At 46.5% G+C, this 141,765-nt stretch overlaps 5 protein-coding genes across 34 annotated transcripts; 2 read left to right on the top strand and 3 right to left on the bottom strand.

Moving 5' to 3' along the window:
* Positions 1-8,235: 8,235 nt before the first annotated feature.
* RNF113A (ring finger protein 113A) lies at positions 8,236-18,300 on the top strand. Its single transcript, XM_065578052.1, has 10 exons — positions 8,236-8,416; positions 9,032-9,108; positions 10,448-10,552; positions 12,470-12,577; positions 13,523-13,632; positions 13,888-13,994; positions 14,903-14,992; positions 16,136-16,229; positions 17,165-17,271; positions 18,156-18,300. Exons 1-10 carry the CDS (start codon positions 8,317-8,319, stop codon positions 18,227-18,229), a joined length of 972 nt encoding a protein of 323 aa, XP_065434124.1. The 5' UTR covers positions 8,236-8,316; the 3' UTR covers positions 18,230-18,300.
* A 2,464-nt stretch (positions 18,301-20,764) lies between these two features.
* Positions 20,765-48,304, bottom strand: STRADA (STE20 related adaptor alpha). Of its 24 annotated transcripts, XR_010594858.1 has the most exons (15): positions 47,973-48,040; positions 44,690-44,717; positions 43,617-43,677; positions 42,012-42,069; positions 40,227-40,255; positions 33,379-33,481; positions 32,659-32,780; positions 30,610-30,718; positions 30,359-30,482; positions 28,955-29,126; positions 25,239-26,952; positions 24,533-24,774; positions 22,985-23,027; positions 21,962-22,237; positions 20,765-21,522 (listed from the first exon to the last, which is right to left on the bottom strand). XR_010594858.1 is itself a non-coding variant. In XM_065578042.1 (14 exons), exons 3-14 carry the CDS (start codon positions 43,626-43,628, stop codon positions 22,085-22,087), a joined length of 1,272 nt encoding a protein of 423 aa, XP_065434114.1. In that variant the 5' UTR covers positions 43,629-43,677; positions 44,690-44,717; positions 47,973-48,036; the 3' UTR covers positions 20,765-22,084. The 24 variants fall into 24 exon arrangements, 14 of the variants coding, with proteins under 14 accessions (XP_065434114.1, XP_065434112.1, XP_065434117.1 ...); XR_010594856.1 differs by lacking the exon at positions 44,690-44,717 and having other exon boundaries at positions 43,593-43,677; positions 47,973-48,094; XR_010594850.1 differs by lacking the exon at positions 44,690-44,717 and having other exon boundaries at positions 26,848-26,952; positions 47,973-48,094.
* A 3,431-nt stretch (positions 48,305-51,735) lies between these two features.
* CCDC47 (coiled-coil domain containing 47) lies at positions 51,736-72,005 on the bottom strand. 2 transcript variants are annotated; one of them, XM_005309617.4, is made up of 13 exons: positions 71,696-72,005; positions 66,607-66,872; positions 65,616-65,723; positions 62,776-62,950; positions 62,294-62,415; positions 60,780-60,845; positions 59,380-59,481; positions 57,556-57,666; positions 56,859-56,944; positions 56,613-56,671; positions 55,516-55,625; positions 53,740-53,907; positions 51,736-53,425 (listed from the first exon to the last, which is right to left on the bottom strand). In XM_005309617.4, exons 2-13 carry the CDS (start codon positions 66,865-66,867, stop codon positions 53,345-53,347), a joined length of 1,449 nt encoding a protein of 482 aa, XP_005309674.1. In that variant the 5' UTR covers positions 66,868-66,872; positions 71,696-72,005; the 3' UTR covers positions 51,736-53,344. The 2 variants fall into 2 exon arrangements, with proteins under 2 accessions (XP_005309674.1, XP_065434107.1); XM_065578035.1 differs by lacking the exon at positions 71,696-72,005 and adding an exon at positions 67,773-67,960.
* A 4,718-nt stretch (positions 72,006-76,723) lies between these two features.
* Positions 76,724-111,296, top strand: DDX42 (DEAD-box helicase 42). Of its 6 annotated transcripts, none has more exons than XM_065578028.1 (19): positions 76,724-76,857; positions 80,366-80,473; positions 81,187-81,423; positions 83,165-83,315; positions 86,299-86,360; positions 87,702-87,738; positions 90,094-90,243; positions 90,894-90,998; positions 92,504-92,623; positions 93,699-93,875; positions 94,994-95,122; positions 97,507-97,606; positions 99,189-99,236; positions 99,838-99,935; positions 102,067-102,343; positions 103,925-104,151; positions 105,878-105,988; positions 108,084-108,188; positions 109,288-111,296. In XM_065578028.1, exons 2-19 carry the CDS (start codon positions 80,466-80,468, stop codon positions 110,011-110,013), a joined length of 2,868 nt encoding a protein of 955 aa, XP_065434100.1. In that variant the 5' UTR covers positions 76,724-76,857; positions 80,366-80,465; the 3' UTR covers positions 110,014-111,296. The 6 variants fall into 6 exon arrangements, with proteins under 6 accessions (XP_065434100.1, XP_065434103.1, XP_065434102.1 ...); XM_065578029.1 differs by having other exon boundaries at positions 76,766-76,929; XM_005312976.4 differs by lacking the exon at positions 76,724-76,857 and adding an exon at positions 78,741-79,045.
* Positions 111,297-117,467: 6,171 nt separating this feature from the next.
* LOC101931841 (parathyroid hormone/parathyroid hormone-related peptide receptor-like) lies at positions 117,468-141,472 on the bottom strand. Its single transcript, XM_065578034.1, has 13 exons — positions 140,941-141,472; positions 130,090-130,195; positions 128,431-128,541; positions 127,517-127,641; positions 126,794-126,888; positions 126,097-126,283; positions 125,087-125,240; positions 124,678-124,738; positions 123,192-123,258; positions 121,572-121,666; positions 120,314-120,455; positions 119,204-119,245; positions 117,468-117,991 (listed from the first exon to the last, which is right to left on the bottom strand). Exons 1-13 carry the CDS (start codon positions 141,016-141,018, stop codon positions 117,608-117,610), a joined length of 1,647 nt encoding a protein of 548 aa, XP_065434106.1. The 5' UTR covers positions 141,019-141,472; the 3' UTR covers positions 117,468-117,607.
* Between the last annotated feature and the right edge of the window lie 293 nt (positions 141,473-141,765).

Genomic DNA, 141,765 nt, shown 5'->3' with positions numbered 1-141,765 from the left:
TCTATGACTCCGCTGTGCTCAGCTCCCACTGCTCTTTTGAAATTCGCCCTTTGTTCACTTCTTTCCAGTGTCACACACCAACCTGTTGGGGAGTTTTGCTCTGTAAATGTATTAAGAACCCCAGTAGCGAATTAGTGATAAAAACTAAGCTGGTTTCACATCATGGTCCCCAAAGACGCCTACGTAGCACAGTTACACGGATAGATCTCTACAAGGACACATGCCGGTTAAGTACAGTTTGATGCCGTGCAGGAAGCCCTAGGTGTGTTTAGACGAAACATCCGTCTGCAAATGCATCCAGGTGACCTAACAGCTGCAGAATTTGTCTACAGAACAAAATGCAAAAAACATTAATGAATTTCCAGAGGTTGTCAATGGGCTGGGATGTAATAACAAAATAATACATCACACTGACACAGATACAGATCCCACAGTATGGCCTAAAAGACAAGTATGACATAAAATCGCATCCTTTCCCCACTATGAGTACAGGGGCATTAATGGGCCACTTCGCCTTGAATGATCCCTCGAAATATGCGTTAACAAGTTATGCCAAACAATCTGTTCCCCCGTGAGTATGTTTCCCAGACCTGAAGAAGAGCTCTGCGTAAGCTCCTAAGTTTGTCTGTCTCACCAACAGATGTTGGTCCAATAAAAGATATTACCTCATTCACCTTCTCTCTAGTCTCTCTAATATCCGGGGAACAACACAACTACAATAACACTGCGTACAAAACGTTCCATTATCACTGACACAGCTGAACTTGACTGGATGGTAAAATTAGATGTTGCTGAGCAACGACAGACACTAAATTACTTGGTTAAGAATATGATCGCTATAATAAAGTCCACACAGCATAAGTTCAGAAATACTATGCATAATGCACAGTGCCCATCTGGGTAGTGAGACGTAAGAACAGAGTCGGAGATGCCCCATTATGTCATGAGTGCTGCCATGAAAGAGAAGATATCCGAGTGTGAAATCTACAACAAACACAGGAAACACCATGGAAAAGAACCACTGAAAGTAGGTGAGATTCCTCGTTGCCCTTGGTCCAAAGCTGGTGCAGATCTATTGGAAAGAAACAGGAATGTAGTTAGAAAAGAATCATATACCAGGAAACTAGAACGGACGAAATACAACAATGCCAAGCCAAGTGAGAGAGGAGGTTGGATTTCAAACAGAAAGTGTCTAGCAAGCGGCATCCACCCACACCAAAGTGACGTGTCAGACCCGCTGCTGAGGGAGAACCCTACAGGAGGAACCGAAAACACCTAAACAAAACTCAGGAGACTGGCTCTATCCATTGTACTTATCTGACCCCCGTGACATTGCTACCCAAGCACCTCAGAACCTTTAATATACCCCTGAGGTAGGACAGTGCTGCTATCCCCATGGCGCAGATGGGGGAATGAAGCACAGAGAGTACATCTACACTGTATTGTAAACCTGGGTCTGTAGGACCTGGGCTTGTGGACTTGGCGTTTCCGAGCCCAGGTTTGAGCGTCCGCACTGCATTGTAAACCTGAGTCTCACAGGCATGTAACACGCCCACACACACATTCTGACTCGGGTCTGCAGCTTGACCTGCATCCACACTGCAAAATGACAGGGCTTGGATGTGCGTCCTAGGACCCATTCCCCTGGTGGGCCCTAGGACCCAGGTCCAGAGGCCTTGCTGACCTAAGTCAGAAAGAGTTGTGTGTGGATGGTAGGGAGGGTTGGGGTCAAACCTGAGTCTGAGCCTTGGTTTACAAATGCAGGGTAGACATACGCATGGTCACACAGAGAGCCTATGGCAGAGGGAACTGAATTAGATCTTCCAACCCGTCCCCCTGACCAACCGGCCTTCCTTCCTCTCTTGGGTCTCTGGTTCTTGAGGACATCCAGAATGCCAACAACTTTGCTCAGGTGCTTAGAGAGGGAGCATATCTCCTACCCACACACCAGCCTCAAAAAACAGCCAAACACAGTCTCCAGGGCGTGGCCCCACCTCAGCGTGGGAACTGAGCGCAGCAGAAGGAACTGTTCTGAAGAGAAAGCAGCAGCTGTTTGATCGGAAAGCCACTGAGAGCTGTTACTGACAGACACCCAATACAAGGCAAAATAAGGAAGTTCCAGATCTGCCCTGTATCTTGTGCCATCGTTTGCACCAGTGCGAGGGAGGGTGTAAATTGTTACCCGTCTGTAGCATTTTGCACTGTGTAAGTGATGACACAAGGTGCAGGGCAGTGAAGAATCAGGCCCCTTGGCTCCGGTCCAGGAGACGTGTGTGTATTTGGTTGTGTTTTACTACTTGGCCAGGTCAATTTGTGGGCAGTGGTTTAGGTTTTGTGTTAGGAAACGTAGCCACGGGCGAGATACAGACCCCTGCCATGTGCTAGGGGTGTAATCTGAGTTATATTTTCTTGGGGGATAGTTTAGTAGTTTGAGCATTGGCCTGCTGAAATCTAGGGTTGTGAGTTCAATCCTTGAGGGGGCCATTTAGGGATCTGGGGCAAAAATCTGTCTGGGGATTGGTCCTGCTTTGAGCAGGGGGTTGGGCTAGATACCTCCTGAGGTCCCTTCCAACCCTGATATTCTATGATCTTTGCACCTGGAGCTGTCCTACTTGACTGAGACATGGAAACAGATTAATCAATACAAATACCAGGTTTTTATGCAGCATGTTTCATCAGATGATCTCAAAGCACTTCACAAAAGAGGCCAGGATCATTAGCGCCATTTTACAGATGCACAGAGATGGGAAGGGACTTGCCCGAAGCCCCCTGGCAGGCCAGTGGCAGAAGCCAGGACTAGAACCCAGATCTCCTGGGTTACACTCCCAAAAGGCTTGGAGCATTCTAAAGAAGAGGACCCTCCTCTGCTCATTAATCTGATCTCTGGCCGAGTGACTGACTGCACAAAGGGCAGCATGGGTATGAGTTTATATCATCTGTGTGGGAAGGACCTTAACTAGAAAGTGTAGCAGCTCACCCCCTATGCTCTGCTCCACGCCAGTGTTTTCCACTGTTAAAGGAGTCAGACCAGAATAGCAGAGGAAAGGCTCCAAATCAGGAAATTAGGTGCATTGGCAGGAATTGGGGCGAAGGAGCCTTAGCTACCCAGCTAAGACAAAGGGGATTGAATAGCCCTGCTGCATGTACAATAAAAGGCATTGGGCATCTCCTCCTCCTGTTACACAGGGCACCCTCTAGTGCTCGGTAACCTGGCATCTTCCCCTTCACGGGGATCCCAGGCTGGATTCTCGTGCCCCGTGGTAATTCATGGATCCTGCCCTCCTCTTGCAGCCCCAGCAAGGCTCATTTTTCCATCTCAGCCTCCACCACACCCAGCAAACCTCCAGAATGATGCTCAGCTCTATTACTTGTTGCTATGGTGACGAGCAAGGTGCCAGCGCTGGTGCAGGCTGAACAGCAGAGCTAGGAGGAGACTGGAGTGTGTGTGTGTGTGTGTGGGGAGGTGTAAATCACATCCCACGTTCACCTGCACACACTTCTGCCTTCCTGCTACTGTCGTACCCCAGCGTCTTCCTCTCCCCAGCAGGCCAGACACCAGAAACATCCAAGCGATGGAACTGGTACTGGTCAGAGACCTCCCCACCCTGGCCAGAGCCAGCTCCATAGTCATCCTTCCATATTGTGTGGCTTCCAGTAGAGACAAAGAACACAGAACAGAGCCAGGACTCCTGGGTTCTAGTCCCGACTCTGCCACTGACTCCTTGGTGTAACCCTGTCATGTCTCTCCGTGCCTCAGTTTCTCCAGCAGAAAAACAGGAGTAGAACATAAAGGTAAATGAATGTTTGTAAGGCCCTTGGGTGCAGAGGGTTACTACAGTTCGGATAGGCCTGGGTTGGATGGTACCATGTGCTTAAGCTCTTGTCGCTGTTATTGGCCAACAAGCATCCTGATCTCTACTCAAGATGATGCAACCACAGGGGAGAAGTGGGAACAAGCTACCCAGGGGATGTGTTCTTCTCTCTTGTTCCTTTGTACCCGTTTGTCCTATGATTGTCTCCTCCCCCTGCCTGTCTGCTCGCCCCTGTGGCCATATTGGGGAAATCAGGCAGGCTTGGAGCTGCCACAGTTCCACCCAGAGGTCAGAGAGAGATTTCATCAGGTCAACAGGTGTGTATGTAAACAGACCAGGGGGAGGAGGGAGATCTGGATTGTGTCTCTCCCCTTTTTATTGTGGCCTCTTCAGAAGCTGGAGGTGGTGTGAGCTTTTGAGGGCATCGTACGTACAACTTCCAAGCAGAAATTACCAGCCCCTTGACCACTCATTTTCATGTGCCCTCCTCTTCCCTGAGAGTTTATGCTCGTGCATTTATTTGCATGAATTTGTGTCGTTTAGTTTGGTGTATGTGTATGTGTGGGTACGTGTGTGTGTGTATATTCACATACACATACACATACACCCCCCCCCACACACACACAAGAGTGAGAGAAGAAAATCTTGGCTCCCTAGCCCTGCTGTTTGCTTTCCCCGGCCCCACTGATGAGTCCTGTTGCTGCTCCAGCACCCACGGAGGAAGCCATAGCGCAGACAGGCTGCCAGCCGCAGGTGCAGCTCTCCTGGGAACAGCCATTATTAGAGGTTGCTTTTGACAGCCCCGTCCTTCAGACCCTCACTGAGACAATACGCACCCCCCACTCCCCGGCCAGGAGTGCCACAAACCAGAGCATCTGAGCAACATTGTCTGGTTTTGTTGCCAGTGGGGATTAAATTATAGAACACGGACCTGCTTGATTATTACAGGAGGACAATAAAAGGAAGAATCAGGGAGTGACAGATGGTCTTGGGCAGCCCATTGTTTGATCAGAAACCTGCTCACTCCCTAAATAGCTAAAGTCTGTAACATCAGTTAGCAGGAACATGCTACACCTTCTGAACAGTGACAAGGACAGATTAATATACATTTCATTACATCAAAACAAGGCCAGGAGGAAAGGATTCAATCTTGTTAAAAGAGAGGGGACTGAGGCCAAGACTCAATGGGGAACCCAACAGAGTTTTCTAAAGAACCAAGTGTAAATCTGTCTGAGAACAAAATGGAAAAGGATTCTGCGGTTCCTACAGAGACATGGGAGATGAGGTGATATATTTTATTGGCCCAACCTCTGTGAGTGAAAGAGACAAGCTTTCGGACTACACAGAGCTGTTCTTCGGGCCTGGGAAAGATACTCAAAGTGTCACAGCTAAATACAAAGTGGAACAGTTTGGCATAAGTCATTAACACATATTGTAAGAGACCATGCAAGATTCTTCTCTGTTATATATAAGTCCATCAACAGGGGTTACTCCAGAGGACGCCTGTGTAACTGACATTAGAATCTGGCCCTTTCTATAGTCCTTAGCGGGCATGACCCACAGCATGACATGAGGAAAGTTCAGGAGGGTTCTGCTTAGACATTACCACGGTGGGGCCGTATAAGTACCAGAGAGGGAGGAGGGAGGTGCATCGGCTGAACTGAGTAAAAGCTCATGACTGGAGGTTAGAATGAGATGCCTGGGCAGAGGCCTGGGGACTGGAATAGCAATGGATCCTGCAGATACATGCCTTGGCAGAGCTGTGGTGGCTCTGGGAGTAGAATAAGAGAGGTCATTGCAGACCAGGATTGAGGTGCATTGGCAGAGCTGTATGAGGGCTGTTTACGGAGCACCTGACCACACACCGTCAAGCGAGTGTTTCCAGTCTTTTCTGTACTGGGCACTAATATACCTTAAAACTGGGCATCTCCTCTAGGAATGAGAGATCCCACCTCTAGGAATGAGCTTCTGTCCTTTCTGCTGCCAACAGGGCGTCTGGTACAATTTGGACCCATGTCCCATCTAGTGGCACCAAGACCACTTAGAGAGCAATTAATGGGTCTGCTCGACAGCCTTAGCTGACAGCCAGTTGACTTTTAGCTCATGTCGTAGAGGCTCATGCACTAAGCTCGAGGTCCCCGGTTTGATCCTGCCCACCGCCGACGGGATCTGTCGGCGTTACATCCACTCTTAGCAGAATGCACCAATTCATTTCACACAGGACACCAAAGAAGAGAAAGACTTTTGGTTACTCCTAGGGTGACCAGATAACGCATGTGAAAAATCCGGATGCGGGGGGGGGAGTAATGGGAGCGGGGGGGGAGTAATGGGAGCGGGGGTGGGGGGAGTAATAGTATCCTATATAAGATAAAGGCCCTAATATTGGGATGTTCCTGATAATATCAGGCGGTCTGGTCACCTTAGTTACTCCTGACCCAGAGACAAAGGGAACTCTAACCCACCCCTCTCCCAATTCTTTGAGCCAGCCAGGATCACCAATAAATCCCCTACCAAAGACACTAAATCCTCTGTACTTGAGAATGGCACCCCATGCTGCCAGCCACGCTCTTTGCTTGACCAGTTCAAGAACGGGAACCAGATGATTTGCATTGGTGAGGCTTTCCGCTCACAGGAAGTGAGGCAAGGCACAGAAAAGAGTGGGGTTGGGGAGATGAGACACAGGTGCAGGGAGGAGGAATTAACCTCTCAGATGCTGCAGACATAGAGATATACACGCCACCTCAGCATTCATTTGGCAGGCTGGAAAACAGCGGTGTTCTTAATATTCAGAAACAGCTGCTACTGACTCAGTGCAGCCTATAATAATCTCTTCTATTAGCACCTTTCGGCCAGGGATTGCAAAGAGCTTTACCCACACAGACATGGAGATGGGAACGCAGGCACCCTGTAGGCTGGGATGTGGCAGCTGTCTAACAGGGGGCAGAATGTAATAGCCAGAGGTGGCCTTTGGCCAGGACAGCCAGGCTAACACCGACACTGTACCTAGAAGTGCCACAGGTGGCCAGGAGCTCGGCTTTCCCCCATTCAGGAGAGCAGCCCTGGAACCGTGGAGGTGCTTTGTCTTCAGCACTGCCCCATAGGCAAGGAGACCACCTCCTCATGGCACACACGGCTCGCACCAGCCACTCTCCCCTGCAGGGGAGTGGGGGAGCATTTCCCAGCCTGGGCACTTGGGCTAGTCTCATTAACACCCCCAGGAGCCGCAGCGCCACAGTCTGAATTAGAGCATCCATGGGAGGCTGCGCCAGACCCAGTCGGTGCTGGGAGGGGAAGCTGCCCCCTCTGGGGCGCCCCTGGAAGGTGAAAGCTCCCTCCTTGGGGCCCCTGCTTCCCCCTCCCATCCTGGGGAGCCCCTGCCCCCTCCCCTCCCCGGGGCCCCTGCTGCCCCCTCCCATCCTGGGGAGCCCCTGCGCCCTCCCCTCCCCGGGGCCCCTGCTTCCCCCTCCCATCCTGGGGAGCCCCTGCCCCCCTCCCCTGCCCGGGGCCCCTGCTTCCCCCCTCCCATCCTGGGGAGCCCCTGCCCTCTCCCCTGCCCGGGGCCCCTGCTGCCCCCTCCCATCCTGGGGAGCCCCTGCCCCCTCCCCTGCCCGGGGCCCCTGCTGCCCCCTCCCATCCTGGGGAGCCCCTGCCCCCTCCCCTGCCCGGGGCCCCTGCTGCCCCCTCCCATCCTGGGGAGCCCCTGCCCCCTCCCCTTCCCGGGGCCCCTGCTGCCCCCTCCCATCCTGGGGAGCCCCTGCCCCCTCCCCTTCCCGGGGCCCCTGCTGCCCCCTCCCATCCTGGGGAGCCCCTGCCCCCTCCCCTTCCCGGGGCCCCTGCTGCCCCCTCCCATCCTGGGGAGCCCCTGCCCCCTTCCCTGCCCGGGGCCCCTGCTGCCCCCTCCCATCCTGGGGAGCCCCTGCCCCCTCCCCTCCCCGGGGCCCCTGCTTCCCCCTCCCATCCTGGGGAGCCCCTGCCCCCTCCCCTCCCCGGGGCCCCTGCTGCCCCCTCTCCTCCCCGGGGCCCCTGCTTCCCCCTCCCATCCTGGGGAGCTCCTGCCCCCTCCCCTCCCCGGGGCCCCTGCTGCCCCCTCCCATCCTGGGGAGCTCCTGCCCCCTCCCCTCCCCGGGGCCCCTGCTGCCCCCTCCCATCCTGGGGAGCTCCTGCCCCCTCCCCTCCCCGGGGCCCCTGCTTCCCCCTCCCATCCTGGAGAGCCCCTGCCCCCTCCCCTCCCCGGGGCCCCTGCTTCCCCCTCCCATCCTGGAGAGCCCCTGCCCCCTCCCCGGGGCCCCTGCTGCCCTCCCCGGGGGGCCGCTCCCCCTCCCGGCACTGCTCCCAGACACGGCGAGCGGGAGGCAGTGGTTGCGATTCCTCCTCCCCGCCGCTAGGGGGCACCGCGCGGCGCTGCTGCCGGCCATTCCCTTTCCTCCAGCCCGGCCCATCTCGTTGGCGCCGGTGGGTCCCTCTCTCCGCTCCCCGGCCCGGCCCCTCTCGTTGACGGCGGAAGATGGCGGAGGAGACCCCGGTCTGCAGCTTCCTGTTCAAGAAGCGGGGCCCGGCGGCCGGCAGGGGGCGGCGCAAACGCCCGGGCAGCGACCAGGAACAGGGTGAGGATGGGGGAGGGGGCTCGGCCCCGCTCCGGACCGTGCCATTGTCCGGCGCGCGCGGGGGGGTGTTTCCTGCTGTGCTATTATCACTGAGGATTCCGGGCCATACCATTTGTACCGCGGGGGTGGGCGCTGGGCTGTCCCAATACCGGGGGGGGCGGGGTTGGTCTGTTCCATTATCTTCGGAGAAGGTTTCTGGGCAGGCCCAATAGGACGAGGGGAGGGGTTGTCCCATTAACAGTGGGGAGGATTTCTGGACTGTCCCATTATCACTGGGGACGGGGGTTGAGGGTTTCTGAGTGGTCCGAATATCATGGGGGGAAGGGGTCTGGACCGTGCCACTATCCTAGCAAGTGGGGGGAGCCCTGACAGACTGGAGGGGCCTTGGGGGGGCCCCGCGTTGTGCGTAACCCCATGATGGGAGTTGAGCCAGCCTGACCCCAAGAGGGGCCCGGGTCCCCCTGCAGGCTGAGTGGCCCCCAAGAGCCCTGTGCCCAGGGCCTGTCATGTGGGGAGCGTTCCTTGGGGTGAGGGAATGGGGCACCGTGGGGCTGAAGACCTGACCTGGCCTGGCTACTCCTGCCCCTCCGGTTGATGGCTTCTTTTGCTCTGCAGGCAGCAGCAGCGATGAGGGGAGCACGGTGGTCAGGAAGGAGAGGCGGCGGGAAGCGCACAACCCCATGATCCAGAAGGTGACCGAGCCCATCGCAGCGATGCCCAGCTCCACGCATTGTCCACTCCACGTGTAACAGACCTCTCCGTTGAGTGCGGGGCGGGATGGGTCCCACGTTTGGACCCAGGAAATCCTTGGGGGAGATCTGCAGAAGGTTCTGTGCACCAGCACCACGAGACTGCATCCTTGCCTAGCCAGGGCAGTGCCAGACACTCCTTTGGAGTGGATCCAGCCAGTTTATAAGATTTATCTGAGCCCATGACAGATTCAGATTATGCAGAATTCAGATTCTCACGTAAAAAACAACATCCTATGTTTCAAGCCCGTCTGGTTGTGGGAAAATCTTTTCAAACGTGAACAGACAGTAAACGCATGCAGAATTGATTTCCGGGGTCTGCAGGCCTCCTTGGCCAATGCCCCACTGTGAGAGAAGTGAACTTTCCCTCTCCTCTCAAGGGCGTAATATCTTTTGAAACCTAATAAGGACACCTAAAGGACCCAGTTTTACAAATCTAGGTGTGCAAATGCATAGGTTAGGTATATGCATGTGAAAATGGCCAACAAGGGGCAGTAATTGGGAGATCTAAAAGTGCCCTGTGTGACTTTTACCCAGAGTGATGCAGTATGCCACAGTAACTTTAGTACCTGAAAATTTAGGCCAGGATTACACCGGTAGTGCTTTGCCAGTATAACTCTACTGGTATCAGCAAAGGGCTTCTAGTTAGATGCAGTTTATATCAACACAGCTCGCTCTTTTACCAGCATAGCTTATTTCACCCCCACCTCACTCCAACTGAAAAAAACTTATACCAGCACCAATGCAGTTTGGCCTGTATAGCAGCATCTACATTAGGGGCCTCTGCCGGCACTGCTATAAGGGTCAGGGATCACACCCTTGATTGACAGGAGCATGGTGGCAGACGTCTGTAATGTACGTATAGCTTTAGTTATTGGCAATGGCTCGCTTGATCTTTTCTCTGACCTCCTATTGTTACCCATTGGAGATGCGCTGTAGATTAAGGGAAATGAATGGTTCTAACATTGCAGGCCCACAGATCCAAATTAAACCTGTCACTTGGCTCTCTTAATGCAAGAATTTAACTTTGTGGTGCCCCTCTCTTGGTCTGGGAGAACCAAAGGTGTTTTGCTCCGCCCTCCTTCCAGCCCAGAGGTAACTGCATTAAACCAGTGCTGTGTCTATATGGGCCCTGATTTCGACAACTCCACTGGTTTGCCTTCCTGGGCTGCAGTTCTATCTCTTGCCAACATGTGATGGGGAACGTGTCCGGGTGTTGTGCTCAGTTTGCTGGTGGTGGATCTTTCTCGGTTCTTCAGATATTTGCCCTCCCGTCTTTCAGACCAGGAAAAGTGGTAAAGAGAAGACCTCGTATGGGGCAAGCAGCAGTGATGATGAGGGGAAGTCGCAAGGAATCGGGGTCGCTTACAAATCAACGAGATCGGCGGTAAGCACCGTGCAGCACGTGGCTTTAAAAGGGGCCAGAAGGGACAATTAGATCACTTAGGCTGCATAACAGAGGCCAGAGAATGTGTATGGTTGGTTTTATGATTGGGCCCCAGGCTCAGGTTTTGTTTTTGAAACTCTCTTTAGTGTCCATCTGGTGCTTTTCTCTCCCTCGAACGTCTATCACTGTAGTATCTGAGTGCCTCCCAGTCTTTAATGGATCTATGCTTACAACACTCCCATGAGGAAGAACAGTGCTATTATCCCCATTGTACAGATGGGGAGCTGAGGCACAAGGTGGCTAAGTGACTTGCCCATGGTCACACAGGAAGTCTGTGGCGGAGCAGGGAATTGAAGCCAGGTTTTGAATGTCCTAGGCTAACACCCCAACCACCGGAGCAAGGAACGCAAAGAACTTTACAAGGAGGTCATTAACTTTATCCCCATTCTGCTGATAGGGAAACTGAGGCACAGAGAGGAGAAATAACTTTCCTAGGGTCACACAGCAAGTCAGTGGCAGAGTGGGAAACAGAACCCAGGAGTCTTGAGGCTCAGTCCAATGCCCTAACCATGCAACTACAAAAAGAGAGGTGTGTGTGTCTACAAATCCTTATTGGTGTAGAAATTTTGTCTTCCCAAATAAACGTCACAAAAGGCCTTTTTGCTAGTAACACATACTTTTCTCTAGTATTGGCAATCCAAACAGCATGGTTTAGTGCAGGAGAAGCAGCCACTGCCCTATCTAGTTTAACTGCCCCGAGCTGAACAAAAGTCTAAAAGGAACAGCCTGCACGTATGGGAAATCAATTGGATCTAGTTTCACTAATCTGAGGAGGTGTTAGTAATGCAAACAGACTTTTTTAATGCTTGCCGTGTTGTGGTAGCTGGATATTAGAGAGACGAGGAGGGTGAAGTAATGGCTTTCATTGGACCAGCTTCCATTGGTGAAAGTGACAGGCCTTCGAGCTACACGGAGCTCTTCTTCAGGGCAAGAAGCGGTACGGATCTCGGCTTTGACACGCATTCCCATACACTTCCCCTCTCTGTGCCCCCGTTTCCTCCTCTGTAAAACAGGGATCGCGCTGAGCTGCCTCCCACTGGAGTTGCCAGGATCTATTCGTTCATATTTGTACAGTGCCTTGTGACGAGCTCAGGGCTGCGATTATTATTCACCGCTTGGCTGTCAGGGAAAGGGCTGCTGCTGTCAGTTTCACACACACCCCCACCCCCCAGCAGAAAGGAGGAGGTGCTGGAGAAGAATGTCGCTTTTATGCTGGAAACTCCAGAGCTCAGTTTATTTGTAATCCGAGGCCGTGACACTCCCACCTGGATATAATTGTACTTAAATCTCTGCACGGTGGGACTGTTGATAAAGGGTTGATGAAGCCCAGGATTAATAGAAATGTTTTCGCAACATGAAAAAAAACAATCTAAACCGAATAGATGTATTAACTAAATTAAATGGTAAACCTTCCACAGCTGGGTTAGAAATCCAGACACAACAGCCTTTGTAGGAAGCACGGTCTAGTGGTTAGGGCACTGAATTTAGACACCTAGGTTCAATTCCTAGCTCTGCCATCGGCCTCCTTGGGCAACTCCCTGCAAAATAGGGGTAAATGCTTCCCTGTCTTCGGGAATAAAATCCATGAATGAGTGCGAAGTGTGATAGAAGGCCCGAGGTGTTAGAGAACCAGGAAGTGAAATGGGCAAAGCGACACCAACCTGGCTAGGTTCATTGTCAGGGTACCAGAGTGAAGTGCAACAAGCAACCCGCTGGTATCAGCGGAAAGCGACTGTCCCCATTCCTCCAGCGCTGTGCATTTATCCTGTGCTCCTGATTGCAGGATCTGAGCAGCTCTCTGCACCGTGGGAGTCTTCTCTTGACTGTGAATGGGGAAATGTGCTTCTTGCATTTCAGAAACCTGTTGGTCCGGAGGACATGGGAGCGACGGCTGTGTATGAGCTGGACACCGAGAAGGAGAGAGATGCCCAGGCCATCTTTGAGCGCAGCCAGAAAATCCAGGAGGTCAGTCAGCCGTGACCTGTAAAGCCAGAGCTCTCGGGGGGCAGATGATACGTTTGTCTATTTAGTCATGTGCTTTACCCCGTGCCTTGTCCATCCCACCAGGAGGGTTTGCTGAATCCCGAGGGGCTGCTTCCCAGTTGAAGTGGGGGTAAGGGGTTAGTAGGGGAGAAGGGCCCGGGTTCAAATCGACCTGCTTACTGCAAGCAGTCGGAAGCAGATTCGCCACGGGTGCCTGGTCGTTTACATGGGAGCTGTGGTTGAGAGGTCTCAGCCTGGAACAAGGGATGCTGTAAATCAGGCCAAAGCAGCTTTGGCAGAACTGACTGGAATAACAGGGTTCTGCAGGTGGGCTGGCAGAGGGACGTGTGTGAATGTGTTGGTGGGGCAGGACTGAGATAGCACTTGGGGCTGCAGAGGGGACGGCAGAGCTGGGTGTGGGGAGCCCAGGGCTGGAATAGCTGGGGGCTGTGGGTCAGGACTGAGGGGCACCGGCAGAGCTGGGTGTGAAGAGCCCAGCGCTGGAATAGCCGAGGGCTGGGGGTCAGGACTGAGGGGCATCGGCAGAGCTGGGTGTGCAGAGCCCAGCGCTGGAATAGCCGGGGGCTGTGGGTCGGGATTGAGGGGCATTGGCAGAGCTGTGATGGGCAGCCAGTCCTGTTCCACACCTTTCTTCCAGGAGCACCAAATTCGCCCACTGATCTTGAAAAATGGAGGTGGGGGGAAGCTTTATATTCCCTAAGTTTGACAAGCCAAGTATAAATCCCATTCCCTGGTTACAGTGGACACCTCCTGGCTTTTATGGGCATCCCCAGTGCTCTGAGAAGGGAGCTGGGCGCGAGGATGGATAGCAGAGGAGGTTGGGGGCTGGCGGGGCCGGGAAGCAGATCTAGGGGACTGGGAGATGGAGCTTTCTTCCCGGACCGTTTTCTTGCTTTCCCTATGTAGGAGCTACGAGGGAAGGAGGACGATAAAATTTACCGGGGCATCAATAACTATCAGAAGTACGTGAAGCCCAAAGATACGTCGATGGGGAACGCCTCCTCGGGAATGGTCAGGTAGGTGCTGCCTGAATGGTGATCTGAGACCCGGTTTCTTTAGCTCGGTGAGCCAGCGTCTGGAGCCAGCGTCTGGAGACGCTTGCAGCAGGCGCAGCAGAAATGTGTCTGTTCTGGGGACAGAGCTTCAGTCTCCAGTGTTGCAAGCTGGCCCCGTCACCAATGCCCCCCTCCTTTGGAAGACTGATTCAAACCAGAACCTGCCTGTAGGCATCTCAGATGCACCCATTCTAAGCATTCTTCCGCCCCTTTCAGGAAAGGCCCTATCCGAGCGCCGGAGCACCTGAGGGCCACCGTGCGGTGGGACTATCAGCCCGACATCTGTAAAGACTACAAGGAAACGGGCTTCTGTGGCTTTGGAGGTGAACGTCCCTTTCCCTTTCCACAGCACCCATGTCCCATCCTGAGTTCCAAACTAACTAGCTAGCCCCTTTTTAAGAAGAATGTCCAGGCAGGCACAAGTTCTCCAGACACTGTGCCAGACTCACAAAGCGGCTTCAACCCAGGCAAACGCTTGTAGAGGCAAACGGCAGCATTTAATGGCTAATGACCTGAACTTGCAGGTCCATGAGTAGAGGATGTCTACGGATCTCAGCAGGACGTTTCTGGAGGATGGCCACAGACTTCAGGCAGCCTGACTCTGTTTATGTAGTGCAGTAAATGCACAAGGCGCTGGGTCCAAGGCAATTGATTTCTATAACTTGAAATACTGTAATCACCTTGCTAGGTGGCTCTTACCCTAGGGATCTCGGCATGCTTCTAAGATAAAAGATGTGCTGTAGGAAGAAGATGAACCTGTCCATTCAGTGGGTAATATTGACAGGGGTGACTAAGGGCGCATGGGCGTGTGGTTACAGCTTTGGACTGGGAGTCGGAGATCTAGAGTCTATTTCCAACTCTACCATTGAGTGTCCCTCTGGGAAAGTCTCCCTCTGGCAGGCAAATAAGAGAGTATGTGAGGGGATGTGCTCCGCCCATTCCTTAGTGTTTGTGTGTCCCATGACGGGGTGAGGGTTACATGTTGGATGTGACGCTCGGTGCTTGGGAGCTCAATTGATCAGATCCAGATGCAAGCTAGGCTCTGTAGTCTCCAGGGGCCACGCCCCTGCATTAAACAGGAGGGGGGATTGCACTCTGATAAGTTACCTCTCCTGGGCAAAGCGCAGTGGTCCCTGCAGTACAGCATCTGTTTATAAGCCACTTGCAAAAGGCGGTAACTGAAGAGTGGTGGGAAGGAATGCTAACTCCTTGTCTGTTTGTCCTACGGCAGACAGCTGTAAGTTCCTCCACGACCGCTCCGACTATAAACACGGCTGGCAGATTGAACGGGAACTGGACGAAGGACGCTACGGAGTCAACGGTACAATAGCGGCCCTCTCCTTTCTCTCCCTCAGCTCCGTTCTAATGAGGTCTTGCAGCGTTGGTATTTTAGAACGGGCTAGACTGAGGGCTCTCAGGTGATGAAGGGTAAAGGAGAAGTGATCAGTGGCTCCTTCCCTGTTTCAAATAACATGCTAAATGGTGGGTCACAGGTTTAAGTTAAAGATAAAAAGGACAGTTCTTCATGGCAGCGGGTCACAAAACTGTGGAACTCCCTGTTGCAGGATTGTAGAACCCAGTCCTGCAGCTGGATTGCTATCTCCAGTAATTGCTGCTGGTAGGAGAACTAAGAAAGGACTGAACAACTCTGCTGATTGCCACAGGGGCTGGAATGAATACCCCTTCCGTGAGCAGCATTGCCAGTGGGCCAGGTTCATCTCCCGGGGGATGGGGACAGAGGAATTAGGCTTTCTTTGAAGTATCAGGTTTGCCCTAGTGCCAGAGGCAGACTGTGGCCAAGAAGAATTAATGGCCTGATCTGCTATGATAAATCCTGTGCTTTCTGAAAACTTCACCCCAGGTAGTCTTCCCCCTGAATGGGTATTGATCTGCTGTTGCTCATCGTCCAAGAAGGAGCGATCTCCCAGCTTGTGGAGTGGGGTTGCTGTGACATCTCACTGCCTTCCAGCTGCACTTTCACATGTATTTCCCCATGGGAAACAGTGCTATTACTCGCCGCTACGCAGCTCAGATGGTGGCAGTTGCTGCGTCTCACAGCCACAGGCTGGGTCGTCCTTGTGAGCGGCCGCAGAAAATTCCAGGGGCCGTGTTATGTGTGAAGCTGTTGGGTTTGGTTCAGTGGCAGCTAGTCGGGGAGGAACACTAGGAAGGCGGCCTCGCTGGTGTCTGCTTATAGCAGTGAGTGGGCGAGGCAGAGGAACCTGCTCCTTGTGAGATGAGCAGCGAGCATGTTCGCTCATTAGACCTAATTATATCTCATTCCCACGCAAGCTACTGACATCAGAGACGCCTCGCTGCCAGAGCTGGGTTATTTCTGGCCAAGGACCAGGCCCACCTGCTGTGTGCATCCTGCGCTGGGGGTAGTTCGTACTCGGGGCTATGGCGGGCTGACCTGGGTGCCCTGTTATCGCCTGACCATGGTTAATTGTTTTCTCTCCCGCAGATGAGGAAAACTATGAGGTGAGCAGCGATGACGAGGACCTGCCCTTCAAGTGTTTCATCTGCAGAAGCTCCTTCAAGAACCCCGTGGTTACCAAGTAAGCAGCTGCCTCTGCTGCTGGGATGGGGACCCAAGCATCTGGCTTTTGGATCAGTCTCACTGAGTCCATCCCTCACTTTCCATGGCCACTGTTATTACCCACCTCAGGGTGACGCTGCATCTGGGCCTTTCAGTTCCTAGCTGCCTGGACCCTTCCCTGGCGTTTTTCTAGCACCGTCCCTCCAAGGCTCCCAAAATGCATTCATTGTCCATTGTAAAGCATGGCTTTTATCACCAGCCTTGAGATTTTTCATCCCAATGCTTTACTGGTGCTTCCTAAGCATCATTATCCCTACTGTACATATGGGGAAACCGAGGCACAGGGTGGTAAAGGGACTTGCTCAAGGTCAAAGAGTGATTTGGTGGCAGAGCTGGAAATAGAATCCAAGCGTCGTGATGGGCATCCCATCCTATCATCCCGGCAGTGGTGAACTGGGAGATCTTTGTGCCTGGATTGGGAGCCTCTCCTCTGATTTGACAAGGTCCTGTTAGCACGGCCAGGCTTCCATGTAGGACTCCTGGGAACAGTTCAGTCATGCTCCCTGGCCTGGGATCTCTGCAGAAGCAGCGAACCCCGTTCCTGGGAGCAGGGGCAGCTCTCTTGGGTGTAGGGCCTTGTGCCTTGCTCTCATGCAGGAGGGCTGCAGCTGTTCCTACGTCTCCAGGCTGTGGGATGTTCCCTCTGCTGCATTTGTACTGTAACAACCCCCCTCAGGCCAGGCCTTGCCGTAATGCCCTTCGCAGGTGCCTGCTTGCTGCTACGGGGCGGGGAGAACGCTAGCTGCTCAGCTCCCCCACGGGTCCCAAGGGAGTGAGCCGTCAGAGCCCTCCTGTCTCCAGGTACCTCCCAGAGATGGTGACTTTGGGTCTATCTCCTGTGGGCACAGTCCTTTGTGGGAGACTTAACCTGGCCCCCTTGTTCCCTCCCGGCAGGTGCAGACACTACTTCTGCGAGGGCTGCGCCCTGGAGCACTACCGCAAATCCAAGCGCTGCTACGTGTGTGACCAGCAAACCAATGGTGTCTTCAACCCAGCCAAAGGTGCCTCACCCTTCCCACCCTGCCGGGATCACAGGCCTTTCTTTAATGCCAACCAGGGGTGGATGTTACTGCACTGGGGAGGGAGGGCTGTCTCCTCCTCTCCAGGTGGCGTGGCGTGGCTTGGCTTAGCACAGCCTGGATCACTCACCTTGCTAAACAGATCGGAAAATACAGATGCCCTAGTGAGTTGGGCTAAAGCTCTGAGCTGGTCTCCAGCCTCTATCTCCTTGCAAGAGCTGCATGCTCTTCCCCAGCGTACAGCTGGCCAAGTGGGGCCAGACGGGGCGCTCAGCAAGAGAGAGGGCCAGGAGGATCTTCTGATGGGCCGGATCCAGTTTTCCTCTTCTGCCTTGGGTGGGATGAGCTGGGCGGGGGAGCAGCCTGACTGGACACAGTAACCAAGAGCATCCAGAGGGTCAGTGCAGCACGTGCCTTTGGGTCACATTGTGGCAGGAGGTGGTGGAACGTCCTAGAAATCACGTTTCCCGCTGTCTGCTGGGGAATTACCCAGGAGCCACGAGGGCTAGAAGGGCGTGCGGCTGCTCCCACCTCTCGAGCCCTGCCTGAGCGATCGCAGCTGTCTGCCCGAGCCCGCCTCTTGCAGGCCCCAGCCCCGCTCCCAGTTGGCATTGTGCTGGTTCTTCCCGTGCCTGACACCTTGATGGCCCCTTCACCTTACTGGACCCTTGCCTGAGAGCGGAGCTGCAGTTCCAGGGCTCATTTCAACCCAGCTGCACCTCCCACTAGCCAACTCTACCCTCCATGGCTCCCTCTGGCCCTTAGCTGGCACTGAGAGCTATTTACGGTCGTCCTGGGGAGCCGCAGCCCTTGGGAAGCACAGGGCCTGTTCAGAGCCTCACCCCTGCTCCTCTTGTCTTTTGCAGAGCTAATGGCAAAGCTAGAAAAGCACAAGGGTGAGGAGTCGGATCCCTCGGAGCATGGAGATGAGCCACAGTAGCACAACTCTCTCCCCTGTTCTCCCTCCCACCCCTCAGGTTTTGTAATAGCCCAATAAAAGTTTATAGAAAAGACCTGTCCACGTTGGATTTTGCTCCGAGGAAATGGTCACAGGCAGGTGAGTAGCTTGTTAACCCACCCAGCAAGGATCACTAGGAGACCCCCTTGCGCTGAGCTGCCAGACTAGCTCCTTTAGCTGCCAGCGGCCCAGTGGTCTCTGGCACATGAAAGTGGGAGATGAAGAAGCGTCTCCCAGCCAGGCTAATGCACAACACAGCCTCCAGTCAGCTGCTAGAGAAAATGTGCCAGCAGAGCCCTTGATAAGAATAACAGTGAGGCAAACTTTCCTGGGCTAGAAGGTGGTGGTGGGCGGGCTGAGGTGGCTCATGCATGCTGGGCTGTAGCATTCCCCCCACCCTCCATGCCTGTAGGACCACAGTGAGGCTATGTCCCCTCCACGCTGCAGCAAACAGCATTTTAAATCACACAATGAGTCGTCATAGTGAGACTCTCACTACAAGGAAGTCTTGGTTTGCCCAGTGAGCTTGACAAACAGCTACGTTACTCGTGGTCTCTGCTCCCTGCCAAGCATGAACGCAGAGAAGCTTCTGCCCCAGCTGGTCCTAGTGAGGTTTATTTAAATGGCGATGCCGCTAGGGTGAGTGACCCCACAGGAGCTAGGAGTTCTTGAGCTATTTTAGAGCAGGGGGAGGAGGCTAAACATATCTAGTAGAGCAGGCTGAAGGAGGGGAAGAATTTCACAAATGTGAAGGTGTTTCCAGTTCCCCGAGTTCAAAATGAAACTTTCCAAAACCTCAACCCCTTGAAAGGTCAGATGTTCCCCCCCTTTCTGGCATCACCATGAAGGACGTCTAAAGGATTTTACTTTGTCCATTTCTCTTTCCCATCTTGCTTTTAAAAGAGGTGCCATTTATTTATTCACCCTGGTCTGCTGTGTGTGTAGCATTGATTGTGCCGGTTAGCACCCACCCCTATGCTCTGTCATATCCTCTGGGCTTTGCCCTCGGTGTACCTGTCTTTAAACCCTCCACAGCATGAGGGCGGGGTTCAGCTTTCCACATCAACCTCCTACATGTTGCTCACAACACTATACCAAAACATCCCAGCACTCCACTCTTCACGTCCTAAGTGCAGTGAATGGGAGCTCAGGCTGGATTTAATGTGATTGCTTAGCTGGCTCCAGCCCACTGTGCTAGAATTCCTTTGAGCATTTGAAATCTAAACTAAATTACAAGAGTAAAAGGGCATCCAATCAATCTTCTTCAGCTAGACCCGCTGTCACCGCCACAACCCACCAGGAGAAACTTCAGCTCACAGCTTAGTTGGGGGAGCTTTATGCCTCTGAAAACAAGGGTTGGGTATCCTAAGGTTTTCACCTTGACTGTGACAGTGACGTCATACACTGAGGGAGGGTGAAGCAGGGTGGATTTGTCATGCACAAAGGATTATTTCTGGCATTTACTAAACTAAAGAGCAGTTTAATAGGTGTAATTTCCTGGAGCTCTTTTGTTTCCCTAGGTATCATCCCAGGCTGTTTCTACATGTGGGTTGAAGAGCCTTTTCCCCCTCCTCCCTAAACCTGTTAAGAGTCTCAAGGCAGTGTCTTGATTTTCACGCTTCAAGACAGCCCCATGATAATACAGTAACAAGGGTCCCACTGTTAGTCATTAGCTAGAAGTTTTAGGTCTGCCTACTTCTGACGGCTACAGCTGTACAAGGGCCATTCACATGGTGGGAAAACAGCCCTTTTAGTTCCACACAGCTTCAAATAAACCCCTTCCCTTCCTGCACTGTACTGTGACCCTAGCAGATGCCAGTCCTCGAGGTTAGAGCTGCACTGATTTCCTCCTGTAGCAAGCGCTTCCCGGGATTCATGCCCCAGGCCGGTGTTAGAGAAGGAAGCAGCCAGCGTTTCAGACAACACTAAGCTGACCTGTGCCAAGTCTGGTCGGCCAGGTCCCATTGCACTTTTTGCAGAAAGGGGGGCTCTGGATTGTCCTGGGCCCGTTCCAATTCATGTAATGACATTCTGCCTCTAAACTCCCACCCCCGCAGCTGCAGGTTCAGTGGTACTGGATTTGTTTCCTGTCCTTCACACTGCTGTGTTGTTAAATGACTGCACTTCAGTGATGGGCAAAGTGACCCTTTCCTAGTACTTTATCCGGCAAAGGTGAGGTGTTTAGACTGTGTAAAGTACCCAACCGAAGGTCTAAACAAAAATGAGAATCTCTCTTTTATAGCACTTCTCAGTATCTCTCACAGCGCTTTGCAAAGGAAGGTCAGTGTCACGGGCCTCATTTTAACATGGTTGCCACGTATAAGGCAATATCCGCCCACTGCCTCTCATTGCAAGTTGCTCCTTCAGACCAAGACGATTCACGGATTAAGGCCAGAAGGGACCATCGCGATCATCTTGTGTGACGACCTGCATAACAGGCCAAGTCAGGCTGGTCAAGGAGGAGAGGGACCCTTCAGCATCTGCACAGAGCTAAGGAAATACAAGGAACGCTTCAGAAATACTTACATTTTTATTTGTTTTGGCAACAAAACTAGAGTAACAAACTTTATTCGGGTTCAAGTACAGTTTATAAACACAAAAAGGACTTGTTGCCAGCACCACTGCTCTCGGTGACCACCAGTACAGGACCGGATTCTCAGTGCTTCATTGAGAAGGAAGATCCATGATGCTTAGAAAGGATGAACAAAAGGCCTTAAAATGCAGTCTGGAGAACCGGACCCCCACAGTGAAGGGAGAGCTGCCACAGCAGCAGAGGGTCCGCCCATGGCAGGGCACAGAGTTGCACAGAAAGCAGCACACAGAGAGCGAGCTCCCAACTTACCTTTCCCCCTCCCATGGTAGGTTCTCAGAAACAGATGCTGGCCAGCACGTTTCATGTAGTGACATTAGCCTTGCTGCAGGAGGAGACCAGCCAGACAAATGTTGTAAAATATAGTATGGTGCCGTTTCAAAGACATTCAAAACTACATCTTACTTTTAAAAAATGCAGCTGGTGGCTGAGGTGGCTACATGAAGGGGCAGGAGCAGCTGGTTAGTCCCAGAAGCTCTTCTGACCTGCACGTCAGGGCATTCAGCACCACATGGCAAGAGTTTAAAAAAAACAACAACAAAGATCTACCCGTCTCCTTGAAGAGACGAATGCAGCCTTGCAGAGGAATCTCCAAGCCTCCGAGCATGGCTGGGATAGAAGGGGACACCTTTTTCCAGTGCTGTCTGGTCTTCCATTTTCCTCTCAATAAAGCAGCAGGCTACATCTGTTATTGCCAAAAGAGTGACCCCGTGAGAAGAATGCCACGGTGATAACTTGGACATTCTCTTCTAGACCGCCAAGTCTAAGAAGAGTTCCATTCCTTCTCCCCTCTCCCACATTTGTCTCAAAGGCACCCTTGTAAAGGAACAAAACAAAGGGACTATCTAAAGCTAGGCTAAAGACACACAGAACCCTCTGAACTTTAGAGAGTCAGTAACATGGGGAAAACGACGTGTATGGAGACCAACAAATTAGGACTGACTCAACTCTGGCGAGCAAAACGAATACAGCCTATACCTGGTGCTTAATAGCAAGAGCTGGGAGGCTCCTGGCACCAAGCAGGAAACGTTCAGCATTTCCTACAAACAGATCCCTTTTTCCAGCTAGTTTCTGTCCAAGGGTGATTCCAGGCTCTACTCAAGTAAACAGGTGAAGTTCCTTACCATAGTCATGTAAACTCTTCTGCATGTAACATTCATCGCGGCTTCATTTGAGAGGGGTCAATAAATTACTATGTCCAGAAAGCTCCTTCAAGGGCTTGGAACTGTATTATTTGCCACGTTGCTCTAGAATTCCCAGTCATCCACCTCTAGCTGTTCCAGACTGGATACCAGTCCAAAAATGCCACTGGGATCCTGTGGCCGTGTACCTTCGAAGTTGGTGATTGGTGTGACAGGGCGCAATAGTTCAGGAAGTGCTTCAGACGCACGACGTTTGATCTGGAGGCGGAGGGAGAGTTAGTTTTGGTTTGAGCTGTTCTCAGAGGCAAAGGTTTTACGGCATTAGTACCATTCGCACCACATGTATGACATCACAATATGGACTGGGCTAATAGCAGCAGCACAACATACCAGCTGGCCAGGGACGTCAGTCCGTCTAACCCAATCTTCTGTTGCCCGAGTTAGGAGCGCTGCAGGGTTTGGCACTGTGCCCTCTAAACTTGGTGATAAACCTCCTCAATCTTTTTCTAGGGACATCTCTCTGCCAATTCAGAAACAGTGCTGATGGCACTCCGCCACTAGGAGAGGCCGGCAGAGTTTGGGGGAGGGCACTGCTGCCAGAATACCCCCTCCTCCACTGACCCCAGGACTTAATGAAATCGAAAAAACAAATTAGGAAGGGGGGCGGGGGGGGGAAGAGAAGGGAAATTCAATGAGATTTGAGTTCGGATTATAACCGGAGAAAAAAGCTAAGACGATTTTGTACAACTAGTAGGCTGCCCCCAAACATACCCATGCAAGCCAAGCTCTTTGAAACTTGGTCCTTCCTGGCTATAGGCGTTTAGCAAGAACCCCGGCTAAATGGTGCTTTCAGTGCTGAGCTATCCAGAGGGGAGGAGTCAACAGCAACGTCTTCCCACCCCCATCCTCAGAACTCTGCTCCCCACAGCTGAGGAAACAGCCCAGGAAGGGGTTACCACGGGAAGGCCACAGCCCTCTACCAGAAGATTAAATGAACCACTTTACCTGCTTGAAAAAGGAATGATTCAGCAGGGTGCTTGCACTTGGCCTGTACAAAAGAGAATTAGAAGGGAACGAATCACCATACAAGAGTTGAGTGTGATTAGCATAAATGACACTGCTCTTCTAACAGCTCTCCTCTGGGTCTTTAGAAGCTCTTTACAAACACTCACCCACTGTGAGATATAGGGCAAGATGATTCTTATTTTACTGAGTGGGGAAACTGAGGCACAGACAGGGGATGAGACTTAACCAAGGTCACATAGCAAACGAGTGGCAAAGGTTGGAACAGAATCCTGGTCTCCTGACTCAGGGCTGTACCTCGCCCGTTTATACGCCGTAGCAACTTTTATCCTCTAGGCATCCCCAGGGGGGTTGACAAAGGAAGGAGTTAAGTACCTTTGCCATTAGAATCTGCTTCACAAGAGGCAAAGTTGTTGGCCAGAATGACCAGGTTATCCCTAAAGATTTCTCAAAGGGCCATGGGATCTGTAGCTCCTTCCGTAAGGCTTGGTCCACACTGGGGCGGGGGATCGATCTAGGAAACGCAACTTCAGTTACGAGAATAGCGTAGCTGAAGTCGACGTTTCCTAGATTGAACTAAGTTTACTTACTGCGGGTCCACGCGGCGCAGGCAAGCTCCCCTGTCGACAGCGCTTCTGGGATCGATTTATCGCGTCCAGATGAGACGCGATAAATCGATCCCAGAAGATCGATCTCTACCCGCCGAATCAGGCGGGTAGTGTGGACCTAGCCTAAGACAGCAGCATGATTGAAGACAGAGCAATCAATTAACTGAGAAGCCGTGTGATGCAGTTATCACAGGACAATCGCTGCCCTGTATACTCCTCTCCCCTGGACAGCGAAAGAAGCTATACCCGAGGACACAGCAAAAACTTCTGCGAGCCCAAATTATGAATAGTCTATTCTAGTTACAGAGACGTTTACCACAGAGTAAGATGACAACACGGCCCTGGCTAACTAGAAAAGGAAATGCTGTTCTTGCTCCGTTCTCAGCTTTTATTCACTGAAGTCTCAAGCTGAGCTCTCCTGGTTGGATAATGAAACTGTTTCTGGGACAACGTGGTCTAGTGGGAATGCGAGTCGCCAATCCTGAGTTAGTTTCCCCAATATGCCACAGACTCAATGTGCAGCATTGGGCAAGACATTTAACCTCTCTGCCTCAGTTTCTCCATCTGTAAAATGAGGGAAACACCTCCCAAGAAGGTTGTGAGGCTTAATAACTGAAATTCTTTGGGTTCTCTGATGCAAGGTCCTATCAAAGCGCTACATATTCTTACCGCTTTCAGGCTATATATTTATAGGTATTCCGGACAGTGCTTTTGCAGTACATATGGGGCACCTCTTCACACAGCCATGCTTTTAATCAGAGATCACTGAATGAAACGCCAATACTGAGACCCAACTCAAAAGCCATGGTGAAAGATCAGGATTAAAACAATTTTTAAACCACAGAGTCCATAATGACAGTAGCCAAGCCCCGAATGGTGTTTAGAGCAGATCTGTAACCAAGCATTCCCATTCCGGCTGTACCTCAAGTCCGAGTTACGCTGAAGGCACTGCTCTACGAAGTGATGGAAGTGGGGTGAGAAAGTCCGATGGTAAGGGTGCAGTGTTGACTCCCCATTGGCTGCCCTCACGTTGCTAACTGCCATCCCTTCACCAATCCCGGAGTTAGCACACGAGCGGGATGTTTTCATGGTCAGCTCCTCGGCAGGGATCGTGGTGGTGTCTAGCAGGCATGGAACAGTTCCGTTCAGCTTCTCCAACAGCATCTGAAATGGAATTGGATGAAAGGACGTCACATGTATAATACAGACTAGATACACCCTGGCCTGCTCTCTTAAATGTATCTGAAGTTTAAATACTCTGCCACAATCTTCAGTTGTGTCCTGCAAGAGGGTCCAGGGTCTGCATGTGTTGTATTTTCATTCAGCACTGCTCTTACTGCAGGACTTAGACACTAGTGTCCTGAGTTGCTGTTCTAACATGGATTGTATTACATGAACTTTATGGGCCAAATTCCCTTCTCACACAGGGCCCGTTCGTGCACATTGCAGAGCGCTCTCAACCTGTCAACAATTCACAGTATCAAGCCTGCCGTGTGGTTCCATGAAGTCAGAGCAGTTATACACGTTACAGTGCAGCATTCGGCCCCTTGCAGCGGTCATACTTGATGGCAAGTCTGTAGGTCTCCTAATCCAAGAGGCAGGCAAAGTTCTTAATTCTTTGTTATAACCTGGACTGATGCCACATTCCTGAAGGGCGGAGGTGGTTGTAGGGAGGAGATCAGGACACCTCTGCTTTCATATTAGATTCCCCTGGTTTGGGATAGTTGCTCTCCTGGAGCTCCTGTTGGATCCTGGTTCCCTCAGCAGCATTTAGTCCCCTTCATTCTTGCACCAAGGTTTCATGAAGTGGCTCAATGTGAAAGTTGATTTGGGTTAAAAAGCAGAAAGGGGAGAGTAGATCAGGAGAAAGCAGCACGTCCAGGGCCCGTTTACATAACAAACCTCCAATAACCCTACACTTATCTAGGAATGCACAGAACAATGCTTTCTGTTTGGGAGTGATGTTATGATCTGGACTGGACACCAAAGCTCAGGAAGCGTGAACGCTCCAACTTGGCACAGGTGACATGTAACAACCCATCTACCACTGCTCTCAGTAACCTGTGTGCAGAAGGTTGTTATAAATGTTAATCAAGTTCTGTACCTGGACTTTTCTAGCAGTAGGATGGTACATTTCTAATCTGTCTTTCAAGGTGTGCCCCAGAACCCTACTAGTGTTAAAATGTTTCCCTGGGAGAAAGAGGGTGACACCAAGCTGCTCTGGTCAATCTGCAAATGAGGACGGACTTATTTTGAACTGAATGGACCTGCTCCTGCTTCCACTGAAACCAATAAGATTTGATAGAGACCTCAATGGGAGCAGGATCTTGACTGGTATTGGAGGAGACTAACTGTAACGGTCTTCAATTCTCTGTCTACTGCACTGTTTGTAATACACCTCTACCCCGATATAACGCGACCCGATAGAACACGAATCTGGATATAACGCGGTAAAGCAGCGCTCTGGGGTGGGGTGGGGCTGTGCACTCCAGTGGATTAAAGCAAGTTTGATATAACGCAGTTTCACCTATAACACGGTAAGATTTTTTTGGCTCCCGAGGACAGCATTGTATCGAGGTAGAGGTGTATTAGATTCTCAGGTTTTATAGAAATCCACACAACATGTGGAGAGAGGAATCCCTTTGAGTTATGGATTTGATTAAGATTAAAGGAATGGCTCCGGGAAAGAAAGGCAGCCCCAAGAGGAAAAAAAGGGAAGGTTTTATTACACATTAAAAAAAAACTCAAAAAAGATGTCAAGTCAATTAATAATAATCTTACAACAGAGACCTTCAGAAGAAACTCCATATTTTGGAACATTTAAAAGAAAACTGGAGACAGAGCACTAGAAAATGTACTGTAGGGAACAATTCTGCGCTGACGAGGAGATAACCTAATAGATCTTTTCCAATGCTAATTTCTATGTACGCCTTTATGTACCTCTGAGAGGCAGACTCTGGTAGAGTGGAAGTCAGCAGTAGTTTAACAGGTAAGAAAGGAAAGAAGAGAGGCAAGGGTTATTACCCTTACTTTTGTGCAAAGAGTGCCATTAGAGATCTTTCACGACCTCAAGAGCTCAGAATCGGTCACATCTCATTACAAACACAGCTGCTGCCAGTAACTTGGTTCTTTGCATTTAGGTATTATTGACAGCTACAGAATTCAATTTCCTAACTGCACAGCATGCCGTTATCAGGTTGGGATGGAAGGAGAGCCCACGCAGCTTGTAATCCCTACCTGAGTAGCAGGCATGTCCTTGAATGGGACGTGGCCATTTGCCAGTTCACAGGCTGTTATCCCCACACTGTATATGTCGGATTTTGCATCATAACCCTGGAGATTCTAGAACCAAAGAGTGGGATGGAGAGAATTAGCTATAAAGTCAGTGAAGTGTTATGCTTATCCATGTGGGAATCTGATCAGGTACCTGAAGGGGAAGGACAAAAACAAACAAACAATTAAACCAAAGTACCCCGGTTCCCACAACAGAGTATTTGTAGATGTTTCACACTACAAGGCAACAAGGTTTGAGGTTGTTTGTTTTTAAAAGAAAATGTATCTCTCTGTCTGCTGGTGATCAGTTTCTTTGGAAGGAGACAGAAGGAGGACTGCCCAGCGGTTAGGGCGCTAGTCTGTGACTTGGGAGATCCAGGTTTAGTTCCCTGCTCTTCCACTGACTTCCTGCGTGAGCTTGGGCAAGTTACTTAATCTTTCAGTGCTTTAGCTCCCCATCTGTAAAATGGGGATAATAGCACTGCCCTACCTCACAAGGAGTTTGCAAAGACAATTAGACTGTGAGGTGCTTCAGCACTTGGTAACGAGGGCCACATAAATACCCAAGATACATTCTTTTAGATACAGAAAGAGAATGACCATTTCATGTAAACCGTAACTCAGAAACTAGAATTTGGGGCGTGCTCCATCGAGTTCCCCTCCATTTCACACAACTACGCAGACTCCCCTCTGGAGTTTAGCCCCCGTACAGGCGCAAAACTCCATAACCAACGCTCTAGTCCCGGCCTTTCTGAAGGCTTATTTTGCCCCCATTGATCAGCCCGGCCTGAGGGGGAAGCAGGTGATTACACTGCTGCTGTTTTTAAAGGAAAAAAAGAGAGCCAAGAAAGAATGAAAACTCATCAGGAGGAAAGGTGACGCTAAAAGTCTCTTCGGGTTTAACTTTTGGGAGCAACGCACAGCACAGCGGCTCTAAACAGTGAGCAGCCAGAAACCCAGAGAGCCATGGGAACAGACTGACAACACAAGGGAATGCGTATAACAAGATCAGAGACAAGCATTATTACACTCATGAACATGCTACGGTGACGGCATGAGTGCTGTTAGCAAGGGCTCAGGGACAGACCTGGCATTCAAGATTCCACCCAGTTTAAAGGAGTCTGTTTTAGCAGCTCTCCTGCCACCCCAGGTGCCTATCTGTGGGAGAGTAAACGGTCCTTCTCCCAGTTGCCATGGAGAGACCACTGAATACGATGTCCTATGGCAGGGGTTCTCAACCTCTTTCTTTCTGAGGCCCCCCCTCCCCCCAACATGCTATAAAAACTCCACGGCCCACCTGTGCCACAACTGGCTTTCTGCATATAAAATCCAGAGCCGGCGTTAGGGGGTGGCAAGCAGGGGAACTGCCTGGGGCCCCACGCCACAGGGGCCCCAAAGCTAAGTTCGGCTTCAGCCTTGTGTGGCGGGACTCAGGACCCCAGACTTCAGCCCTACGGGGTGGGGCTTTGGCTTTCTTCCCTGGGCCACAGCGAGTCTAACACTAGCCCTGCTTGGCAGACCCCCTGAAACCTGCTCATGGCCCCCCCAGGGGGTCCCGGAGCCCTGGTTGAGAACCACTGCCCTATGGAATGAAAAGATGCCTCTGTGGGCAACTCAGAAGGCTCACGTTCAGTGTCATGGGGGCAGTACGGCTAACGGGCTGCGCTTGCCACCAGGATATGAAATGCCAAGTTGACATGAATGGGGGTCCAGAGCAGTATGACCCACTCAGGACAACAGGCAAGTTTTGTCATTAAAATGCCAAAGGCCCAATTCTCCTCCTTGCAGAATCAGAGTAGCTCCCATTGAAACCCATGGTGGGGGAGAATCAGGCTCCAAGAAGGTCTGTGCTGCCTTTTCCAAGAACCATGCTACAAGTTTTGTTACACGATCAGATGCTCTCCTCGGGCTACAAAATTAGCCTGAAAATAGTTCCTTGCTTCTTGGCCAGAAATCCCAGCAACAGTGAAGGACATGGGGGGGGGGGGTGTCTCTGTCCACTAGTGAGAAAGTCAACGATGATGAAGAAGAGGAGAGTGAGCCATGAAATGACAGTAGTTCTATACAATACCTGCTGCAAGACTTCAGGACTGAGCCATGGTAGGACCTTGATGCTATACTTGGGGAAGTCGTGGACAACTCTGAGCCGCTGCCCGTGGTTGATCATGCTTAGGTTACTGCGCAGGCCTGAGAGGTACACCTTCCCATCCACAGAGATCAGGATGTGGCTGGCTTTCACACTCCTTAAAGCAAAGGGGACCAGAAATAGGAAGTCAACACATGGTCAAGGATCATCTACCTTAGAAGGATGTTAAATTCCTTACCAGCATCCATGTGAGAAGGTTATTCTATAGGGATTTAAGGAAGGTATATTCTGAAACCTAGGCACATTGAACATCCAGTGAAAATATGTGACAGAGTGAGTACCAATAGCCTAGAATAATCAGGTTTTGAAACTTATGTCCAAGTATGTGTGGCAGCCATGTTAGTGTTTATCAGGAAAAACATAAATCTGATTAAGGGTCTGGAGGCACTGATTTCAGAGGAGAGATTAAAAGAGATAAATATCTGCTGCTTGGCAAGGTGATATTTGCATAAGCATAAATAAAGCCTTATCTCTTAAAAAAAAAATGCAACTTCGTACCATTAATCTAAAAAAGCTAGGAGAGAGAACTAAAAGTGAAAGTACCTGGAAAGTATGAAACCGTAATTTATTGGCCATTCCACTGGATGAAGGAATAGGTGATCACCTCCCTAACGTGACACTGGGACAGTAGAGTGAACAATGATGGAAGGATGGGAATAATGCAATCTGCTCATTCCCTTAGAGGTTTTGCTTGGATATTGTGTGATGTCATTACAACCACCATAAAATACAGATGGACCCGCTTCACTGAAGCCTCAACACAGAGGCGTAAACTACATCAGAAAGACCCCTCTGCACGCTAAGGATAGAGAAGAATATTCACCCAAGGGAGGGCAGATGGTTGCCTATCCACTGGAGGGGGCAGCTTTAATTCCTATCTGGGGCTCCATGGAAGTTAGTATATCCCTTGAGTATGCCCTCTTCCCAGCTAGCCTTCCAACTTCCCTGGTAAAAAGGAAGATGCAGCTGTTTTCTGCTGTCACAACCTCCCTCCTCTCATCTTTCCACCTTGGGGACCCCGTGGAAGGGTTTACTTCAGCAAAAGCGTCTTCTAGCCCCAAGTTACCAGTACACTTTGCCTCAGGAACACTCGGCGGTTTGCTTTTTTAAAGTACTATTTCTGTGGTAATGAGAAGTCCAGGACAGGACAATGGACATGTACAATAAAGCTCTCTACAGCAGCAGCAAGACAAGCTCCCCTGCACTGGCAAGCTAGATGCAAACCATATTCTTATTCCAAATCCCTTGAGATACCTAGTCCCATCTGGATGAATATTGTTTGTAAGCATTTCCTACAGAAAGTGATACAGAGAGCAATTTCCTTTTTACCTATGTACATAGCCCATATGGTGAATGTAGTCAAGAGCCTTCAGAACGCCCTGGAGGATATAAGCAATAGCTAGTTCACTCATTCCATCCATGAAATGGGTACAGATTAAATCCTTTGCAGAACCTAAAGAGATGAAGAAACGTTTTTTGACGGAGCAGGAAAAACAGAGGACACTCACCTAAATAAAGATGATTTCACAGATGCTAAAGCAGCCTGGTCAGATAGCAAACATATTCTCCTCTCCACCTACCATAAGCCATGAAGGAGGTCGCTACCCAGAGCTCATTGTCAGCTATGAAGGTCGCTTTATACGGCACAATGTTGGGGTGGTTGAAGAGTTTGGACACATGAAGCTCACCCTAAAAGCAAAAGGATATTTTGAATCAGTACAAAATAAATAAATACAAAACTCCAGATATGATACAGAGGAAGGTTATACTGGACGAAAAGTAGCACTTTGATTGTCTGCCAACAGACTGACTTGAATCTTCTCTTCACCTGAGAAGATCTCGTCTCTCCTTTTGCAGATAAAGAGGGAAGATATAACAGCTAAAATAATCTCTCACCAGAGTAAGATTTTCCCGGGACGAGGTCTGTGCATAGGCAATAGTTGCTTAGCACTGAATCCAGGCGCTCCCAAGTTAGTGCAACATGTCTGGCAATCCCAACTTCCAGCATAAAGGAATAGTCATGTGGGAAATTTTACATTAATTCAAAGAACACACATACTAAACCCCCACCCCAAATATCTGTTCTGACAACCTCTGCGCAAGGGCTACTTGGTGTTTATATCATGATGTGTCAACATTAATACCTATTTGAATGAATTTACTGGAGAAGGATAAACAAATTATGGCATCGGAGCGCCTGTATTTGGAACTTGATATACTATTTCCTTGCACTAATCTTCTTTTGAAACGGAGGAGCACATAGGATGTGATTACAGCAGTTTGGTACGGAAAGATCATTGGGTTCTTCCTCTTCAAGTGCAACGTATAATCCTTTAGAAGAGAACGGATTAGATACAAGTCTTGATTTTAACCGGAAGAACAATCCCCTCAGAACAGTGGTTCTCAGCCAGGGTTACGCAGAGGTCTTCCGGGGGGTACATCAGCTCATCTAGATTTGCACCTAGTTTTACAACAGGCTACATAAAAAGCACTGGCAAAGTCAGTACAAACTAAAATTTTATACAGACACTGACTTGTTTATACTGCTCGATATAGCATACTATATATATATTCATTCCAACTGATTTATAATTATATGGTAAAAATGAGAAAGTAAGCAATTTTTCAGTAACAGTGCACTGTGACACTTTTGTATTTTTATGTCTGATTTTGTAAGCAAGTTGTTTTTAAGTGAGGTGAAACTTGGGGCTACGCAAGACAAATCAGACTCCTGAAAGAGGTAGAGTAGTCTGGAAAGGTTGAGAGCCACTGCCTTAGAATAGTACTCTGCTTTCAGAGCAACTTCCACCTTGGACCTCAAAGTACTTTACAAACATGAATCACCTCACAACATGCTCGTGAGATGGGCAAAGATCCCCATTTCACAATTCAAAAACCAGGCACAGAGAAGTGACTTGCTCATGACCAGACAGCAGCTGAGATGATTCCAGAGAACCCAGAACACTAGAAACTCAGTCCAGTGCACTAATCCCTAGACCAGGGGTAGGCAACCTATGGCACGCGTGCCGAAGGCGGCCCACGAGCTGATTTTCAGTGGCACTCACACTGCCCAGGTCCTGGCCATTGGTCCAGGGGCTCTGCGTTTTATTTTAATTTTAAATGAAGCTTCTTAAACATTTTAAAAACCTTATTTACTTTACATACAACAATAGTTTAGTTATATATTATAGACTTCTAGAAAGAGACCTTCTAAAAAGGTTAAAATGTATGACTGGCACGTGAAACCTTACATTAGAGTGAATAAATGCAGACTTGGCACATCACTTCTGAAAGGTTGCTGACCCCTGCCCTAGACACTCCACCATCAGCTTCAAAATAATTTTAGATGTATCAGCCAATTAACATTTACGAAACCATAACTCAGTCTGAAGGAGTATCTACTGCCAGCACCTTACAATGGTTTTTTAATTTGATAATTTCTTCATTGGGATAATTGGTCTTTGTGGGCCAGTATTGCAACTACCGTGTTAAAGTTGTACAGCATCCTAGATACTTAGCAATGGACACCTTAGAAAACATTAAAAAACCTGCAGCTGAGATCCTAGGAGTCATGTTCTTTCAATATACAAGAAAGATGCTGTGCCCCATTCTAAAGATTGTAGCATCACCTGCAAGAATGTCACCATCTCATTGGTGCAGGCTTCCAGGTTAATCCTTCTGACTGTGACATACTCTCCTGATGGTTTATACCTGGCCAGGTTCACCGTCATCAGCTCCTCAAAGCCGTGGCCTGAAAAGAGAGTGAGATTAACCCCGTAAGCACAAATACAATTGACTGTGTGTTGTGGGAAAGCTTCCACCAACACTTCCTCCTTAGCAATTACCCTTATCCCGTCTCTCACCTTAACTGTTTTCGATGGTCTTGTCTAATATAAAAATGTGCCTGTTCTACATCACCTTCCAATTTAGAGCACTCTGCATACAAAACCCATTACTTAAAACCCTGCTGGGAGGTACCTCAGTAATATTCCTATTTTACAGATTTGGAAACTGAGGCACAGAGAGATGAAGTGATCTGCCAAGAGCCATACAGGGAGCTAATGGCAAAACCAGGTATGAGACTCAAGAGTCCCGGCTGATACCCTTGTGCTTCAATCTCAAAACCACACCTCCTCTCATCTAGTATTTATCTTTTACTTTGATTGTAAGAGCTTCAGGACAAGAAACCCATCTTAATTTACATTGTTATATAATGATTTTACTACTACTAAAACAAAACAAAAGAAAGAAAGGACATTTCAGAAAACCACCACACAAGAAAAAGTCAGTACCTTACAAAGGAAAACTTCACGAAGAATGAGAATTAGGTGTTTTTCTGGGAACATTACCTATTATGGTGAGCAACTCATAACAGCTGCTGTCTGGTAAAAAGCTGCTCATGGTGTCCCTTTTAGGGGAAGATGCTAGCGACTCGGAGCTCGCATCATTGGTCTAGAAGAGCAAGGTAAAAATCAGAAACGGATATTAATTACATCTAGTAGAGAGATCATCTGTTCCACATTATATTTTTGCACATGCTCATAGTATCAGGACATATTTGAGTATAAAAGCTAGCAGTGTCTGCTGTAAATATCTTTAACACAAACTGAAACCCAGAAGATACCTCCTTCCAGAAAAGCCAGACAGCTGCTTTCTATGACATGTAACCAAACAAGGTAATTTAACCATCTACTATAAACCAGAAGGTCTTTTTAAAAAAAAGATTTTAACAAAGACAATTACTGTTCCACATGACAGCATTATTCCACCCCTTTGCAATAGCCAGGTTTCTCCCACTCTTTACAGACTTCTGCATCATCTGTTTGCTTGTTCAGGGGTGATAGACTGAAGGCTTGTCTATGGTGGGGGGTTTTTTACACTCTGGCAAGAAGCTTTTCCTGGCTGAGGTTGCTACTGTTAATCCATGCATGCTCTCTCTGTGGCGAAGGCTGACAAAGTTGAACTTGTTTTGCTGCAGGAAGAAGGGATGAACCAACTCAGAAAAGCCCAAGATGCATAGATCAGACACACATGGAAAGAAGTCCCAAACGGGAGCAAAAGTTTAGCTGCAGCAAAGAGCTGGTACAAATGAACACGGGAGCAGCAGTCCCACGTCTGCCAGCTTGCATCTTTTCACTACAACTAAGAGAGCTCCCTGCTGTATCTACATGCACAAGCTGAAAAGACAAATGTTCTTCTCTGTTCATGCTAAGTCATGCTTACAACTGATTAAAAACAAGCTGTGCAATTCAACACACAGGCATTACAGTCCAAGTTGCATTACAGGAGCCTGTCTCAAGAACTGACAGATGATTTGATATGTGCAAAAAGAGGCCACAATCTCTGGCAGCGTTAGAAGCACGGTTGCATTCTAATTCTCCTCGGTGGGGGGGTTTCAGAGGAGCAAGAAAAGTCTATACATAGTGTTCAGGCATGTCCCATTATTGCAGTGTATTTTGTCCTTCAGTTACGCTTATAGTTAGATGAGTGACACAAGGAGGCTCCAGATTTTTCTCTCTGCAACAGACCAAATCTGTTCATTTTATGTCAAGTTTGAATTAGGTGAATTTTTCCTAAACTGCCAGAAACACTAACTCCACCTGGGAGCTGGAAACCCAGGTGTGTCCTTTCTGCCTCAGATCACCAGCCATAAATATTCTACAATCAGACTTTCCTGACAATTTTGCTATTGATGCATGCAGCAGGGGAAAAAAAAAAAAAACACAACTCACTCTCCTGTAGCTGCAGTGGAAGTGGAAACACACACTTTTTTCTGTCACTGAAAGAAGGAGGTATATTGCAATGACAAAGAGCCATTAAGTAACAAGAGGCTATTGTAACCATACCCACACTATGGCTTGGTCTACACTACAAAGTTCTGCTGGCATAATTATGTCAGCTAGGAGCGTGAAAAAAATCTCACACCCCAGTCAATACCGCTATGCCGGCAAAACCCCTGGTGTAGATGCAATTACACTGGCAGAAGGGTACTTTTGGTCAGCATAGCTAATGTCCTTTGGGGAAATGGTGCAGCTATGCTGGCAGAACTCCTTTGGCTGGTACATGCTGTATCTCCATTAGGGGGCTTTTGCCAGCATACTGTAGCTATTCTGGCAAAAAGCTCCATAATGTAGACCAGGGCCGGCTCCAGGCACCAGCTTAACAAGCAGGTGCTTGGGGCGGCCAAGGGAGAGGGGCGGCGGCACCTGCGGCAATTCGGGGGCGGCAGGTCCCTCACTCCCTCTAGGAGCAAAAGACCTGCCGCTGAACTGCCGCTGCCGATCGCGGCTTTTTTTTTTTTTTGCTTGGGGCAGCAGAAATGCTGGAGCCAGCCCTGATGTAGACAAGGCCTGTTTCTCCAACTGGGGTCTGCGGACCCCTTGGGATCTGCAAGGGTACTCCAGGGATCCGCGGGCCCTGCTGATCAACTCCTCCCCTCCCTCCCAGCACCTCCTGCACACCCAGAACAGCTGTTCCCTGGCGTGCAGGAAGTGCTGGGAGGGAGGGGGAGGAGCAGGGACGGGCATGCTCAGGGAAGGGGGCAGAAAGAGGCAGGGAAGAGGAGGAGCAGGGGTGGACCGGGGACGAGAAGGAATGGTGTGGGGGCAGGGCCTGGGGCTGAGGGGGAGACTTGGGGGTCCGCAAAATTTTTTAAATAAAAATAGGGGTCCTTGGGTTGCTAAAGTTTGAGAACTGCTGCTAAAATATATTCTGAACACTTTAGTTCTAACTTATTTAAAACAAAAAAACCTTACTCCATCTCCTAATGATTGTTTTTAAAGCATTCTTGATTCAAATATTAAATACTTGCTTCTTTAAGCAACAGCTGATAAGGACACTACCAAGAAGTAAAGGGGTCCTAGAAGCATCCTGAATCCACTGGTTCTAAAGACCAAAGGAAGGTTTTTTCAGCACCCTAACATTAACAGCTGACACCACTTATGCATTAGAAAACGGAGTTCTCTTTAAAATGTTATGCGTGAATTTGGCAAATGATTTTAATGTTATGAAACTGGCTACATAAGCTTCCCAATTCCATCAACATACCTTAGTTCTAACCTGCAGTGCCCTCTGTTATTCCAGTCCTGGCCCCACTTCCCACAGCTCTACAAGGCCACCTCAGCGGTTTGAGCATTGGCCTGCTAAACCCAGGGTTGCGAGTTCAATCCTTGAGGGGGCCATTTAGGGATCTGGGGCAAAAATCTGTCTGGGGATTGGTCCTGCTTTGAGCAGGGGGTTGGACTAGATACCTCCTGAGGTCCCTTCCAACCCTGATATTCTATGATTACTGAGTGCAGCATTCTTTAATATTTCAGTCCTAGGCTCTGTTAATGCACCTCCATACTGAGCCCCAGCTCCACCACCTATTCCAGTTCTGGAGACTCCCGCGCACAATTCTATTAAACCTGCAGTGCTCGTGTTCCAATGGTGGGGCTCTCCTAAGCAGACAGCTAGAACCTCTGGCAAACTGACTGAAGCATTGGCAATATGGATAAGCGTCCACTAGGAATCAGGTTTAGACCAAACTTCACTTGTGGCTTTAACCCAGTTTTAGACTCGGGTCTTAAGAAGTCTTAAGAAAATCCGATTTGGCATAAAACTTGGCTGGGACAAACTAGAGACTAACAGATAGCTTCTGAAACAATTATGCTGGCTAGCAAGGCAGAATCCCTAGAAAGTTGCAAGCAACAACACAGCTTTTGGCAAACTTCGACATTCTTTCTTTGATGATTATGTCAGTTACATGAACATATGATCCCAATTTTTCTACCACAATTAAAGTACTGGGAGCCAAGGAAACCAGCAGTTTACTCTTAAGCAGGAAGAGACAGTTTAGCAATGGGTAAAAGTTTGCCAGAAGTCTCCCCAGGCATTGAAGAGAAATGAAAAAACGCATCTACTATGTACTCACTCATCTGTGTTTTGGCCACATGGCGATTCAATACATTTATATGTAAATGCACTCTTATTAGAGAAATGCTAAGGGCTCCAATTCTAATTTTAGGAACGTGGGTGAATAGGCTGTATCTTATAAAACTTGCTGCAATGCATTCACAAGATGTAGGCTGATTGTACAGGTTATATACCCTGTGTGAGATCAGACACTGGGCCGCTAGGTCTATATGAGATTATACTTCCAGCTGCTGATAAACTAACTGTCAAGAGGGGAAACTACAGAACAGGCAATTTCACACCTGCCATTCTAACAGGAAAAAAAAAATTGGGACTAAAACGTTTCAAAGGTTAAAGTCGTGTTTAAATCAAACCAGAACCAAACAGATTTGACTCTTCAAATGAGAGTAAAGAGATCAGTGGTGGAAGTTTACTTGATATCAGGAATCAGATGAAGAAAAAAAAAAAGAGAGATGATAGTACGGTATTCAAGCTCTGCTCATAATTCCAGAATGGTTGGTTGTTTCTGCTAAAATGATTAACAGTGAAAAGTAGACAATATTAACAATGGCATTATTGGATATCAGAGTCAACGCTCTACTTGAGGGGAAGGGGAGAGTATAAACCTCAGAGAGCTATTGTTTCAGTCAACCTACAGACTCAAGACAACATTGTATCAAAGGTCTGGAAGCTTAGTTTAAATTAAAAAAAAAAGCTTAAATACTGAAGAAACTAATGGGACCAACAGAAAAATGCTGGCACCACCAAATACTAGCTCGATCCATCACTTGCTTGGAACTCAAAACCTCACATCAATGAACAGGTCAAGAGTGACTGTCACTAACAGAAACTGAGGAATCTGAGTTGTTCAAATTATCTGCACATTTTTAAATGTAAGCTAGAGTTCTCAAAATACAAATTATTATTAGGGGCATTTAACCCTTAGATCATTTTAACCTTGAAAAATTAAAAAGGGTATTCTTCAAATCTCTTATCCTCAGTATCTAGGGCAATCAGTGCTGAATTAATGCATCAAAATGATGGAAGATTTGCCCTATGTCAGGAATTATAGAATCACAAAAGTTGGAGATGGGAAAGATCCATCAGGTCATTAAGTCCACTATCCTTGGCCACTGAAAGTTTGTTTCCTACCATAAATTAGCCTCAGTTCAGATAAAGCATCCAGTTTTCTATAAGCTTTCTACTAATGGAACTGGGAGTCAATACTCCTGGGTTCTAATCCAAGCTCTGTAAAACAGATACACTATATCTCCCTTTTCCCATCTGTAAAATGGGGATAACGTCTACCCCAATGAGGGAGAGGACAAGGTTTAATTTTTGTAATAACCTCAGTGAAAGGCACTATATTATTTCAGCTCATGCAACTGAAGCACAAAGAGGTAAACGCTAATCTTTGGTTCAGCCATGATTGGAATCTGGAATCCCAACAGCTCCAAATCTTTTGCTCTGGCCACTATGTCACACAACACTAGCATTTGGCTGTGAATCCATTAACTATTCCTACCAATTCGGACTTTCACAGTTAATGCCCAGTTCATTACGTTTTCCATCATCTCCACGCACCCCTGTCAATGGCAGGACTGAAAGGAAAGAAACAGAGGCAGATGGAGGCCTGTGAAGCAGAAAGGCACCGCCAAGGAGATGAAAATTATTCTGCAGCAATGACAGCTGCTCTGAAACTGTGCATTACGTAGGTGGTTTGCTTTAATACAATGCTCTCCAAATTTAGCAGAAGCCAACAAAACAGATGCAAAAAACATGAAATAAATCTAATACGTTATTTTTTAACTATGGTGCAGGCTGTTTCAACCAAAATAGAATGTATCATCTGCTCCCCTTTAGAAATAATTCAGTACATTAGAGACCTTGATTCACCTCTCTGCAGATAAACATTAAGTTTGAAAACTCTACAACTAATCACAGTATGCAGAAGGGGCTCTACTCAAAAGTTAAACACTGTATGAGATTGAAAAAAAAATAAAAAAAAGTTAAACTGAAATGTTATTTATGAAATATTGCAAAAAAGCTCCCCGAGAGTTTCACACAAGATAACTTTTGGTGTGCAGTTAAAAATCATGAAAGCTGTAAAATGAAGAAACGTGTGATTAGCTGCATGAAGTATCAGAGGGGTAGCCGTGTTAGTCTGAATCTGTAAAAAGCAACAGAGGGTCCTGTGGCACCTTTAAGACTAACAGATGTATTGGGAGCATAAGCTTTCGTGGGTCAGAACCTCACTTCTTCAGATGCCACGAAAGCTTATGCTCCCAATACTTCTGTTAATCTTAAAGGTGCCACAGGACCCTCTGTTGCTTTTTGCATGAAGTAGGACATTCATTAAGGGCTAGCATTTCAGGCCTTTTAGAAATTATTTGCATTTGCCAAATCAAATGCTGGTGGATTAGATTTTGGATTCAATGCCGGGTGGAAGATAGAAGGTTTTGTTTTGTTTTTTACTTCCCAAGTTTCTCTTGCTCACTTTTGATTCAAACTAAAAACAATTCCTTTCCCTGATTAAGTAACTATTGCCTTGTTTCTACAACCATCTAGGGGAATAAGATTTGTTTTAAATGAAAGAAAGTCAGCATCAATACTGCAAATATGTCTAAAAGCCCAGGATAGCCTCTCATTTAGGCTATGTCTACACTGCACACCACTGGTGCTTTAATCAGGACCATGAATATGACATGGATTACAGGTAAAGATTCAGACTGTCCTGGTTTGGACTACACTATGTATTTTTAGATGGGAATTCCATAGCTCTCTAGGGAATCAGTCCTCAAGCAGAAAAGATTTCTCTAAGCAGGTAGCAGCACCTGTTGAAGGCTCAAGACTGTTACTGTGGGCTCTGAAGGGAGCTATGCCAATGGGTTTTCAGCAGGTGAAGTCCCATTTGAAACTGAAGGTTATCTAATTCTCAGTTTGATGCTGGGGTCTCTTTTTGCAGATGTGGCATAGGGAAGAGAAAGGAAATCAAATTATTCAAAAAACTGGGCACTGGTTTTGAATGCTCAACCTGAGACAATTTGGGCCCTGTTTTCAGAACCACTTTTGAAAATGTGAGCCTAAGGAATTAAATCTCAGATTTACAGCTGAAACGTCACATGCAACAGCTTCAAAACCACACACCAAAATCTCCTTTCCAGGGTGAAACTTGTTTTCACACATGTAAAGCTAAATATACAGATGAAGTATAAAAATAAGGTAGAAAGAAAATCAAACTTCCACAAGGAATAATCTCCATGCAATGGACCACAGCACCACAGCCTGCAAAAAAATCACTTACTTTTCTCCGAGAGTCACCCGGAGGCTGCTCTGGAGTAAAGAAATTAATTGTTCACCATGTTTTCTTCAACAAACAAATACCCATTCAAAACATAGTTTGACTATATTTATGAAAATAAATAAATTATATGCCCTCAAAGCATAGTTTAGGTACTAGACAGGTATAAGGATATATTCCCAGGCAAAATCTTTAACTTACAATTAACATCACAACAGTAAGTAACAGACATTAGAAAACATATCAAAAAACCTAATTCTAAAAGTAAGAAGTTACACAGTTTCAATTAGTCTTACTGTTCATACATTTACCAAGAGAAACATAGGTTTGGGAGATTTGTTTTGTTTTTAGATTGTAAACTTAAACCCATTGTTTAAAAAGAAATAGTTTAATACATCTGATGCTTTTAAATATTTGGGATAAACTATTTTGGAAGTTTAATGAGGAATGCAATCAGTGTAGAAAGTAGCAGTTAAATTCTACATAATTCCAAGTTTCCCGAGGTAACAAAAATCCACATTTCGACAAGGACACTTATAACAAGGTTTCTGTGTAGCTAGAGGCTTAGATAAAATGGTCCAAATTCAGCCCTGGTATAAGCAAGTACAATTCACATTGAAATCAAATGAAACAGTGCTGTTAATATTGGGTTGAATTTTGGTTTAACAACTTCATTTCAGAGCAAAGTTTCTAATCAGATTTGTACAGTAAAACATGACAGATATTTTAAATGTATTTTCTTCCTAGAAGTGCAGTTAAGTCAGAAGAGTCACTGCAAAAAGCACCACCCACATCAGGAGCAAAGAGATACTAGCTACAGCTAGGTTTGAAATTGGTTCGGGTAGACCCATGCTTAAACATGTCTGAAAACTGCTGCAGCTAAACTGTTTTCAGCGACTGGTTGCAGGCAGGGATTAATTTAAAAAAACAGTGCTAGCCAAAACCATGCATAGCTTCTAAACATGGTAATAGTTTGTAACCATGGTGAGAATGGACGTAGTGTAAAAAAGGTTTGATAGAAACCACATCTGAAATGAGGTTCAACATGACTACAAAGCCCAATGTGGAAGGGAAAATCTGCAGAATTTACAAGTCAAATGGAAGCTTTTGCTAACTACTAACTCCACCTGGGATCTAATCATCTAGCTAGCTAGCTTCCTTTACATCATCTGTCACAAAGATTCTGTCATCAGAATTTAGCTGACAATTTTGCTAATGATGAAAGCAGCAGATTAAAATCCAGTTTACACTGTTGTCTCTACCCTAGAAATGAAAGTGTTACTGTTTTAAAACTTGTTTTTTGCCAGTGAAGTCAGTAGGCCCGATTCAAAGATACTCAAGGAGTAGATCTATTGTGTAAGGTGGCACCATATTTACATAGTTACTTTAGTGACCACAGTTACACCTAAAGGCTTCTCTTCTATTAGCTTTAATACTTTATTTTAACTAGACTCAGCAACAAACATTTGGAAAATTTTCAGTTTCTGTAATTATCCTTTTCAAGTTCAAAATCTGTATTTAACAGAGAAAAAACTGGTTATTCAGGAAAGACCAGACTGCACTAATGTACTGCATTACAACGTTCTGAAGTTTGTACTACTACTGACTTTAAAATGAACTGCTGTACAAAATCTAAAGTTCTTCCTTCTAAGTTTACTTTTGTTGGCCAATTTGAAGACAGTGCTATAAACTGATTTGTTCATTCATGTAGCACATTTACTTATACCAAACTGATGGGTGCTTTCAAGTTTAAAGTAAAAGATTTTTACTGAAGCGTGGAGTACTTACCTCCAAACAGTTCAAATTCTCTCAAGCCTTCTACAATGAACTTTTCGGACACCCACCGCTAGAGAAGAAAGTCCAAAGCCAATTAGTTATTCCACAGCTCATCCATTTTTATTTTAAGTCAACCAAAACAGAATCATATAGATCACTCTGACCATTCTAACACGTATCTCCTTTGCAATGAGGGAAATGAGCTAAAATTCATTCAGCAGCTGTAAATATTAATATTTAAAAAGTAACAGACATACTGATATAAACTGTTATTCTTTCATGTTCTGGAAGAAACGAAGTCAAAATGTTTAAAACTCAGAGCAGCCATAAAGGCTGATAGTGACATGATCTCTATCCACTCAGTTCAACTTTTGATTCACATCAAGATAGATTAGATACTAGAAATAAACTAATATCCTGGGGGCATGGACTATGTCATTGTAAGCTTGTATAGTACTGAGTACACTGTTAACGCTCAGTCAACATTAGTCATTTTACTACTCATTTATGGCAAAAATCTTGGTCAACTTGCTGAAGCAATCAACAAGTTTACTTACATTTATGTTAATCTACCTCTATTTGAAGCAGGCCGGTATGAGAAAGAGTCCACATTTAATTGAAAAGAAGCAGGATTTCATTGTATCAGTATTTAGCACAATGTGAATGATGTTAAAATTTCAAAAGGGTCATTTTTACACCATTCACAGTGATCATGTCTGAGATTTCTCTTCTGTCACACACACACTTTGCTGCTATCTTTTGAGTCGTGCTGAGTCTTATGAAAACACATTCTAACTTTAAGGGACACCAGGTTTCCAATCATATTTTAAATACATTTCCTTACCTGCGTTACTGCTGCTTTATATTAAAAAGCCTTTTTAAAGTGGATCCTTCGCACATTTCATTCTCAACAATGTATCTTCACTACTTAGTTTACTTCCTGTTTAAGTGCTATACACAACAGTTTTTTTTATGGATTTCCAGCATTTAAAAGGAACCATTTTAAAACAAACAAACAAAAAAGACTTCATTTTAAGTTTAAAAGACACGAATATATACAAAATATAAATGAAACTTAACTAAATTGACAGTGTCTTTTAAAGACATTTCCTCCATCTCTTTTTCAAAGGTACCATCAACACAGTTAAGTTTCAGCATTTGTTTTTTCTGCAATTTCTGTACATTATAAAACATTAAGTGATAAAATCATTTTGTACAATACATAAACAGAAAAAAGATGTATTCAACAATCAGCACTATCTAAAGAGAATGAACTCAGCAAAATGCACGTTATAAGCATTTGGCAACACATCTAGCTCACAGATACATACCTTTTAAAAGTAACTCTCTTTCATAAATCAAAATAATTGTATTTAATTAAAAATCTAGTTCTCCAGCAACAAGATAGATTATGGTCCCAATCCTGCAACAAGAACTGTGTGGGCAGGGCCTTGTGGAGCTCCAAGTAAGTTAATGGGACAGGCTCCACCCCACACAAGTTGTTGCAGAATCAGGGCTTATCTCCGTGTATAGGGAAAGATTTACAAAACCAGTGCTTTTTTGGAATAACGCTAGAAGCTGTTTAACACTCACCCTAATTCGTTCTGGATTACTTACAAGAAAAGACATGGAATCCAGATTTGTAATGCTACTCCAAGTTCGTGAAATTAAAAATCTCCTGAAAATGAGAGCAAGACAATTGTTTTAAGAAGGCAAAGCAAATGAGCTGTCTCCACTCTAAGCATTTCCAACAAATGAGTTCCTGCTCTGTTTATCTTGTTCCATTCTATAAAGCATGTCTCCAGTTGCACACATCAATACCTAGGTAGCTCTATTGACTATTGAAAGATTAGAGCACAAAGGGTTTTGTATTAATTAACTTTAACAAGCTCTGCCACAGTGACAAGTTTTGTAAGGTGAATTTTCCCAAACAGGTTCAGAAATATCTGAGCAAACCATTTAAAAAAAAAAAAAAAAACTTTAGAAAAGATATTTCACAGAGGTAGATATGCAGTACAATATTTGGTAGACTACAAGTTCCAAAGGGCAAGGACTTTTATCCTCCGTCTGTACTACAACTGTGCAAAAAAACAGATTACAGTTCTCTAGCAATTCAGACAAATAGGGAAAATCATTTTTGGTCAAACAAAACATTTAGCTTTGATTTCAAGCTTTTAAATTTAAAAAAAAAAACAGAAAATTTATAAAAGAAAAGTAATTTTAAATAAAAAAAACAAAACATTTCATTTAAAAAATGTCTAAACAAACATTTTGAGGGATTTTTTTTTAAAGGCTTCCCACACACCCCCACCAAAACAAGTAAGTGAAATCCACATGATTTTGCAAAATGTTTCTATGTAACCTGCATTTTTCGCTAGTTTTGTTTAAAGATTTCATTCAGCTCTAGCGGTACAGAACCTCGCATAATGGGGCCCCAGTGCTGTTTAGTTGTCTAGGTCCTACCGTAATATCAATGTTTAATAATTTCCCAGAGAGAATAGCAACAGAAAGGTACACAGCATGTTACACAGCTGTTAAGCAAGTGGCTGTGAATAGGAATATCTGAGTCCTAATTCTTCTGATTGAGTCCTAATTCTGCTACTGATTTGGTGCATGACCTTGGGCAACTCACTCACTTGCCCTGGTCCTCAGTTTTCCCATCAGTAAAATGGGGATAAACACTTACCCACCTTTGTAAGGCACCTCAGATGAAAGATGCTGTATAAGTATAAAGTATCATTATCTTGCAGGGGATACACAAAGGAAGCTTTATAAAATAGAACTGCTACAGCGTCTCAGTAGGATCAGTGTGGAATGTCCAGAATACAATATACATCATCCCCACTGACAGTTACAAGAAAAAAGTCTGTCCACTCCCCAGTGGACAAAACCACACAAACTTACTTGATCCTAACATCAACTGTTCCAAGAGGGAAAAATAATCAAGTGAAATCCTTAAACATGACATCCATCACAATCTCTTCACCACCTAGAGGATAGCTATATGCTCTCTGAAATCCAACCAACAGACAAAGAGGGCGGCCATCATAGTGGTCAATCATGATGACTGCGCCAACCAACAGCTCTCAGACACCATCTACTATAAAGAACTCAAAGAAGATCCCACACCACAATTCACACAGGAATTTAAGGATATCACCAAATCCTACCTCCAAACAACTCCAAGAGAAACTCTATAACCTCATCCCCCACAAACTTCTACATGCGCCTCAAGATACACAAACAAGGGAACCTATGCAGACCTATCATATCTGGCCATGGCACTCTGACTGAAGGAATATCAGGACTCAAAGACCATCCTCAAACCACTCACCACACAAACAGCCAGTTTCCTCCAGGACACAACCCATTTCCTGCAGAAACTCTACAACATTAACACCATACTTGCCACCATAGATGTCACCTCCCTATAAACCAACATCCCTCACCATGATGGTGACGCTTGCCTGCCTTAAATTTCTAACAAGACAATGGACAATGCTCAGAAATCCACCCCAAACACATAGCCAAACTCATCCATTTCATCCTCACCCATAAAACCTTTACATTAACACTTTGGCGAAACCATGGGAACAGCTGTGAGTATTAGGATGGCTCCCCAATATGCCAAACTCTCCCTGGGCCACATTGAGGAAGAATTTCTGGAGAAAACGCACTGCAAAACTAATGATATATCTAATATACATTGATGATATTTCATCCTCTGGACAGATGGCCTAAACTCCCTCATAGATTTCTACCACCACTTCAACAACCAACACCCAACCATCAAACTCTCTCTAGAACACTCCCACGCCAGCATCAACTTTCTGAACACCATGATCAGCATCAACAATGGAAACCTACAGAAAACTAAATACAAGACACCCACAGATCACCACACTCACCTCCACAGATTCAGTTATCATCCCAGACACACCAAGAAATTTATTGTCTACAGCCAGGTGCCTAGATACCACAGAATATGCACCAAAGAGAAAATCCAGAATACATATCTTAACACACTCGTTCTCAACCAATGGTTCGGGGCCCCCTGTGGGGCCACAAGCAAGTTTCAGAGGGTCCACTAAGCAGAGCCTGCCTTAGACTTGCTGGGGCCCAGGGCAGAAAGCCGAAACCCACTGAACGGTGCTGAAGCCTGGGGCTTCGAGCCCTGCCACCCAGGGCTGAAGCCAAAGCGTGAGCAACTTAGCTTTGTGGAGCCTCCTGTGGCGTGGGGCTCTTGGAAATTGCCTATCTTGCTACCTCCTAACACTGGCCCTGGCTTTTATATGCAGAAAAACAATTGTGGCACAGGTGGACCATGGAGTTTTTTTGGCATGTTGTGTGTGTGGGGGGGGGGGGGGGGGCATCAGAAAGAAAAAGGTTGAGAACCTCTGCCTTAACACACTTAAAACAGCCTTCACTAAACAAGGACACTCCACCAGAGAAGCAGACGACATCATAGAATGGACCGTCCAAATACCAGGGAGAACCTGCTTCAAACTCAGGGAAAAAACCCTCCACTGATCACATGCTCCTAGCTGTCACCTACCACCCCAGGCTAGAACCGATACAGCGTATCATCAAATAACTACAACACATACTTGATGGGGACCACATTCTGCAAGAAATCTTTCCCAAACCCCCTCTTCTGGCCTTCAAACAACCTCGCCAAGCTCTCCCATCAGAAGCAAGCTCCTCGCAGATCAGAACACACCAATTCAAAACAGCACCAGACCCTGCCAGAACAACAGATGCAAAACCTTCAGAAAGAAGAAGAACAGGAGTACTTGTGGCACCTTAGAGACTAACAAATTTATTAGAGCATAAGCTTTCGTGGACTACAGCCCACTTCTTCGGATGCATATAGAATGGAACATATATTGAGGAGATATATATACACACATACAGAGAGCATATATATATATATATATATATATATATATATATATATATATCCTCAATATATGTTCCATTCTATATGCATCCGAAGAAGTGGGCTGTAGTCCACGACAGCTTATGCTCTAATAAATTTGTTAGTCTCTAAGGTGCCACAAGTACTCCTGTTCTTCTTTTTGTGGATACAGACTAACACGGCTACCTTCTAATACTTTTCACAAAGTGATGATGCAATATTGGCTCTCTCAGTCCTTATCCTTTAAGGAAACTTGCACTACACCTTCACAAGATGAGCCTGGGAACTTAAATTCATAACTCTGCTGGACACTTAAAAACCCTGGACAGACCAGAAACGTTGTAATGGGCCAAAAAACCACAATCTGTAATATGCTGTGCCACCTACTAACCCTCCTTTGTCCTATAACTGCAAATATGTTAATTACCCACTTCACTGTGAAAGGGGCGGGGACAAGAGGGTGGGGGGCTCCAAATGCTGGGGGCGGGGAAAGGACCAGGGCACATGAATGAGGGGAAAGGGGGAGGAATGGAGAGAAAGGGGCAGGGAAAGGACAGGGGCACACAACAGGGAGAGAGGAAAGGGGTGGGGATAAGGGGGAGGAAAGGGGCAGGGAAAGGACCGGGGCACACAACAGGGGGAGGTGAAGAAACGGGACAAGGGGGTGGGGCAAGGACCGGTGCCCACAACGGGGGGGAGGGGGGAGGAAAGGGACAAGGAGGCGGGGCATGGACCAAAGCACACAACGGGGGGGGGGAGGAAAGGGACAAGGGGGCGGGGCATGGACCAAAGCACACAACGGGGGGGGGGGGGAAAGGGACAAGGGGGCGGGGCATGGACCAAAGCACACAACGGGGGGGAGGAAAGGGACAAGGGGGCGGGGCAAGGACCAAAGCACACAACGGGGGGGGGGGGGAAAGGGACAAGGGGGCGGGGCAAGGACTTGGGGCACACAAGGGGGCGGGGCAGGGACGAGGGGGTCGGAGATGAAGCGCAGGCGGCCGGGGGGGGAGGGGGGGACTGTAAGGCGCACCGAGCGCCCCTGCCTCACTCACTCTCTTCTCCGGCTCCAGGCGCCGCTACCACTTCCCCGAACCCCCGGTTACCTGGAGAAGGGGGAGACGCTGCGTGCGTGACGGGATGACGTCACCGCGCTGCTGCGTGGCATGCGCACTGGGCCTCCGACCCACCCAGAGGGTAAATGGGCGGGGGGGAGAGACAATCCCTGAGCCAGGCTCGTGGCCACCCCCCCCCGCCACACGCACAGGGTATAGGGGGGGGAGGGGCGCACTCTCTGAACCAGCCACCTAACTAACCCCCCCCACCTGCAGTGGGGAAATGGGGGGGGGCAAGCCTGGAGTCAGCCCTATAGGAACCCCCCCCACACACACTCTCCAGGTAGATGGGGGGGGGGAGGCTCTGAGCTAGCCACACCCACGCTGAATGGGGAGGGGAGGGAGAGGAGGGGAGAACAAGTCCTCAATTCAGGGGGTGAACAGAGAACCCCTGAGCCGGTTACATAACTCCACCCCCCTCTCCATGCGCCAGTGGAGTGCATGCAAGAGACCCCAGCTTTGCACTTATTTGTGGAATCCTTTAGGTGAAGCTCCGAGTGAGAGCTGGCATTTTGCCTCAGAAAGATTGCAGGATTGTCCGTCCTTTGTCTGAAACCCATATAGTGCAGATACTGGAGGTTGAAAAAGCCATCTCAGGCTTGTATGGATGGGATAATAAACTTCCTCTGCACACTTTTGTACAGTAGTAAATCATAATGCAGTAACAGCAGCAAAACTAATTTTTTCAGTATTACCAACTTTTCTTAAAGCCCCAGCTCCTGGAGGCATATGGGAGAATTTCGGTTTCTATTTAAAAGAAATTTCCACCCCTGCTGAGGGGAAAGAAAACAAAAAACTGGAAAATGTGAGTTCACTGAGTCTACCTAAAAGCAAATAAAAAGAACCCCCAACCTGTTTTTTTAAATCTTGCAATGTTCAAGCCATGATTTTGGGGGGCCTGATGCATGCTTTTGAAGGCGTAGGTTGGCAACACAGTTCAGACTATGACATCAGAGTATGCTAGGACCTTTTGTAAAAGAGATAGCAGCAATTTACAAAATAGTGTTCATGGATGTAAGTTTCAAAATAATATACAAAACATTATCCCAAATAATTATTTTGGATGAGAAAATGAGCCTTGGCCAGTTAGGATTATTAAAATCTCATACTTCAAAAATACAGAGATGAAAACTCCATGCTGTGGTCAAAATTCTAACTTGAGTAGTTATTTCCTATAGCGGTACCCTGGCAGTTTTTGATTTACAGTATTCAGTATTATTCCCTTTCCCTCAAACTCTATTCTTGATGCTATGAGTTATTAAATACCTCAACAGCTGCCACATTCACTAGAGGGGACAGTATTATAGGACCAGGCAATGACCTTTATACCATTATAGCACCTTCCATTGAAGGATCTCAATGTATTTTACAAACAAGAGGAGGAGGTAAGAATTAGCCCCATTTTACAAAGAGGTTAGATTTCTTATCCAAGATTACATGGTCTGCATCCAGGCCTCCTAGTCCCCTTTACTACTGGCATGAAGGAGAGCCTTTTTTTTTTTAAACCCTTTCCTCATAGATCAGGTATTCTAAACAGTTTAGCTACATCAGGGGGGAGGGATAGCTCAGTGGTTTGAGTATTGGCCTGCTTAAAGCCAGGGTTGTGAGTTCAATCCTTGAGTGGGGGCGTTTAGGGATCTGGGGCAAAAATCTGTCTGGGGATTAGCCCTGCTTTGAGCAGGGGGTTGGACTAGATGACCACCTGAGGTCCCTTCCAAACCCGATATGCTCTGATCTTTCCTAAAGTCTGGTGCCCAGAAATGGGTACAATACTCCTGCTGAGGCCTAACCTCCTGTGTTTTACATACAACATTCCTGTTAATACACCCCACAATGAGTGTAGCCTTTTTCACAGCAGCATCACATTGACTCATTCAATTTGTGATCTATAACCCTCACCTCCTTTTCACCAGTACTACCACTCAGCCCATCTTGTAGTTGTGCATTTGCTTTTTCCTCCCTAGGTGAAGTACTTTGCACTTGTCTTTATTGAATTTCATCTTGTTGAATTTCATCCCAATTCTCCAACTTGTCAAGGTCATTTTGAATTCAAATCTTGTCTTCCAAAGTGTTTGCAACCCCCAACTTGGTGTCATTTGCAGATTTTATCAGCATACTCTCCACTTTATTATCCAGGTCCTTAATGAAAATACTGACTAGAACCAGACCCAGGACTGACCCCTGTGGGACCCCACTAGCTATGTTCTCCTAGTTTGACAGCAAAATATTGATAACTACTCTTTGAATATCATCTGTCACCCAGTTGTGCACCCACCTTATAGTAATTTCATATAGCCCATATTGCCTTAGTTTACTTATGAGAATATTGAAATATACAAAAATATTTCAAGCAGCAGGAAATTCAAATCCTCCAATTCTCCGTACTTACAAGAGTAGCCTGGTTTGTACTGAGACCAGCACACGGGGGGTATGTCTAATTTTAGACCTGTGATTCTTGGCTTCTTACAAGTTCCTAAAACTCCTGATGTTTGAAAGGCTACAGCTTACCTTCTCTTCCCCACATCTGGAGAACAGGAGAATTGAACCTGTATTTAGAGGGCAAGTAAGATACTCCACCTGCTTAGGGATTTTAAAATCAGATTTATCACAATAGATAAATCTTAGAAGTATGGGTGGGCCTATATGTGGAGGGTGGGATTGGGTATGGGAAGCAGAGTTAAACTGGTGTCAGAATCTCAGCTGAGATGAATTCCCTGACTCAAATACTCAATTGTGATCCAAAAAATCTTTTTTTAGTGGTGGTGGGGGGGGGTTCAACTTGAACAGAATATGAATGACCCTCCCTGCATCCCCACCCTCCCCACTGTGGGAGTACTAGCAACATTTTTAATTTAATGCAAATGCATTATAGAGTTGGGGTCATCAACCCTTCATTGTGCAGTGTTCTGTCCTATCCTCAGAACTACTCATAAACTTCCTGAAAATTTAGACACAATCTCTTGGGCTGCGATGTATATTTCTTTAATAAAATACGGTTATTTCTTCCAAGATCAATACTCAATGACTAATGAAACTGGAAAGATTTAAGATATCTAGTGACTGAAGAGATGCATTAAACCGTCCTGTGACTAGTCTTACCTCCCAAAATATTAATACTGTCGTAGATTTACCCATGCCCTTACGACCCAGAGATGGGCTGTTGCCTAGTGCTCTAAATTCTAGAATCTCATTTCCCCCCGCAAGGTCTCAGCACTACCAAGTGAAAAGGGCTAGGGCACTGGTATTTCATCTATGGCAAACCAGGGCTCCTAAAGTCACTCGAAACTTGCTTGATCTCTCTGTGTAAAAAGAATGGGTACCATATGGCAATTTCTATCCAGAATGCTAGATGGGCTTATATACCGTAAGGCTGACCAAAAGATAATATGCATCCGAAGAAGTGGGCTGTAGTCCACGAAAGCTTATGCTCTAATAAATTTGTTAGTCTCTAAGGTGCCACAAGTTCTTCTGTTCTTTTTGCGGATACAGACTAACACGGCTGCTACTCTGAAACAAAAGATAATAGCTTCTCTTAAGAGACAGCACTCTTGATGACGACAAGTTGCTGGAGCAGAGTGGAAATATGAGCTGGTTCGATGTACATTTTTTAACATAATAGTAGTTCTCATAGAAGATACGAGGGTTTAATAGAGGCTATACTCAAAAAGGCACAAGGAGTCCACCAAAGTAAAGAAGGCAGTTAGAATGTTTCAGTTATATTTTACTCTTTTCATAGATCGTTCGTATGAATGTTCATATTACAAAATCAGCTGCCATGGCCCAAAAGTGTATGGAACTTCAGCAAAGCATTCTATTTACTCAAAAGAGCACACACTCACATTTTCTTTAAAGAGAACTTTGTGAAATTGTATGACTTGCACCCTCTCAAGCTAAATAGAGCTAAAAGAGTAAAATTACACATAATTTTATGCTATTTTTGGCTTTAAATTACTTTTCACCAGCTGTTATAAAATGATTATATTTTGTATGTCTATCACATTACAGATTTTTGCATTCAAATCAGTGTAAAATGTCTCATGCGGTAACAAAGGCCTTTAGCACATGCTGTTTCAACAGCAGCTCATTGTTATTGCCTCAGAACAAAATTATTTACTCAAAGCATCAAACAAGAAAATGCAAGAGAAAGACACCCAGATTATTCCTCCAGAAAAACAACTGCATAAAGTAGGTTACAAAAAACAAAATGCTTTCTAGGTAGGAAACATCTATAAAATGCAGCGCTTAGACAGCAGCGTACTTGTACAGTTGTGTCCATTTCTTCCCCCCCTACCTCCACATGCATCTCTCCCCCACCTCAAGCTTAAAATCCTGAAATAAATAACTATTTCAACAGATCAAAAAGCTATATAGCCTCTAAAAAAGTTCTCTCTTTGCTTAGGGAAAAGAGAAGTTGCACAGATATTTAATTGCAAATCTAGCCTCTTGCTGAACATTAAATAGGCAGCAGTTGCCATCAAAATGAGGGAAATATTTAAGAGGCAAATTCGTACACTAAGAGTATTCAAATCTAGAGGAACTTGCCAACTCACCATGCATTCGCTTCTGAAGAAGAAACACAAAGTACAGAATTCACATTGTATTACGCTTTCAACATTCACAACTACAGATAAGAAACAGTGCTCATGTATGCCATTCCCTGATATCTAACCGATCTACAGCTTTTATCTTTATGCCAACCATAGCATAGATTGTGCAATACTGTTTCAGTGCCCTGTGTTAAAAAAAAGTTATCTTTCTAAACTATACTGGTTTTAAATCCCTGAAATATCCATACCATATATGGAAGGCTCTATGTTTTGCACCTTTACAAGCTTGATGCAGATATAGAAACACACCAATGTTTATTGTGCAATTTCACTAAAATGGGGGGGAGGCTATTTTCCTCCCCCTAAATTAAGTGGAAAAAATTACCTGTAACATTAAAAATCTCAATCAAAGCACTGATGTAAAGTTACTGGTAAAGATTAAAAGTTTTATAATCTTTTTTTGTTTTAAAAATCACAAAAGGAGTTCAAGGGATGTTGCAAGTTTTTTGATTTTTTTAAAGCATCAGAAGTAGCAAAATAATTCAACCATTGGGAAGAAAGCTGCAGAGACGAAAACCCTCTATACATATCTGTATATTGCTGTAATACCTAAATTAATTGTTAAATAGCGTGGATGCAAAGAGCATTTCTTTTAATGGCGAATAGTATTTGAAGAAGTGTAAGGTTATGAAATTAACTAGTTCTTTGTACCCTGTGAATTAAAAGTCTACACAGGGCACTGAGATCGAGTTTCCCACAACGGTTTCACATGGCTTTCACTTTTATTTGCTTCATCTTCATCTGCTTCTTCTCAAGTTTTTTCTGCTCACGCCGCAAAGCAGCTTCCTGGAGGAAAGGATACAGAGAACTGAATGAACGTCAGTACTCTCACTGAAAAAGCAAGCTGACAATTTGAGAAGGTCAAGATACCACGGCTAATTAAGGTATTGTGTTCAGGATGCAGTCTCCTCTAGACACCCAGACTGGCAAACAATTAACAAATCAATACATAAGTGAAAACCAGCTCCACTTTATGTCAGATCTCCAGCAGGCCAGAAGATAATACACTGCCATGCTTCTGGAATACCTACAAGTGAGCCTCGTAATGCATGGGAGACACTTGCTGTTAGTTCTTTAGCTGTTCTGAAAAGCCATTATACCTCCAGCCGGCGCTGTTTCTCCGGATCTTCCTCGTTCATAATTCGCTCCTTCTCTGCCCGTTTCTTCTCTTCCCGGCGGGACTGGGCAGCCTCCTGCCTTTGCACATGAGTCAGTTTAAGGAAGTTCTCTTCTACTCTGGCCCTGTTCTTATCAGCTTTTTGTTTACCCTTTCCCCCAAGAGACAGAAATAAAAACAGTTAATACAGATAAATGATTGGCACTAAGGCAAGGTTCCAACAAGTAAAAAGAGGGACAGTGTCTGGAATAGCTACACACACTAAAAATAGCTCCTCTCAGTATTTAAATGGCAGTTCTACTCTGAAAGAGTGATTCCACATGTATCGCTTCCAGATGAAACCTGTCTGGTTTACGTGTAAAAAGTGTGGTCCCCACACCTTTCTCCAATATTGGTCAGCTGTACAAACTCAGCCCAGGGCCTAAGTATGAAACTGGATTCTTTCCTCATTATTTCAACAGCAGTAAAGGTTCTGCAAGTCAAGTTAAGTCACACAAATACAGTCCCATTACACAGGCGTAATTGTCTGGTACCTAGTTCTATGGGCCTTATACAAGGAGGAAGAGAAGCCAGTTCACTCTGATGGCTGGTCTTCACTACCCACCCGAATCGGCAGTAGAAAAATCGATCTCTCGGGGATCAATTTACCACGTCTCATCGGGACGCGATAATCGATCCCCGAATCGACGCGCGTACTCCACCAGCCCAGGTAGGAGTAAGCGCCGTCGACAGGGGAGCCGCGGCGGTCGATTTGCCGCCATCCTCACAGCGGGGTAAGTCGGATCAGATACGTCGAATTCAGCTACGCTATTTGCGTAGCTGAAATCGATCCGCCCCCGTAGTGTAGATGTAGCCTCAGCTGTACTGGCTTTGCAGAGCTAACAAGTCTAAAAAGCAATTACAAAAATTGTGTTACTAAAGCAAGCAGGTCTGACTAATACATGCATGGAGCAGATCTGCTGCTGAGTAAAATGGGGCTACTTATTTTTGTTTGTTTGTTTTTTTAATATAATAACTTTTCAGAGTGGAACCACATATTAGTAAGAAATGGGAAAGTATATGGTCTCTCTTACTTCAAGAAAGCTTTAAAAAGTTTAAGAGGAATTTTCCATACCAACATGCATCCCAGATATGGAGGTTTATCATCTAAAGGCAATAAATGCAAGATCTTTATATACCGCCTTTCATCTAATTACCTCTTAAAGTTATTTGCAAATACCCTTTCCTATGCCTTTGTGTGCATTGGTTCTTGATCATCTGAACTCTTCACCTTCTCTTCAGACTGAACTACCTCTTTTATTTGCAAATACTCAACTGTAAATAACTGTTGCCATCTCTAATCACCCCTCCCTGCCTCCCATGGCCAAGTAAGACTGTGGTTGTATCGGCTTCCTTGAGTGCAATAGTTTGAATACTTTTCTTATGCAACAGGAAGCAGAGAATACCAAATCCAACTGATATTCCCCATATGATTTAAGGCAAGTGGAATGTAAGCACCATAGATGTTACATTTGAATTTTAAGGCTCCTCACCTTACAAATATCAGGGGGTAGCCGTGTTAGTCTGTATCCACAAAAACAAAAAGAGTCCGATGGCACCTTAAAGGCTAACAAATTTATTTGGGCATAAGCTTTCGTGGGTAAAAAACCACTTCTTCAGATGCACCTTCTTCCCCTTACAAAAGTTACCATGGGACCTTTAACCGTAAGTAGTTTTATATCTTATCTGACAGCAACACACACAGGAGCATGTGACTTACTTCTCTATTTAGACGGAACTTTTTCGCTTTGTCAATAGAATAAATAACCATGTTCATCAAAGGCAGCAAAGCCTCCATATCCTTTGGGGAAGTGTTGCCTGAACCAGGAACTGTAAAGCAAAGACATTTTCATCAGATTAGTTCGGGAAACTGGAAAGGCTTTTGCTATTAATTAGAATGCCCTCTCCACATTGCTCAGCCTGCTTATAAAAGTCTGCGAAGAAAGATGCTCTAATCCTCCTTTTAAAAATGAGTTAATTAACAGAAGTATTTGCTTTGGAGATTAAATTCAGATACTTCAGATGGCAGCAGGCACATTTCTCTCATACTATGCTTCCAGATTGATTAAGAATACAGGCTGCAACCATGTTTTTATACAGGTATGAAATTCCTGCTTTGATCATTGCAAAATACAATTTAAAGGCCACATTTTGCCCTCTGACATGCCCACGGCTTCCTCTGTAGTCAATGGGAAGTTTATGTATGCATTTGAAGGAAAAAATTGGTCTTTGCTGAAAATAACTGGAATCCCTGTAGGTTTGTTTTTAATTTAAAGGGCGCTAAAGCCTGGCAGCCCTGACAGCTTCTATTAATCCAAAAAAACAAGCACAGGACAGACAGCAACAGGCGCAACCATAAGCTATCCCTCCCTGTCCCAATGCTGACCTACTGGGGTCACCATTAGGGATGACATTCAATTCTTGACTTTTGGCAAGTTGGTTGTTTGGCCATCATCGCCACTTGTGGTGATGGCTTGTGGGATATGGACATCTGCCCACAAGAAGTGGACAGAAAACAAATTCCTTCCCCCAATACCATAAAACTGCAATCAGGCCAGAATGACTTTTGATCATTATTGACCTGGGCTGAATTTGTACTGGTAACCTAGAGAACCAAAGCTCCATTATCAATGCAATATACCACCCAGTCCCTTACTGTGCATTATTGCATCCCTTTCACTTGTTACTCAGGGATCCTGTACCTTTATCTACTTGCATTTAAGTCACTAGAAATACTGTCTACTATCCCAAAAGTGGCATGGCTTGAGCACTGTGATCAGACTTTTAACAGATAAATTATCAGAAACCTTTCCTTACCATTAAATGTAAACAATAGTGTCCTTTTAGTGTCGGGCAGTTTTAAAGGCTGACCCTCCCTGGCAGAAGAGAGGAAATAAAGGTGTAGTTGGAATAAGAGAACACAAAATATGGACATAACATTGTACTGTGTATTTCTTAACACACACTAGATACTGCTAGAATACTCAGACAAGTATGTCAGTCTATACATTGTCTGCTGCTCTGTTATAATAGCTATTAAAAGATGTCTAGTTTCATACATACTCTTGCATAAGTTTTGGACCGGAGAACTGGTCTGAAAAATGGACGGACTCAATCTTGTCAGCGTAGTGTGTGAGGAAATGTACCATCTGAAAGAGAAACGGAGATTAGTTTTTCATATAACCAATTCATCTCCAACCCGTCCCCTGAAATGGTTTGCTTATATTGTCTCTGCGTCCTGCTTTTTGACAATTCTTGTGCTAAAGTTACCAGCTTGATTTAGTGACTCTTGCTAGAGAAGAGCTCCATGCAGATAAACTACATCCCTGTCCTGGGTGAATGTTAGCAACGCAAGGATGTAAAATGGAGAGTTCTCATTTGGGGCATGACATTTCATCCAATGCTCAGCCACAACTCTGAAGGCGTATACTGAAGGTCTTTAACACTACACCACTTTGGCAACGCTGCTCTGCCTACGTCAGCATGGCAAATGACAGCTTAAGTCCCAAGTTTACAATGGATACGCTAATATATAAAAGTTAATACAGATGTTTGCTCCATTGACAACTGTATCTATTTTCTGTCTCTTGCATTTGCTTTGGGAGCTTTGTTTCTTAGGATTCTCTAAGGGAGAGAACGATGTGGCGTTCAATTCCTTGCTGTATCATCTGTGAGAGATTCCACACTGAACTCCAGCCTTAAAATGGCCAAGTCCATCAAGAAAATGCCTGAGAGTTTCTACTTGTTCTTTCAACGTTACCTTTGTGTCCATCATTCCCTCTGTGATCTCTCCCATCTCTGACAGGATAGCCAGCGACTCTGGAAGCCCATACTTTGCCCCAGACTTGGGTTTGTCACTGCAGAACTCACTCTGTTGGAAGGAGAAGAGGAAAAAAAAAAAAGTGTCTCTTTTATTGGGTTCTAACAGTGCCTAGCACAATGGGGATCCTGGCCAGTACTGAAATACAAATAAACATGATTTACTGTTTCTTAATTCCATCTGACTGAGGACAGACATTTTCAGCATGAAGTACACTCCCACAACACCATAACACTCCAGATACTAACATATATATTGTATTCTTAATTTAGTATCTTTTTTTAAGTTTTGAGAGGGTACTTGCAATTGATTTTTACAGATGAGATGAAAATTGACTGTAGGGATATGCTGACATGAATATATCAGAGAACTGATGCATCTTACATTGGTTTTGGCAATATAGCAAAGCCTGTACAATGAAGTGAGCAGCAAAACTGACCCACATCTTGCCAATTTCACTTTGCTGCTGCTGTTTGGGGAAGTTACAAGCAGCAGCGCTGGCTCTAGAGTAGTCTACAGAGTTGGTCACATCAGGAAAGATTCTTTGAAAGTATCAAGACTTGAAAGTGGATTTTTTTTAAGGAGGGGATTGTTCGTGAAAATTTAAATTCTGCAGAAATTGATGGCTTAGGCTCGCTAACTTGCCAGAGAAAGTTCCCCAGTCATCACTAGTGAGTAGATTTTTCAAAATCGGACAAAGTAATTGGTGCTGGGTTAAGAGAGATCAAGCAAAAAATTTAGAGCACCTGTCGACATATCTAAAACTCGATTTCAAGAGACCCCTTGTAAAGGTGACAAAGAAGTTCCCTTTCCCTTCTGCTAAAATTGCAACACTTCAATCTCCCTGGACACTCAATAACAGACTTAAAAGTGGCAATGCTTCAACAAAAAAACTTCAAAACCAGACTCCAACGAGAAACTGCAGAACTGGAATTAATTTGCAAACTGGACACCATCAAATTAGGCCTGAATAAAGACTGGGAGTGGATGGGTCACTACAAAAAGTAATTTTCCCTCTGCTGATACTCACACCTTCTTGTCAACAGTTGGAAATGGGCGACATCCACCTTGACTGCATTGGCCTCGTTAGCACTACAAAAGTAATTTTCCCTCCCTTGATATTCACCCCTTCTTGTCAACTGTTGAGAACAGGCACTTCCACCTTAATTGAATTGGCCTCGTTAGCACTGACCCCCATCTTTTCATGTGCTATAATATATACACCTCTACCTCGATATAACGAGACCCGATATAACACGAATTCTGATATAACGCGGTAAAGCAATGCTCCGGGGGGTGGGGGGCGGGGCTGTGCACTCCAGCGGATCAAAGCAAGTTCAATATAACGCAGTTTCACCTATAACACGGTAAGATTTTTTGGCTCCCGAGGACAGCGTTATATCGAGGTAGAGGTGTATTCTACTTACTGTATTTTTCACTCCATGCATCTGATGAAGTGGTTATGCCCAAATAAATTTGTTAGTCTCTCTAAGGTGCCACAAGGACTCCTTGTTGTTTTTGCCAATACAGAAGCAAATGAGTGCCAGTTGCTTTAGGATGTGGATACTTGTCCACTGGGAACAGGACTGAGAATGCACTTCCCAAATTAAGTCTTCTAGGCCACTTAGCCTTCGGCTGGTAACAACTTTCAGTTATTCCGAACTGGCCCTGAACTTGAACAAGCAACCTAGAGATGAAAGCCTTTATACCCCATTCCCAATCGCCTGAACTATCCATTTCCTTCCAACTTGAACACACACATACCAGGTCCTGCATTTCCTTCTGAAGTCGCACTAAGGCTTTTCTTGTTCCAACAGCAAACACATAGGTATCCATATCTTCATCATTCATTGTTACTTTTATTTGCTGAGAAAAAGAGAGACAGTAGTAGTGACTGGATTTATACTATTATTAATTATTTGTATTATCATAGCACCTAGGAGCCATAATCACAGACTAGGACCCTGATAATAGACTCCCCCAGCCATGGAGCACTTGCAGTGGACCGATCCAACTCTTACTGTGGAACAAATGTTTTCACTACAAAGTTAGCTGTACCTTTCCTTTTGAAATATCTAAAAGAAAATCTCAGTCCAGCTACTATATTCAGGTGTTATTTCAACATGGATAAAGCTATTCTGTTCATGTCTGGACTTAATGGCTTCTTTTCTCACTCCTAAAACCATACGGTAAGTGTCTAACACAATTAGAAAGCGGAGTTCCCAATCTCAGGGTTTATTGGCAATGGGCAACATAGCAGAGCTTTAGGAGAACTCAGTTTGAGAGCATACTAGATAGCCAATAGCAGACTGTTTGCATGCATTTGCCACTTCTAAACAAGATAGAATAAAGAAAACACCAACAATATAAAAACTAAACTATAACAGAAAATATATGAAAAAGTAAAACCTCATAAGTACTAGCAGAGCATCTCTCCCCCCCCAAAATTTTCCTTACAGCATGCCTAATGGATACTGTGTGGATACTGGCATTTATACTATGAGTATATAGGCTCCCATTGTCCCTAACACTAACAGCTGCTAGACACCAATTAGCTTTACAAGATGCACAATACCGGGCAGATAACAGATTACCCAGTGTGATTAGGCTGCACTCATAAAAGGGTTCAAAAGACAGAACAATTGTTCAAGACTGCAAGTCACAAAAGGAGGGATAGCTCAGTGGTTTGAGCATTGGCCTGCTAGACCCAAGGTTGAGAGTTCAATCCTTGAGGGGGCCATTTAGGGACTTGGGGATTTAGTGGGGGATTGGTCCTGCTTTGAGCAGGGGGTTGGACTAGATGACCTCCTGAGGTCCCTTTCAACTCTAAGAATCTATGATTCCAGTCCAAAAGCAAGTTTTGTCAAGATGAAGTCAAAGTGTGACGGACTTGGTTCACAAAACCACATGAACAGTAAAACCCAGAGAGAGACAAACAATTCACCAGTCATCAGAAGTCTGGTGCATCATAAAAGAGAAAAAGAACGTGAATGGTGTTTGCAGATCATTTCACAGAGTTACTTTGTTTGAAGGAAGATGGAAGAAAGCTGCATTTCTCTCTGAAGCCACCATCTGGCTAGTTGTGGGAAAGACCAAAAGCTCAGTGGAGTTGAAGGAATGTAACAGGAACTATGCACAGTAAATCTAAAGAATTGAGTGCATACCACTTGGTCACAGGCTGGCCTCATCATACGAGCAAGTACATTCAGAAGGTCTTGCCTCTTGAGAAACTGAAAGAGAGAATGTTTTAGTACAGTAGACAGTGCTGCAGTTTTTGCATATTTAGCAATTTACTGGAATGTAGTAGCATCTACTAAGGTACTAAGTAGCTAAGGTCTTGTCTGCATACACAAAGATTCACTAGATTAACTTAAATTTGCTTAGTTAAACTGGTGCCACTTTGTGTGCTGACTGTTGGTTTAAAACTGGTTATATCAGTTTAGCCTGTGCCAGTTTAACTAACTGGTATAAATATCACAGCTTTAGTTAAACTGGCACCACTTTGTGCAGAGACCAGGTCTTAGAAACCTACAACGCTTTCCATTCTGCATTTGCTCCAGTGATCACAAAAAGCATGTATTTAGCACTACATATATGAATCAAATATTCAGCTTTTTGATATGGAAGACATCGGAGTTACTTCATTTCTCATTGGAATCTGTTTCTAGAATACTAAGAGCTCCTTCTGCTAAGATGGAAGTAAATGGACATTAAGATGAATAAATGAAGTTGTCAAAGTTGCGAAGGGACTGATAATTTGGGACTGGCTACGCTGTAGTGTCCGATGGGAAGTTTGTGGAGGTAGTAGTTAGAAGAAGTTCAAAGGTTAAAAGAAAAAATAGGACTTTCAGCCTAAATAGTCATGACAGGCAAAGGCAATTAAAATGGAAAATTTTAAATATCCAGTTTATTTTTGACCATTTTAAGCTATTTTTTTGGACCATTTTCATTCTCCAAGCTAAATGTAGATGCTGCAAATACTTACTACTGGAGCACAGCCTGGTGCTTATTATTAGTCTCATGGTTTCATTTTTTGGTTCTCAGGTGCTAGCTCAAATCTGTAGTGTTCAGCTTGTAAACATTGCAGGGAAATATTTACATCCAAGCACAAAACTTTCCATTGAAATGGGGGGGGAGGGGAAATCATGGAAATATTTCTATTGATCTTAGGTTGGATTGCTTTGCCAAGCTAATAAGAAAAAGACAAGTTCTCCCCCCTCCAGGTGATGAGCATTCCACTGGTTCAAAACCCAGGACTTGATATATTCAGTGACCAAAAGAAGCACTAAAAGGACCACCGACAGTTTTACATTCCAATCTCTTATCCACCATCATGACCAGGAACAATTGCCCCACAGCACCGGACAGTGGGAGTTCTCCACTATCCAGAAGTATGAAGTACTCATTGGTACTCTTCTCAAATCATGACAGATTGGATCTTAAAATGATAGTATAATAATAAAAGTGACTATGTAAAAAATGGCCACTACTCATTCAGCATATCTGCTTCCTGTGTGTATTCGGAATCCAGTCTGCTGACCTGAATGATAAAAAGAAAAAGCCATACCGAGGCCTCTAGCTACCCAACCTGGGGATAGAGAGAGAGCGCACCTGGCCAAAATTTGAACTTCCACATGTTAGTTAGCGGAACAATACTGCAAGATTCCCCCACCCTTACCTTTAGCTGGATAAGCATTCCCTCACAGCACACTCTGCCAGAGCACCATAAGTTGTATATGTGTTCGTTTTCTTGGTTGAGCTTCCCTGTGCTTGTGGGTTCTTTATTTGTGCCATCATCCCCTGAAAGTAAGACTATATTAGTTAATAAAAGGAAGTGTGAGCTAATGGTCAGTGACAAGTAGTGAAATGACATCATTTGGATTAGAATTCAGGTATTCCTGGGTTATTCTATTGGACTAAAGTGCCATCTTAATGTTCTCTTATGCAACTTATTCTACACCATTATGGTCACTGCATTTAGATCGCATTTCAGCATTGGAGGGGTGGTATATTACTTCAATGCATGCACAACTGCCATTAATTTCAACAAGTGCTGCCAGAGAAAAGGTTATTCCTCTTCCCAGCCCATTCTCATCAATCATATAAGCCAGTCACATTCAAAGCAGCGAACAGTTGGGCATAGCAACTGCAAAAACTTACCAACAAGGGCAAAGTTACTTTCCAGCAACTCCCTGTGAGTGTTGAACCAGGCCTGAGCTAGCCGGTTGTTTTTATTCTTCCCAATGATGTAGTTCATGATGTACGCAAGAAGACCAGTTACCATTAAGATCTCCATGTAGTAACTCTCCCAACTGTTTTGAAGATGTGCAGGGACCTGTGGTGAGTGAATGAAGTAATTTTATTACTGGATGTAATGGATTCTGCACAATCATTTGTTTTGGAACATGTAAGTTACCAGAGAAGCTTCATCCCTGAATGACAGCGATAAGCTTCGCTAAAGCTATGCTACAGAGTTGAGCCTACTTAGGGCCAACTTTGTTACTGACACATGGCTTATTTTGTACTAGCAGCAATCATGCTGGAAGATAGTTGATACAGTATTCTTTGACCTTAGGCTCCAAGCATTCACACTCTAAATACTACTGCACTAATATTTGTACAAAATATGCCTTGTGTTGTACCATATGAAAGCTAACAGCACTCTAGTTATTAATAGAATTGTAAAGTGCTATAATGTTATATGTGAAGTTACGAATTCCCTCTGTATGATGATTCTAAAATGTGTTTGAACCAGACAAGTCTGGGGAATAGGTAAACAGGTTTTTCCCCCCAAAGAAAAAGCCTCAATCCCGGTGCAATCATAGACAATTGGCAATCACAGTCAAGTGACCCTCCATTGGCATACTGGAAGCTGAAGGGGCAGATCAATTTACATTGCAGAAAGTACCTCTGGGCAAGAAACCAGCATGGAAAGTTCTCCATCAGACTCTGTGGCACTTTTCCTCACAGGAGGGGCACTGAACTTTGAGAGGGATACATTTTCACCGGACTATAAAAGAGAGCGGGGCAAAGAACCCCAAATTATCTTTCAACTCAGACGACAAAGGAATGGAGCACTGTGTATTTTGTGGGAGATCCTGACCAAGGTGATGGTCAGCTATCTTGCTGGAAGGAAGTGTGGTAAAAACCTTACCTTGAACCAAGACTGTAGCCTGTTAAGTTTTAGTCACAGAAAGCGTTTTTACTTTTGTTTGTAACCATATCTGACATTATCCCTTATATCTGACCTCATGTAAAATCTCTCTCTGATTAAATAAACCTCTTTTACTTTTATTCTAAATCTACCAAGTACTATGTTGGACTTGAAGTGATTATTAACTCCAGTTAAAGCAACAAGCTGCTATGCTTTGGTCTCTTTAGAGAAGCAACGGACCTTATTACTCCTTTGAATATTCCAGAAGAGGGCTGGACATTTCCGGGCACACAGTTTTGGGATCATTTGGCTAGTAGTAACCAAAGCTAGTGGAGACCAGAGCATGACTTTGGTATAACAAGCAGGCTGCTGCTATCAGAGTTGTTGAACAAGAACTGCTCAACACACAGATACTCAGTGCATGCTTGTACACTGGCTGGAAGCGTCTAGACAGGGAGCTACAGAAGCAGACCATTTTAAGGCACACAGGATTACAGGACAAGCAGTGACAACCTCTCGCTGGTCTGAATTGCGCCCTAGAACATAGCATATGCCCAACACAGTTTATACTGATACCGGATCACTGACCAGTGTGGAGAAAAGAGTGCTTTTCCAAGAGCCAAACTGTGCTAACGAATAATCTCCAGTGTAGTCAGCCTAGCACCTCATCACAATTGTAACACACTTCTGTTCAGGTTCTGACACCATGCCCATCACTGCATTATCTGAGCACCACAAAAGGTGTGACTGAAAGATGCATTACAACTGTGTTGTGACCAACTTTTGAAAGTGTTTTCAGAACACAGTTAGGAGCCATAGTGCAAATAGTGACCAAAATTTAATAGGAAGATCCTGCTGTCTCTCTGTGGAGTTCTCTTTTTGAAGTCATTAGAGGTTGGTTATTAGTTTTACTGCCAAGATATTGCCCCTCAGAAAAAAGAGATGATGAGGTATTTCCCACTGACACATTTGATTACACCATTTTAGAAAAATGTAACTCTGCCCTTTTTGTCTCTGAACTGCTTTGTAAAAGCCTCAGGGGTTTTTTGGCATCAAGAGGACTAAATATTGTATATTTCAAATCTGCACTGTTCAACCCCAGCTACACTTAAAACACCCAACAATTTAAATACAGTTGTTATAACCATCATAACATGTTCTTTTGTTGCCTGTGTAATCAAGATACACAAATGTGTTAGCGAATCATGTTTTAGCTGTGGTACACTAACTAAAACATGATTTGTTACTATGGTTATAGCATGTTTTCTCTCTCTAACGTAAGGATAAACCATATTCAAAGATGCATTGGCCAAAACCCATGTTTAAAACACGGTTACTTTTGTTGCAGAGACATTTACTGATCATGGGCATAATATTAAGGACATCTGTATTCCCACGTGATGATAAACTAGACCAGAATATGACGCCAATTCAGTTTGAGTGCACAAGAGTGGGAAGTACTAGCAGTTTTACATAGTTGTTTACACATTAAGGAACAAGCCATGTATAGTTGAATACATCAGTTTCAAATGTCATATTATAAATCTGTGACAATCAGCACAATCCAGTGAGCACAGGAATGGGACTCAGGAGACCCAATTCCAATTCTGGTACTAAGCTGCTATGTGATGTTGGACATGTCATGTCTCTGAGCAGTTTCCTTTCCCACCCTTTGTCTTGTCAATTCAGGTTGTAATTTGTTCAGGACAAAAGACTACCTTTAATTATGTCTGTACAGTAGCTAGAACAAGGCGGCCTTGTTCTCTGCAGGACCCTTTAGGGACTACCATACTACAAACAAATCATAAAGTGCCGAATGGAAAGACACTCTGACATTTATACCTACATCAACAATTGTTATGGGGTCCTTGCTTTTGCTGGGAGATGCATCTGTTTTCTCTTCATAGCCTTCAAATTCCTCATCATCATATGGCTCACTCTCAGTATCTCCTTCCTAAGGGATAAGAGCACAAACAGTCTAAACATCTCAAGCCTGGTAAGCACGTGGCAAATATGACAGATGTGGGACAGAAAATAAAGGGATATGCATCATCCCTCTAAAGCCGCAGTCTCTTTTACAATGTTACAGCTGAGACTGTAAAGTTAAGATCAATGAAAATCGCCTGGGTATTAGTGTGTTTTTTTTTTAATTTGGAACATTTCTGCAATAATATGTTTATGCACAATTTTATGAAGATTTAACAGCCATTTTCTTACATGCATCAAGTGCCTTACAATCCCAAGGATATCAAAGTGCTTTATTAACCAATACCCAAATGATTCTCAAAAGACGGTTTTATTTATCACTGAAATGCACCTACCTCTGCAGTGGATCATAGCAAGCTCTCAACAGGACACAGCAAAGCATTACAAAGTTTATGATGGGAAGAGAAGATGACTACATGCTGAAACTGTATGGGACATTTAGGGTGATTATATATTGCCTCCCAAGTTGGACCAGGATGCAGAAGTTAACATCTTTACTTCTACAGAAGTGCCATGGGATCTTTAATGAATGCAACTAGTTGGATCTCCATTTTACAATTCACTAGGAAGATGTTATATCCAGCAGCAGAGCTCTCCCTAGCACCACAGTGGGTTCACTACCGACTCTAAAGGAAGAGTACCACTATCTGAATATCTTGGGTGCTCCTTCGAAAAATTCCATCTAAATATTGACCCAACCAGACCCCGCATAGCTTGAAGATCTGATGGGATCACAGCATAAGTACTGCACTGGGGTATAGTACAAGAACAATCATGGATCCTGGTTTGATAACTGAAAGGGCATTTCAAACGAGAGGCTAAGAGGGGCAACGGCATGAATTTGACATTACCTGTGCATCTGCATCATCAAAGTCCTCCTGATTTTCATCGTGACCTTCAAGCTCTACAGTGGCCTCCTCCTCATCATCTTCTGTGGTTATGATCCTCTGGGGAGAGTCTGTGGTTACATCTTCAGTAACATCTTCAAACTCAGCAAAGTCATTATCATCGTACTCCACAATGTCATCTCCATCCTCAAATTCATCAAACTTGGCCAAAGAAAAGCCCCATGAGGCAAACAAAACAGCAATGAAGATCCACAAGCTCCTCATTGTCACTAAAAAAAAAATTCAAATACAAAACACTCAGGTTAGAAGGGGTTATTTAGTTCGCTTAGGGTCCTAATGCATTAAACATCCGCCCGATTACGGGAATGCAGAAGGAGGGTACAATTATAAGACATCATCTAATCAATTTTTGAGCTCAGGCTCCCTAAAAGGCAAAGTGGGGGGTGGATTGTGAAAATATATCTAACGATTAGCACAAGAGACAGAGACAGGACTCCTGGGTTCTTTCCCAGCTCTATCAAAGATTTGGGGACAAGTTACTTAGTTTACAGATGGGTGAACTGAGGCTTAGAGAAGGTACCTCATATTATACTTACATCACATAGAGGTTTGTCTGTAAAATGCTTTGAGATCCTGGCATGAAATACACTACAGAACTGCCAAATCTTAATTTAAGAGGCTTCAGCCCCAAGGAAAGAGATACATTCTCATACTCCTATTCCTCCCCACAACTAAGAGGAGTTCTAGAGATTTTTTTTTCCAGCTTTTCTTAAAAAAAATAAATAATAATCATGCAATTCTTTCTCTACTCAAGTTTTCCAACATGCAACTCACTCCTCTCAGGTTTGAGACAGGGGTCTTTGCAGTTCAGGACAAATGACACTGACATCCTAGTCCCTATATAGTAAAGGCACTTTAAAAGTATACAATAGATCACATTAGCAACCTACCATGAGCCTGAAGGCTACATCCAATTTACATGGCATGTAGCAGACCCTCTCGCTTAATATGGAAGTGCAGACTGCAGAGATTCCCTCCCATACAATCATAGCAAGCAACTAGGACTGACAGAGCACTGAATTCTGAGAACTGGTCCCACAGACCAGTCTGGCTACTCCTGCTAAAGTCTCTCACCAACTATTCAAAGAGGAGGCAACTTTCCTTTTTACCTTCATATATACATATGTACACACAGACACACACAGGTCCTCAGACAAAAGGTTGGATAATGGAATGGAGGATGTACAGATGCCTGACCCATGTATGCATGCTTCTGGTTCCTTTATCAAGTGTTTGCTTAACACCCAAGTATGGGCTTCCCCTCTGCATTGGTACAGTACATCATTTATATACACACCTGATAAAGAAATAAAAATAGTTGTACAAATAATGCCTAGCCAATTGGGAAGCATAGTCTGACCTTAATCAAGACAGTTTGCTTACTAACAGTGGTGACTTATACTGAAAAACCTTCCTGCACCAGATTCCTGATCTAAAAGACACAGCAAGGGAGTGCGCACATTAAAATTAAATAATAGTGAAATCAACATAGCCTATTGCAGCTACAGGTGGAGTATTTGCTACTGTTTATTTAGTAAATATGCCTACCATAGTGTCCTTGGGAACATATACAATATGTAAGTTAGATATCTATCACTTTACCCATGTCAGGATAAAAAGATGGACTAAGTTACCAACTCTGTACTCCTAATAAGACACTCTCTCTCCAACAGCAACAGAGAGTCCTGTGGCACCTTTAAGACTAATAGATGTATTGGAGCATAAGCTTTCGTGGGTGAATGCCCACTTCGTTGGATGCATCCGACGAAGTGGGCATTCACCCATGAAAGCTTATGCTCCAATACATCTGTTAAAGGTGCCACAGGACTCTCTGTTGCACAGATCCAGACTAACACGGCTACCCCTCTGATACTCTCTCCAACAGTATCACCCATCAAATGTCCGAGTGACCAACTCTCTCCATTTTTTGTTCATTTTAAAGAACATAAGAGACTGCACCTGCGATGGTTATTACCTATGTAGTCAGGTCACTAAATGGAAAAATTAGGTAGCAATAGCACCATCAATATCACAAAATACACTTGATCTAATCATTTGAAACAGCAAAGCAGCAATCGTGTTGTTACTTTCAAACAACATATTCTCAATCATTCTAAGATGTGCGTTCAGGAATGGGTCCTGCTGAGCAGTTTCTGCTTTTATTCGGGACCCATTTCTTATGTGTTGAACAAAGAAAATTGGGAAGAGTATGGCTGTTTCACTGGGAGGCAGTGTGGGCCACTGAATAGGAGACTGGACTGGGACACAGGAAACTTGAGATTTGGTCCCAGCTCTGCCGCTAGCCTATGGTGTGACCATGGACAAGTCACTTCACTTTAAATTTCCCTGGTCTCCACTTTGTTTTGTCTACTGATCATAAACTCTTAAAATAGTACAGTGCCTAGCATAATGAGGTCTCAACTGGGGCCTGTAAGAGCAATGCTAAGTCAACCACAGCACTTCACAGACACTTGTGGAGGATTACCACCAAGTTTGATGGAAGCAAAGCTCATCTTTCTCATTCTCACTGTGGTGCTGACTTGAATGTTGACTTTTGTTTTAGTTACCCGAAACTAACAGAAACCATTTTTTGTTACCTTAATGTGATATACCTTTGAGTACTACACCTCTACCCCAATATAACGCGACCCAATATAACATGAATTTGGATATAATGCGGTAAAGCAGCGCTCTGGGGAGCCGGGCCTGCGCACTCTGGTGGATCAAAGCAAGTTCGATATAACGCGGTTTCACCTATAACACAGTAAGATTTTTTGGCTCCCGAGGACAGCATTATATCGGGGTAGAGGTGTACTTGCATGGCCCCAGAGCATCCAAACTATTTTAGAGAGATAACAAATGAGTCCCTTTTTTGAAGGCCTTCCACTCTAGATAGACAGCCTAAATAAGAAGTGTACAAGAGTGTGCATGAGCAAGATACAATGCAGCTAGATAAAGCACTGAAGTTTAGAATATTCCTTAGGAGTTCCACAAATTTTATGTGAATTGAATGAAAATAGTGATACTACTTATGAAGAGAGAACTAGCATTATTACGGGTAAAAAGATCAACTAAGTCGGGCTATATGATCAAAGGAACATCTCCCATTCCTCTGGAATAAGGAATTCTGAGACTACTAAAGCATATCCAATTACCAAGTACCCTGCCACTTCTGTAAAGTCATATGAAAAATGGATTATGACTGCAATTCCCAAGAGGTATCTAACTAACAGACTTGGGTGCCACAGTGAATATATTTGCAGCAATGGAGGCCTAAGCAAAAAACTGCTTGAAGCACCGTACTTCATAGTGGGTCCTGTGTGGTCACCACAATTCACGTGGTGCAAGAACAGAGTTGGCAGTTAACTCACAGCTTCCACAACTGAAAAAATGACTCATAGCAATGCCCTGCCCCACAGGGCACAAAGCCACGGTGCTATCTGGAATTTAGGACCTTATATGATGGGGTGGCACTGTTTCTTGTAGGGAGCGCAAGTTTCCAGGATCTCGTGACAAGTCCTTAAAGACACACAGTCAAGGTTAGAGTACCTAAAATTAGCTGTGCCCTAGTTCTTGGGTGCACACCACACTCTTCCACCCTACTCCACCTGTCAGCTCTGTTCTTGGGAGCAGACAGGGTCCCGAAAGACATTCGTGTCTCACCCCAATGGAGCAGACCGGCAGAGCCAGGCTCCACGTGCTCAGGGCACGCCCACCAGGGCTCAGAACCACAGCGCCCTTGGGGGGGAGGGGGTGTCACTGCCACACACGGCCCAGCAAGAGAAATTAGGAGTTTGGAAGTCAGCATCATTGGAAAGGGGGGGGGGAGAGAGAGATTTTGCCAGAGCAGTGTTTTTGCAACCCAGTACTGGGTCACGGCATGTAAGGCACTGGGTCACTTTGCCCTAGTCAGCATCGCTGACTGGGATGTTAAAAATCTCATTGGTGGTGCTGCCCAGCTGAGGCAGACTAGTGCCTACCTTTTCCGACACTGCGCTGCACCCCGGAAGCAGCCAACAGTGGGTCCGGCTTCTAGGCAGGGGGGCCACAGGGCTCCACGAGCTGCCCCCACCCTTAGCACTGGCTCCACACTCCCATTGGCTGGAAACCGGACTAATGGGAGTGGGGGGCAGTACCTGCAGATGAGAGTTACACGAAGCCGCTTGTGCGCCTCCACCTACGAGCTGGACCTGTTGCTGGCCGCTTCCGGGGCGTAGCGCGGTCCGCGGTGCCAGAACAGGCAGGAAGCCTGCCTTTGCACCCCAGCTGTGCCGCTGACCGGGAGCCGCCGGAAGTAACCCCACGCCCCAATCCCCTGCCCTGAGCCCCCACCAAACCCAGAATCCCTTCCTGCACCCCAAATCCCCCACTCCAGAGCCTGCACCCCCAGCCCAAACCCCTTCCCACACCCCAATCCCCTGCCCCAGCCCTAAGCCCCCCCCGAAACCCAGAGCCCCCTCCTACACCCCAAATCCCTCATCCCCAGCCCAGAGCCCTAACCCCCTCCTACACCCCAACCCCCTGCCCAGAGCCCTGACCCCCTCCTACACCCCAACCCCCTGCCCCAGTCCTGACCCCCCCAAACCCAGAGCCCCTCCTGCACCCCAAACCCCTCATCCCCAGTCCCAAGCCTGCCCCCCCAGCCCAGAGCCCTGACCCCCCTCCTGCACCCCGACCCCCTGCCACAGCCCAAAGCCCCCTCTTGCACCCTGAACCCCTCATTCCCGGCTCCACCCCGCTGCCCTCACCCCAGCCCTGAGCCCCTCCCACACCCCAAGCCCCTCCTCCTCAGCTCCGCTGGGTCGCGGGCATCAACCATTTCCTTCAACTGGCTCCGCAGAAGGGAAGTTTGAAAAGCGCCGCTGCGGGGGGTCAGGGAGGCGAGCGCCACGTGGGGCCTGTCAACCCCGCCTCTCGGGGGAGGCCGTGCCAGGGAGGGGGGGGCCCAGAGCCGCTCCGGGGTCAACCCCCAGGGCCGCTTCCCAGCACGGGGAGGGGGCTCCCAGCCGGTTCCACGCCCCGCCGCCTTTACCTGAGTCCGGCCGGCGCGCCCGCCCGCCACCTAGGCCCAGCTCCCCCGCGCAAGCTGCGCCCCCTGCGCGCTTTGCGTAGGTGAGCGCAGGCGCAGTGCGAGCAGGGAGGCGGGGTTCCGGCTCTGCTGCCGCTCCCAGGCGGCCCGCGGGAACAGCTGCCTCGCGCTGAGTTCCGGGCCTGCGGGCGGGGGGCTCCTGCTCACGCCCCACCACGTGCGCTACAACCGGCCGCCCTTTCCGGTTGCCCGGCAACACCGGAGGTCACGTCGCAGCCCCGTGACATCCGTGCGCACGCCAGTCCCCACGCTCGGGAGTCCCCTGGCACTGTGACGTCACGTCAAAGCAGGGCTGCGATGTCAGGGAACGCGGTGACATCCCACGGCATGGCCCAGCCATAATTAATAATAATAATAATTAATGGAGATATCCCATCTCCTAGAACTGGAAGGGACCTTGAAAGGTCATTGAGTCTAGCCCCCTGCCTTCACTAACAGGACCAAGTACTGATTTTGCCCCAGATTCCCAAGTGGCCCCCTCAAGGATTGAACTCACCACCCTGGGTTTAGCAGGCCAATGCTCAAACCACTGAGCTATCCCTCCCCCCCAATACATTGTCACTGTCGCAATGTCACTTTGAAACACCACCAGGCTGCATGGAAGCATCGCCACATGGTGACGCAGCATCACAGCCAGGTGACGTTTCATAGGCCCCAAACTGACTTTGTAGCTGAAAAAAGAAGAACAGGAGGACTTGTGGCACCTCAGAGACTAACAAATTTATTAGAGCATAAGCTTTCGTGGACTACAGCCCACTTCTTCGGATGCATCCGAAGAAGTGGGCTGTAGTCCACGAAAGCTTATGCTCTAATAAATTTGTTAGTCTCTGAGGTGCCACAAGTCCTCCTGTTCTTCTTTTTGCGGATACAGACTAACACGGCTGCTACTCTGAAACTTTTTATTTGTAGCTGAACTGACACAAGAACTGACACACTGGTGGGTCAGACCGTTGGTCCACCAGGGTGACCAAATGTCCTGATTTTATAGGGACAGTCCCGATTGGTGGGTCTTTTTCTTATATAGGCTCCTATTACTCCCCACCCCCTGTCCCGATTTTTCACATTTGCTGTCTAGTCACCCTAGGTCCAGCTAGCCTGCTATCTGGGCTCTGACACTGGCCAGTGCCAGATGCGTCACAGGGAATGAACAGAACAGGGCAATTGCGTGTGATGCATCCCCTGTCATCCAGGACCAGCTTCTGGGAGTTGGAGGTTTAGGGACATTTGGAGCATGGGGGTGCATCCCTGACCATTGATAATAATAATCATCGCTAATAGCCATTGATAAACCTATCTTCCATGCATGTATTTAATTCTTTTGTGAACCCAGTTATACTTTTGGCATTCATGACATCCCCTGGCAATGAGTTCCACAGGTTGACTGTGAGTTGTGTGAAGAAGTACTTCCTTTGGTTTGTTTTAAACCTGCTGCCTAAAATTAAAAAATAAATAAATAATTTTATTAAGTGACCCCTTAGGTCTTGTGTTATGTGAAGGGGAAATAACACTTCCCTATTCACTTTCTCCATACCATTTATGATTCTATAGGCCTTTTATTGTAACCCCCCCTTAGTCATTGCTGAAGATCCTTGGGGGACCCCACTATTTACCTCTCTTCATTGTGAAAACTGACCCTTTCTTTCCCTTATTGACCTTTGTTTCCTATCTTGTAACCAGTTACTAATTCCTGAGAGGACCTTCCCTCTTATCTCATAGAATCATTGGACTGACAGGGACCTTGAGAGGTCATCTAGTCCAGTCCCCTGCACTCATGGCAGGACTAAGTATTATCTAGAGCATTCCTGACAGTTGTTTGTCTAACCTGCTTTTAAAAATCTCCAATGACGGAGATTCCACAACCTCCCTAAGCAATTTATTTCAGTGCTTAACCACCCTGACAGGAAATTTTTCCTAATGTCCAACCTAAACCTCCCTTGCTGCGATTTAAGCCCATTGCTTCTTGTCCTATCCTCAGAGGTTAAGAAAAACCATTTTTCTCCCTCCTCCTTGTAACAACCTTTTGACTCGTGACTGCTTAGTTAGGCTTTCTGAAAGTCCAAACATACTATATCAACTGGATCACCCTTGTCCACATGCTTGTTGACTCCCTCATTGATCAGGGAATGTGATATATCCCCAAGGAGAAGTATGATGACACCCACCAGCAGCAAAGATAGGTGGTAGCCTTACCATGCAGAATCCTGCTCATCATTTATTAAAATCTCTCACAGTTACATTTTCTGTTGAGATTAATTAGGTAAAGTTTGTAAAAACACTTCGAAAATCTATAGGACAGCATAATAAATCACTATGATTTTAATCTATTTTCACTGGTTTGTGTGGTACAGCCAGGCAGAATTTATTCCTGCAACATAATTGCTCCTCATCCCTCCTATTTTTGGTCAGGAGTGTCTTTGTGTGTGTAGAGATCATAATCTGACTGTAACAGCTAGGTGTTATTTTTTATTGTTATTATAATTCATTATTTATTAATGTTGTTGGCTTGCCCTGCAATAATCAGATCAGGCCATAAAGGGAAGTTAATATTATTATTATTTAAGTCAAGGCTAAATGATAGAGAGTCTTGAGGGTTCTCCTACTCTCATTATTTAAAAAACAACAGTATTCAGTATTGCCTGCCTGTCAAATATCATGAGTCAGGCCTCAAAAAAATCAAGATTTTTTTTTTAATCACTGTTGTGTCTTTTTATTTGCCTTCTAGTTTTAAGCCGTTAGGATTCACATTTCTTTGCAATCATGAGGGAAACGAACTTCTATAAAACAAAAGCTGAGATTCTCACATGTTTAGAAAACAACGAGGAGTCCGGTGGCACCTTAAAGACTAACAGATTTATTTGGGCATAAGCTTTCGTGGGTAAAAAACCCACTTCTTCAGATGCATGGAGAAGTGGGTTTTTTTACTCACAAAAGCTTATGCCCAAATAAATCTGTTAGGCTTTAAGGTGCCACCGGACTCCTCGTTGTTTCTGTGGATCCAGAATAGCACAGCTAACCCTCTGATACTTGGTCAAGTATTTACGTAATTTCAGGATCTGGGGCTGTGAGAAAAATGCTAACTCTCATGACACTCAAGATCAATTGAGATTTGGACACACTCTGTTACTGCATTAGGGCAGTAAAGGCAGCAGCAAGCCTCCCAGCATGGGGCCACAGACTCAGGCTCCTGCTAGAGCTCTAAACATAGCTGTATAGACAGGACTGTGAAGTTGCAACTGAGGCTAAGCTCAAGCTCTAAAGCCCACTCCCTTTCCTAGGCTGCGGAGCCAAAACGGCCATGTCTACATGGCTATTTTAGCACGGTAGTCAGCCTGGGCTAGGAGGCTCCCTGCCACAGGCTGTGACGACATACCCTAACACCACTGCAAATTAGCATAAGACTACTACCAACTGGGACAATTGTTGTAGACCAGTCCTGCTTTTATATATAAGTAGGGTTACCATATTTAACAAATAAAAAAAGAGGACCCTCCACGGGGCCTTGGCCCCGCCCATTTCCCAGCCCTGCCCCAACCCCGCCCCCTCCTCCCTCCCAGTCCCAGCCACGCGAAAAGGGCTGCCCGAGCGCTACCGGCTTCATGGTTTGCCGGGCAGCCCCCAAACCCTGCGCCCCCGGCCAGCGCTTCCCCAGCGCAGCTGGAGCCCGGGAGGGGAAGTGCCCAGCCGGGGGCGCAGGGTCTGGAGGCTGCCCGGCAAACCGTGAAGCCGGTAGCGCTTGGGCTTCGGGCAGCCCCTATGCCTCCGGACCCTGCGCCCCCCGCCGGGCACTTCCCCTCCCGGGCTCCGGCGGCGCAGGGTCCGGAGGCATGGGGGCTGCCCAAAGCCCGTAGCGCTCAGCTCTTAAACAGAGCCGAAGAGTCAGGGGAGGAGCAGAGCCGCCGCGGCTGGAGGCTCTGCTCCTCCCCTGACTCTTCGGCTCTGTTTAAGAGCCGAGCTGCCCAAGCACTGCCAGCTTCGGGCAGCCCCCATGCCTCCGGACCCTGCGCCGCTGGAGCCCGGGAGGGGAAGTGCCCGGCCGGCGGCTGGGGTCCGGAGGCAAGGGGGCTGCCTGAAGCCCATAGCGCTTGGGCAGCTCGGCTCTTAAACAGAGCCGAAGAGTCAGGGGAGGAGCAGAGCAGCCGTGGGAGGGGAAGTGCCTGGCCGGCATTTTCCCGGACATGTTTGGCTTTTTGGCAATTCCCCCCGGACTGGGGTTTGATTGCCGAAAAACCGGACGTATGGTAACCCTAATATAAGGCCAGGTCCAACTCTTTTAACCAATATCTATAACGAGGCCTTAAACTTCAGCTATATTTTGCAGGTTTAGGGTCTAGGCAGGACTCCCTTAAACTGGCTTAGAATCACATCTGTTTGAGACCAGACACTGAGAGACATCTGGCTGCTGCAGAGATAAGGGGGAGAGGTTAATGTTGGTGTCTCACATTCACCCTGATGGGGAGGTTTATATGGTTTCTAAGGACTATATCTCCCTCCCACTCACCCCAAAGGGGGTGGGGGGGCAGGGCTGGCTCTAGCATTTTTGCCCCAAGCACCACTGGTGCCTGGAGCCAGCCCGGGGGGGGGGGGGGAGGGGGCTATAGGGCTATCTCAAAGTTCATGCCTCACTCCCACCCATCCATGAGACTCTCTGGGTTTGCTTCAGGGCCTGTGCCTGGCTCCTCATCCAACCAAATGGAGCTGTGGCTCTGAAACTTTTGTACTGCTGACCCCTTTCACATAGCAAGCCTGAGTGCATACATTAACAACACTTTTTATGGATTAGCACCATTATAAATGCTGCAGGCAAAGCGTGGTTTGGGGTGGAGCCTGACAGCTCGTGCCCCCCCCCCATGTAATAACCTTGTGACCCCCACGAGGGGTCCCGACCCCCAGTTTGAGACCCCCTATAATGAGTCTATGGGGGTTGGGTGGGTCAACTGAGTCAGAGGTCACCTCTGCCCATCTGCTCGCGCAGCCTCAGCCGTGCCTAGTGCGCATGACACGCGGCCGCGCGGTGACGTCATTCCGTCCCCTACGCACGTACGTTCCCCTCCCCCTCCCGGTAACGGGGGCAGAGGCGGCTGGAGCGAGCGGAGACCGAGCACCGAGTGAGTCGGGGGGAGGGGCGAGCGGAGCCGAGGGGCGGCCTTGCCTCGCCTCGCGTTTCCCCGCGGGGCCCGGTGAGCGGGGCCCGCTTCCGGCGGGTGGGGGCCCGCGGCCTAGTGCGGCTGGCGGCGCCAGGGCCTGCCCCGGACAAAGGGCCCGCCCCCTGCGCGAGACTCCGCGCGTCCCGCCTGTGGGGTGAGCTGCCCGGCGGGCTTCGCCCCCCTCAGCCCCTGGGAGCAGGGCCCCAAAGAGAGGGGGCGGGGCCGGGGCCGCCTGCTGCTGCTTCAGCTCCGTCTCTTCCCCCCCCCCCCCCGGGCAGCGCGGGTCTGACCCCCCCACACACCGAGCTACAGCGCCCCCCTCGCCCCGCCCCCCCCGGGCAGCGCGGGTCTGACCCCCCACACACACCGAGCTACAGCGCCCCCCCCCCCGGGCAGCGCGGGTCTGACCCCCCCCCACACACCGAGCTACAGCGCCCCCCGCCCCCCCCGGGCAGTGCGGGTCTGACACCCCCCCACACACCGAGCTACAGCGCCCCCCGTCCCCCCGGGCAGCGCGGGTCTGACCCCCCCACACACCGAGCTACAGCGCCCCCCTCGCCCCGCCCCCCCCGGGCAGCGCGGGTCTGACCCCCCACACACACCGAGCTACAGCGCCCCCCCCCCCGGGCAGCGCGGGTCTGACCCCCCCCACACACCGAGCTACAGCGCCCCCCGCCCCCCCCGGGCAGTGCGGGTCTGACACCCCCCCCACACACCGAGCTACAGCGCCCCCCACCCCCCCGGGCAGCGCGGGTCTGACCCCGCCACACACCGAGCTACAGCGCTCCCCTCGCCCCGCCCCCCCCCGGGCAGCGCGGGTCTGACCCCCCACACACACCGAGCTACAGCGCCCCCCCTCGCCCCGCCCCCCCCCGGGCAGCGCGGGTCTGACCCCCCACACACACCGAGCTACAGCGCCCCCCGCCTCCCCGGGCAGCGCGGGTCTGACCCCCCCACACACCGAGCTACAGCGCCCCCCTCGCCCCGCCCCCCCCGGGCAGCGCGTGTCTGACCCCCCCACACACCGAGCTACAGCGCCCCCTCCCCCCCCGGGCAGCGCGGGTCTGACCCCACCCACACACCGAGCTACAGCGCGCCCCCCCCCCTCGCTGGGCAGTGTGGGTCTGACCCTCCCCACACACCGAGCTACAGCGCCCCCCCCCTCGCCGGGCAGTGCGGGTCTGACACCCCCCCCCCGAGCTACAGCGGCGCCCCTCGCCCCCCCCTCCGGGCAGCGCGGGTCTCGCCCCCCCACATCGAGCTACAGTGGCCCCCCCTTCCCCCCTCGGGCAGTGCGGGTCTCACCCCCCACACCGAGCTACAGCGCGCCCCCCCCACCAAGTTACAGTGCTCACCCCCCCCCCCCATTGAGCTACAGTGCCCCCCCCCCCCCCCACCGAGTTACAGTGCTCCCCCTCCTGGGCAGCGCGGGTCTCACCCCCTTCACCGAACTACAGCAGCCCCCCAGGGCAGCGCGAGTCTCACCCCCACACTAAGCTAGTGGTGTGGTTCTCATCCCCTGCTCGAGCTAGGGTAGCCCCTCTCCCAGCCAGGATGGCATGGATCTCACCCCCAAACCAAGCTACAGTGTCCCCCCTAGGGCAGTATGGATCTCTCACCCCCACACCGAGCTACAGCGGCCCCCCTTCTTCCAGGGCAGTATGTACCTCATGCCAAATTGAGCTACAGTGTCTTCCTTTTCCCCCAGAGTAGTGTGGATCTCACCCCCAAACCAAGCTACAATGTCCAACCAACCCTGTGCAGGGCAGCATGATCGCTTGGGTGAGGGGGATGCAGGATATTCTCACTCACTTTCCCCACAAGCTTGGATCATGGAGTAGGGAGGGGAAGAGAGGTGATGCTACAGCCTTCCCCATTGTGGGAAAGGATGCTGCAAGTGTAGTTTTGCTCTCATCCTCCTATCCCATTCTCTCCCCCCCCCCATACACCCAGTACCTGACTGGGTGATCCTTAATGGGGGAAGGTGGAGGGGTGCAGTGTGGTCCTCTTCTCTTTTTTGACCCTTCCCCACCCCCAATACAGACACCATCCCCAATTGGGTGATTTCTGGGGGAAGGATACTGAAGTGTGGTTTTCTTCTCTTTTCCCCATATACACACCATCACTGACTGGGTGATGGGGAGAACAGGTAGGTGCAGTTTGTTCTACTCCTTCCTCAAATTTAGGATGATTCATGAGAGGGAAGGCTGCAGTGTTCCTTCCTTCCTGTCTTTTCAAGGCAGAATGATCTGGCAGGGGATACTGCTGCAGTCCCATTCTCCGTCCACCCACCCAGTGTAGGATCTTCCACAAGGCAAAATGGTCTTGTGTAGTTAGGAGGCCATAGTGTCTGTCCCCTTCCCAATCCTCAAGGCATATCATCCCCAGGGGACAAATAGTATCAGGGGGTAGCCGTGTTAGTCTGTATCTACAAAAACATCAAGGAGTCTGGTGGCACCTTAAAGACTAACAGATTTATTTGGGCATAAGCTTTCGTGGGTAAAAACCTCACTTCTTCGGATGCATCCAAAGAAGTGAGGTTTTTACCCACGAAAGCTTATGCCCAAATAAATCTGTTAGTCTTTAAGGTGCCACCAGACTCCTTGATGTTTTTTTCAGGGGACGAAGTTTCAGCCTCTGTTCTCTTAACCAGTAAATTTCCTAAAGTGTGATGAACTGGGGGTGGGGAGACTGCTGTGGTGTTCCATCTCTTAAAGGCAAGGTGGCCTCCAGAGAAGATGCTTCTCTTTTCCCAAAATGTTGTCGATGGGGAAATCTGCACACACCTCTGTCTATCTTTAGGGTTTTCTACTGCAGCTTGTCACTGTGATGTCTGAGCACCATCCACATGAAAAAATCAATAGCAAAGACTTGAGTAGACTTCATAATCAAGTATAGCAGATTGTTCTGCAGACACCGGACAGAGTGTGTGTTTCTGATTGTACTTGATATATACTTTTTCAGTTTTCTTTTATTCACACAGTGAGAAAACATCCTTACAAACAGATTTAATAGTTTAAAAATATTACAATTAATCAAGTACAGCACAAGCAACAAAAGCCAAGTGTTCCACAATTCAGGCGTTTGTCACATATCAGCAGGTTTGAAGCTTGAGACGTGTGTTGGTGCAAGTGGGAAGAACAGATTATTGGAGTCAAGCCTCTACCATGGAGAGCAGAGGAATGATTTTTTCCAAAAATGACCTAGTGAGCTCCATGTTCTAGACGTTTAGATTTGTTGAGCAGATACTAAACTGGTAAATGCTTTGTGTAGGAAGTAGTATACAGAATTTACTCTCAGATTTGCCAGTTATTTCTCTTAGCTATGCACTTTAATTTAATTGAAGGAGTTCCAGTGAATGCAGAGAGTTGTCTAATAAGACCGCTAAACTAGGAGCTCTCTAACTATAACACACTTGAAAGGGCTGTGCGTCATGCCCTTTTTTTTTGTTTTTTTTTGTGCCTTGAAGGTATGACTTTAGTTGCCCAAGCATTGGGAAAATACTAAACTTCATGGAATCAGGGTCAAATCCTAGCAGCATCAACAACTGAGCCCTTCATCCTGCTGACATGGAAAAGTGAGTTCTGTGCAAACAGATTGGGTGGGAGTCTTTCAAATGTGACCTCAAGATCTGAGGTGCTGTCTACTCTGTGTGTATCTTAAATATCCTAAGGCACACCTCTTAAGAAGTGAGGCTTGACTTTTTGTTCTTGACTAACATTTCCCCTCCCCCCTATGGTTGTGTGGTTTGCTATGTGCTAATTGGTTATTGCCCTCTCTAAAGTTGGCTGGATTTCAGCTGTGCAGTATTTACAAAGCTATAAAACATTCAGGGATGGGACTGTATAGAAATGCAAAATATTTATTCAGTTGACTTTCCACTTCTCCCACATAGGTTCTTGTGTTCAGGGTTCTCGCCTTGGGTTTATTTGTCTATCTTGGATTGTAAAATCTACAGGGCAGGAATGTTTGTTAAGCATTGTGTTAATGGGTGATTTTATCCATAAACCTGGTAACATTACTTTTTGATAGAAGTTTTTTAAATAAAAAATAAAAGAGATGTAATATTTTGGACAGCAACCTGTTCATTTTTCTTTAATGCAAAGTGCAAATGCTGCTATATATTAATATTTTCAGTAGAGGAACAAAGCCAAAATCCTAGTTGGGGTTATCTTCTCAAACATCCATCTCCAGATAACTTAGGAAGCCCTGGTCAAAAGAATTTGTGCCTTTTGTATCTGGCAAACTATAACAGAGGGGATGTTAACTGGTATATTCTGACCTTAACAGAGATATTGCTGACATCATGAACTGGAACAAAGGTGGACCAGGCACCAAAAGAGGCTTTGGTTTTGGAGGATTTGCCATAGCCCCTGGAAAGAAAGAAGAACCAAAACTCCCTTCGCAGTCCCATAGTGCTTTTGGAACACCTGGCTCTTCAGCTGCATTTGGGAAGTCCGCACCGCCTCAGCTCCCTTCTTTCTACAAAATTGGATCAAAGCGAGCAAACTTTGATGAGGAGAATGCGTAAGCTGTGCTACTTTTTTTTTGTGTGTATCCTGTTCTAGATTTGGTTGTTTTATAGGTTTCAAGGAGCAAACTTCATTGATGGAAACTAACCAGCAGAGAAATAGCTTAAACTCTCTGAGCCTGGGTTTTCTTCTCAGTGAAAGGGGAATAATACCCTTCTCTATGTCGTGGGAGTTGTTTGTGAAGCTTATTTTAATTATTTAGATTTAAAATAATAACAAGATGCCTATCCAAGGATCTAGGCACTGTAACCCATCATTAGTGGATATAATAAAATCCCAGTACATTTTACGTAATCATTTCAACAGGAACTTAACCAGCCAGCCAACTACAAAAACTCCTTTCCACCCTTTCATCATGGTAGGAAGCATGCCCATAGCCTCCTCCAAAAGCCCAATTGAACATGTCTTTTGCAGCATGTTCAAAAGGTCATCAAATTCAGGCCATTTTAGACCAACAGGGGGACCAAGTTCCAAAGTCTTGGAGCTCCCACGTCCTGCCAATTGCCCCCTCTCTTTTATAATGAGGGGAATCCAGCTTGAGCATCCGTGCTGACTACAGCTGTAGCAGAATGGCATGAGGAGAGAAGTGATCCCTCCAGTAGGCCAGTCCCAGGCCATGTAGGGCTTTATAAGTCATAACCAGCACCCAAAATTCCAGTCAGCCAGTGCAGTTCCTGCAGTGCTGCTATCGCATATTCCCAGCAAGATGCCCCACTCAGTAAGGGAGCCACTGCATTCTGCACCTACTGCAGTCTCTCAGTGGTTTTAAGGTGTGGCCCCATGGTGAGCACTCTCAGTAGTCTAATCTTGAGGTAATAACAGCATAGATAACAGTGGCAAAGTCTCCATCCAGAATGAAAAGTCACAGCCTCTTAGCCATATGCACATGGTGGTAAACTGACTGGAATACTTCTGGAATACGATTGTCAGATAGCAGCTGGGAGTCTGAAATCACCCCATGTTACAAACCCTAGCAAGATAACTCCCTCTGTTAAACGGTCTGAAGTTGCCTCTTCTATAAAGAGAGAGGATGGTCCATTCCTTAGGGCACTAGTCTGGGACTTTGGAGACCTGGATTCAATTCCCTGCTCTGCCACAGACTTCCTATGTGACCTTAGGCAAGCACTTAATCTCTGTGCCTCAGTTTGTTGTCTGTAGAACGTATTTAAACATATTAAAAAAGATTGTGAGGCTGTCAGAAACTACAGTGATTGATACATGGATCTCCACTTGCTTCCTCTGGCCCTATCTTGTTTGTGTTCAATTTCAGCTAGCTCACTTTCATCTATACTTCAGTCTCAGCTAGACACTGGCTGAGGCACTGACCAGCATCATCCAAGTCGAACAAGATACAGTTGGGTGTTGCCAGCATCCTGAAAACATTGACCTCCTTACTAACCCTTCTTATTGTCCCATACACACATTGAGGAAGGTGAAAGAATAGTGCTCTGTAGCAGCACCTGACTCTGGGGAGGGCTTGGGAAGAGGAACAGTTGTCCACAGCTGCCTGCCTTACTTCAGTTACTAGCTTAATGCATTCGTACCTGTATCACACCTCAACATCCTTTAATGGAAAAAACTAGATGAGTACAAAGTTTTGTTGTTCATTCCAATCAGTTATATAGAGACTCAAACCAATGGCTCTACAAACAAATAGACCCACTGCATGACTTGTTATAGCCATGTGCTGACTTGGCCCATTACTGTGCTATAAACTACTCTCTCTTACTTGTCAGATACTTTGAGGATGAAGAGGAAGATTCCAGCAATGTTGATTTGCCATACATTCCCGCAGAGAATTCCCCCACTCGCCAGCAGTTTAATTCCAAATCAGGAGACTCTGACAGTGAAGATGATCCCTTGGAAGCATTCATGGCTGAAGTGGAGGCAAGCCCCAACTCATTAAGTCTTTATGAATTTAGGTGTTAAACTCCTCTCTGGTCAAGAGCAGGAAACATAGATAGATATACAAAAGGTTAAGGGTTATATTAGTACTCTTCAAGGTGCTTTTTACAATAATATTGTTACATGTTGACATGGATAAGGCCGTACTTGGTATATCGGAGTCCGTGTCTATTATCTTCATGAGAATTAAAAAAAAAAAATTCCCAATATGTGTAAAAACCATTTAAGAGTGACTAAAGCCAAAAAAAAATTACCAAAAGAATCATAGATATGCAAGTCTGGAAGGGAACTTGAGAGGACTTCTAGTCCAGCCCACTGCACTGAGGAAGGTCAAAAGTATAGCTAGCATACCATCCCTGACAGGTGTTTGTCCAACCTGTTCTTAGAAACTTCCAATGATGGGGATTCCACAACCTCCCTTGGAAGCCTGTTTCAGAGATTAACTACCCTTATAGTTAGAACGTTTTTCCTAATATCTAACTTAAATCTCTCTTGCTGCAGATTACTTCTTGTCCTACCTTCAGTGGACATGGAGAACAGTTCATTCCTGTTCTCATTGTAACAGCCCTTAACATATATGAACACTGTTATCAGGTCCCCCCTCAGTTTTCTTTTCTCAAGACTAAACATGCCCTGTTTTTTTTAATCTTTCCTCATAGGTGAAGTTTTCTATGCCTTTTATCATTTTTGTTGCTCTCTTCTGGACTCTTCAATTTGTCAATCTCTTTCCTGAAGTGTTGCACCAAGAACTGGTCACAGTACTCCAATGGAGGTTTCACCAGTGCTAAGTAGAGCGGGACAGTTACCTTCCACATCTTACATATGACACTCCTCTTAATGCATCCCAGGATAATATGAGCCTTTTTCACTACCTCCTAGCCAGTTTATCCCCATTTTGTAGTTGTGCATTTGATTTTTCCTTCCTAAGTTCTTTGCACTTGTCTTTATTGAAAATCATCTCGTTGAATTCAGACCAATTTTCCAATTTGTCAAGATCATTCTGAATTCTAAACCTGTCCTCCAGAGTGTTAGCAACCCCTTCCTGCTTGCTATCATCTGAAAATTTTATAAGCATACTCTCCACTCTATTATTCAAGTCATTAATAAAAATGCTGAATAGTGCTGAACTGAGGACAGACCGCTGCAGGATCCCACTAAATATGTCCCCCCAATTTGACAGTGGACCATTGATGACTACTCTTTGAGTACAGCCTTTCAGCCAGTTTTGCACCCACCTTATAGTAATTTCATCTAGACCACATTTCCCTATTTTGCTTATGAGAGCATCATGTGAGACTGTGTCAAAAACCTTATTAAAATCAAGACATCATGTCTATAGCCCCTCCATCCACTAGGACAGTAACTGTCAAAGAGAAGGAAATTAGGTTGGTTTGGCATGATTTGTTCTTGACAAATCTATCTTGGTGGTTATTTGTAACCCTATTATCCTCTCAGTGTTTACAAATTAATTGTTTAATAGTTTGTTCCAGTATCTTTCCAGGTATTGAAGTTAGGCTGACTGGTCTATCCTGTCCTGAGTCCTTTTTGTTCCCCTTTTTAAAGATAGGTAGTATGTTTGCCATTCTCCAGGCCTCTGGGATTTCACCTGCCCTGTAAGGGTTTTCAAAAGTAATCACTATAGGTTCTGAGATAGCTTTAGCTAGTTCCTTAAGTACCCTAGGATGAATTTCATCAGCATACATCTAACTTATTTAAATATTCTTTAGCCTGTTCTTTCCCTATTTTGTCTTCCATTCCGTCCCCCTTGTTGTTGTTGTTTAATTGTGTTACGTATATGATCACTTTTAACCTCTTTAGTGAAGACTGAAGCAAAATGGGCATTAAACATCACAGCCTTCTTGATGTCACCAGTTGTTAGCTCTCCTTCCCCTCTAAGTAGAGGACCTCTACTTTTCTTCATCCTTCTCTTGCTATTAATGTAGTTCTAGAACCTCTTCTTACTGCCTTTTATGTCCTTTGCTCGGTGTAATTCTTTTTGTGCCTTAGCCTTTCTGATTTTGTCCCTGCATGTTTATGCTGTTCTTTTGTATGCCTCCTTAGCAATTTGTCCATGTTTCCACTTTTTGTAGGATTCCTTTTTGATTTTCAGGCATTAAAGAGCTCCTGATTGGAGCCATATTGGCTGCTTCTTTCCTTCTTCCTATCTTTCCTTTCTATTCTTCCTGACTTTTCTTTGCGTCAGCGTAGCTTGCTGTTGCACCTTTAATATTATCTCTTTGAGAAACTGCCATCTCTCATGAACTCCTTTTTCCCTTAGATTTTCTTCCCATGGGACCTTAACTACCAATTATCTGAGTTTAACATCTGATTTTTTGAAGTCATTGTCTTTATTCTGCTCCTCTCCTCCCTTTCCTTAGAATCATGAAATCTATCATTTCATGATTACTTTCATCCAAATTGCCTTCAACCTTCAGATGAACTATAACATCGCCAAAGATCTAACAAGGCAGTACAACACAATTCATTGTAAGTAATAAAGCTAGTATTTTAAGCTTTCTTGTTACTTTGATCTTAATGATTTATACCCTGGCATCAATTCTGCTAGCTGCAATTATGTTTAAAGACAGTTGGTGCTAGCTGGGTTCTAGCACAGCTTTCCTGACTGATGTGTGTGTGGAGAAAACTCTTTTTAAGAACAGTGTTGGAAAACGTTGGCCTAGGAACTCCCAAAGGATTAGTCAGTAGCATGATATGGTTAGCATAATAGGACATGGAATAAGAGACAGCTGAATCCCCAAAGTGCCGTTCCTGCAGCTTGATGGAATAACCAAGCTCTGATTACTTCGGCCCTATTACAATATGACTGACTTTTTTCCCCCCTTCAGATTTATTATCATGTTCTGTAAGGTCATTCATCCCTTTGTATAAACAACATTGCAATAAGGAATTTTCCTTTCTAAGCTTTATCCTTGCTGTTATGTGATACAATTCTGTGTCCTCTTAGGATCAAGCAGCTCGAGACATGAAGAGACTTGAAGAGAAAGACAAGGAAAGAAAGAATACAAAGTAAGCTTTCTTCTGTATCTCTCAGATCCTGCCTTGTAAGGGTGTTTAGAGCATTTCAAGGCTTATAAAAACCATCTTCTCCATTTTATATTAAACTTAATTGGTTCTTTAGATCCATGTAATGTAAATATAGTACATAACCAGAGCATAGAATCCCTTCCAGTGGCTAAAGTTTTGTGCAGTAAAATAGCATCAGATGATAGATGAGCAGAATCCTTTGAGGCACCCCAAAACAAAACATACTGGAAGATTCACTTATAAGAAAACAAACCAGGCTTTTATTTTATTTGGGAAGGATCACCGACGACTTTTCTTCCCTCCCTGCACTCAAAGTCCTTACGCTGCAGCAACCATCTGTGCCCCTACACGAGCCAAGGAAAACTGGGTATGGCTCCCTACCGAGCCAGTCACTGCCGCCCTGAGCAATATCCAAAGGACATTGTTCCCAAGTGTGATTCAGGTACTCTTTGCCCAGCAATCCCAGGCCATGCAAACTAGGGACCGAGGGATTCAACTGAGATCCCTGCATGGCAATGCATTGCATTGCTGCTAGCTTGCCAGACTGGCCCAGATGAAGCTATTTGCTCCCCAGTGATTAGGAATGTTTGGTTTTGTCTAAAAGAATAGATGGCTCCTTTGGGATCATCTGGTGAAAGAACCATTGCAGCACAGACAAATTTAGAAATAAACAAACAAAACCTTGCAATAAATACTGAGATTCTTCCAAACCTAGTTCAGGGGTTGAGAACAGTGCCACATGCTGCTCCCCACAGTTGAGAGATTTTGAGCTCAGAAGCAGATTTACAAGGGGGAAGCTTGCCTGTCTGTCTTGATCAGGTGAAATAACTAGGTACCATTGATACTTGATGCGAACATCAAATGTGTTAATATAGTCTATGTTGCATGGCGTTGATCAGGCTGTTCGTAGGCCTGAAACAGAACACTGGATCCAAACCACCACCGACTTTGGGGAAGCTCTGAACTGGATTCAGACTTCCTGGTTCCTGTCCCTCTCTAATTATGGGCTTGTAATAACATCTTTTGGTAACGCCAGGGACTTAAACCAAAATGCTCACTTTTCAAAAACTTTCACAGTAGAATCCACATTAAAGAATTCCTAATCTTCAGCCATGCTAGTGGAAGTAAAATGAAGCTTGTGCAGGATTATGTATTATGAAAACTCCTGTGGGTTGGGATTATACACTGATTTAATTGCTGCTTGATGTTGTTAGTGTTGTGTCTTCCACTAAAGTATGGAGCTCAGCACTAATCAAGTGACAATACAGAGCTGGGTATGTGGAACATTTGCAGGGAAGTTTGTTTCTCCGCTTGTTTTTCCAGGGGTATTCGAGATGACATTGAAGAGGAAGATGACCAAGTGAGTTCCTATGCAGTCTTTCTATCTATTTTATCCCCCCCAAATTGAACTACTTAGGTACAAGCAAAACTTGAATACCATTTGAAACAAACTTGGAAGTTCATCGAGAGAGCCTACTAGTTTCCCTGTTGTCCCTGCCTTTCAGATGCTTTAGAAAAGAAATAAAGAATATTGGGAGAAAAATCTCACAGTTCCTTAATTTGTATGTGAGAGGATCTTTCAGCTGATATAGTTTAAAATACACACAGTTTTCAATACCTCTGGGCCTCATCTAAACTGGTTATAGTAATATCTTTTATTTATATTGGTTCCACACTCTCCCTTCCCCCCTCCCCAAATAAGAGAAGAACAGAAAGGAAAAGAAATGGGAGGGAGAGGAAGGAAGTGGGGACAGGGAAGGGAGAGGAGAGTGATGTCTCGGTTTCCATCTGTTAGGAATAAATGAAAGCTTTCTAGAAAGTTAGACCAAATCTTTTTAAATTTGTCTGAGATCCGTCTTCTCAGAAACATTACCCACTCAACAGCTGCTAGGTCAGCCAAGTTGCTGTGCCAAGCTTCTATCCCCGGAGGCAGTTTGTTCTTCCATCTAGATCATAGTCATCTAATACAGAGCTACAGTGGAACCATGGGAAGTCGCTCTGATGACTTGTCAGCCAAATTTTGTGGCTCTTTGAGGGCAGAGATCAGCTTTTACCCTGTATGCACAATTAGGGCCCCAAACCTGAATGAGGCAATATAATAAGGGCATGTCTACACATACGCTTACTGTGCGGCAAACTGGAGTTTGAATCAACAACACACCAGCATGCTGCTTACGAAGTCTCTGGGTGAACTCTGCTAGTATGTACTAAAAGTTCCCTAGTATGCTTTGCTGTACTGTGACTACAGTAGGGTGCACGTGGAAGCTTAGGGTACGTCTATACTTACCTCCGGGTTCGGCGGTAAGCAATCGATTTTCTGGGATCGATTTATCACGTCTTGTCTAGACGTGATAAATCGATCCCGGAAGTGCTCGCCGTCGACGCCGGTACTCCTGCTCTGCGAGAGGAGTACATGCAATCGACGGGGAAGCCTGCCTGCCGCGTCTGGATCCGCGGTACGTTCAAACTAAGGTACTTCGACTTCAGCTACGTTATTCACATAGCTGAAGTTGCGTATCTTAGTTCGAAGTAGGGGGTTAGTGTGGAACAGGCCTTAGTGTGCTGCATGCTGGGACCACTGCAGTTTTACACCCAAGCTTGCCATGCAGTAAGTGTACTGGTAGACATGCCCTAACACAGATAATAAATGAAGAAAAGAGACTTCATTTCAAAATGTACTTTATTCATTTATTTGACATGTAATCCTAATTATTTGATACTTTGTGATTTGTTAGTAACTGTTCTTTTAGTTTCAGTAATGTAGGACCACACCAAAGTGCTGTAATGGTATACATTTGAGTGAAGCTAATTTATGCATGCAAATACCTGATAGTATGCAAATTATATGCAGAGATGGTTAGTTAAGCCGCTAATTGGCTTAGTGAATGCACATGCGAAAGTTAAACAAGTGCAAACATTTGCACTCAGGTACATGCACTGGACTTTGGAAATCTGGCCCAGAATCTTTGCTGAGAAGTCAGATGAGACACCCATTTTCCCGTGAGACTGTTTTGGTTTGCTGATTAACAGTGAGAGCTAACTGAGTCTCTACAGTAGATGTGCATCTTTGTTAGATGTCTTGGGTGGGATCTTCCAGTGCCTTCAGTGAGTTCCAACTTGTGCCTCTCTTGAAGGGTTCTTTTGGAATTGTTTCTTTCCCACTGAAATGGGGTGTTGACTGTCCATTAGTATGTTGAAGCAAAACAACTTTTCCTCACTCAGAGGATGGTGGGAGGAGGTGAAAAATAAACATTTGAGGCATTTTAGTGGGGGTGTTTTTAATAAAAAAAAAAAAAAAAAAAAAAATTGAACATACAGTGACGTTTTGTTCAAACTTCCATGTTTAAAAGGCGGCAGCATTTGTTCTGTAGTCTTTGTGGATGTAAGAATAGACCCTGCCATTTAATAAAGCATAACACAGGACAGTTCTTGGTACAAACATTTCTTAATCAGTCTTTTGAAGAAAAAAGTTTTTAAAGCATTTTGTGGTACTAAGTGAACATTACATCAGCTTTCTTCATTTCTTCTGATTCTTTCCTCTGGACTTTACTACTATTGCTGTTTACTAGAAGAGCCTGTTCTAGTGAACATGTTGTCCTTCAATGGTAGGTGTTAAAGCGAGTGACCATCTAATATATGCACCAGTTAAGCAAAAATACAGTAGTATTTCCCCCATTGTATTTGTGTGTGATTTTACTGATGTGTTTTGCTGCAGGAAGCTTATTTTCGCTACATGGCAGAAAACCCTACTGCTGGTGTGGTCCCAGAAGAGGAAGAGGATAACTTGGAATATGATAGTGATGGGAATCCAATTGCACCGTCCAAAAAAGTCATAGATCCTCTTCCACCTATTGATCATTCAGAGGTAGGGATGGAGTTTCTTCTACTGGGTTTTAACTTAAGGAATTTGTGTATTCCTCGGCCTAATGAGCCGGATTTGTGGAGCACCTCAAAATACCTAGCTGATTGAAGGGTTTAAGTTAGCTAACGGTTATTATAAAATTAATCTTGATCTGTTTGAGGAAATTGAACAGAACTAGGGGGTTACAGGTGAGAGTTGTAAGGAAAAGAGTAGTAAGAAATTAAGGTCGTATTTTACAGAATGATGAATAAGTGTCAGGGATGTCCAGGGCAGTAGTGGAGTCAAGAAGCGTGAATGAACTCAGTTAAAAATTGTTGACTCTGTTGTTCTCTCACCAGCTAGACTTCACTGGGTGACTAGAGCCACTCAGTGACGTTTAGGTATGAAGAAAGCTGCTGGAAAAAGCAAACTAGCTTTGAAACAAACTTCTCTTGTACAGCCAATGATAGTAGACAGCATTTCACTGCTGTGCCACATAGTGTTCTCTTTATTGAAATTAATTCAAATAAACAATCATCCTCCCAGACCAGCTGTTGGCTAACTTCAGGGATGGTTAAGACTTTGCTCAGAAAAGGACAAACCTTCCTGCCAAAATCCAGTGTACAGAATGGATTCCTGTCTCGTAGACTAACTGAGAGTAATTGAACCTGCAGATTGAATACCCTCCGTTCGAGAAGAACTTCTACGAGGAGCACGAAGAAATCAGCAGCCTCACCCCACAGCAGATAGTGGAACTACGACATAAGTTGAATCTACGGGTAAGCTGGAAACCATACTCCCAGGTCTCCTCACTTTCACCCCTTGGGATTACTTTAGTGGTTATTATGCCCAAGACTTTCACAAGGGACAGTGATTTTTGAGACCACTTGAGACACCCTAAAGGGGTCTGATTTTCAGAGAACAGGTGCTCAGCACTTCCTGAAAGTTAAGGCCCTTTGAGGCATCTCGTGTTGGACACCCAAGACCATCCGTTACATTTGAAAATCTTGGCCAAGGTATTTCAAGTGCAGTTTATATTTCTTAAAGGGTTTGTATATACTCAACACGGGTATGGGACATGTCTGCAAATATGAGGAAAACAGTGTCCTTCATTTATATTAAACATGCTTGCCCATTTGTCTAGGCACATTATACAAAACCCATCTCATTTATCTAACAACATTAAAACTCTGTCTAACTCACTCAACCTATGCATAGAGGAATAAAGTAAAATGTATTTGTATATACTTTCAGAAGTTCCACACTTTTTTAGTGGTATAGTTAAGTTTAGGGATGTTGCTTTGTGTTTATAAATCAAGGAGTTTAATAACTCTGGTTCCCAAGGAAGCAGTTTGCTTGCCATAGGAAAAAAAACAAAAACAGAAGTACTACAATCACATTCTCCTGAATTAGACTAAGGTATTGTACTGTGGAGAAATGCAACTATAGTAATGTTTGATAAGGGAATCAGTTCTCTGTCATTTGTGCTTTATCCTGGGACACCTTTGGAAATCAGATGCTCCATGTCATTTATTTTGAGATTTTTTTTGGGGGGGGTAACGGTGAAATATTAAATACAATTGACCATTTCAAACCTAATTTAATTTATTGTTAAGACTCATTCCTTCATTATGCAATAACAGTTCTGTGTTGAATCCAGCAGTAATCTTTTTCATGCTGTATATGGCCAGTTCTGCAGGTTTTTTTTATCCTCTGCAGTAAATAAAAAATAACTGAGATGATCTGCCTCTGAGAGTCAGAATGCCTGGATATGAGTCCCAGCTAAATCATTGTGTGAGTTAGGCAGATTATTTAATTTCTCTTTCTCATTAGTTTCCCCATTTGTAAAAGAGTTATATTATCCAGCTACCACACAGGGGTTGGAGAGTCTCAGGGCTTGTCTGTGCTGTCCCTCAGTTCTGGACTATGGGTCTGTGAATAGCAGCATGCCACCAAAGTGCGCTGTAACTCCCCCAGTGGACACTACCATGGACTACGTTAATGCAAACTTAGGAAGTCTTTTTGTTTGCTCCTGCAACATCTACCTGGAAGTGTTACAAGACAAAACTTTGATGTACGCTGTGATTCATGTTCCTTTAGTCTGAAATGCTCCAAACTTGTATCTTATGGCATTTACACTGCGTTAATCTTATTTCTGTCAAAATGAAAATGTGCCTTCTTCTGATATAAAATTGTTATGTTAATTTTGTGTAAAGACTTCTCTGCTTTTCTCGTTCCAATTCCAAGTTTTTATTTCGTACTGTACATGTCTTTTTATTTCTAGGTCTCTGGTGCAGCTCCCCCCAGACCTGGCAGTAGTTTTGCTCATTTTGGATTTGATGAACAGCTTATGCATCAAATTCGGAAATCTGAGTATACCCAGCCCACTCCTATACAGTGTCAGGTGAGTACTGTTACTTCCTATTCCTCTAGCATTAAAAGCAGAAGAGTTGTAGGCAAAAATTACCCTTAGTCCATCTGAAGCTGTGAGCAATTGTGATTGCCTATATTAAGCCATCCTGATGAATAATTCACGTACATCCATGCAAATTACTTTAATCTTATTGTAAAAAATAGGTTTACCTGCTACTTTTTAAAATAAATGTAAATCAAGTCAGTCTTTTTTTTAATTGGCCCGCCCACTAGGTTTTGTAGCAGGTGTGAGCCGTTATCCTGTTGCTCAGGGGAATATATGGCACTGCTAGACGTTCCCTTTTTATATTTACTGTGTTGCTTTAAAAATAAGTGTTGCACAAAATGAACAAAGAACAGCACATTGAGAACCTTATACTAGCAAACAGTTCACACCTAACTAGCACCATGAGTAGGATGGGTAGGCTACATGGGAAGTGGTTTTTAAGAAATGCAATAAATATATGGGATTTTTTTAAAGTTATGTCTAACATTGATAAAATTCCTCAGAGTTTGCTGTGTTTAGGGGTTGGTATATGTGAGGTTAGTATATTTATTCGCCGCAATATAGATCTGCTGCTGAAAAATGCTGGATTGGCAGCACTTAGAGATAAAGTGAGTACATCACAGCTCAGTACTGGTATAGTATGGTCAGGAGCAGTGAAAGCTTCTCTTCACCACCCCACCAGTGTGCCTGCATCTGGACCAAGAGGGAGGGGACACCCCCTAGAGAGGGTTGTTCAGTCTCTTGACCCCTCTGCTAAGATTCAACAGGAATTTCAATTGTGTTTGTGATATGTATATTTATGCACTGAGTACTGTACTGAACCCTTGCCATTGATTTCACATAGGCCACAAAACAGCCCTGAAGTGCTAATAACTTCAGTCCTCTAACAAGTTCATCCAGACCTGAACTTGGCAACCTAGCTATGAAAGTGTGTATAGCCTGTTACCAATCCCTTGTGCCATCTTGTCGTCCTGATTGTATGGGCTTTCAATCTTTCTGTTTTATCAGTCTATTTATGTGTTAGCTGATGCATAGGTTTAGAATGTGTTTTTATTTTCAGGGTGTTCCGGTTGCATTAAGCGGCAGAGACATGATTGGCATAGCTAAGACTGGCAGTGGGAAAACCGCAGCCTTTATCTGGCCGATGTTGATCCACATCATGGATCAAAAGGAGTTGGAGCCAGGGGATGGTCCCATTGCAGTGATCGTGTGCCCAACCAGAGAGCTTTGCCAACAGGTAGGTACATAATATCCATAGTATATTTGTTAGCACTGTTTCCTCATAGAATATGGCAGATCTCTGTGCAAGAGAAATTAGCAGATGAACTGCAATAATCTGTTGAAAAAGATGGAACTGTGGGTTAATGCCCTGGTTTATAAATTAAGGTAATGCTCTACACTTGTAACTCCTTTCATCCTGGGATCTCAACCAACTTTATAGATATTAACTAATTATCTAATATACCTATGAAGTGGGTTGGTATTACCTCCCTTTTACAGAAGGGGAAGCAAGTATAAAGAGGTAAAATGATTTGCTTGAGGTCACCCAAGTCAATGAAAGAGCTAGAACGTGGAAATCTGGACTACCCTTCCCCTACTCTTGTATCTAGACAGCACTCTTCTTGTCATGGAAATACACCTCCACCTCAATATAACGCTGTCCTCGGGAGCCAAAAAATCTTACCGCGTTATAGGTGAAACAGCGTTATATCGAACTTGCTTTGATCCACCCGAATGCGCAGCCCCGCACCCCCGGAGCACTGCTTTACTGCGTTATATCCGAATTCATGTTATATCGGGTCGCGTTCTATGGGGGTAGAGGTGTATTTGTTTGCATTAATTTGGAGTGAGTAGCCCCAGGAAGCAGGCGTCAAATCTATAAAAACTGTATGTTAATTACAGACTGGTACAATGCTGACCTATGCTGTATCCTATTGATACTTGACATGCCCTAATACTACTACTATTAATGTCATAATAACTAATAATAATGTCAGTTATGTTGTTCCTGAATGCTGAATATATAATATAGCAATATATGCCTCAAAAGGACATTGCTGAGGTTCGTTAATGTTCGTAAAATGATTTGAAGTGGAAAAGTTCTGTATAAATGCTGTGGTCCAAATTCTGCAGCTGGATGCATGGATAGGTTTCCAAGTAAAGTTAATGGGAGCTTCACAAATGTATTTCAGAGCAGAATTCGAGCTTGAGGATTTGTAATATGTTCCGTTGAGTTACCTTAAGACCAAGTTTGAGATGGTGGGATTTAAGAATTAGTTGCTATTTCCAAGAGCGAGACCCCTTTTGTTTGAGTCTCTAATCTGAGCTGTGCTTTGCTTTGTTTGCAACTTTCAGATCCATGCTGAATGTAAACGCTTTGGTAAGGCGTATAACCTGCGCTCGGTAGCAGTGTATGGAGGAGGAAGTATGTGGGAACAAGCCAAAGCTCTACAGGAAGGGGCGGAGATAGTCGTCTGCACACCAGTACGTATATTTTAACAATGATGGAATCTTTCTTTTTTGCCTGCACCGGGGCTTAGGATCCTGGCTTTCTTTTAAATTGAAATGGAGAGAGATTTTTTTGAAACCTGGTGATGGGGAACTCTTTCATTAACTAGTCAAGCCCTGCGGCTTTCCTTACTACCAGCAGCTTAGGAGGTGCTATAACAAACATGCTGAAATCATTGTTGAATCTGGAAACTTTGAGAGGGATAATCTAAGTAGGAAAGATGAGAAAGAACAAGGTCAGATTGAGTCAGTACGAGGCATGCTTGGTACCAGCACTTGATTTCTTATCCTTGAGATTGTGATGAAAACCTTTTGAAAGTGACCAGCTCCAGTGCTGTGTTCCTGAATCAGCAGACAACATGCAACGATAATACTGAAAGGCATGAACAATCCATCCTTACCTTGGTTGTGTGTTAACTCTGAAATCTAATGATAGTAATTTGAAGTTGCACCATTGTTAACTTTGATTCTCTGCCGATCAATTAGAAACAGCCAGCTATTTTGTAACTGTGGGCAGAACTTGAGCAGCATACCCACCAGATAGTTTACACTGATTCCCGGGAAGGAAGAAATTGGGGGTGGGGGGGACGTGTCAAATATTCATAAGTCCAATGATTTACATTTTAATAATGAAGATCAGTATTAGTGAAATCTCTGGGTAAAATGAGAAAAGACAAACTGAAGGAAACAAGTGATTATCTGTTATGGATAACCAGAGTGAAAACAAAACATGAAAAATTTCTGGACCCATTATTGAGGAAAAGCATAGGGTATTTGACCCTCTGGTACTTTTAAGTGCGTGTTTGTGCAGATATCTATCTAATCTAATCAAATAAAACTACATGTCTACAATTTGAAAAGTAAGAAGAGTAGAAATGTACCCTACAGTGATCCAAGGTGGTATAACTAAGTCTAAAGGGATGCAGCTAAGCGAAGGAAACTGTGAGTGGAATATCAGGGAAGATTTCGTAACTGGGAGATCTGTTAGAATGTGGAAGTGGTAGAAATCACTTCATTCGAGTCATTTAAAACTAGGGTGTACAAAGTACTTAAATATACTGGAGGGAGCACTTTTGTATTGCCCACCAAAGAGAACTATTTCTTCCCCTCCATTTTATTTCCATTACTTTGTTTGTATCCAAACAAAGCCTATTATGATCTTCTCACTGGTGTCAGTGAGTTCAAAATTGGGCCCATTTTCCCAAGGTTTCCTGAAGTCTTTCTTGCATATGCTTCAAATATTCACCTAATGTCCACATTTGATAATGTCCATTTCACTGTGCTGAGCCATCTGAACTCTTCTGTGTACAGCGGACACAGTTCAGGGGTCAGTTCTGCAGGATCTGTTGCTATATTTAAATATATATAATCTATGTTCATTGTTGTAATATATTTTAAAGCATGGATGTCTTATATTTCTCTGAATAGAGCAGGTTTTTCCCCCAGATGTCCATTCTATTTCTATATTGTACCAAGCCATTATGACACATTAGCCTAGGCAGTTGCTGTATATAGCTCTTCTCATGAATAATTTAGTGTTAGGTACGTTTTAGGTAATCCAGATTGTTGCAACAATCCTTCATGTTCAGAATGGAGATGGTTGCAGCTATAATCCTCATAGTGCCACGTTGTGGCTTGCTGACTTTCAACAAACAAGCTGCATTATTGCAACACAGTTCTATAATTTAATGCTTGTGTTGTAATGATTATCAAACTAATGGTCTGGAAGGAGTTTATATAAGAAACTGTAGACCACTGGGCTTCGCCTTATCAGACAAGTAAGAATTCAGTCATGAGTGTCCCCAAAGTAAAATTATATTTAAATATGTTTCAAGTGAATATACAGGGCCCCAGCAAAATTTAATGGTCCAGGTTGTTATGCCTTTAAGATCTAAGAAAATTATGCTGGCATGTGTATAGTGACAAGGTAGTGACCAGTTTAAACACTGGGTTGTCTGTTGGATGTGGGGTTTCTATTGCAAGTTTCACTTCAAAATTGAATGAAACTAAGAGTAGAGGTTCATTTTGTAGTGTTGGCCCTAAATGCTGGGATTGGAATTTCAGAGAATTGGGTGTCTAACTCTTAAGGCTCTTTTGAAAATCCCAGCTTTAAAACGTAGTGTACCGGGCACACTAACTGGATGCATTTGGAATCCAATTCCACTGACTTGAAAATATAATTGATACAGAACTGCGGTTTGAACAGCAATGATCTATTATAGACTGAAGCATTGAGACATTTTCTATTACAAGTCTCTTTTTTAGTATTATGATTTATACCAGAGCAGTAGCCACTTTCCTCAAAGATGCCACTTGTTACACTTAAAGGCTTGTGGATTTTAATTTTTGTTTTCTGATAGGGTCGCTTGATTGATCATGTGAAGAAGAAAGCTACCAATCTTCAAAGAGTCTCTTATCTTGTGTTTGATGAAGCAGACAGAATGTTTGACATGGGTTTTGGTATGTATTGAATGAAAGCCTCCATACAGTATAAAGTAGTGGTACACAGTTGTCAATCTGAATTGCCTGGCTGAAACTCTTGTGGCTTAACAGAACTTTGAAATCCATTGAGAAAAATCTGTATGGACAGAACCCTTGCTAGGTATGCATTTGAAGTGTATGACCTTTTAGCATTGATGAAAAGAGGCCAGGCAGGGCTAGCAAAATGAACATGGGAATGAGATTCGGGAACTGCTAGGTTTTAATCTTGACTTTTACCTCCGACTTTCTGGGTGGCGTTGTGCCAGTCCCTTCACCCCTGTGCCTTAGTTCTGCATGTATAAGTGGGGATGCTGTAGTAACACCTGCTTACTTCACTGAGATGTTATGTGCTTGATCAGTTAATATTTGTACAGTGCATTGAATATGTGTACAGCTCTGCGGTGTCATTAAAGAAGCTCCGTGCCTTGATGTAACATGGCTTTGACTCTCCAGTGGCGGAAGCAAATCAAAGAGGAGAGAGGCTTGCTAGTGTACTGTAGGAGGTGTAGGGACATGCACTCAGATTCATTTGGAGCGCAATTGAAGGGAGTTATGAAACAGCATTTTGGCAGCAAACAGGTGCAACCTGGAAGCAATAATAACATTAGACAACTCTTCAATCTGTTTAAATTAAATATGAAATAAGGGGCATAAAAATTGCTATGGAATTGCTGTCGGAGCTATTCTTCTGATTGGTGAGCAAATAAAGTTAGAGCATTTTGATAGCCTCAGATTTTTACTAATAACTGGTTGTGGTGTTGGTTTTTTGTTTTTTTTTTGCTGGGTGAGTAAAATGTCATTCATTTTTTTCCGTGATAATCATCATGGTAAAGAGCAGGCAAGGTTTTGTGCTTGTAAATTTCCATGACAATTCGGTAAGTATGAATTACATTTTTTTTTTTAACGTGCTGACCCTCTGGCCCTACATAATTCTTGTTTGTTTTCTTTTTCTATTGCAACTTCAAGCCCTTGCTTTGTTCCCCCTAGTCAGAGATTATTGGACTTGAATCCTTACCTTCCCAAGCCTGTTGTATTAAGGCCATTCAGAGTTAGTGGCTGGAATTCGAGCACTACACACACTGTGCCCTCATTTTTGGGGAGCAGCATGCTTAGTCTGTATCTCAGGTTAGTTCCACACTCATGGCACTAACACTTAGGCTGGAAGTCAGTCGGCCCTCTCAGAAGCTGTAATGAATGCTGTTTCACAACCAGAGGCATACAGAAAATTGATGCACTTTGCAGAGCAAAAGTATCTCTCTGCCAAAAACCATTTACTCTGCTGTCTTCATCTGTTTCATCAGCTGGCCTGAAACACTTGCCGATTGAAGTCTCAGTTGGAGTAAGCTGGTTTCTAATAAACCAATGATTAGTGAGTCTGAACAGAAAGAACCTCTTCAGATTTTTGTTTGCTAGGGCAAAAATATTTTATATATAAAGTACTATTGTACCTTTAATTTTTTTTAAATCCACAGAATGCACAAAAATCTTGACTAGATTTCCTTTCACTCGCTAATGAAATAGTGCTAGGTTTTGCATTATGTGCTGTTTTTCTCTTTCTCAGAATACCAAGTGAGATCAGTTGCCAGCCATGTGCGCCCTGACAGACAAAGTAAGTACAAGCATGTTTCAAAACAAACTACCACAGGCTAAAAGCTAGGAAGAGGCATTGATATTTAGTAGTTAGAGCAAGAGTCTTGGAGCCAGGACTCCTGGATTCTATTTCCAGCTTTGCCACTGACTCATTCTCTGACCTTAGATAAGTCACTTGGGACAAGACAAGAGTTCAGCTCCAGTTGTTTTTGGTGGTGTTTAATACCCAGCTCAGAGGGGAGTTGATAGACATAATATTTAGTATTCTGTGAGATCCTCTGATGGAAGCCGCCGTGGGAATACAATGCGGCGTTCCCATCTTTCCACATCTTGTTTTTGGATAACTGAATAAATGCTCTTTTTCTAACCATTTTCCTGTGTCTGTATTTAATGTATTCTGGTAAATAAATACATGCCTGAGCTGTTTGTGCTAAGGGATTTGATGGAAATTTGCCTTAAACTTGGTAAAAGATTGAGTATAACTCAGAATCCCTAATACCTAGCACAGTTCTTATATTTCTGTTGTACAGAGCTTGTTAATAAGATCTATACAGAAGTGTTTTCATAGTACAGCAAGGGAGCGTACTCTTCAGAGAGTTCAAATAGACTTTTCCTTCCAGCTCTCTTGTTCAGTGCCACTTTTCGTAAAAAGATTGAGAAGTTGGCCAGAGATATCCTGATCGACCCGATTCGAGTGGTGCAGGGAGACATTGGAGAGGTAATCCTGCAACATTGTTTCTGAAAGAGAATTCAAAGATGGTGGAGGAAACCATCTTATTCTGTTGTCTTATGTTATTTACATTAAAGCTTATACTACATCTGTGGTCATTGACTGCCAGGAGGAAACATTTTACATTCTTGAACACGAGGTCTGAAACAAATAAGTAATGTAATTAAAAAAACTTGTATTCTAATTTTATGATAACTCAGAGACTTTAAGGCCAGAAGGGACCTCTAGTCTGACCTCGTGCAGTTGCAGGCCACAGAACCTCACCCACCCACTCTTGTAGTAGGCCCATAACCTCTGGCTCAGTTACTGAAGTCCTCAAATCTTGATCTAAAGACTTCAGGTTACAGCCATTTACTCCAGTTCAAACCAGTAAGTGACTCAGGCTCCAGAGGAAGGCAAAAAATACCCAGGATCTCTGCCAGTCTGACCTGGGGGGAAATTCCTTCCTGACTCTAAATATGGTGATGAGTTAGATTCTGAGCATGTGGGCAAGACCCACCAGCCAGACACCTGGGAAAGAATTATCTGTAGTAATTCTCTGTAGAACTAAGCATTCTCACTGATGGGAGCTTTTATTAACGCCTGGAGCAACCCTGATACTAAGAAAATTGCTCTAGAGAAAAAATAACTCCGATAAATTACTAAGTTAAAGTCTTTCCCAGTTCTGCCATTACCTTCAATGGCTCAGGCCCTTAGTTCCTGGTGTAGCCTCTGATTGCCTGGAGAGTAACAGGTTCCTAGCCTTGTTACTGAGCTAGAAAAGATCTGGACCCCTTTATTTTAACTTAAAACTTTGTGAAATTTTGTTCTAATAAAAGTCTTTTTTTAAAAGTTAGTATATGTCTAATCCTGGCAACACAACACAAGTACATTTTCAGCACAGTGCATGGCAATTTGGCGTTTCTGTTAGTCTGAGACTCATATGGAGGAATTCCTGGGTTTTGCCCTGAAAATGTAAAGGATCCATTAAACCTGTGCACAGGTTTTACTATCATAAGACTCCTCATGAAACTAGTCCTATAACAGCTTCCAGCTGGTTTATGTGGGGATTTTGGCTACTTACTCGCTGGGCAACAGCATAACAGCTATGTGTCCGCTAATTGTTCAAACAGGTGACAAGCATACATCTGCTTTGAAGAAATTTTGCAAGTAATATATGCAAATTGCTGAGATCTAACTGTACAGCAGGACGTTTATAAGAGAATCCTTCCCTACCGAAATCTGTACACATGCCTTCAAAGGACAACACATCCTGCCTTATGTTTTATTAATAAAGAAAATTAATGGCTGATTAAAGCCCTGGGGTTTTCAGCTTCCTTGACAAGCATTCTGCCTTTGAGAAAAGGAACCTCTTTGCTAGCTCAGCCAGACAGTGCCCCTTCTGTTGCCGCAGGGCAATGCAGATATTCTTGTTTATTTGGGCAAAATTATGACTGTTTTGAAAACATCCTCCTCTTTGGGACCATTTGTATATACACACACACTCATACCCTCCACCCACCCACCATAGAATATCAGGGTTGGGAAGGACCTCAGGAGGTCATCTAGTCCAACCCCCGAATGGTGCCATATCCCCCACTCCTATTGGTTCAATGTAGAGTTTGTACAGTGAACCACCAACACCATGATTTACCCTGGTTCAGGTGAAATGTCACAACTCCCAGAGGAACCTTCTTCCTCAGATCCTGCACAAGTGATTTTTCTGATGAGTGCCCCTCTCTTCATGTCCTTAGGCCTGATTATTCCCCTGCTCTCTGATCCTTGTCTTGCTTAATCTATCTATTTTAAATGGTAAATCTGGTACTGTAGAGCTGTAGAACATTAGAGGTATCCTGGCAAGGTCTGCGCTTTGCCTCTCCCACACTGATGGTTCAGCCAATCCCAGCCTTCTATGCCCCATTGGGTCAGTATATTCAGAGACAAGGCGAGGGAATAAATACAAGTTGAAGTTGAAATTTCTTCAAAAGGGGAATTTCACCCCATTTCATCCTACTCCTCCCCCTCGCCTCTACCCTTCTGATTTGAATCCCTGTGCTGCATTCAGTGTCTGCCTTGTATTTGCTGTGCCATCCGTTACCACTCTAGGTTATAACTGTCGTCTTCTCATTCCTTCCAATAGGCAAATGAAGATGTTACCCAAATTGTGGAGATTCTCCCCTCTGGCCCTAGCAAGTGGAACTGGCTGACCAGGCACCTGGTGGAGTTCACTTCTTCTGGGAGTGTTCTTCTATTTGTCACCAAGAAAGCGAATGCAGAGGAGCTGGCCAATAACCTTAAGCAGGAGGATCATAACCTAGGGCTGCTTCACGGTGACATGGACCAGAGCGAAAGGAATAAAGTCATTTCAGACTTTAAGAAAAAGGGGATCCCAATTCTGGTTGCTACTGATGTGGCAGGTAGGGAACAAGTTTCTCATTAAAGTTAATATATACAAGCTGGCAGCTCAACAGAGGGGCCAGTGAATCAGCATAGAAACTAAACGCTGCCACGTGCACAACTGACCCTGGTGAGAGCGACATGGGGGAAATTTGCATGGCAGCTGACTGACCATACTGCAGCTAAATGAAAGACTTTTTTTTCCAGCTTATCATCCAGTATCTTATACAAGATGGACATTTTAATATGATCACATGAAAAATGAGCTAATCAGAGTACTGCTGTTCTGTTTTTGCAGCAACTTTTGTTTTTTGTTCCCCATTTAATGAAAACAAAACCTTTGGAATGTTTTCTTTAAAAATGAATTGTGTTGGGGAGGAAAGGGTGTCATCTTATAGCCCAGAGGTTAGGCTACTGGCTTGTGATGTGAGACACTCAGATTCAAGTCCCTGTTCTGCCTAATTCAGAGCAGAGATTTTCATCCCAGATCACTTCAAATCAGGCCGAGCTGGCACTTGAACCTGGGTCTCTCACATCTCCTGCATCCCAGACCAGTACCCTAACCCCCCCAACATTTTGGCTTCACTGAAATTTCATTTAGGCAAAAATATTCCAACCACCTCTACATACAAGTCCATGTGTACTACCTGTTAGGCTTTCCCTATTGCTCTGTTTCAGGAGGTAGCTAAAGAGGGAGTTTGGACTAGGCTGATGCCAGCAAGCTTTGGGTTCTGATCTACTGGCTTATGTGACCTTGAGCAAGTCACTTCGCCTTTCTGTGCATCAGATTCTGCATCTATAAAATGGCTACCACCCACCTCATGGGACTGTAAGCTCTCTGAGAACGTCAGATGGAAGGGGATAGAGAAATGCAAAGTATTAATACTAACTCTCTCACACACACACACACACACACACACACACACACACACACACACACACACACACACACACACACACACACACACACCACAGCACCTTGCAATTATGTGCATTGCTGAAGTAAACAAAAGGCAGCAGGGTTCCCTTCTATAGCCTTAGGAACAATAGTCAGATGTTTTTCAGAAGAACGCTTTACTGGGAGAGGGGTCTTATTTTCAGTTCTAACAATACTAGACTACAGATCTGCTTGCCAGCTACTCTTAGAAAAAGTTAACTGCTCCCTTATGAAGTATTGACTGTCTGGTAGCTTAAAATCAGTTAGGACCCTACGTAGTCTTCTAGGAGTGGGGAAACAGACATCCAAAACCTTCAGGAAAACTGCTTTTAGATCCTGGACTTTTGACTAAAACAAAGTGTTGTGTTTTATCTGCTGTATCCTCTAATAAGGCACTCTTCCTCACCCTTAGAGGGGACATGCTTGACTGAATGGGTCTCTTCCATCTCTAATGTCCATGATCCTGTTAACCTGATGTGTAGGATGTGTGTTGCTGTCAGTGGATGTCATTAAACTTCAGCTAACCAGTGGTTTCAGCTATAACAGGGCTGTAGTCTAGTGCAAAGCTCTCTCTTGTTTGAGCTGTGTAAAGTGGCCCAGGTCCATCTGGATGGGATTTGTTCGTGTTAATTCAAGAGAATCGTCATGTTGCTCTGTGTTACAGCTCGTGGTCTGGATATTCCTTCCATTAAGACGGTGGTCAATTACGATGTGGCTCGTGACATAGACACCCACACGCACAGAATTGGACGTACTGGCAGGGCTGGTGAGAAGGGAATAGCTTACACTTTACTGACTCCCAAGGATAGTAATTTTGCTGGTGATCTTGTCAGAAATATGGAAGGAGCCAATCAACATGTTTCAAAAGAACTCTTGGACCTCGCAATGCAGGTACAAACAAAAACATCTCTCTCGGCTAGGGGGAGCATCGTCATTCAGTGGGTAGAGTTGGGCAAGGGGGAGATGAGGAGTTCAGGAATATAGTCCTAGCTCCGTCACAAACTTGCTCTATTACTTTTTGTCTCACTGTCTCAATTTCCCTACTGTAAAATGTAAAAATCATACTTGTCCACCTTTCAAGGGTTTGTGAGGCCTAAAAAGACTGATAGTGCCAAGGAAGCCAGGATGTGCTGATTCCAGCTGAGCACTGCATGGGTTTAAAGAGGCTTATTACGATCAAATCCTCGCACACTTTCTGTCTTTATGGCAGGCACCTAGAAAATGTGGCTTAATTGAGAGTTGTGCAAGGCAGCCATTGCAGAGACATCTGCTCTGTGAGCTAGTTCTTACCTGTTCATAGTATCTGCTCAGCAACACTGTCTGTCCAAGCTATGCTGGCATTTCCACAGAAAGCGTGCTTGATAGTCAGGGTTGTACCATTGCATTCTGGAATTCCTTAAGTACTTTTCCCATACTTCCCAGCACATCTGCTGGGGAGCAGGAGGTTTGGGATAATTTTGGGATGGCGTTAGTATTCTCGTGGCTTCATCTCTACATAGGTTAGACATTGTATGAGTAAATATTTTGGAAATGTCTAAAAGGCCCAATTTCCAGTGTGACTTAGAGTAGGGCAGTGGTCCCCAATCTTTTCCTCTTGGTGCGCCCTTCCCTCTCCCCACCCCCCCTCACCCCCGGTAATAGAATGTGCCTGGGGCCCCACCCCTCACTGGTTAGGGAGCGGAGTTGCGGCCAGGCTGGAGGCAGTGTCCGGGAGCTGGGAGTCAAGAGTGGGGCAGGGAGTCTGGGAGTAGGCCCCAAGAGCAGAACCATGACCCCAGCTACAGCCAGAGGCTGGGGGCAGGGCCGGAGCTGGGGGCAGAGCGAGGCTGAGGGGTGCTCCCTCATGGCTGCTGTCATGGGCCCTGCCGTGCCTCCCCGGACGTTCCTCTATGCCCCCTAGGACAGTTTGTGGACCACTGGAGTAGGGAGAGTTAGTCCAGTGACTTTCAACAAGGCTTAGGTTCCTGGGCTCACTTTTGAAAATGGGACTCAGGCTCTTAAATCGCTTAAGCACGTTTGAAAATTTTACCTTACTGGTTCCATCAGACCGAGCAAACCAAGCCAGGCATTTGGCAGGTACAACCAGTTATCATAAAACCCTGGGACAGTGCTTGTGTGTAGACATAAAGCTTTGCAAGCTCAAGGTGTTCCAAGTAACTGGGGCAGCACCTTTTTGCCTTCGATACCTTAGTTTCTGCTTAGCCTGTTGCTGGGGTGAATTGATAGGCTCAGTGGATCCTAACAGTGAAGTGTGGAAGGCCATAGACCTCCCATGGTGAAGGTCATTAGAGAATGTCTTTGTTCCTGTATTTTTACAAGAGAAAAAACAAACCGTGAACATGGCATAAGAGTTTAATAAAGAAAACCAGTGCTCACAAGATGCATAACATAGAGGAAGCCTCCAGTCACAAACAGGGCACGATGCCATCTGCAATTTAGTTTCAGTACAGCTGTTTCCCCCATCCCATCAACTTGTGACAAGGTCTGTTTTGGGACAGGAAATAGAGATGGTTTATGTTTTTCTTTCAAAACGATCAAACTAAACCTCTCTCTTCTCACGCCTGCATTATTGCGCTATTTTTTCTGCATGTCAAGTAGTTGTCTTTGTTTCATACAGAATGCCTGGTTCCGGAAATCCCGTTTCAAGGGAGGGAAAGGCAAGAAGCTGAACATCGGCGGTGGTGGCTTAGGATACCGCGAGCGCCCTGGCCTGGGTTCCGATGGCTCTGTAAGTAGAAAACTTTAGGGGGCTATTTTCAGAGCCCTGAAACTGTTAAACTTAAAATTGGCATCTCTTATCATGAAAATCCAGGCTAACATTGGCGCGTAACTCCACAGGGCCTGTACACAGGATTCAGCCTATCCGGTTTCAGACTGTTGCGCAGCTCAGAATCTTTGAGATTCAAACGTATCCTAGAAAACTCCTTGTACTTGCCTTGGTGGCTTTATTTAGAGCCACAGAGTAGGTCTGAGAGGGATGTAGTTCTAATTTGACTTGCCTTTCCCTGAAGTCGACATTCAGCACAAAACTTGTACCTTCTGACTGGTCCCGGGAGTGGTGATTGCTCCACAAGAACAGGATATAGTTGAGCCGAGAAGCTGTGCACAGGTTGGTTCCTGACAGCAAAAGATTTATGGAATTCCTTTAGACTGATTGGGAACAGTCATTAGAGCCCTGTCTGTGCTAGAAAAACGACTCGTTGCTGCCCAGAGGGTCTGCCACAAGTGTCGCTGAGCTGGCACTGAGCACAGTTAACTGGAAAAATATTGATGATGTACCATGTGCAGCACCAGTACAATAACCAGGGTCAAGGCCTGGTCAGCTAGTGAAGATTTTTGTTTTTGTCTACTCTTCCAGCGAAATCATATTCAGCCCTGCTGCAGCTGCAGCTGTTGCTTAGGCCTACATAATCCCAACTATACATAGAAAACTATGGGGACTAAATTAGCTGTAGTCACTGTGGATAGTTCTCTGAAAATATCCACTCAATGTGCAGTGGCAGTTAAAAAAGCTAACGGACTTTTGGGAATCATCAAGAAAGGGATAGAAAGAAAACAGAGTATATCATATGGCCTCTCTATATATTCATGGTACGCCCACATCTTGAATACTGCGTGCAGCTGTGGTCGCCCCCTCTCAAAAAAGATATCTTAGAATTGGAACAGGTTCTGAAAAGGGCAACAAAAATTATTGGGGTATGGAACAGCTTCCATATGAGGAAAAATTAAAAAGACTGAGACTCTTTAGCTTGGAAAAGAGACGACTAAGGGGGGATATGATTGAGGTCTATAAAATCATGATGGGTGTGGAGAAAGTAAATAAGGAAGTGTTATGAGAAGGAGTAAATAACAAGAACTAGGGGTCACCAAATGAAATTAATGGGCATCAGGCTTAAAACAAACAAAAGGAAGTATTTCTTCACACGACGACAGTCAACCTGTGGAACTCCTTGCCAGAGATGTTGGGAAGGCCAAGACTATAACAGCGTTCAAAAAAGAACTAGATAAGTTTCTGGAGGATAGGTCCATCAATGGCTATATTAGCCAGGATGGGCGGGGATGCTGTCCCTAGCCTTGGTTTTGCCAGAAGCTGGGAATGGGTGACTGGGGATGGATCACTTGATGGTACCTGTTCTGTTCATTCCCTCTGGGGAACCTGGCACTGGCCACTGTCAGAAGACAGGATACTGGGCTAGATGGACCTTTGGCCTGACCCAGTGTGGCCATTCTTATGTTCTTATGGAGACTTGTAAACAGGGCCCACGTGACAGGCAGGGACCGGTTTTAAGGGGACTCTTCGGCTCTGGATTCATGCTCACCTCTCCAGGGGTGGAAATGAGAATATCCCACAAATATCTGTTTACCTGAGTTAAGGGTGAGCCTTCAGATAAAAATTTTTTTTTCTTTCCCTTCCCACTATTAACTCTGTTTTTTTCTTTATGGACAACTCCATCTGGTGGTAATGTTGCCTAGAGGTTAGAGCAGGGGACCGGACTCCTGAGTTCTAATCTTGGCCATTTCAACCATCAGTAAAGTGGGAATGACCCTGCCTCACAACGTAATATCTTTTATTGGAGTATCTTCTGTTGGTGAGAGAGCAGAAGTTGGTCCAATAAAAGATATTACCTCACCCCCCTTGTCTTTCTAATTTACTGGCACCAGCACAACTACACTGCATACAATCTCAGGGCTGTTGAGAGATCTTCAGGGGAAAGGCACTATAGTGCAGAGTAGCATCCGGTCCCTGAGTTTGGAGGTAGGACGAGGTGAAAAGTGTGTAGTTTAGAGAGAGATGGTCAGTTTCCCTTTTGCTTTCTCCTCAGGACCGTGGGAGCAGCAGCAGCAATGTGATGAGTAACTATGAAGCGTACAAGCCATCCACTGGGGCAATGGGAGACAGACTGTCTGCAATGAAAGCAGCATTTCAGGTTTGTTTGATCGCTCATGTTCCCTAGATCAAAAGAAGAGCTCATGAAGTAAACACTGGACTTTTTACTACTGATCAGAGACCAAGCTATGGGCTTAGTTTTCTGGAGGGGCAGCGACCCTGTTGACTTCAGTATGAGTTGGGTACTTAACACCTGAAAATCTTGCCTTTCTCTGTCTTTAATTCTGAGTGGATACGCTGCCCGTCATACAAACAGAATACATGTCCTGTGCTATTCGCACCACCTCTTCCTGACTAGTTTCCTTGTGCAGTAAAACTGGGAAACTATCATGGATTGAGAGACTTCACCAGCAACCTGTTCTGGAAACTTTAAAATACGCTTTTACAATTCAGTGCCTCTTGCCGCTTATTACTATTGCTTGTGTAGTGAAAACTTCCATTCCCTGCATTTTGTTCTGTGGTGTGGGTGCTCTACGCATCCCTTCAGGAACTATTCCTCAGTAGTGCAATCCCGCGGTTTGATTGCTGTCAGGGAACTGGAGTCTTTGGCATATCGTCCACATATAACTAAATTCTTGGGAACATTCTGGCATCCTGTTGCAGTCGTGAGCAGAAGAGTTAATTAAGGGTTCTGAATGACAGGTTATACAGAGCAACTTTACCATGCATCTCCTGTTTGCTGGTACTCATTTGACCAGTGCAGTGGCATTACAGGATTGCCTTTGCTTTCCATTCTCCGTCTGGGCTCTGTTCCCCAGTATCAGACATGTCCTACATCATTAAAGGAGTCCCCTTTCTTTCCTGTCTTCTGTGTAGATTGCTTGGCACCAGTGATGTACTGGAAGTTGTAAGAGTTAATGAGATAGACAGTCCCTTCACTACAGAGTGTACAAACAAACTCCATAATAGAGAAGTCCCCTTCTTTAGCTCAACATATATTTGTATGTACTGCCAGCAGGTGTGTGCTTTAATTCACTCTTGTTCAGAAGCACTAAACTAATGTTATCTCTCAAAGACCAGCTTCTTAGAGGAGCCCCTTTCACATAGGACATCCCCAGAGTTCAGGCCAGAGCTATGTGTGCATTTGCAAGTTCTGTCACTGTGTATTGGCTAACACTCTTTTTCTCTACTTCCTGCAGTCACAATACAAGAGCCACTTTGTTGCTGCCAGCTTAAACAACCAGAAGACTGGTAGCTCTGCTGCTGGGGCCAGTGGATGGACCAGCGCTGGGAGCTTGAATTCAGTACCAACAAATTCAGCACAGCAGAATGCAGCAAGTCCTGACAGTCCGATTGCCGCTGCTGCAGTAAAGGGAATCCCAGGCTTTACCAGTGCTGGGAACCTGAGCAGTGTACCTGTCTATCCAGGGGTTGGAATTCAGGGATACAATAGCACAAGTGCCAGCATCAACAGCAGAGAAGGTGGCAATGGCGGTGGTGGAGGAGGAGGAGTTGGCGGCGGCGGCGGCAGCAGAGAACGATACAGTGACAACAGAAGCAATCGCCACAATGACAGTCCGGCGCGCCATGGAGATGGTAATGGTCGCCACAGTGACAATCAGCGCCATGGAGATGGTGGTGGTCGCCACAGCGATGGCTATCGCCAGGGAGACAACCGCCATGGGGACAGCCACCGCCACAGTGAAAGCCGCCACTCTAGTGGTGGAAGCAACAGTAGCCGACATGGTGACGGCCGCAATAACGGTGACGGCCGCAATATGGGTGACGGTAGGAACAACGAGGGTAGAAACAACGAGAGCAGGATCAATGAGAACAAGAAAGATGGCAGCAACCGGGACAGCAAGACGGATGGTTTTGCTGTCCCCGAGCCCCCAAAGCGCAAGAAGAGCCGATGGGACAGTTAAAAGCTGATGCATCGTAACCTGGGATCCACACAGGCAGTGATGTCTTTTTAAGGAAGATCTTGGGTTTTGATAACTGGTTATTGAGGAGAGGGGAAGGAAACATGCAAACTTCCCATGTGAGTCGGTGTTGGTACATCTGCAGACAGCTTCACTCTAATGACGTGTAAACACAATGCTTCTGTCAGAGAGAAATCATTTTTATAAAACTCCTGGGTTCTGCGTTTAAAAATTCGTCCACTCAAGTGACTTTTTGCTGGATTTAAAAACCGATCTCGTTAGCAGGAAAGAGGCCGTTTGTTCCACACACTGAGAACATTAAGAAACTGTCGTCCATAAAAGTTTAAGGTAGTCTGTTTTCTTTAATCAATGTAGATGTTAAAAGCCAGTCCATCTAGAGATGCTCAGGACGCACCTGTTTAAGCATAATCTTTCAATGAGTTGCGTGATACCAAGGTCTCCGATCTATTCCTCTCCCATATTCTCATCCAGCCCCCACATAATTTGGTCTCAAAATCATCTCCCTAGTTAAGAATGTATCCATGTGTCGCTAATGGCCATATATAAAAGGTTAATTTCATCAAGCAGTTTAAGGGATTCTTGTCTGGTCCAGTTTACCATAATTCTACATGTAATGTAGGACAGAAACCCTAGCCAGTTTGTAGCAAATGAACTGTTGCCTTTGCACCAGCTGGCTTTTATTTTTGAAAGAACCCCACTTACGTAACAACCTTCATCTTCGTGGAAGCCTGCATAGCGAGCGTGTATCTCTGTTGTGCCCGTTCTCTCACTGAGAGAGGACTAATTGCTTTCTCAGAGAAAAGGGAAGCCCTTTGATATATGCCACTTTAATCATGGTCCAGTGTCCCTTTATGAGACAAGACTAACCACAGGGGAGGGGAACTTGTTCTTCAATCCAGGGACCTGCTGCTGATAAGCCTTTAGGAAGAACCTATAGAAGTAAGTAGTAAAGTGGGATGGCTCAAAAATTGCCCAATATCGGAGACTTATAGTAAAAATGTAAAATCTCGCTTGACTGATTTTAACTCTTAACTGCTGTCGTGTGTATTCCCTGGGTCCCCCCCCCCCCCCCCTTTTTTTTTTTTTGCCATAATGGTAGGAGAAAAAAAACCCTTTTTGCTGAAACAGTTCTGTTCTCGTCTCTATCTTGTTTCTACAAAGAGAAGTATCGGAAACTGTCAGGTTTTTGTGACATTGTGACGTTTTCTTTATCAGCTGTTCATTTACTTTCTGCTTGCTCTAGTAAATGTTTTATTATTGGGATACGTACCTAGCATGTGCCTCTTTTTTTTTTCTCTCCGACCCATCTGTTCCTCTTCAGCTGTTTTGGGATTTGGATAGAGACCTAGCTGAACTACAGACTTTCTATACACCCTTTTCATCTAAATCCTAAAATGGATGAACTAGAGTGCCTGGCATTAAATGAGGATATTGATATATAATAGGCATTGCAGAAACTTGCTGGCATGAGGATAATCAATGGGACAGGGTAAGATCAGGATACAAAATATATAGAAATGACAGTAGATCATGCTGGTGAAAGAGTGGCACTATATAAAGCATAAGGTCAAATAAAGTCAAAATCCTAAATGAATTGAATTCTTTCCCAGGTGTCTGGCTGGTGGGTCTCGCTCACATGCTCAGGGTCTAGCTGATTGCCCTATTTGGGTTCGGGAAGGAATTTTCCCCAAGGTCAGATTGGCAGAAACTGGGGCAGGGGGTTGCCTTCCTCTGCAGCAGGGGGCATGGGTGAGGTTTAAACTAGTGTAAATGGTGGATTCTCTGTAACTAGAAGTCTTTAAATCATGATTTAAGGACTTCAGTAACTCAGCCAGCGGTTAGGGGTCTCTTACAGGAGTGGGTGGGTGAGGTTTTGTGGCCTGCGATGTGCAGGAGATCAGACTAGATGATCACGCTGGTCCTTTCTGACTTTAAAGTCTATTGTACCACAGTATCTCTATGGATAGAAATTTCATGCTTAAACAATAAGAGTATAGCAGTAGGAATATACTACCGATCACCTGACCAGGATGGTGGTGGTGATTGTGAAATGCTCAGGGAGATTAGAGAGGCTACAAAGGCAGAAAACAATAATAATAATAGGGGATTTCAACTAACCTCATATTGACTGCATATCTGGAAGGGATGCAGAGATAAAATTTCTTGATACCATTAATGACTGCTTCTTGGAGCAGCTTTTCTTGGAACCCATAAGGGGAGACAATGCTTGATTTAGTCCTAAGTGGAGCACGGGATCGGGTCCAGGAAGTGAATATAGTTGAGCCACTCAGTAATAGAAACCATAATCTAATTAAATTTAACATCCTTGTGGAGGGAAAAAAACAAAAAGACCAAAAAACAGCAAAGTAAACGTTGATTAGAGACAGAGGCATCCTTTAAAATTGGAAGTCAGAGCATACTAAATAAGGAAAATATAGAGGAGCACAAACTCTGGCAAGTCAGGTGTAAAAGTATAATAAGGTAGGCCAAGAAAGAATTTGAAAATCAATTACCGAAGGACATGAAAACTAACAGCAATTTTTTTTTTTTAAGAACATCAGAAGCAGGAAGCCTGCCAAACAGTCAGTGCGTCCACTGGACAATTGAGGTGCAAAAGGAGCACTCAAGGCAGACAAGGCCTTTGCAGAGAAGCTAAATTAATTATTTGCATCAGTCTTCATTGCAGAGGTTGTGAGGGAGATCCCCACTCCCAACTGTTCTTTTTAGGTGACAAATCTGAGGAACTGTCCCAGAGTGAGGTGTCATAGAGGAGATTTTGGAACAAATTGAGAAATTAAACAGTAATAAGTCACCAGGACCATATGGCATTCACCAAAGAGTCCTGAAGGAACTCAGATATGAAATTGCAGAACTACTAACTGTGGTATGTAACCTATCGCTTAAATCAGCCTCTGTACCAGGTGACAGGAGCATAGCTAATGTAATGGCTATTTTTAAACAAGGCTTTAGCGGCAATCCTGGCAACTACAGGCCAATAAGCCTAACTTCAGTACCAGGCAAATTGGTTGAAACTATAGTAAAGAACAAAATTATCAGACACAGAGATAAACACAGTATGTTGGGAGAGTCAAGATGGCTTTTGTAAAGGGAAATCATGCCTCACCAATCTACTAGAATTCTTTGAGGGAATCAACAAGCATGTGAAAAAGGGTGATCCAGCTCATACAGTCTTCTTGGACTTTCAGAAACCTTTGACAAGGTCCCTCACCAAAGACGCTTAGGCAAACTAAGCAGTCATGGAATAAGAGGGAAAGTCCTTTCATGGATCAGGAACTGGTTAAAAGATAGGAAGCAGAGGGTAGGAATAAATGGTCAGTTTTCACAATGGAAAGAGTTAAATAGTGGGGTCCCCCAAGGATCAGTACTGGGATCTGTGCTGTTCAACCTATTCATAAATTACCTGGAAAAGGGGGTGAGCAGTGAGGTGGTAAAATTTGCAAACACAAAATGATTCAAAATAGTTCAGTCCAAAGCTGATGGGGAAGAGTTTCAAAGGGATCTCAAAACTGGTGATGGGGAAACAAAATGGTAGATGAAAGTCCATGTGGATAAGGGCAAAGTAATGCACATTGGAAAAAAAATAATCCCAACTATACATACAAAATAATGGGGTCTAAATTAGCTGTTACTGCTCAAGAAACAGAACTTGGAGTAGTCATGGATAGTTCTCTGAAAACATCCACTCAGTGTGCAGCAGCAGTTAAAAAAGCGAACAGTGTGAGGACCTATTAGGAGAGGGATAGATGATCAAACAGAAAATATCCTAATGCTGCTACATAAATCCATGGTATGCCTACACCTTGAATACTGCGTTCTGTTCTGATTCCCCCCCAAAAAATATATTAGAATTGGAAAAGATGTAGAGAAGGGCAACAAAAATCATTAGAAGGATGGAACATACCAGGAGAGATTAAAAAGACAGGCTGTTCGGCTTAGAAAAGAGACATTTAAGAGGGGATGTGATAGAGGTCTATAAAATCAAGAATGGTATGGAGAAAGTGAATAGGGAAGTGTTACCCCTTCAGGTATCCTGAGAACTAGGTGTCACCTGATTAAATTAATTGGCAGCAGGTTTTAAACGAGCATAAGGAAGTACTTCACACAATACACACTCAACCTGTGGAACTCATTGCCAGGGGGTGTTGTGAGGACCAAAAAAGAATTAGATAAGTTCATGGAGGATAAATTCATCTGTGGCTATTCACTAAGATGGTCAGGGATGCAACCCAATGCTCCGGGTGCCCTAGATCTTCCATAGCCAGAAGTTGGGACTAGATGACGGGGATGGATCACTTGAAATTGCTCTGTTCTGTTCATTCCTTCTGAAGCATCTAGCATTGGCCACTGTGGGTGACCAGATGCTGAGCTAAATGGGCCCTTGGTCTGACCCAGTATGGCTATTCATATATTCCCCCTTCTTCCCCAAAAGTCGACTGGGTTTTAGTAAAGGGTGAGAGGAATTTTTTTGTTTCTCCTGTAACATTCTGATGGAAGGTGCTAATCACCTTACAAACATTAAGAATCAAAGCCCGTGATCTAGGATAGGCCTTGTCTCCATTTTACAGCAGGGGAAACTAAGGCACAAAGTGGCTTTGACTTGCCCAAGTCATACATCAAGTCAGCTGGGAGCAGAACCCCAGCATCCTAACCCCCACTTCCCTGCTCTGGCTTGTAGACAGTTTAAGCTAAGACACCTATCTTATTACCTAGGCACCTTAGTATCTTAGTCTGGCCTGGCCTTCAGAATAGTTTCTGATGAGATGTTATCTAACCACCGTTCTCTTTCATCAAGACAAGCGGAGTTCGCAAAGCTTTCCTCAGAGCTGCCAGCCAAAAGAGAGCAGATCAGACTGAGCCGAAAGACTGACCTGAGCCCCTCTTTGGGGCTCTGCCTAGGAACTGATGGTTCTGGTTGAAAGGGAGCACCACCATCGGGGCAGCCTCCCAGACCACTTAAATGGAAGCCTTGAAGTCTACACACCATGAGTCTAAGCACAAACCTTTGTATTGGCTCCGGCTGCACTCGGCCAGGTTCCAGCTGCCTGGAGGAAAGGGGCATGACAAAGGTTCAGTATGGAGAATGAGGAGATCTGGCACTCCAGGGGTGCATGGGCGCGATGGCTGGAGTGCAGGAGCTCTTGCCATGATTTGCATTCCCTAATGCTACTCAGTGCCTCCTCACACTCTGCATCTTTGAAGTATTGTACAAACCATGGCAGCTCAGTGCTAGGAAGTTTCCATTTGCATCCCCCCGCTCTGTTACCCTCCCTTCTTGGGGCTCAGCTTGTGGTTGCAGGACCAAGCCGTGGATCTTCTGTTTCTCTCCTTTTTCATCCTGCCCCTTTACCTTTTTGATACCACTATTGAAATTCCTCACTGTGGTCTCTAGGCTACCAGAGGCCTCTCAGCTTTCAATGAGCAAATACCGAGCAGTGCCAGGGAACTATAAAAGTCAGCTCGCAGGCTTGTGTTAGATCCACAAAAGGGCTGGTGCCTTCTCCAGAGAACAAAGTGTCAGTGTGTTTAGTGCGTTGCGTGTTGGACAGTCAAGAAAAGAATATGCCTGTAAGACAGGAGGCCCTGCTGGAGTTGCTCTAGGAACTTTTTTCCAGGGGAGTGGGAGCATGAATCATGTTAGAAGAAAACACTTGCTGGGAGCGTGGTCCAGTGTCTAAATCGGGGTGCTGGGATTCTATTTCTGCCTCTGTGACATCAGGCAAGTCACTTCCCCTCACTGTGCCTCAGTTTCCCTATCTGTAAAATGGGGATAAACCCTTCTACCTCCTAGATGTGATGTGAAGGTGCTGCTGCTATTTGTATAGCAATGAGAACCTCCTAGGGAAGGCGATACGCATGTGCCTGATTTTCAGAGATACTGAGTATACTTTGACCACTTAACTGTCATTGTGGTTGCTTAGCACTCATGAAAATAGGCCCCATTATTCCTCTTGTGCAGCAAGAGCAAAACAGACCCCCTCTCATCAAAGCATCTCGAAGCACTTTGTGCCGTTGCTGTCATTAATTGACCCTCCCTTCATCACTTGGGAGACAGGTAAGGAATTGCTACCGAGGTGTCATCACCCGTAGGCTAGAATGCTGACCACATACACAGCAAGGAAAGAACATTCCTACGTCCAATTGAATCAGCAAGTGTCATTTAGCAAGGCAAGGGGCAGTTATCGGCATTAGAAGAGGGCCAGGGTCAGTTTTGTATTTATATGTTGGTGATCAGGACCCCACTGTGCTAGGCAGAGTAGAAACACAGAGATTCCTGCCCCTGCGATTTTGCAGTCTAAGTAGACTAGACAGAGAGGGGAAAAGATACGGGGGAGAGGGAGCGACTTGCTCAGGATCACCCAGCAGCAAGCCGGTGGCCGAGATGAGAACATAACCACATCTCTTGACTCCCAGTGCAGTGCCCTATCCACTAGACCATACTGCCTCTTCATAATAGAAAGCACCAAAGAAGTCACGGTTTTGTGCCTGATTTTAATAAAAGCTGGCTGAGAATGTCGGTGAGCTTCCATCCCCAGAGCAGCGCCCACAGCACTCGCCATTACTAGCATGTTAGTTGGGGGAGGGAGGGTCACCGTTCAGCATAACCCCGTGCTCACTTGGGTCGGCTGACAAACCTCCCCCAAGCACCCTCCAGTTTGCAGCAAAACAGGGCCCAGCTGGTTGGTGTGCACGATGGTCCAAGCCACATCCATTCCACCAGACAGACCTGTCTGACTGCCCTTGTTTGTGGGCTTGAGCTGACAGCCTGCTGTCCCCTCACTTTGAGTTTTGTAGGGTGGAATTTAGCTACCAAATGTTCTGGGATTACCCTCCACCCTGTCAATCATTCCTCTGAAAACCAACATGGTGGCGAATCAAGTATCAGAGGGGTAGCCGTGTTAGTCTGAATCTGTAGAAAGCAACAGAGGGTCCTGTGGCACCTTTAAGACTAACATTAGTATTGGGAGCATAAGCTTTCAGGGGTAAGAACCTCACTTCTTCAGATGCAAGTAATGGAAATCTCCAGAGGCAGGTGGGGAATGACCAACCTTTACTCATTTGCTCTGAAAGGCCCTGATCCAGCAAAGCATTTAAAACACATGCTTCCCTTTAAAATCACAGTAGTTCAGCAGATTTCAAGGGGCCTGCTTGTGCCTAAAGTTAGAAGTACGGTGCAGAAGAGGACTACCTCTCTAGGCCCTATGGCCCCAATCCAGCAGATTCCCGTCCCCACGTTCCTCTTAGCTGAGCTGTCCAATTTGAGCTCTTCACATCTCTTCACATCTGCCAGTCCTTTGAGCATTTCTCTTGCTCTTCTTTGACCATCCAATTTACCCACATTTTTATGTGGTTGCATGTTGCCTAGCACTGAACCTTGTATTCCAGGTTCAGTCACAACAGAGCTGCAGACAGAGGGACCATCGCAACCATTCTGCTTGGCATAATGCCTGTTCATAGCCAGCCCAAAACTACAGTCATCCTTTTGGCAGCCACATGACACTACAAACCCTTTCCAGACCCGTCTGGGGGGGTCTGGTTGGAGACATGCTTGCTCTCTTCATAGCATGGTCTCCACCTCTTTGCTCAGGCTGGAATGACTTTGACCCAGGTCTGGGAAACACACAAAGTCCTTGGCGTTCTCCCCAGGGGCCTTCTGGGGAATCTCTTGGGTTGGGGAGGGCACAGAGTTGTCGGAAGCAGAGGAGCTCGGGATATATCCCAGCAGGCTGGTGTGTGGGGACAGCGGCAGGACCCGGTGCTTGGCGCTCTGCTGCATCCCTGCTGGCCCCCGTCCGGCGATGCTCATGCTGACGCTGTTGGTGGTGTGTGACACCAGCCCACCATAATAGCAGCTCCCCCCCGTGCTGGTGACTCGTGTTTTCTGCTTGAAGTCCAGCGCCAGGCTCCTCCGGAAACGGGCTTTCTTAATCTCCGCCTGCACCTGAGGGAGAGAGCCGGCCTATCAGGGCAGGGCAGCGGAACGAGACAACGGCGCAGGCATTGCCAGCCACCAGGCCTCTTGGCACACACCTCACAATACCCCCGGCCCGAGTACAGAGATGGCAATAAGATTCCAGGGGCTCTTGGAGGGGTGTGGTGTGGAGAAGGGATCATGTCCCTGCAGCCCCACCCATCTCCTCAGTCTCTGCTCCATCCATCCCTTCCATACTACACTGAGGGAGGGGGTTACTCAGGGGATCTCCCTCCCACGCTGGTGACCAGGCGGAGGCTGGTCAGCTGACTCAGCGCAGCGTTCAGGCCTGCATCCCACGCTGGGTGCCACCGCGGCTCAGCGTTAGGGATCACTGGGCAAGCGAACATCAGCACCACAGCGCCAGAGAAAACACTGCAAGGAGCTGAGCACCTCCAAGGAGGAGCCGACTGCCTTCATCACCCATTGGCTTCGGATCAAAGCAGGCACTCGGCTCCAGAGAGCTCAGTGTGGTTCCAGTCTCACTCCCATCGATGGCCATGGGCACAGGTTTGGGGCCAGGGTGAACTGAGGAGTGTTCTCCAGCCGGGCAGCCAGTCTGGTGTTTCCGTTCAGACTGAGTGAATTGCATGCAGCTGGATGGCCCCCAGTTAATAGCCCAGGGGACTAGACCTCTTCTCCCACAGACCAGGCATCGTATGGGCAGTGGCAGCAAACACGGTCCTTAGGCTGCCTGGCTAACTTGACTCACCTCTGTTCCTGCTTGATCTCCTACAGGGCTAGAGGGGGGAACTCCGCCTCCAGAGCCCTACAGTCCTTAGCCTGAGACTATCAGCAAGGGGGCCAATGAGGGCCAAGTTAGAGTGAAATACACACTTGCCCCAGTACGTCCTGATGCTCTGCAGCTCAGTGCAAGTCGAGGGCAGTTTCCCTCCTGCTCCATGAGGACTGTGCCGAGTTACTTAAGGGTCAAAGGTTACTTCACAATCTGTTCCAAGGGCAGGGGTTCCACAAGGTCAGAGGGAAAATGAGCTCCTCCCCCCCCCCCCAACAGCCCCAGAGGGAAAAATGCCATGGGTCCCCTTGGGCTTAGGATAGTAGCTCTGATCTGCGCTTCCCACAGCCCAGGCTGAGCTCCCCCCTAAGATGACGGGATGGGAAAGGCACCATGTACCTACCAGAGCCAGGAACCCGCTGCAGGGCTGAGCCCATCTCACTTACCTCCCCATTGCAAAAGCAATAGATAAAAGCCACAAAGAAACCCTGCCGAGAGACCGAGAAAGAGACAGATTTCACCTGGGGGTGCTGGAAACAAGCTCCCAGCATGTGCCCAGTGCCCCTCACTCCCTGGCAGGTCCAGAGAGCTCAGGGCTCCAGGCACCTTGGCCCCCATTTCTATTTGTTTTATGCACATCTGTGGCCAGTGCACTGGGACAACTGCCCCACTCGGCCCCCCCCGGCTTTCTCCCCACTCCGTGCACCGGTCCCAGCTTGTTTAGCAGACCAGCCCTTCCACAAGCATCGTCTATGCAGGGCAGCTGCAGCCAGACTGTGGTGCACGTCCCAGAGGGGAGCTCTGTCACAGGGTGACTGGCCCTTTAAGGGGTAACGGAGCCACCCCCACCTGTGACTCAGTCAGGCCTCCTGCCCAGGTGGGGAAAATTAATGCAGCCGCACGAGGGGCAGGTCATGTGCTTCACTCAGTCCAGGGCTGGAGATAAAAGGAAGCCTCCAGAGATGTAAAGAAAGAAGGGAGATGCCTGCTTCTCCCAGTCCAGGGCAAATGGCTGGACTTCCAAGGAGCTAGCTTGGAGATGGTGAATGAGGGCTGCAGCCAGCCTGAGTTATCAGCACGGTCCCTAGGAGGAGGGCTGTGGGACCCCTCAATCCAGGGGAGAGCAAGGGTTGGATTCAGGGGGTTAAGGAACAGCTTCATTAATACACTGTAAGAGACCCATAAAGGGGGACTTGGGCGGAGCTCTTACAGGTGCTAGATGAGGGAGCTGAGGGCAGTGCACCTGCAGGGCTGTGTTGCGCCCCAGGGAGGCGCCCTGCGATGCTCCTATCACAGGCTCCAGGAGAAGCACTGAACAGCTTGGGAGCCACAGCAGGGCACTGAGGGGGGCTTTCCAAGGTGCCCTTAAGCCATGAGCACATGGGAAGCGAAGGCGCCTTGCAGGGCCCCTCAGAACGCGCCTACCTAGTGCTACCTCGATCTGCCCTGTGAGGCGCTTGGCAATCTGTCTGCCTTTGGAGCCAGCGCTGGACCATGCGGAGAGCTGGGTGAGAGCAGGAGAGCTGTCCGGGATCTGCAGTCCCAGGCAGACGTACCTGGGAGGAGTTGAACAGCATCTCGTAGTGCATCTGTATTTGCCATAAGACGCCGGAGACTTCAGTATAGGGCATTGCCATGAACACCACGTAATGGACCCCAAAGAGTGGCATCAGCACCAGGGTGGACTTCAGCAGCTTCCTGAAAGGTAAAACCATTCCCCAGCTTTGTCTGCGGCCTCTCTCTCTAACCCTCTCGCCTCAGCTTTTCAGCCACCGCCTAGGATTTATCCTACAATATCCTGGCTAAAATAGTAACAACCTTACATTTCTTATAGCATTTTTCCTCCCCAAATCCTCTTGGCAAGTACTTCACCTGCCACTGCAAGGCAGCCACCTCCCAGGCGGAACGTGGCAGCTGATTGACCACACGCAGCAGCAACAGACGACAGGTTAGGTCAAGAAAGGAAATGAACCCTGTCTCCAGATGAAACTGCAGGGAGGTGGGATTAGGGGGGAAAAAAGACTAGGATGCTGAGGCTGCCCCTAATCTCACAAAGAGGGCTCTGGGTTATTTAACACCCATGCGTGTTCATTATGGCACAGTGCCCCCCAGCAGCTGATGCACTGGGTCAGAGAGCACTAGCACCACTGGGTTTTCCTTGCCATCGCCCATTGCGTACTTATCTCGGGAGCGGGGCTGAGTTTCCAGTCCAAGGCAAGATGGCTGCACTTCCGTGGTGCATCTGACCCAAACCCTAAGTGGCGCTATATGTAGCGAAATAAAAAGCTTTGGGCTGCATTGATCTCAGGGGTGTGATATTTGCGACAGCAAAAAGTTACAAAGCACCTCGTTCTTCAGGGGAAAGCAGATGGGCTGTGGGGGCTGGGAAAGAGTCACGCCTCCCTTTGCCCTGAATAAAAATGTATTGTTCAGGTGGCTGAGTGGGCATTTCCGCCCCGCCCCCCTCGCAACCTATTCCTGAGGCCTCATCTATTGGCCAGTGCTGGAGGCCGGATGCTACCTGGCAGTGGATAGGACACAGTGTGGGAGACTGAGGTTCTGTTCTTGCCTCTGCCATTTGCCAGCAGGGTGACCGTGGCCAAGTCAATGCCCTTCTGTAGAATGAGGAACCGAGATCCTGACTTCCTTTTTAACGCACTTTAAGATCCAGGCACGGGCCGTGCTATGTTAAGAGCCAACTATTAGTACTATTTCCTCTCCTGCCTGCACCATATTCTGGGCCGAGATGCTATTTACGCTAAAGCAGAAGGTTCACCTCTGTTAGTCCATTGGCAGCGGCACATGGCCACTCACCTGTACTGCTGCCGAGGGTCTAGCTTCCCCGTGTTTGTCTCCCAGAGCTTCGACGCCAGAACCCGCACGATGTTGAGGAAGAGGAAGAAATTCACCTGCCGACACACACCCACAATCACCTTACGAGCCACACACGCAGAATGTGGCCAGCGAAGGGCTCGTCCGTGCAGGAGAGTGACCAGCGTAACTATTGCAGCTGTTGCAGACTGTGTGTCCACATATTCCAGAACAGCTATAGTGCTTTGAATTCACACCCTCTCTTATTCCAGAATAAGTTCCCTGTGTAGACGCAGCCTAAGTGATCTCCTCGAGCTACGGACTGCATATAAATGTCCTCAGGGAGGTTCTTCTACTGGGACACTGTCAAGATGAAAGGAAGGGCCTGATTCTCATCTTTAGATGTATATTTAGACTGAAGGCTCAGATCCGGCACTTACACCAGTGCAATGGGAATGCTACCAAATCGCAGTGGTGGTGTCTGGCACTCCCTTTGCACCCATGTAAGTGACTGTACACACACTGGGGCAACAAAGAATCAGGCCACAATGTTCTTGGACATAAACTCCGTGTCTGGGTGGCTAATAACCCTCCTCGTTATTAGGATTGAAAATGATCCCTCGTTCGATAGTCTTGTTCGTCACACAGCTGGGATGGTGAACCCTGAAGTGGCCACGTCTGTGAAAGCTTCTGGTTACGAAGCCTCCGGGTGTGGCTCAGAGCCCTAAACGGCGCCTCTTTCAAATATAAATGAAACAGCGATAAGAATTTTCTCAGGGTAAGTAAACCTGCAACATGCACAACTTCTAACCACGAGAGAGTGGGACACCTGCCCGTTAAATGGAGAACATGGGCTCAGTCCTGCTAGGGGCGATGTGCTTCAGCAAGCGTGTGATTAAGGGCCAGGTTTAGAAAGGTCTCTAGGCGCTGAAGGATGCAGATAAGTGCTAAGGGAGGGGTGGGGGTGTACAAAAGTCCCCAAGCAAGTTAGGTGCCTATCTGTATCTTTAGATTTATATTTAGACTGATCCTCAATGGTGCTTAGATGCTCAACTCCCATTGATTTCAGTGGCAGTTAAGCTCCTATGAACCTTTGTAAATCTGGCCCTATGTGCTTTGTTGAATCAGGCCCCAGGGATCAGCATCTCTCAGGACTGAGCCCTGTAAGCGTATGTCTTATCCGGATCGGCGGGTAATGATCGATCTATCGGGGATCGATGTATCGCATCTCGTCTAGACGCGATAAATCGATCCCCGAACACACTCCCCATCGACTCCGGAACTCCACCAGGGCGAGAGGCAGAAGCGGAGTCGACGGAGGAATGGCGGCCATCGATCCCGTGCCGCAAGGACGTGAAGTAAGTCAATCTAAGTCGATCTAAGATACATCGACTTCAGCTACGCTATTCTCGTAGCTGAAGTTGCTTATCTTAGATCGATCCCTTCCTCCCCCGCCCCCAGTGTAGACCAGGCCTAAGAGATGACAAAGCAGACATTGCCTAGATACGATGGCAAACGATGCATGGATTGGAGAGAGGAGATTAGCCCATTTCTATATCTACTGAATCCAGCTGGGTTTTTTAGGTGACTGGGATTGGGACAAGTCTGCCGGAGAATTCTTACCACAATGGCTGCTAAGATAGGGACTTGATAAATCCACTTCATATTCCCGGCGCTGAGGTCCCAGCATCTGAGGAGACCAGTAAGAAATGCTTTGGAGAAACCTGAAATAAGGGGTGAGGAAAATAGCCCGTTGATGGCTTCCCCCCTTTCCATCTTGGACCGAGCCTGGGCGGGAGGAAGGCTGATCCTACAGCTGGGGTGATTCTGCCACATACGTTTGCTCCCCAAAACATAACTAATGAGAGTCACGTTTGTTACTTTAAAAAAAGTCAACAAAATCCAGATCCTGGGTCAGATCTCTCCATGGCAGAGCTCTGCTCTGCATGCTGCAGGAACGAGGAGTGGGCTTTTTCATAATAAGACTGCTTTGTATCAGTGACCTGTCTTCATTATTTACCCCCTCACCCATCTGTCATCTGCAAACTCTATCAGCAATTATGTTATATTTTCTAGCAAATCATTAATAAAATTAATCAATGGCATTGGGCCCAGAACCAATCCTTGTGGGACCCCACCAGAAACACTCACCCTCATTGATGATTTTCCATTAACAATTCTGGTGTGAATCTAGTACATTGAATATGGGCCATATTGACTTTGTATAGTACTCTTTTTTTTTATCAGAATGTTGGGCTGTATGTCGTCAAATACCTTACAGAAGAATATTACACCAACAGATACCTTTATCAATCAAACTTGTAATCTCAGCAAACAATATCATGTTTATTTGACAAGGCCTAATCCACAAAATCATGCTGATTAGCTTTAATTCTTTAGTAACGGATTCGCTTATCACTTGTTCCAGTATTCTGCCCACGGTCAATGTCAGACAAACCGCCCTATATTTACCTTCTGTAAATTTTGGCACAATTTCTATCAGACATCTGGAGTTTTCTCAGTTTTTTTTATAAGTAATTTAAAAATTAACGTCAGAGTGCCTTAGAACATCTTTGCCAACTCTTTATTTTTAAAACTCTTAGGTACAAGTTATCTAGATCTGGTTACTTTAAAAAGTTTTATTTTAGTGGATACCTTTTAACATCCTCCTTACTGTATTTCATCATCCTTATATGATATGAAAACATCATCTAGTTTTATTCTAAATACAAACCAAAAATATTTATTGAACACCTGCCTTTTCTACATCATTACTTAAAATTTTATCCTAATTTTGTTCAGATTCCTTTTGTTCCTGACACGTTTAAAATATTCCTTTTTATTCTCCATAAGCCTGTTGGCCATAGTTTTTTGTTGTTGATACCTTTAGCTTCCCTTATCAATTGCCTGCATTTTTAACCCTCTGATATGTATATGTTCTAATCTCCCTCTCCTCCATAAAAGCCTCAGTCTAGCAATTCAGTGATTTGGTCATCTGCAGATTGCAACCACCCAATTCAATAGGATCACACAGAGAGATTTGCACTACAGGCCAGTTCTCACCCTCCCAAATAAATGGTCCTTTGGAAAAGAAGTTGAACCTACGTACTGTGTATCCGCCAGAGAGGCCCTGACACTGGCCCAAACAGACACAAATACAGCCGGGAGACCTGGTGAGAAACAGAACAGGCAGTATGGTTGAAGCATCAGGTTTGCAAAATGAACCAATGCCAGGAATTTAGGTGCCCTCTCCTAGCTGGAATCAGAACTTCTGACCTGCGTGACATATGCCCTGTACTGCTTAGAATAGATTCTCCTTTACGGCTTGTCTACACAGAGATTTAATGTGTGTCAAACCAGGGTGCGACTCCACAAAGTACTCTCTTGCAGTGCACTAACTAGCCATGTGGACCCTGCTACCATGCACTACAAATGTCATAGTGCGCTTTGATGCACCGCAGCTCCCAGTCAGCCTGGCAGGCGGATGCACTTTTGGTGGGAGTGGTGTCTGTGCTTACCCCAGCCGATGATGGTGAGGGCCCACAGGTAGTTCTTGTTGGAGAGGAAGGCCATGAAGATCAAGCTGTGCAGGTAGAGCCCCTCCACCAGAATCCAGTAGTGGTTGGTGGCCAGGAAATAAAGGAAAAGGGTCACAACCACCTTGCAGCCCACCTGTGGTCATGGAGAAATGGGAACCACATTAGGGTCTCAATACCTCTACACGTCCCCCCACGCCTGAGAGATCAGGGCCATGATCCTAGACAGGGAGGCCCCCTCGCTACTCTTGTTTAGGTCCTGCCTGGCAGCGGTTACTCTGGCTTTGACCTCTGACCCTTCTGCATGAGACAGTGTAGGGAGGAAGTTGTCGGGGTAGAAATGGGGGAAGTTCCCACCCACTAAGAGGGCACTGGCTTCCCTGAGCTGTGCTGAGCGCTACTGTGAAGGACAGCGGGCAGCTGTGCTGGTCTGCACTCTCCTTGCTCATTAATTCACCCTTTTGTTAAAGTGGGAGCTGCAATCCTCCACACTCCTCTCTTGCGAAATAATAGACACCGCTGCATCTCTCTGCCTCCCTGGGAGAGATTGTCCCCCCGCAACCCCAGCCCCTGTACAGACACTGCTTCAGTGGCGTACGGGGGCGGCCAAGGCACTGCAGCAGGCGGGGGAGAAATTCCCTCAGACTCACGCAAAGTGCAGGACAGTAGCAGGTGATCCTATATTGTCCCTCCAAGAGCCCAAAATGACACAGCCCAGGTAAAGCTGCCATAAATTAGAGCGACCCCAGAGGCTGCTCTAATTTATAGTGGGGGCTGCACAGGCAGAATCTGGACAGCTCAAAAGTAGCTTAAAGCCCCTTCTCCCCACCCTCTTCCTGTCCTCCACCTTCCTCCACGAGGTGCAGCCCAGACTCAGGCCTCCCCCAATCTCTCCTCACTGCACCAGGAGTCCTAACTCCCCTTTCCCTCTCCTTTATTCCCTGGGTGCTTGGGGTAAATTAAGAGGGAAGATGAGTCTTTCAACTACTTGCCAGCTGGGTGCGGTGTCCCAGAAAGGGGCCCAACTCGCCCTTTAAATCATCCACTCGCATCTTCTCCAGCTCCTCGGGCAGCGAGCCGGAGTAAAGCACCACATCCTTCACGAAGATGCTGGCGGCCCGGCAGATGAAGGAGGCGAAGAGGTGAATGTGGATGTAGTTCCGGGTGCAGTGCAGACGCCTGCCCCCAGGAGAGGGTGGATCAGTGACAAACGCCCGCCCAGTCGGCCATGCCTCAGTTACCAACACCTGCCTGTCATCTGAGCACCTCAGGAAGCAGCGGAGGGACTGAACCAGGAGCCGTGAGGCTCAGTGCATTCGGGGACATGGGGAGGGGTCAGAACCAAGGTTTTGGGGCTGGCCCATTATAAATATAGGCCCCATTTATAAAAGCTGGATCTGGATTGAGCTTTGCATGTCAAGCCCCCAGAACGTAGGGCCGTTTGGCTCTGGCCGCCTGGCCCAGCTCTGTGAGAAATGCAGAATAAAATGGAGCCGGATATTTCTGGACTTTAGGAAATGGTCTTTGGTTTGGCCTGAGACTTGAGCCACCGTTTGGGTTGGGCTTTCTTTGATCTAAGCTGGTTGCCCATCCCTGGTGGCTGGTGACTCTGTGTGGGGCTCTCCTGGAACACTGGGTGAGTGCAGGGGCTAGAGGATGAAAGGGAAGTGGTCGATTGCTCCTTCTTACTTGAAGTAGCAGAGGATGCACACGGCAACAATGAGGGAGACCAGGGAGATGGAGTAGCCGATGGTGTACATCATGTGCAGGCGGTCAAACACTTCCTGGAAGGGAAGGACACAGGATGGTCCCCGACGGCCCCGTGCTCACAGCTACATCACAGTAAGCAAAGTAGCACATGCAGAGCCTTAACGTACCCTACCGGCTTGGACAACGGAGATGGCCTCCAGGTGAGACCAACCTGGCACATCTACTAGCTCAGCCCCAGAAAGGTGATTTCTAGCCAAGGCCAGCTCAGCACAGCTCCTACCTGCTCCGCCCAAGGGAGGAGCTCTGGTTTCTGGACAGCAGGGGGCAGACACAATGAGCCCGTTTCCCATCCCCCACTCCTCCCCAAACTGCTGGGGGCCGGGAGGAAATCAAAACCAGAGGTGGGGGAAGGCGAAGAGTAGTTGGCGGGGTGGAATCAGCAAGCTGCTCCCTTTGGCTGGAAGAAGATGAGCAAATAGAAACTCCCAACAGCACATGGGCATTTAATCGCGGGGGGGGGAGGGGGGAGGGGAGTGATGCGCACTGGGCTTGGTGCAGAGTCTGGAGCTGCCTCTAGCCCCCTCCAGTAGAAGGTTGCTTTGCTGCCAGCAGTCATCCTGAGCTCAAGGGCTTCCCCAGTCTCCAGCGGCGCCTCTCCTCAGTTACCCCACCCCACGTCCCTTCCCTCTGGTTGTAGTTCACCTTCTCTCGGCTCCGGCGCTCAGGCGTGAGAAACTCGGTGCATTCCGTGTAGTTTGCCCACGTCTTGTTGATGTTGAGCGCTAGCTCCCAATTCCCATAGGCATCACAGTGTCTGTAGGCGTGGCCTGAAAACGGGGACAGGGTCAGGGCAGTTGGACCTCGAAGAAACCCAACGGGCCAAGCCACTGCAGAGCAAATCATAGGACCATCTAGATCATAGGACCATCTAATCAATAGACCATCTAAATCATAGGACCATCTAATCAATAGATCATCTAGTCCAGTCCCCTGCACTTAAGACAGGACTAAGTGTTATCTATTCTAGACCATTCCTGACAAGGTGTCTGTCTAACCTCTTCTTAAAAATCTCCAATGGCAGAGATGCCACAACCTCCCTAGGCAATTACCACCCTGACAGGAAGTTTTTCCCTACAGTCCAGCCTAAACCTCCCTTGCAATTTAAGCCCATTGCTTCTTGTCCTATCCTCAGAGGTGAACGAAAACAATTTTTCACCCTCCTCCTTGTAACAGCCTTTTAATCCCATGTTCCTGCAACAATCCATGGCTCCAGACCGCAGGTGGGATTGAACCGCCAACCACAACCACACACCCCAATCACTGTTAGCTATTAGAGACGGCAGCGGGCTGCGACAGTTGCCAGGGGCTGAGTGCTAGGGAGAGACATGCTCAGATGCACTAATCCAGGATAATACGCTTAGGGGTTGCTCATCCCTGTTAACTCACTAGGACTGGTCTGAGGCTGTGCTCATCAAAGCACCTTGTCTGGGATGCTCATAGGGTGAACTTTGAGTGATTCGAGCTACTCTCTCGGAGACGCCTTTGAAAACCAGCCGTTGAACTGGCAACGCCAGTGAGCCAAAGCTGGGGCCAACAGGGATGTTTTCCAAGTGTACCTTTATGGTTGAAGTCGTAGATGTACTCTGGGCACGGGACCGACACCTGTTGGCTTGGGGAACCCTCGGGCCAGCAGACAATTCCGTCCCATTCCGGGAAGCAGCTGGCATCTAGCCAATAAGCAAAGACGCGGCTCATGATTGGTATCATTATTATTTCACGTTTATATTGCATGCTTGGGCCCCCTGATGCTAGGCGCTGGACAAACATAGTAAGCGGCAAGTCCTGCTCCGAAGAGCTTAGGGTGTAACTAGACAAGATGGAGCAGCGAGACGAGGCAAACAAGCAGGCTGGGGTGGGGTGGGAGAGACAGGATAACAAATCAATATAACGGGATGGGCTCCGTTTTGAGCTGCTTAGAGCCGTAATCCTAGCTCACCTCCTGCCTGCCCATTAGCAGGCTGTCCTTTCCTCGGTGTGTGTTCTTTAATTTTGCAGTAGTACGGCCGTGAGAAAGATCAAGGAGCCCCGCCAGCCTTGCTAGGCGGAACTGACTGAGCACATGCAATGTGCCATGCCGGACTAGTCCTCTGAAGCACCTGGCCCAGCGTCTTGCCTCCAGCAGAGGTTAGGGTTTGAAGTGTATACATGGCCGTCCCTATCCATACACAAAGTACGCAGCTGCGTAGGGCCCCAGGAAACTTGGGGCACCACATTTCATGGTGTCCTAGGCAGCTGCGTGCTGCTCCAGCCCCTGCTCCGCCTCTTCCCCGTGGCCCCCACCCCTGCTCCACCCCGCCCCTTCCCACCCCTGCTCTGCCCCCTTCCCGCCCCTGCTCCGCCCCAGTCCTGTCCCCACTCCCCTGAGGACTGCTGCAGGGTCAGGCCTGCACTCACCGGCGGTGGGAAATGCAGTGACCCGGTGCACCCCCAGTGAGTGCCAGGGAGTGGTTCCCCCATGCCCCCCAAGCCAGCTCCCCCCGCAGAGGCCTGGGGCCCACCCCCCACAGGGGGGCTCTGTAGGGCCCCAGAATGGCTAGGGACGGCCCTGTGTATAAACCACATGGCAGCACCTTGCACCACAAGCTAATTCACCTGGCTAACTCTAGCCTCCACATGCTACTGCCCTGGGTACCCGGTGCTACAGACCAGCTCACTAGAAATGACCCAGCCCAGGACCCTTCCGGATGCTGTAGGTGTCTTATACAGAAACACTGGTTCCTAGGCAATTACTGCAGGCAGGGAGGCATCGCAGCACATCTGCTTACAAGCGTCTCACGCCGATGAGGGAAAGGCCCCCAGCAGGACACCCCCTTGCGGTGGTTTGTTTGATGTATATAAATGTGGCGTCGCAACTGGTGATTTCAGGATGAGGACGGCAAGCTGCAGATGGCCAGCCTGGCATTATTGTTATTTATTTGTATCATCATGGCAGCTAAGAGCCCTGATTGCATTGCGCTCGGTGCTGTACACAAACACAAAAAGATGGTCCCTGCCCTCAAAGAACCTGCCGTCTAAAGAACCTGACCCAGTGTTCACTGAAGGTGATGGACAGATCCCCACTCACTTCCGAGGGCACGGAGTAAAGCCCCCGGGTGAAATCCTGCCTTCAACAGGAGTTTTGCCGCTGACTTCAACAGAGACTGGATTTGCTCTGCGTGGTTTAACCAGCTTTCTCGGCACTGGCTGAGCACGAAGGACACAAACTGGGATGGTACCTTTGATTTTCTCCAGCTGGGCTTTGACGTTGGTTTGACATTTCTCCTTCGCTTCACCCAGCAGATAAATCTGCTCTTCCTTGGTGAGGACGTCGTCCGTGTCAACCTGCCGAGCCAAAAACAAAGAGAGGGGGGCTGCAGTCATTGTGCTGCCTCGGGGCGGTTTGTAGAGGGAACAGTCAAGGCTTTCCAAGGTCTCGGCTACACTACAGAGCTAGGTCGACGCAAGGCAGCTTATGTCGACCTCACTCTGGAAGTGTCTACACTTAAATTTCACTCTTGCTGACGTAGCTGCCCCGCTACGCCAACTTAACAACTCCCCTCCACGAGTAGCATAGAGTCAAGGCAACATTGCTTTCAGGAGCTGTCCCGCAATGCCCCACACTGACAGGGGGCCATGTCCTGCCCTCCAAGTCCCCTCCGTCCCAGCTCCCTGGGACTTGGCTGGCAGGACACTGTATGAGTGTAAGTTACGTGGCTTGATAAGAGAAACACGAGTGTTATTAATATTGTTGTTAATTATTTGTATTACTGCACTAGGTAGGCATCCCAGCCACGGCCCATCATCCCATTGCACTAGGCGCGTCTCAAACCCAGAACAAAATGCCCCAAAGAGCTTCCCAACTAAGTACAGAGCCAGACACGACCATACAGTAACCAAAGCCAAGTGCCATGTACATAGCACTGCCAGGAGCCCAGACTCAGTGGCTAATTGCATCTCTCCAGTTAGCCAGTCTTCTGTATTTCTAAACAGCGAGAGACACCGAGCAATAAAGGGATCTCAGTCACTCCCTCCCTGTGCCTCTGGTTCGCTTCCGGGCCTTCGCCTGGCTATTTAGGTTGTTTGCTCTGTCTCTCACTGCGGCCCCTAGTGCTATGAGGCCTCCACGCACTGTTGAAATACAAATAATCATACACAATACAAGGGATTCTGCGTCTTTTTTTTGTAACTAATGTTTGCTAAATCCTGACATGAAATCAAAGCAGTGAAGGTGGCTAACACCAGTAATTGTGACCCAGCTCGGCCGTTCTGTTTTGTTTTGCTTTTCTGAAAGGTGACAGCATCTCTCCTCCCCCTGCCTATGTTCCACTGTAGTAGTCCCTCTTGTGTTTCCTGGCAGTGGTCCCCAAGGGGCATACATTGTATCAATACCCCCCACCCCCAAAAAAAACCCCATCCATTCTTTGTTTTCAACTTCGGAACATCATGTCCTCTGGCTATCGCCAGGCCTTACTCAACATGACGCTTGTGGTTGTGATTCTGCGTTAGCCTGCAGTGGAAACGCTGTGTGGTTTGAATCTTTTGTAACTCATAGAGTCAGTGATAGGGTTTGAGGCCGGCAGGGACCTTGGGTGGATTGGATGGACTATAAGGTGGATAGAAAGCTGGCTAGATCATCGGGCTCAACGGGTAGTGATCAATGGCTCAATGTCTAGTTGGCAGCTGGTATCAAGCGGAGTGCCCCAGGGGTCGGTGTTGGGGCCGGTTTTGTTCAAAACCTTCATTAATGATCTGGATGATGAGATGGATTGCACCCTCAGCAAGTTCACGGATGACACTAAGCTGGGGGGAGAGGTAGATATGCTGGAGGGTAAGCATAGGGTCCAGAGTGACCTAGACAAATTAGAGGATTGGGCCAAAAGAAATCTGATGAGGTTCAACAAGGACAAGTGCAGAGTTCTGAACTTAGGAAGGAAGAATCCCATGCACCGCTACAGGCTGGGGACCGACTGGCTAAGCGGCAGTTCTGCAGAAAAGGACCTGGGGATTACAGTGGACGAGACGCTGGGTATGAGTCAACGGTGTGCTCTTGTTGCCAAGAAGGCTAACGGCATATTGGGCTGCATTAGTAGGAGCATTGCCAGCAGATCAAGGGAAGAGATTATTCCCCCCTATTCGGCACTGGAGTATTGCGTCCAGTTTTGGTCCCCCCACTACAGAAAGGATGTGGACCCCCTGGCACGGCCTACCCAGATCTTGGGACTAGTCTGAGGCAGAGAGCAGCCCCTGTTTCTGGATACGCCTCTCTGGGACCACGGAGGAGAGGCAACACTTTCAAGGGCTGCAGTAGCTTATTTCCACCCCAGGACCAGAAGGGAGCGAGAGTCAAAACTCCTTCCTGAAGCTGCTCCTGGATCAGAGCAGTTGAGCAATGCACCTTACCCCCAAAGAAATTAACTTTACGATAACATAGAGTCCAGCCCAGGCCTTCTCCCTAGGCTTGGCTGCTCATAGGGATCTCCCCCAGGACAGCTCAGCCCAGACCCTAGATCCTCCCACTCCCTAGAGAATCACTCCCATCTTCCTTATTCCTGGCTGGGATAATGAGTCAGCAGGGCCTGCTTAACATCTCACAGCAGGATCTACACCAGCTGCTAAGAAAGTGGGATCCTGGGATAACCCTGAGAGCACCATGTTACTGTAAGGGATCCAACCAGCTCCGCACAGCCCTCATCATTCATGATCACCCACCTGACTCTACCTTTGCCTCCCAATCCAACCTGCAAGAACATATGAGTTACTGGGATGTTATTACTGGAACTTGATCTGCGGTCTCAGACCTGGGGTGGTATAAGCGTTTAGCCGTGTGTTTCCCTCTGCGTCGCTCTGTTTTGTTGCACTGTGCGGTGGAAAAACAGCATCACCCCGGCTTGGTTTTAAATAGGCCACCGTTCAATTTCCCCTGAGTGCGCCCAGCGGGGCTGGACCCAGCAACACGCATTAGGGCCTGTGCCAGAGAGAGGCAATAAAGCCTGGAGAAAATGGAAATGTTAATGAGAAAAGATAACTGGCCAGTCAGAGAGGAAATGAGGCTGCGACAGCCAAAATGAGACAAATCTATCAGAACCTTGGCCAGGCGCTGCAGATATGAATGGCTTGTGATGGTGTCAGATAACCTTGGGTTGGACCTGGGCAAGGGAGTACGCACACGGGTCACTGTTCTGGCTCTCATCCTTTCTCCTGCACAATTGGCAGGAAATGGATGAGCAAGCAGAGATAAGGGAAACAGCAGTGCTGGACCCGCAATATAGAGTGGTAATTAAAGCGTCCGCCTGGGCAGGGAACAGTGGCACTTCGGGAGCCCAGGAAATACCGTGTGGCCGATTTAATGGGACTTCAAGGAGAGATGTTGCTGCATTTTTCAGTTTCCCTCTAAATCCAGGCTACCCAGATAAGAGAGGGGAATTAAAAATGCTCCAAAGAGAGGCTCAGATATAAAGGGCTTATCATTTTCTAGGCGTGTGTGTGAGAGAGAGCGAGAGAGATCTGCCATCAGAAAGCCATGCACAAGGTGAATTCTTCCAGGACAGATTGCGGTAGCTCAGTTGTAGCTCCACCCAGCACAATGCAATCAAAGTGAAATAGACATTTCTTCCTCCCAGCTCCATACACCACCTACAGTCAGTGATTTAACAGGGTAGCTTCCATCCACAGGGCCGTGTCTCCCAGCCAGCGCTGCCCCCTCCAGTGAATACAGCCCCATGGATCCCAACAGAGGGGGTTCATCAGGATGGAGGGGAACATGCTGGGGGAGTGTCTCTCCTGTCTCTGAACCACCACCTGGAACCCGTAAACACAATCTCCCCTCCACTCCTGAGTGGAACTCAGCTCCTTGAGTCTATGAGAGTGAAGGGCCCTTAGAACTTCCCAGTGCCTGCGCAAAGAGAGCCGGACTTTGACTTTTAGTTATATCCAACTAGTAGCACTTGTGCTGAACAAGGTAAAGATCCAGAATGGAGTGGGGCTTAGCAGTTAGAGCAGGGGAGCTGCTGGGACCAGTCTGACCATGATATATCCTGCTCTACCCTGAGCACTAAGCTGTGGCCAGCATCAAGTCATCCAATTCCATTGTCCTGGGAGTCAGGACTCCTGGGTTCTAGTCCAGGCTCCGCCACAGATTCTGCGCACGACCATGGACTAGTCACGTCGCCTCTCTGTGCGTCACTTCCCCCTGTGTGAGATGGGGCTGACTATCCCATGGTGTGAGGCTTTATGCAACCATGTTTGCAAATTGCTTGGAGATCCTTGGAGGGGTTCATATGAACGGGAGAAAGAGGCCAAAGCCCCGGCTGAGAACTGAGATGATTTCACCTTCCACGTCGCACCCGGTGACGTCTCAGCAATGGGTCTGGGGCTGTGGTGAGCAAAGCTCAGAGTGAAATTCAGCTCCCCGTTCCTCCTTGCCTTGGCAGGGTCCTCAGATGGCCTCCTGCCAGCAGATCATGCTGTCCAGGCTTTTTAGCCCATATCGATATTAAGACGTTGTTTAATTTGATGTATTTATTTATTTATTTAATACCCGCACTAACGACCCCTCTTTCCAAAGGGAGCAGACGCAAGACACGGGAACATAAGTGATTGCTTCGAGGCAGGAGAGCATAAACAGCTCTTCAGCAAGCACCAGAAGTGGATGTACTCAGTGCAATTAATCTCTGGCTATAAATTAGTCTATTCAGTAAGAGCCTGAGGTAGGTGGAAGGAACAAAGTGTGCTAGCGTGTGCTCCCAGTTACACGTGTGTAAATCCACAATGACTCCACTGAAGCCTAGGGCGTGACACCCATGTAACTCAGAGAAGAATTTTGCCCTTTGTCTTCTATTAGAGGTTGCCACAAAAAACGTTTCCTTCGTCCCTGCTCACGCCCAGATCACACTGGCTCAAGATCAGTCCCGGGCTTACGGGCTGGTATCTTGAAGCTCATCACCCCTAGAAACATTGTTGTCCTTATCCCTTTGTGGAGCTGGTATTCTAGGCTTTCCTGCCCGGTGCCATGGGATCTTTAATGATCACAAGCAATCCAGATCTCGGTTTTACCTCTATCCCAAAGACGCACCCCTAGCAGCAGGGCACCTCCTAGCAGCGTGCTGGCCCATTGATTCAGTATCACAAACCCTCAGATTACAAACTCTTTGGACTAGGGAAGCCATTTTACGTCAGATTTTAAAAGCATGCGAGGCAGCGTGAAGAGATGCTGTGGCTATGACCTGCCAAGCCCAGAGGTGCCGGGGCTCAGCCTTGGCACAAATTAAGCCCTGGATAGGGCACTGAAAGACCTGGACTCTGTTGCTTCTCTGCTACTGACCGGCTCCTTGGCAAGTCACTTCACCTCTCTGTGCCTCGGTTCCCCCTCCTACCCTTTGTCTGCCTTGTCTGTTTACATTGTGAGCTCTTTTGGGGAGGGACTGTCTCTCACTGTGTGTTTGTACAGTGCCTAGCACAACGGACGACCCTGATCTCAGGGCCTCTAGGTGCGACTGTAATATAAATCATAATAACATATAGCCCTATATAAACAATTAATAACATTGACTTGCGGGGGGAGAGTGTCACCCGCTGAATCACCAAGAGCTTTCTATGGAGCACCAGATTTTCTCTGGAAATCTCCAGCCCCAAAATACTGACCAGGCCCAGCTCTGCTCAGGATGGGAAGTCGAGAGGGTAGAGCTGTAGGGAATGAAATGGTGCAGTGGAGCTGCTCGTGCCTGATTTTAACGTGGTCCTTTCCTCTCCTCTGCTAAATGCCCATTCAGAAATATTTGTCTGTTCCCTGTGGCATGTCAGGCTTCTGCATGGGCTTCTCCTTATTCATCCCTGCTAGCAAACTGTATTTTCTTTCCCAGTGATTGTGAAGCCTTTCACTGCATGACCAGCAACAATGAATCCCCCTGTAGGTTTAATTTTTGACAACACCATGTGAAAGTTAACAGGCAGGGCTTTGCAAAAATATAGCAGCCCTGTGGAGGAGAAAGGGGAAAGGGGAGAGTTCGTGCTGCCCTGCTCAAGATCTTCCTTTGAATTATTACCCAGCTTTCGCCTTGCAAATAATTTGGGAGGGGGGTGGCACTGGAGCTCACGTCACCTGATGCTTGGTTAATTTCACTGAGCGTTATCAGGGTGTGGAATAGCGGCAGGGCTGAAGTGGTGCTATGCTCTAGTCCTGGTTGGGCTTTGGGGGCTCCCACTCCCATTTCACGAGACTTTGAAACATGTTTTGGGGACTGAAATGGCAGAAATCTCATCAACTTAGACGAGCCGGTGAAACTTCTGCCATCTTGAATGGTGGAAATCTGAGCTCAGCAGCTCTTGCCAGATTTCGGACACGTCTGAGCTCTGACCCAGAAACTGGAAAAGAGGCTCCTTCTGGTTATGGATCTGATCGGGAACCAATGTGGCGGGAACCAGTTTGGATCTGGGGATTAGAATCCAACAGCTCCCAAGTTAAAAGGCGGTTGGATACCAGGTTCTGGTTAGCGTGAGTTACAATAGCAGTTAAGCTACATCGGCACAGGCAGCGGCATGGGCTAGCCCCACCAGCCCAGGCCCCTGGGTCCATACTTGAGCAGCTGCCACCCCATACTGCCATTGCTTCACTGGTTACTCAAACCAGGTTGGATCTAGCTAGATCCAAGCTAACTCGGGTATGGCTGCATGGTCTGCAATCAATCACACCTCCTGATCGCACCACCCGTTCCCCGAGTCCACCAGAGCTGTGGAAGCAGCACTCAACTTACTGCAGTGGGCTGGGACGCGGGAGGGCATGCAGAGGTGTTGCTCGGTATGAGTTTGTGTCGTGATGTGTATTTGTGGTTTTTAATTGCTCGGGCATTTGGCCCCCACAACCTGGGCAGAGGCGTTTTAGAAGTGAAATTGATCTTATGCCGCTGTTCAGTCTTGTGCTCTGCTCTGGCCGCTCTTCTGACCTAAGCCAGGTTGGTATATGGATGGGAAACCATTAAAAAGGAGCAACCAGGAAGTGGTCCAGTAGATGATGTCCTCTGCCAATGTCGTGACACTAGGGGGCACCATGGTACTGCATGGGGCCTTTTGCATGGCACGTATAGCTGAGGTCCTGCCTGCCCCCTGCAGTTATTAAAGATCCCCTTTGTGCAGCCTGTTAACCTGTGTCCTGGTGGGAATCTAAGCCATCTGATTGCATTTCACCCCATCAAATTCCCTCTTTAATTTCAATAGGATTTAGGACTCTTCTTCCCTTCCTGTCCTACGCTGCTGTGTAGTTGTGAACTGTTAAACAGCTGCCATGTTCTACCCCCAGAAGTGGCTGCATTTTACTGGTGAATGAATTGCTCCGGGTGTGTAGTCATATCTCCAAGACCCAGAAGGGACCTTGAAAGGTCATGGAGTCCAGCCCCCTGCCTTCACTAGCAGGACCAAGTACTGATTTTGCCCCAGATCCCTAACTGGCCCCCTCAAGGATTGAACTTACAACCCTGGGTTTAGCAGGCCAGGGCTCAAACCACTGAGCTATCCCTCCCCCCTAAGTGCCTTAGGCTGAATGATGCTGTAATAAGGATCTGACACATGGGAGCTCTGGTAAGAAACTTTAGTTCCTGATCAAGTCATCCGCCCTGGGTTAAGGTTAATACTCCAGGCATACGACAGGGTCAGCTCCCAACCACTAAGGGATGATTATGCAGCATTTTTCAGGGCTTATTTTGTGTATTTGCAGTGCAGTAACACCCCCCGCCCATCTGTTCCATCTCAGCTGGAAAAGATTTAAGACAGAATCACAGTCATTTCAAACTGCAACTGGACAGCTCCTATTATGCCCTTGGACTCATATGCCACGTGCTCTGGATCTAAAATACAGTCAGATCTGAATGAAGCAATGAAAACAACGGGAAAGTGAACTTTCCCCCAGAAGACTATACTGGCTATGGTCAGTTTCATGGCCTAACCAAGAGCAGCCCAGAGTCAATTGCATCCTATTATTTGAATCTAGCCTCGTGCTAGAGAGAGTGGGGGATGGGGGGGAACACAATTGCTTTTCCTGTATAAAATTAAATTAACAACACGTTGCAGATCACAGAGCAAACAGTGGGGGCTGGTCGGGGAATTTTTCTGGGCTCATCAGAGGTAGGATGATGGTCATTAGCCCCAGGGGATGGTCATTAGCCCCAGCATTTACCCCACGGTATGGTTTGGTTCTGCCTCTCACAGAGAGCAGCGGTGAGTGTTTGAAGCTAAATACCACCGTCCACTTTGGCATGAGTGGTGCAGCCTCTGTTCAGTGGAGAGCTAGGAGTGGCGTTTCAGGGCATGGTGTGGGACAGGCTCAAGGTGCACTGGAAGAGTTGCATGAGGGAAGCCTGGAGCCAGGTTTGTAAGGTGCGCTGGGAGCAGCACCGCTTGGATCAAGCTAGCGCTATCAGTCCCTGAGTTTCAGAAGCTCTAAATTCACTCAAACATAAATGCTCTGGGGGTCTCTGAGGTTCCTTCCAGGCAGAGGCAGTGAACTCTCTGCCCCTGGATGTTTATGAGAAATGGAAAGAATTTTCAGTTTGTGAGATCACTGTCTCTTATAAAAAGCTTTTAGCAGCTACATGAGATTCCGCCTGTTTCCATCTCCCCCAATCAAGCCTGGCACATTCGACTGCCCATGGTCAGCTCTAAACTCCAGCTAGCAACGTGGTGAGAAGTCACATGAGCGGGGAGGTGGCGGATCCTCCCAGCAGGAGCAAAGGAACCCAGAGACCTGCAGTTACACCCCACTGAGCACAGCTGGCGCCAGGGTTTGTGCAGCCCCAGGCATGCGTCTGAGGAGGGGACACATTAATACCTCTGTGTACGTACTTTCTCTTCAGCTGACTGGTAATTTCAGGTCCTTTAATGTCACGTCCCAATCAGCTTCCAGCAGTGAAAGAAGGGTGATCTCATGACTAAGACGCTAGACTGGACTGCAGGAGAGATGAGTTTGATGTCCTGTGTATCTTTGGGCAAGTCACTTAATCTGTGCCTCAGTTTCCCTGTCTGCAGCACTGGGATAAATAACACTTCCTCCCACCCATTGCCTGTCTTGTCTATTTATATTGTAATCTCTTTGGGTCTGGAACTGTCTCTTAATGTTATATGTACAGCACCTAGCGCTATGGGGCCCTGATGTAGGTTGGGGCCTCCAGATGCTACTGGAATGTAATTAATTGAAAGACCCGAGGGAGGAAGAGAGAGCAGAATATCCAAGTCAAACCCTTCTCAGGGTCAACTTTTCCAAGAGTGGAATTTTGCCCTGAGACGATCTCAAAGGTTTTCATACAATGCAGACCATCAGTAGAACGGCTGTCCTATGGACACCTCCCACTCGCTATCCCAGAACAGCTCTGTGACAACAGCGATTGCTTCTGTGGAAAAGTAACAGCGGGAAATGATCAGATGTATCCTCAGCTTCCTTGAATGCAATTTAGCAACAGGAAACAAGAAGGATCCAGCATCATGTGACCAGCCACCTGTACATGGAAAACCAGAAAGTGGCCACAGCCCAGGGACCCTGCCCTCAAGGATGTCTGCACAGCAAGCAGATCCTACCATTGATGGATGTGGGAGGGGTGCCGAAAATTAATAGTCTGGTTATTAGGGGAAAATTATTGTTTAAAAAATCAGTTTTATTTTAGTATTAGCTATTTTTGTCATGGAAACTACCTACTTTATGAGCTTTAAGACTGAACTTTTCAAAGGCATCTAAGGCCTTAGAAATGATTTGCCGGTATAGCTACCCCAGCAAACCCTCCCAGTGTAGACACATCTTATGCTGGTAAAAATGAGTTCTTCTGCCAGTTCACTTTACACCAGTTCCCCAGTCGAAACAAGCTATATCGACACAAGCCCATAACTGCACCTGCACTCTGACTTTTGCCAGCCCTATGTCCGTTAGGGGTGATTTTTTTCACACTCCTAATTGCCAGAGCTATGCCGGCAAAACTTTTAAGTGTACCAGACCTACAGGAGTTAGGTGCCAACTTCCATTGAAATTCAGTGAGATTTGAACACCTTAACTCAAAGGGGTCGTCTACACGTGAGTTACATTGGAATAGCTATTCTGGAATAACTCCAAGTGTGGACACCCTTATTCCAGAGCAACAGTGTTCTTGTCCCAGTTACCTTCATTCCCTTTGGAAGTGGATGACGCTAACCTGGGAGAAGGCACTCTTATTCCAGAAAAAGAGTGCTCACACTTGGAGTTATTCCAGAATAGTTATTCTGCGTTAAACTCACACCCTGCCTTATTCCGGAATAACCTTCCTGGGCAGACAAGTCCTGGAGGCTAGCTGCCAGCCTCAATTGCTAGCCCTCTTTCCCCACTGCCCCACTACTTCTGTTCAGCAGTAAACTCATTTCCCTCCTACTCTCATTAAATACCCCTACCGTATTTCTCAGTAATGAGCCACTCATCACACTCAGGCAGGCTGGAGCTCTAGGGAGCTGCAGTACAGTTCCCAAGCGTAACTAGCAACATTTAAAGCTACGCTGCTGGGGAAAGCCCTGGCTGGGATGATTTAGTTGGGGTTGGTCCTGCTTTGAGCAGGGGGTTGGACTAGATACCTCCTGAGGTCCCTTCCAACCCTGATATTCTAGGATTCTATGAAAGTTGGGTTAGGTAACTCGGGTTAGCAGTTTGCATTCAACCACAGGCTCCCTAAGCGAGCCCATCTGGCCCCGCTGGGTATATATTCCCCACTACTAGCACACACCGAAGCCCACGCCACCACGTCCTCACTGCTATTTTTAATGAAAAAGCTAGATTAAAGCTATTACAGGTACCTCTACGTGAACTGCAAGTCACATCCCCAATTGTAATGTAGACATAACCTCATAGACTTCAACTCGAGCGGCTAACCAGGGACTGTCTGTTTGTTCTGTGTTCATACCGCACCTAGCACAATGGGGTCCCGGCCCTCGGGTAGGGCTTTCAGGGGCTGCTGTGATATAAAGAATACTAACCTGAGTTCCCGTCTTCACTGCTATGGTAACCCGAGTGAAGACCACACCTTGGTGTGAAGCGCAGCCAGACCCGAAAGGAGGACAGACACCGGGAGAGCGCAGAGGAGCAGACTTACCAAAGCACAGACGGAGCTCAGAAGACAGCCGCAGAGGAGAGTAGCCACAATGCTGCTCCCACGGACCGACCCCTCCATGGTCCCCAGAGCAGGCCGCAGTCAGGCTGGCTAAGGTGCAGCGCGAAGGGAGAGTTCAGGGAATCAGCGACACCCTCGGTGAGCCCTGGCCCAGGCAAGAGCCTCCGTTCAACCCAAATCACTCCGGGTGTGGGCGGCCGGGCTGGTGAGAGAGCTGCTGGAATTGAGAGGAAAGAGCATCTTCGGGTCTTAAGCAAATTCTGCCCCACACTCCCCTGGGGTTCCCCAAGAGATGCAGGCTTAACCCAAACCAGAAATCTTGCTTTTCAGAGACTTGGGCCCAGCGTAGCACTCGCTCCAGCTGCTTTCTGCGTCCTGCTTCCAGCTGCATGGGCAATTACCAAACACGGGGGGCTTCTCTCCGCCTCTCCCGCCCCACCAGCACGCACACTTCTTTCTATTTGGTCTCTTTGTCTCTCCTGCTCTACCCGGCTCTGGGAGCATTTCCAGACACACTGCCGCTCCTTGTTCCCGGTCAGAACTGGGTGGCAGAGGTTTATTGGTTTAGCCCTAGGTGCTAAAATCCTGTCCACTCAAGGAAGATTCCTCCTCCCTTTTCAGCAACTTCTCCCACCGCCTGGTCGGTCATTTCTCAGCTGTCAACCTGCCTCTCCCCCCCCCCCCCCCCCCCGCTCTCCCATCTCCAGCTCCCAAACTGATCTCTCTAAAAGCGGTAGCCAAGGAAAAGGTGGGGGGAGGAAACAGCAGCAAGGTCCTAGGAAGCAGCTTGGATCTGATAGGGAACCA

The sequence above is a fragment of the Chrysemys picta genome, chromosome 24 (assembly GCF_011386835.1).
Source record: "Chrysemys picta bellii isolate R12L10 chromosome 24, ASM1138683v2, whole genome shotgun sequence".
In the NCBI taxonomy this organism is placed as follows: Eukaryota; Metazoa; Chordata; order Testudines; family Emydidae; genus Chrysemys; species Chrysemys picta.
Note: the sequence above shows the minus strand (reverse complement) of the source record. Positions and strands in the feature narration are given on the sequence as shown.

Coding starts and splice junctions, on each gene's coding strand:
- CCDC47 (XM_005309617.4), bottom strand. CDS start 66,867: ATGAGGAGCTTGTGGATCTTCATTGCTGTTTTGTTTGCCTCATGGGGC. Junction 60,846..62,293: donor GAATGCTTATCCAGCTAAAG/GTAAGGGTGGGG, acceptor TCTCTCTTTCAG/TTTCTCAAGAGGCAAGACCT. Junction 53,426..53,739: donor AGAAACAGCGCCGGCTGGAG/GTATAATGGCTT, acceptor CCTTTCCTCCAG/GAAGCTGCTTTGCGGCGTGA.
- STRADA (XM_065578038.1), bottom strand. CDS start 48,085: ATGCCACGCAGCAGCGCGGTGACGTCATCCCGTCACGCACGCAGCGTC. Junction 26,953..28,954: donor GTCCTGAAGTCTTGCAGCAG/GTATTGTATAGA, acceptor CTTTGGTTCTAG/AATCTCCAGGGTTATGATGC. Junction 22,238..22,984: donor ATCATTCCTTTTTCAAGCAG/GTAAAGTGGTTC, acceptor CTCCGCCTCCAG/ATCAAACGTCGTGCGTCTGA.
- DDX42 (XM_065578028.1), top strand. Junction 93,876..94,993: donor CCAGAGAGCTTTGCCAACAG/GTAGGTACATAA, acceptor TGCAACTTTCAG/ATCCATGCTGAATGTAAACG. Junction 108,189..109,287: donor CAATGAAAGCAGCATTTCAG/GTTTGTTTGATC, acceptor TACTTCCTGCAG/TCACAATACAAGAGCCACTT.
- LOC101931841 (XM_065578034.1), bottom strand. CDS start 141,018: ATGGAGGGGTCGGTCCGTGGGAGCAGCATTGTGGCTACTCTCCTCTGC. Junction 126,284..126,793: donor TGCATCCTCTGCTACTTCAA/GTAAGAAGGAGC, acceptor TCCTGGGGGCAG/GCGTCTGCACTGCACCCGGA. Junction 123,259..124,677: donor GCCTCTCTGGCGGATACACA/GTACGTAGGTTC, acceptor TGGTCTCCTCAG/ATGCTGGGACCTCAGCGCCG.
- RNF113A (XM_065578052.1), top strand. CDS start 8,317: ATGGCGGAGGAGACCCCGGTCTGCAGCTTCCTGTTCAAGAAGCGGGGC. Junction 10,553..12,469: donor ACAAATCAACGAGATCGGCG/GTAAGCACCGTG, acceptor CTTGCATTTCAG/AAACCTGTTGGTCCGGAGGA. Junction 13,995..14,902: donor GGGCTTCTGTGGCTTTGGAG/GTGAACGTCCCT, acceptor GTCCTACGGCAG/ACAGCTGTAAGTTCCTCCAC.